General features: G+C 45.0%; 3 protein-coding genes and 1 long non-coding RNA gene across 8 annotated transcripts; 2 read left to right on the top strand and 2 right to left on the bottom strand.

The window, feature by feature from the left end:
* The first annotated feature begins 34,937 nt into the window (after window positions 1-34,937).
* On the top strand, window positions 34,938-105,531 carry TCF7 (transcription factor 7). 4 transcript variants are annotated; one of them, XM_059860476.1, is made up of 11 exons: window positions 34,938-35,472; window positions 35,577-35,643; window positions 36,025-36,131; window positions 84,977-85,109; window positions 87,727-87,817; window positions 94,563-94,673; window positions 94,888-95,050; window positions 95,261-95,368; window positions 97,883-97,931; window positions 99,465-99,537; window positions 101,821-105,531. In XM_059860476.1, the coding sequence occupies exons 1-11, from the start codon at window positions 35,275-35,277 to the stop codon at window positions 102,119-102,121; spliced, it is 1,401 nt and encodes a 466-aa protein (XP_059716459.1). In that variant the 5' UTR covers window positions 34,938-35,274; the 3' UTR covers window positions 102,122-105,531. The 4 variants fall into 4 exon arrangements, with proteins under 4 accessions (XP_059716459.1, XP_059716456.1, XP_059716455.1 ...); XM_059860473.1 differs by lacking the exon at window positions 99,465-99,537 and adding an exon at window positions 92,222-92,308 and having other exon boundaries at window positions 34,940-35,472; window positions 101,821-101,983; XM_059860472.1 differs by lacking the exon at window positions 99,465-99,537 and adding an exon at window positions 92,222-92,308 and having other exon boundaries at window positions 34,940-35,472; window positions 36,022-36,131; window positions 101,821-101,983.
* Window positions 105,532-107,112: 1,581 nt separating this feature from the next.
* SKP1 (S-phase kinase associated protein 1) lies at window positions 107,113-116,439 on the bottom strand. The gene is made up of 6 exons (XM_059860477.1): window positions 116,316-116,439; window positions 113,532-113,628; window positions 111,238-111,311; window positions 109,956-110,099; window positions 109,151-109,291; window positions 107,113-108,384 (listed from the first exon to the last, which is right to left on the bottom strand). Exons 2-6 carry the CDS (start codon window positions 113,626-113,628, stop codon window positions 108,349-108,351), a joined length of 492 nt encoding a protein of 163 aa, XP_059716460.1. The 5' UTR covers window positions 116,316-116,439; the 3' UTR covers window positions 107,113-108,348.
* On the top strand, window positions 116,435-119,798 carry LOC132334419 (uncharacterized). Its single transcript, XR_009488414.1, has 2 exons — window positions 116,435-116,572; window positions 118,567-119,798. It is a non-coding gene; the product is annotated as an uncharacterized LOC132334419 (long non-coding RNA).
* A 7,619-nt stretch (window positions 119,799-127,417) lies between these two features.
* PPP2CA (protein phosphatase 2 catalytic subunit alpha) lies at window positions 127,418-141,813 on the bottom strand. 2 transcript variants are annotated; one of them, XM_059860540.1, is made up of 7 exons: window positions 141,513-141,813; window positions 130,453-130,662; window positions 129,778-129,951; window positions 129,508-129,597; window positions 129,051-129,212; window positions 128,298-128,416; window positions 127,418-127,545 (listed from the first exon to the last, which is right to left on the bottom strand). In XM_059860540.1, exons 1-7 carry the CDS (start codon window positions 141,612-141,614, stop codon window positions 127,473-127,475), a joined length of 930 nt encoding a protein of 309 aa, XP_059716523.1. In that variant the 5' UTR covers window positions 141,615-141,813; the 3' UTR covers window positions 127,418-127,472. The 2 variants fall into 2 exon arrangements, with proteins under 2 accessions (XP_059716523.1, XP_059716524.1); XM_059860541.1 differs by lacking the exon at window positions 141,513-141,813 and adding an exon at window positions 141,180-141,203.
* Window positions 141,814-143,304: the final 1,491 nt, after the last annotated feature.

The following is a 143,304-nucleotide window of genomic DNA, read 5'->3' as shown; positions in this document are numbered from 1 at the left end:
CATGTTTTTCAAAAACTCTATTTAAAGGCCTCCCAGAGCCCTGCTAAGCCCAGGTCTGTCAGAGAGCACAGCTCATTCACAGCTCTGTGTCAGCTTAATGAGTATTTTAGAGCTGTTTCAGCTCATTTTGTTGAGGCAAAGCTCTCCTCAAAACTGGGAATCACAAACTGATGGCATCAGAGCTCTTGTAGCCCGAACTGAGCCCACACAGGAGCTTCCAACAAAACCAGAGGCAATTCTGCATACACCCCTGAGGAAGGGAACACGGTTCTCCAGGAGGAACACCCTCCTGGGAGAACATTAACACCTTGATGCCTCACCAGGAAACCACCACGTCCCTTCCAACCCAAACCATTCAGCAATTCTATGATTTATTCTCATTTCATTTTTTCCAGCTCTCAGTGTGTGAGTGTTTGTACTGCAGTCAATGCCCACAGAAAGCAGGCTTTCACTTTGCAGGCTGCAATACGAGTGGCAGGGAACTGAAAATTAAAACATTGAATCAAGGAACAGAACAATTCTGCAGGACAACTCCAGCCAGTTGTGGCTCAATAACGGGATTTATCTGGGCTAGCCATAAATCCCCTTAGCTTGTAAAAGACTTTCTTGAGCTACTTGCAGTAACTTCTAATAAGCTTGAAGCAGAAGAAAAGCTACAAGTTCCTTACAAACCTGATGCAGGGCTCAAACCCAGAGAGTACGTAACTGGAGGATCAGAAACTCAGTAAATAATTATCCACTTAAAATACTGAGTACTGTGTTTGCCTCCATTTCCCAGCTAGAACCCTGTCAGACAAACTGATTATTTGCTAGACTAATTTTTGTAAACTTAACAGAGTAGGAGTTTTTCCCCATGATCCTGGGTGGATTTTGCTAGCTGGATTTTGAGTGCTGGTTCTGGCACAGAGGACACAAATGCAATATTAGCAGTATGTTCCTAATGATCTCACACTGAAATTCCCCTGGATAACTCAATACCTGTGTTAAGAGCTTTCATGAACCACAGCTATAAATCCTCCTGACAACAAATCATTGATCATTTACTACTTATTTGATGATATCAGGATTAAGCCATTAATTATTTTGTAGTAATTCATACCAGTGTTATTACAAATGGACTTATATAATTAAAACTACATAAGATGAAACCTAACTCTATCAAGAACAGGAAAAAGCCTGTAGAATCCTAACTAGAAGCAACATTGGATTAATTCAGTGTTACACAGGGGCAGTGAAAAGTATTAAAAAATGGGAACCCTGGTAGTTTATCTACAGCACTTCAGCATTATAAATTTACAAGAGTGAAGAGTTTGTCTTAAATACTAATCCATGGCTTTTTTAAAATAACTTCTGAAGTAAAACTCTTTGAAATAACACATTACAGGTCTTTGTTCCTTTGAGGCTCTAAGTACTGATGTGAATTATTACTTTCAAACTGCTGTTCCCTTCTACTCAGTCTTATCAAATAATAAGGCCAGGTATGCTCATAATCTTTGTATCTTTTGAATATTAATGGTAAATCAGAAAGATAATAAAATTTACCCAAGAGGCAATCTTAATTCTGCTGTTGAACATAATTTCTGTTCATTATGTTCTTTTAGTACCACTTTGGTAAAGAATTTTCCCTTTTTAACTCTTCGTGTTTAAATGCTGCTATCAAATGTTTTCTTATTTGAATAAAATAAATACAAAAGTCCTCTTCATCTTACTTAAATTTCTTCTTTTCAACATCTCTTTTTGTTTTGGATTTTGAGACAGCCAATAAGGTGCAAAAAGAACTCTCTGTACTCCGAGCAGAAGCTTTATTTCTTAAATCCAGACTTTCCTGGTAACAAACACACAATACAGTCCTGCTCTGAAAATCCCACCATATCACTCAAATTCCAGCTCTCAACTGCCACTGATGCCTCCAGCTCTGAATTAATATTCATTCATCACCAATATTATCTGATTTTATGTTATCAAATACAACATGCAGAGGCCAAGAAATGAAATCTTTTGTTGGCTTATTAAAAATAAAAGAAAAATTTAAAAACATATTTTTAGCAAAGCAGCTCATTTTCAAAGTGCCAAAATCTTTTTGCCTTTTTCTTTTTTTTTTTTTTTTTTTTTTAATTCTATACTTTCAGAATATCTAACCACAAGCATTTGAGCAAACTAGAGAAAAGAAACTGTTGGTAATGTTCTGCACGTTTCAAAAGGCAGCAGGATATACACACAGTTTATGTTTCTATCTATAGAGAGCTGCAGGCAAACATACAGTGGAACAAAGATAGACATCAAGATATATTTGTACTTGCTGCTTGTGTGCCGGCATGGAGATAGATTCTTAATGAGATAAGCAAACAATGGAAACTTTTAAAATTCATAGTTTGAGTGTGCTTAGCTCTGTATTTCTCTCTTATCTCTTCAGTAATCATTTTTTTAATGTGCTTTCCATGAATTACAGCCAATCCCAAAGCATCCAGCAGTGCTGAGAGTGCATCTGTGGGTTCTGGGCCTGGCTTTGACCTGCACCTGACAACCGAACACATAAAAGTGAAATAATTGTCTTTAATTCAAATATTCCTTTGGAGTTCTAGCAGAAAAATGACTTCTGAACCCCTGAGTGAAGCAGCTGCAATGTGGAAGATCCTGAGCAGAATTCACTGGTACATTTCATATCTCACTGCTTGTCCCCATGGCTTTGTCTGCCCAGAGGACAGGTGGGGTTTGTGCCAACACCCAGAGCCTGGCTGAACCTGCAGGGACACTCCTCTGACCCAACTAATGCTTTATTTCTAGTTTAGAAAAAATGACCACATGTTTGGGGAGAAAAAGAGACTCCAGCATCAGCCAGTGGGAATGAGTGAAGCCCTGGGGGTTCAGCAGGACTGTGATAACTAACAAACTCACACAAGGTGCAGTTCAGCCACAGGAACTGATCCAGAGGTTGATGAGATCCATGTGCTCGTTTCCCAGCACTGCTGGAAGAGCCATTCAAGTGTCCACAGAAATCAACTGCTGCTAGCAAACAGAAAAGCAATTTGCTCTTTCTTTCATTAAGCTTTCTTTTCCCTTTTACTGGCAAGGAAGCAAAAGACATTAAAAAAAATGTTTAAGAGACCATGCATTATTTTCTAATAACTGTGACATTGTGTCACAAAGCTCCATCCCTGGCAATCCTGTGTTAAATATTCATCCCAATACTTCGGCAATTCCAAAGAGGACATACATTTCTTTGCAATCAAACTTGAAAAATTAATTAAGTGAAATAACCAAATTCAGTGAAATCCAGATGATGACTGACTAACTTTGCTTTCTTACAGAAACCCAGTGGCTTCAAGAATCTTCTCTTCTCCTCATGGTCAATACAGTTCAGTTGTAAACTGATGGTTTCTTTCTTGGTCTTGGTAAAAAAGAATTTTAAAATACTACTTTGATAGTAAAAATTGTCTGTAAAACCAGAATGTGAAACAGAAATTCAGTAATAGGCTGAAGGCTTTCCTGAATTTATCATTTCATTCTCCAGTAAACCTCCCCCCAGTGCCCAAAACCAGGAAGAACTGTGTAGCAGTAGGTGTGGGAAAGAAAAATAAAAGGGTCTCCTTGGAGAACACCAAAAAAAGGGCATGTGAACTGAAATATTGTAAAATCATTGATGTAGCAAAAGTTTTTAAAAAATAAAAAATTACCCTTCCTGAAGGTTTCCTGGGGGTTTAAAGCAGTACGCTGGAACATCAGTATTTCTTGGACATCTAAAATGGGCTTTGAGTGTGGGAGAAAATCTAACACACAGGCAGGTACACAAGTAGAAAGGTCAGATCCTTCAATATAACACATAGTTGTGTTTCATCTTGTGCAAAATCCAAATTTTGAGTGTTTGTTAAGAACGAAAGTTGGCACTTGGATGAGGCCAGCTTGGTACCTTCCATTTTATGTCTTTCTTCAAACTTCACAGGAGCTATAAAAGCTACACAGATTTTGTGGCAATCCCCCAGTTTATTTTATTCCAAGGTAGAGGGACAAGGAAGGAAGAAAGAGAAAAATAAAGCCACAATTAACTAAAAACACTTTGCTCTTAAAAGGAAAAGGTTACTGTCATGTTACAAATGTCATTTTTCAGTTGATGAATTTCTCATTCCTAGTAAATGTTTCTGTGATTCTTTTTTTTTTCACTTTCAAGGTCTGGGTTGTGTAAATGTTTTATTTTTGGCCACAACAGAGGCTGCATATAACACCTTGGTGTGTTCCTAGGGCTCCTTTTGATGCCATTTCAGGATTCTCTATAGTAACAAATTTTGTGAATTTTACCAGCATCAATTTTATCCAGCCTATGTGTGGCTGGTAAACTTGAAAGTACTGCACGAAATGCAGCACTGGGAATTCACCATGGGATTTATTACCAGATTTCCACACTAACTCTTCAGTAGCTGGAAATCCAGGCTAAGAGCAGGAATTTTGTCCCTTCAATACAATACAAGCCTGTAAGTGCCAGGACAAAGCTTCCACTTTCCCAAACAAAACAAAAGAAAGGCATAAATTAACAAGCGTCTTCTACAAAGTGGGATACTACAATTCTCTCCCAAGTGCTTTGTGAGCGTCAGGATGATTCCAGCTTTTTGGTTAAAATCCACACCACCCTCATGCTCCAGGGTCCTGCAACTTCACTTTTTTTGCTTTCTGGCCATGATCCCTCTCCCAGACACATTTCTTTCTTGGGATATCTGGAGTTACATTGACTTTCTGCTCTCAATCCCAGTTCTCACCTGCCCACAGCCACTGCACCGAGCACCCAAGCCCAGATCATGCCTTACCCATCAGGTGCTATGTACAGCACAAGATTTCCCAGACAGAAATGTGCACATGTATACGTGCATTAGCAGAAAAACTACTCTGAATGCAAACTTTCCTGAACCCTTTGATGACAGCAATAGAAAGTGGGGCTGCAAGTGCTGGAGCAACGCTGCTCACTTGCATTTCTCATTATTGTAACGAGCAGTCTACAGGCTCTGCAAACCCAGCAGCAGACAGAGACTTGTTCTCCTGCAATTGCTACCTGCTGCTGATAAAACGTTACTGCACAGACGAATTCTGCCCTCAGACTTTATGTAAACACACGAACACTTGCAGGCTCACAAAAGGCTCCAACAGCACCACTTTTAGTAGTGATTAGAAGGACAAGGCAAAAGGCAGAGTAATTATCTGTCTGGGGAAAATGCTGCATTCAACCATCCTCATCACACAGCGCCTTTAATTGAATGGCAGCAAAATGTGCAAGTAAAGAGGACAATGGGAAGGGATCTGCATGGCACTGGGTCCCACAGACACCCAGAGCCTACAGTTCCATCATCCCTGCTGCCCACAGAGCTGCTGTACTGAAAACAATGACCAGATTTCACTGTGGAAACCATGATGTACTCTGTACACAGACAGGAGAAAGTAAATTTTCAAAACAGAAACCCTAAAAGGGTGCAGGATAGCACACACCACCTGGAGTTTCAGAAAGCCAGAAGTTTGGTTTAGTTTTTTCTAAATTTGTTGTATTTCTGTTTTAGTTTTATTCTGTTCCACCTCCTCTTTCTCTCTTTCAAGTCCTGTGTTACCATAATTATTCAACTCAAAATGGCTTTCTCTAAACATTTCCAAGCAACCTGGGGAAGGCTGTTCTTCCAGAGCCCTAGAAGTTACTACAGAAATGTGTTTTCCTCTCCTGTTATAACAACCTCTCTGCTACAACAGTATAGCTTTTCTTTCTGTGCCCCTCTTTAACAGCTCTCCACACGGCCACGTGCTACCTGTCAGAGAGTTTCCATTGACTTCACCAAGCTTTGGTTCACACTTTCTGTTTGAAAGTTTTTTGCCCCTTCTTATCTTCAGATCCCTTTGCCACAGTGCTTCCTTCCCACACAGAAACTGCTTAGTACAAGCTGGAAATCTTATGAGGGTCTCAGGCTGCTCCTAGTCCCCAAAGAAGGTGAAGGTTTAGCCCTCTATGGGGGGGTCAGTAACTCCTGATCTGGACTGTCTATTAAAAAAAAAAAAAAATCAGCCATAAAATAAGCCTCAGATTTGGTCATATTCAGACAAAACTGTTGGGGGTACTTGGCCACTTTTGGATTATAAAATCTGAGTGATTCTTCAGCATGGGTGTTGAAGTGGCTACCCCCACTCCCCAGGACCTGGGAATCCAGGCATAACAAGAGAGCCAATCAACACCTCATTATCCTGTTGGTTCATCAAAGATCTTCAGGAAACTCAGTTTCCAGAAAAGGTGGATGTGGAAGCCTTTGCAAACACATCAGAGAGCAAGAGGAAGAGCAAAATGATCTTCACAACAGAAGTAAAGATGGATGAAGTCCAATACGGACATGTATAAATGAAATTAATAAGTACAAGTACACCCCTGCAGATATACTCTGTGAAAGGGTAACTCCAAACAGGAGTCAATAATTGTGATTTATTTCAAGAAAAAAAAACTGGAATATGCAGTATTTCCTATAGGATACACAACAAAATGCAACAGCTGTGATCTGGGTCATTGTGGTCTCAGCTGTGCCACCACCAAGCCATTTTGGGGGTTCAGCTTCAGGAAAGATTTGGAACAGATGGAGGGAGTCCAAGAATACAAAAGCCAAAGAGAAAAATTATCAGACAACCCAAATATCTGGCCCATGAGAGAGGCCTAAGGAAACTGAGGGTGCTGAGCTCAATGAATGGGCCTCCAGCAAAGGAATGACATGACCACAGTCTCTAAAATACTTCCAAGCAAGAAAACATTTCATTGGGCATGTCCACAGAAAATTCAGTTGGGAGGATGGACTTAGACTCTGGCAAGAAAGATTCAGGTTAGACATTGAGAAAACCCTTTGAATGAGAGGAAAGCACTGGAATCAGCTGACTGGAGAGGCCGTGGAGCTCCCACATGGGAAGTAATTTAGAGCAGATTAAAGAGTTTTTCACCTGAATGATGAAGGCAGTTTTTCCTGTAGTGGTTCAGGAGATGCAAGAAGTCCTTTCCCTGCTTATTAAACAGCTCACTATGGTTAGATTCTCCAGGCAGATCAAAGCGAACACCAAACCAAGCACAAAAGCAACTTCAGACCCGTGGATGTTGCAATGATACAATTTTCTAGATTTTTTTAAACCCTCAACAACAGTTAGTGGCAAACCTTGCCCAGAAAGTCCACAGAGATGATGAAATTTCACTCTGCTGAGAGAGATCTGTGGTGGGAACCGGGAAGAATTCACCTTGATTGCTTTTCACTTCCAGTACATGAGTTCTCTAGGAACAGGCTTGGCTTGTATGAGGAGGATGGAGCACTTTTCCTCGGCAGTATCTGTACGGCACGCTTGGGCTCATATCTTCTTTTGCAATCTTTGTCTAACAACAATAACAACAAAGGCACTGGCACAGCTCTCAGGTCTCACATCATCCTGCTGCCATTCCCGCTGACCTTCTGGCTGTCCCTTACCCCCTCCCAGCACCTTCTGAGCTCCTCCACCAATATAATATCTGAGCATTGACGGGGACATTAAGGGTTTTTCCCTTGTAGAGGTCATTTCTGAGATCAGCCTTTCCAAGCACTAGGAGACAGGAAGAAACTAAGTAGCAGAAAAATCAGGAACAATAATTGCCAAGCAAGCAGCAGAATTGGACACACCTTGAGCAAAACAACTGCTGTCCCAGGAGCTCCTGCCTCACACCCCTATCCTTCCTTCCCTTATTCTTCTCAGAAGTGGCCAAGGCAAAGGTAAACATCCAACAGAACATCCTGCACTTCAAGCAGAAGCAAGACATTGTAATCATAAACCCTGAGCCAAATCCACACGTTCTGCTGATGATTTATCCCAAAGGAAGGTGTGGCCACCCATTTCAGCCATGGTCTGAATTATTGTTCACACACACTGTGTGCATGAGGCTCACTGGGGTTATCCTCCCTTAACTGGGAGGGTATTTACTTACACAATTATTTCATGCAGACTTATTGTTCAAGTTTTTCTTTTGTTCTTGTAAAGATTAACTTCTTTAAAAGACATTCAAATATATTCAGTGTTAACAACACACTGAATATATTTCTCTTGGGGTCTATTTCATGAAATGAAATACTTGGTGGTCATTATATATCACTACTAATACTCAGTGTTTTAGAAGCTGGGGTTTGTTCCACATATACACAAAATTTATCATAAAAAGACTCCTCAACATATATTTCTCCAAACTTGTCCATTACAGAATGAAATCTGAATGTTGTATTAAAGAGGTTAAGGTAAAGTCAAGTCTCAAAATATTCTTACCCAAAACTAACTCCACTTGCAGACTTTAACTGCTTATTTTCTAGATAAATATAAAAGTTCTTAGAACAGCAACACAGGCTCATATACCACACCCAGTCAGAAATCACAGAGTCACAGAATGGTTTGCATTGGAAGGGACCTCAAAGCCCATCTCATGCCACCCCCCTGCCATGGGCAGGGACACCTTCCACTATCCCAGGTTGCTCCAAACCCCATCCAGCCTGGCCTTAAACACTTCCGGGGGTGAAGCAGCCACAGCTGCTCTGGGCAACCTGTGCCAGGGCCTCACCACCCTCACAGAGAAGAATTTCTTCCTAAGATCCAATGTACACTTTCTGTATTTCATTTGAAGCCACTCCCCCTTGTCCTGCCACCATGTGTCACTGCAAGAAGTCCCTGGCCAGCATTGCATTCCATGACTACCACAAGAAATACCATGGCAGCAGGAATCCCAGAGCATGGGAGATGGACGCTGCAAGCACAGATTCTGGTCTTCTGCACTCAGCAGATAACATTGACAGAGACTAAATAGTGATTTAAAAAGCAAGCTACATAATTTGCTGTGTCTCAATGCCTGTTCCTGCTTGTAAAAAAAGCCAGGCAAGGAAAGATCTCAAGAAGTCCTCAGAAAAGGATTTTTAAGAAACAACTGTCCTCTCCCCTCTTCAGTCATGCTTGCCATCAATGCTTTATTCTGGGTAGATATTTAACGGCAAGAAGCATTTGATGTGCCATACTCCTGCTCCTGAGACAAGGAACTCTCTGGTTGTGAAGCTTCCCTTAGCTAAGAGAGTGGGATCAGCCAGGTCTGTACCCAAACCACAAGCTCCATGCATTGTGTGGATTTCGGAAGGGGAGAGAGTGATGACAGAATGAGTAATTCAGAATCCAGCATAAAATATTTATAAATGGGAAGCTGTTCAGAGCAGGATTAGGAAAATAATGAAGAGCCTGAGGGAACAGGTGGTAGAGGGAAGATTAGAGGAATTACATATGTGTATCTTTGACCAAAGGAAATGGTCCAGAAACATCTGACAGGTACCTGCTTCACATGGAGGGGGGGAAGCAGGTGGGGTGGGATAGGATGGATATCTGGGAGCAATTACAGGAAACTTAATAAAGAGAAATTTGGACTCAACATGAAGGAAAAAAATCAAAGAAGAAAATTAGAATATTAAGTACTTTGGGGGTAAAAGGGTAATTTGCAGAAACTTCTTCACTGGAGAATTCAAAAGCCAGCACAATAAAGCACCAGCAAGTATTCAGCAAGGAGAATCATCCTTTGTGAAGGAGGGAAATTGTCTTGGTGACCCACTAATGCTTTGCCAGCTGTAAGATCCAGTGCTCTACTTATACCTGACCACATCATGGGGTGCAATGAGGTAAAGATCAACACCCTTGTTTTTAGGAGAGTCTTTTCTTGGTATCTCTGTTTGATGCAGCTCCACAGACCTGGGCTTTTGTTGTGCTCCGCGTCAGGGCCACCAGGGCCAGCAGGAGCCAAGCACAAACGGTGTCAGCCTGAGTGGCAATCAGAGCAGGGAGAGATGCCAGGCGCTGCCCTCACCCTGGAAGGGTGAAACTCCAGAGCAGGGCATGCCATGGGGCTGTTCTCCTTGTTCCAGAGTTTACATCTATGACACAAACACCATGGTCTCACCCCAAAATTTATTTCAATAAACACTGGGAGAGCTTCCAAAGGCCTCTTGCAGGCAGTTATGAAAACCAACCATTGAGCCATTATATAAATGATCTTCCAGGCATTCATTCCCTTGGTTAGTGCTGGAAAATAACAAGACTTGGAGGGGCTTCTACAATAGTAGAGTCTTTTTTGTGATCCCAGAGGCTCTATTCAAGCACATCAGAACTAGTCTAAACGCTGACTGAATTGGGAGACACTGTGGGGTTAAAAACCATTATTGCATCAAGATTAAATACATCTGTTAGGAAAAACTCCTCTGCTTTGCATACATGATTCAATAAAGACTCTTAGAAGGATAATTGTTTTGCCCAGGTTATTAACTAGAATTTTCTTACTCTTTTTTTATTACTCCTCAGAATAATTTTTAAGGTAAGCAACTCCTAATTGTGCAGGTATTGCGTTAAGTGGAATGCTCTATCCTGAGTGTCCATTTCCAGATATTATGTTCTATTACCAAAAGTCATCCTTGCATTAGGAAATTAATTTTATTTTTCAATAATCTAAAGCTGACACTTCATCTGTGAAAATCATTTTTTAAAAAAAAACCTGAAAATCGTGTTCTGAGTATCAGAGATTATGTTAAAGTGTGAATTAGGTTTGTACAAGATCTGAACTCGTTGAAAGCAGCATCCAAAGCAGGAATAAACAGGAATTGGAGTTTTATCCCAGGCTAGTGGTCACTCTGAGCAGCCGCTGGAGCCCGGGCCCTGCCCAGCAGGGAAGCACAATCCGCAGGGCCGGGCCGGGAGCAGCGCCGGGAGCGCTCCGAGGGAGGCGCGGCCCGGAGCGCCCCGAGCGCGGCTGCGGCACCGCCCGCCCGCGGCCGCCAGGGAGCGCTGCCGGGAGCGGCCCAGCCCGCGGGAGAGAGCGAGAGAGGGAGGGAGAGAGGGAGGGATGGGAACACCGGGAATGATGGAAGGAAACAGCGGCAATGATGGAAGCAAACACCGGGAATGATGGAAACAAACAGCGGGAATTGGGAACAGCGGGAATGATGGAAACAGCAGGAATTGGGAACAGCGGGAATGATGGGATCACCGGGATCAGTGCCCTGTCCAGAGAAACTGCCGCTGCCCCATCCCTGGAGGCGCTCAAGCACAGGCTGGACGGGGCTTAGAGCAGCCTGGTCTGATGGAATGTGTCCCTGCCCATGGCAGGGGGCTGGGATGAGATGGGCTTTAAGGTCCTTTCCAATAAAAATCATTCCACGATTTTAACCTAGCTCGAACCAGAGCCTTTGAAAGCCACATGAAACTGATTGTTCTTTTTCCTTAAAGGCTTGATCCAGGTCAACCATTGGAATATATTTACCAGAACAGGTAGTGGCAGTGTTCCTCTCTTGTCCAAAGAAGATTTCAGAGTTAGGACATGGTTTGGGATTCCAGGAGCATAGGGCCATACCTCTCCCCAGGTTCAGAATTCCAGGAGCATAGGGCCACAGCTACCACCTCCATAAGCAACATCCTGGCTCCCCAGCAGCAGGCTGTGGGCAACAAAAGGCTGTGCCTAAATCTTGCTCCTGATGCTTTTCCCTTGTATGGAACATTTCCAGACAGATTGGACTGGAGAAAGGGAACAAGTGTAGGATAAGACTCATTCTTATTCCTGTTTATTCATCCTGGAGCTTTAGAGAAAGAGCAGCTCTCCCAAGGGACAATAGTTGAAAAGTGATTTAACCTCTGAAGTACTCTGAAGGGCTCCAGCACCCTTCCCTGTGTTCAGGGAAAACTGCCATTTCGCAAAAAGCCTGATCCATCACAAATGCTGCTGGAGAAGTCCTACAAGTCTCAGCCCTTCCACAGAGGCAGAACTTTACCTACTCTGCAAATCCAGCCAGGGCAGAGGTGTTAAATAGCAGCCCAGTGTCGCAACACTCCTGTCCTTGCTCAACTGCCACCCAACCTTAGAGACTTCTGAGCCTGCTGACACCTCCCTTGTCAAACTTAACCTGTCCCAGAACTTGAATAGCACAAGGAAGCATCCTGCAGGGCTCTCAAGTGTTCCATTTCTAACTCTTAAGGGTCCCTGGCTGAGCAGCCATAGGGAATAAGACAGATAAACTGGAGACGCCATGCTGGAAGCTCAGGGTGGCCACTAGTCAGCATTGCAGCCTCTGACAGAAAACACATTGTTTCTGCTATGTGGACAAACGGGTTGGACTAATTACCACATATAATCATTATTATTTATGCTCTGCCGACATCAGAGTTTTGTCTTTAAATGAATTTATAGAGGGGGGAAAAAGATCATGAAGCTGAATAATCCCTATAATTATATGCTTAAAAATCCTGAATGGAAGAAATTAAGGGACACAAAGGAACACATAAATTATTCCTTGTTTTGCAGCTAACATATTTCTATGGTAACCACTATGGTCTTCGAAGAAATTAAATTATTTTAAGTCACTTCATTGGAAAAGCCACCCAGTAAAACCACAAAACAAAAATCTCTCAAATAAATCTAAAGATGAAGGAAGAAATCATGTGGATTTTCCTAGTTGTGGATTATTAGAGCTATGAAACTGTAGTTTTATTAAAACCACTAACTAGGTTCTCTCCTTCGTGCTGTGTGGGAGCTTGGTGGGTATGAACATGGGCACACAGGCACATATGAACGTGTGGCTACAGAAGAGAGAATTTCACCTCTTCTGTACACCATGTGTCCGTATGGCCAAGTGAACAGAGCACAAAAATGTATGGGTTTTAATAGTTGCATTTTGTGCTTCTTTTTCTTATTACATTGCAAGCTTTGCCCTACAGAACCTCAGTTTCCCCTACACTGTTTTGCTAAGTATCTATTTAAATGTGGAGTGTCCCAATTCTGCCTCTCCCATATGTGAGAATGTACATTAGGTAAGCAAAATAGGCATATGATTTTTGCCGACCCACAACACATGAAAAGCAGTATAGCATTTAATAAAGACCAAGTTTACACTTTTTTTTTTCTCTTGAAATACAGCAAATTAATCAAAAACATGCACTTAAAACCTAAACCAGCCTGTCACCAGCTTCAGATTATTTAAGTTTAGCTCAGGGGGTGCATTGCCAGAGGAATAATTCAATCAGAATGGCCCACAAAGCAGGCAGGCTTTGACTCTGTGGGAGGTTCAGTTCTTCAGGCTGTGCAGAGCTTGTAGCCAAAAAAGTTCATGCACAGATGCCTCACTCTTCTTTTGACCACACCACCAAAACCAGTGGCTTCCCCTATCACATCTGTGGCCATGCTGGCAGCTACAGATAAATGAGGTAAATGAGCAGGCTCATATGAAGGGATCCTCAGGGTTCAGTTGGGAGGAAAGTCCCTGCAGTTGTAGCTGAGGAGCAGGGTTCAGAGTTTTTTCACAGAAGTCAGAATTCTCTTCCTCCCTTTCAGCTCTGCTTGGCACTTTTACTGTCACCTTCTCAGATGTCTGCCTGCCTACAGTGCTGTGACCAGAACAGGAACTTTACTGCAGAAAACTCAGCTGAGTGCTCTCCATGATCTGCCTCCCTCTGCTTGGATGAGCTGTCACAAATAGGAGAAACACCAGGAAACTTCAGTGTCTCAGGCACTAAAAGGCTGCACAGTTCCCTTTTGTATTGTTACAGAGCAGCCATCATCAGCTTTACCATTTCTCTGGGATAGTTCTTTGCCACAGCTTTGCAAGGTTATAAAGACATGGCACACATCCAGGCACAGTCCAGCAAGATTCATCCCTGCCTTTGGTTACCATAAGATTATTACTGTTCTTAATAATAGCAATAACAGTTCCTATTAAAACATCCTGCTGGCTTTGGAGAACAGGTTTCTGTTTTCCTCAGGTTCTAATTTTAGAAGCTTCTGGGGACTATGTAAACATGTGAGCTGGAAACAAACAAAAGAACCATATAGATTATTTGCTGAAAGCTTGGGGTGGGTGGTCAGATCCAAATCCCCTGCTGGACTGAAGTCACTGCCCTGGGCTGCCCCAGCAGAGTGCAGCACAGGGGTGTTGTAGGTCTGGCTGGGCTGCTGCTGAAAGAGCAGCTTTCCCTTCTGCTTCATTGGGAAAAGGCAAATCTGGGACAGATAAAGATGTACTGAAAGCCACCAGCCCTGGGCAAACACTATCAGCCAGGGAAAGGCAATGAGGGTGTGCAGAGCCCTGTCTAGAACCTCACTGCACTCAGGGAAACCTGCTCTTGTTTAGTGCAAAGCTCCTCAGCTCTCTGTGCCAAGCTGGTTGTGGCCCTGTTCTGCATCTGCTCTGCCAAATCTTTGTGCCCACTGTTATGTTTAGAACAAAAAGTAGTGGTAAAATGTTCATTTTGCATTTGTAGTAACAGCTTTCTTCAAAAGATAAAACAGCTTTTCACACACTAGAGTGGATCTCTAAAGTCAAGCTTGTTCACATCTCATTCTTCTTTTTCATTAATCCAGAGGAGGGAAAAAAACCTACGTGACAAATTATATCACACTTCTAACAGACAGAAGATCTGAAATATCTTCACGAGTTTGGTTTTTTTTGGATTTTGATTCTACAAAGCACTTGAGCAGGAGCTTAATTTACTGCAGGTAAGTAGTATGTGGCTCCAGTGGGACTATGTACCTGATTAAAGAATAAATGTAATTGTCTCTCCAGATCAATGCCATAATTTACTCCTCATTGAGTATCAGATAGATCTTTATTACCTCTTCAATAAACTCATGCAGTGCAAAACACTAAGTGATGCAACTTACAAAACCAAGCACACACTGCTGGAAATCTATACCCAGATAGATATTAACATTGCTGTTTAAGTATTTAATTTCTGTTAAATTTCCTAGTCAAATAAAATCTTTGGGTTTTTTTTTTTTTTCTCAGAACTGTATACAAAGAGCACATAAAAGCAAGCCTCAGCTTGTCCAACAACATCTTGACAAATTTCAGACACACAAAACAACTCCCACACCAAAGAACCAAAACCAGAAACAAAACAAACAAACAAAGCCAAGCAAAGAAAACTCATTCACTTATCAGGTCAGACCCTACAACAGGGACAAATTTTCCAGACCGTGGAGAATTACTTAAAGTATTTAAAAGAATACAAGAGTTTTGTAAGCCAGTTATAGCACACAAAAATAGATATTGGAGTTGCTTTTGTTGATAGTTGGAGCTTTGGACACGTGTTCCTTTATCTGCACTTCAGGGACCCTTATTCACTGGGCTCTGAAAGTTAACACATCCATCAGAGGAATTATTTAATGGCCTTCACAGCCAACAGTGACCCTGTAGGAAGAATAGATGAGTATGTGTTGTTAGCTGAAGGCGAAGGCATGTTTTGCACACATGATGTCACTCTTGCAACTCAGGAAGAACTAATTGCTTGGCTTGTTGTAAAGTCTCCTACTCGTTGGGTTCCCTTGCAAATTATAGTCGTCTGGAGAGCGGCAGCGTGTCATCAGCACACAACAATGTCATCTGAAGCGTAATTAATATCTGTCTTTCTTTTCAAGTTCCTTATTTACCCTCTTTCCCCCATGACAAATATGTTAATGACCTCTCCAAAACCCACAAGTTGTCATTTTCAAAGAGCCCCCGTCTTTCTGCCCTGAGCTGAACACTTTAGATTAAATCACGGTGAGCCTGTTCTTGCCCCCATTAAAGCTATTGAGGGTTTTGTCAGTGACTTCAGTGTAAGCAAACTCTCACAGTCTGTAATGGGAGTGGGACCACAGACCTATTTTGCTTTGCACCTTCAGCTAGAGGAAAAAAAAACAACTAACATACCAAACAAACAATAGGTAGGGATTGCATTATCATTTCACAGGATTTGGGGTTTGAATCAAGAGTCCAGAGCAACATAAGGATCATCAGACCATCCAGCCTCATGGGCTGAGTAGCTTTTGTTGGGTTACAGGGTCTTAGAAGGCCACTGGTTTTGTCTTTGGCTTAGATTTTGGGAACGGGTTTTACATTTTTGAGGTTATTTTCGGCAATATCGACTGCTTACCTGATCCTCTGTTAGCACTCATCTGCAAAAAGTGAAACACTGTATTAAACACAAGAGTTTAATACAGTTGCATGGGAAAATAAACATAGAGAAGATTTACTCAGTGACAGCAATAAACCTATTGGTAGCCCAGGCCATTATTGGAGAACATTTTGACACCAGCTCATGAAGTACTGCTCACACTCATAAGGGGCTTGGATAATTCTAAATGTGTGTCCACTTTTTGGTGTGAGACTTTACAAATGAGTCAGGTTTGCAAACAATAAATGCATTTACACTAAAACCAGAAATAGGATCTTCTATATTCAATTACCCACATCTGTATTCTACTTTTGGTTTTCATTTAAAAAAATCCCCCGATTAAATCATCTACCATACAGCAGAAAACTCCATACAACACAAAAAAAGGTCTTATTTCCACTACTACTTAGCTGTTAATTTCAGATGTGAATGAAGCATTTCCCTTTCCAAGAGTTAAGCACATGGCAAATCCCCATGCTGCATTTATCAAGTTTTTGCATGTTTCTATCCCACCCAAGTTAGCAAGGCAGAACTTCTGGAATTCTTACTGTATTACTGATGTGAATGTATTTGCAGGTAGGAACTGCAAGATACATTATAAATTTCTTCTTCTTTTGCACATTCTTTAGAGCTGAAAAATAGAGGCTCAGACCCCCTTTTCAATTGCAAAACATGTGCTATAACCAGGTTTCAGCTGAAGTGCCCCTCTTCTATTGATCTAGAACTTTGCAGATGTCTGAGGACCACGACTGGAAGCAGATATTCATCTCTAATTCCAGCTCTGCCTCAGTGCTGAAGCATTTGAGGATGAGCACTGTCCCCAAGGGACACTGCAAGGTCTGTGCACTGCTGTGGTCTCAGCTAAGGAGGGGCAAATTTTATCTTGCCTGGACCACCTTTCCCCAGCACCTTTCCCCAGTCAGGAGTATCATACAATCCTATGACGTTGCCATTGAGGGCACCAAGGTCACTATTCCAAGAGGGATTTGAAACCCCAGAATATCTCTGTAAAATACAGAGAGCCCATGCCTCCCCCAGTGCTGCAGGCTGTGGTACAGAGCCTCAGTCCTGCTAAGCAGGGGAAGGAAGCCCAAGATCTGTGAGCACTAAAGTACAATATTCTAAAAGCCACCTGGCATTTACATTTGAAAAAATTATTTTATGTTATGTAGGTAGAGCAGCATAAAGCAAGCACAGTATATAAACATTGCTGAATGACAGGCAAAATCCATTTCAGCAGAATGCTTATTTTAAATGACCTATATTGATTCTCATTCCATGATGGTTTAATGTGTTTCTTCAGCATTATGTAAAAACCCTCCTACATTCATCATTTAATAATGATAACCCCCACTGCATTTAAAAGCATGCATAAGTTTATAAAGTCTGCCAGACAAGCCCCGTGGATTTTAATGATCTTCTCTCCTAGCAATAAATGAAGAGCTCATAGAATAGGGGCTGTGATTCAGGATTCTTGGGTTCTGGTCTTCATTTTGCAATACTCTTGCTGCCAAACTATGCTTGACAACTCTGTGCCTCAGCTTGCCTGGTTCATAAATGGGCCCAGCAACACCTGTCACACGCTGCTAAAAGGTTGAGTTAATTGCTGCTCATAAATCATATTGAGAGCCCTGGAAAAGAGAAATATATATATATGCAAAGCAGGAGCGATGTTGCAATAGAATTGCATTGCTTTCAGATACACTGTTTAAAATTAAATTCTTGGATATTCATACCTCTAGTATCGCTTTACTACCCATTAGCATTAAAGGTTGCTTCCAGAACATTAAAAACCTGCCTACAATGTTTGTGCAATTCAAGACAACATTGCTATGACACTCACAGTGGAAGACACTGGAATAGGAATAATTTTCCCTATCCATCTCCTACTGGAGTGGAGTGAGTTTTGCATTCTTTCTAAGGGCCATGGGACCCAAATCTATTCACCATTTCTAATCAGCCTGCAAAAGCAACACTGCTACTTTTTAAGACATAAATCCTACATTTAATAGCTCTGTCACAAACAAATGCTTCCACTCCCTCCTCTTAACAAGCACACTGGGTGGCTGAAGGACTTAAAATTAGGCACCTTCACTTTGGGAAGTGTTTTGAGATCTGCCATGCACAAAGTAGACTGTTAACATTACCACTCTCACTTTGATTTGTTTTTCCCCCCTCTCCATTCATTACTTGCTATCAACTCCAGCTGCTCTGTGGACAAGAAGCAGACAGGGGGTTAGGAATGAACACTGTGGCTTTCAGGGTGTCATCCACAGAAGTCGAGTTTGCAATAGCAGAAACAAGATAAAGCTATGAAATTTGCATTAGATGAGAAAATCACTCTTTAGATTTCAATCATTTTCAAGGCATCAGTTTTACTTCTTCCCACTAGAAAGACAAGGGAACATTACAAACTTTCAATCCATGCCCAGAATACTGCAGAACCCAGCAAAGCTGTCTTTTCTTGGGCTTTTGGCTCAATTTCAGCTCTGAGATAGAGTACATAATTAAAGTAGATAATTTCTGTGCCTTTTCCATGTTGCACTGAAGTGGCACAAGAAGATGCAGGGATGGAGGTGCCTACAGCAATATGACTCCATTCCTACACATCTCTCCCACTGCTCCCGTGGGTTGGACACTCCTTGTGCTCCAGGCTGTGTACATGACCACAAGCAGACTTTGGAGGAGAGAGCCCTGCTGAGCTGTTCCATCCTGGTATGATTTCCAACCACACCGCTACGACAAAATCCCAGACAATGAGACTCATCCTTCAGCCCTGCCCAGGGTATCACCAGCTCCATTCCCAGAGCAGCTGTCCCACAGCTCGTGTCCAACAGGCACGTGACAGATTAGTCTATTCTTTAACCCTTTCCAACTGAGCTATTTCTGGTTCTTTCACTGGGTGTGTGATGAGGGAAAGTTGAGGTTTGCTGTGGTGTCCCTGCCCATAGCTGGGGCTTGGAACAAAACAATCTTTAGTGGTCCCTTCTCACCCAAACCATTCTGTGATTCAATGGGTTTTTTCCCTTGAACCTTACATAATTTTCTGAACCTTTCAGAAAATTATGCAAAGGCTTCTTAACATTGAATATCTTAACATTTTAGTAGCCACTTAGCACCAAATGAACAAATCAAGCTACAAGAATTCATTATAATTTATTTCATGCTTGAAATCAAAGGAGAAGCAGATACCTGGATTACTCAAATCTGAAGCAACCAGATTTTACAAGAAAGGGCCTGGATGCTGAATAGAGCCATCAGTGGGCTGGAGAGTGTAAACAGGGAGACAGGTAATATAAATAATCCATGACTGGAGGATTCAGCCCTCATTTGGGGGCAGAACACTAAAACTATAATTGCTCTTGCCACTGATGAATGAAAACAATTACTCATTTTATTTAAGCAGTTGTTAGTTCTGCCAACACAAGTTTACGAAAGGCATTAGTCAGGCTGCTCATAAAATGAAATAATAGAGAGGTTTGATTTTTAAAAAAATCATGAGATTATAAAAGACCCCCAAAATGGATAAAGATGTTCAGGCATTCTCTTCCTATCTGGTTCAGACAACAGGGACCTTTTTTCCCAGCTTTTCTTTGGAGTAATGAAAACCAGAGTTTTTACTTTGATTTTTTTAAGGGGATGGAGAGCAAGCCAAGTCTTGGAGCTGGAGGAGCAAGGACTCTACAGCTTCTCACATGGATGGGGATAAAATTTGGGATGCTGGAGCAGCACAGGCCTGGGCAGAGGCTGCTGGGAGTCAGGCTCAGCACCTACTGGGGCATGGTCACACAGAGATCCAATGGCTGGATGTAGGAAGGGGCCAACCTGAGCAAAGCAGGGGCAGGAGAGGGGAAAGGCTGGCTCAGCTCATCCTGCAGCAGGATGGAGGGGAAGGGCTGCCCCTGAGCCTCCTCTGCTAGCACTGCAGGCACAGGTGGCTCCTCGGCCAGGGCCAGGTGCTCAGGGAGCACACACAGCCCTGCCAACCACAGCATCAAAACCTGAGAGAAACATTTGATTCTGTGCATTTAACCTGCTCAGGCCCTGGCAGGAGGCTCTCAGCCACTAAGACAAAGGTTGCCTGCAAAGAGCAAACAGATATTTGATGTCCCAAACACTCAGTGCCTGAGGGGAAGGGGGGCAGGAGTGGGTCAGCAGGGCAGGACATGCAGGGGAATGGGAGAGGACTTGGCATTCCCACTGCCTCCCCACTGAGAGAGGCTTGGGGCATCAGGAGTGACAGCTGGGTGGAAACTCTGTGCTTTCCAATACCTTAGAAAAAAAGCATTTGTAAGACTTTTCCCCTTTCCTGGGGACCTACGAGGAGTGGTCCCAGCTTTGCCTCACATCAAAAGCACGTTCAAGAGATCAGACAGAGCTACAGCAGGAACAGCAGTGGGAGAAGAGCACGTGTCCCTTACTCTCACTTCTAGAGAAAGCCATAAATGTACCAATATTTTGGGATGCTGAAATGCCATTGACAGAAAGATGAAAAACAAAGCACATAACCAGGTTCTGGTGAAAGCTGCAAGGGGCCCCATCCCAAACATTTTCTGGATTCAGATATGCATTGTTTAACCAGAAGAAAAGAAAACTTTTATAGCAGATATTTCTATTGTAAAGAGTTGATCTTGAGTAGTCTCTAGAGGGTCCAGGTAGTCTCTGTATGTGACTTATCATCAATATTGTCTGGATGCTACAGTCTCTGTTCTTTTTACCTCTGTATTTAATATTGGAAAGTCATCATGCTCATATTTTCTTAAAGAATATGGCATATTGCTAAAAAATGCACCAAGACAGAACAGTACTGACATTCACAGCAAAATCTTCTCAGACCACAGAAATCTTTTTATTCCTATTAAGCAGGGGAGCAGCACACCAAGAGGTGAAGCACACAGGGCTTACAGCTGCTGCTGCAGCTTCTTTTTGGCTAGCTGGGATGTACACGCCTCAAGGGAAAACAGCCAAAGCTTTTTACAAACCTCTTCTCTGTCTTGGCTTACAACACTCCTTTCTATGAAAACTGCCCAGTGTACAGTCACTCTCTAGACAAGAGAGCACCAAACTCCTGCTGCTTTACAGCCCCTAAGGAGAGTCACCACCCCAGACTGAGTCCAGAGGAGCAGTCACACAGGGGCAGAGCAAAATGGCACAGCATTAACACCTGTGAGCATGTGAGCTCACCACAGGAGACAACACATTCCAGTGTGACAGATGCCAGGCACAAAGGAGACTGATTTGTTTTGAAGATCACAAATTTTACTGATAAACGTATATAGGTCAATAATCTGGAGGGAAAAATGGCCTCTGGAAGGGGAGAATTTAGCTCAAGTTAAATTCTTGCTTCAGTTCACAGGTTAGAATTTTACTGTACTTCAAATACTATTCATGTGAACAAAAAATACCTTGTACAGAGCCCAGGAAGGTTCACACTAAGCTCAGGAAATCCTGTGGCATTAGAAATGGATCAGTTCAACTTTTCCTTGCTTTACAGTGGTATGATCCAATATCAATATTGAAAGAGAGGCTAAGAAACTTTTAGTTTCTCTCTAACTTTGTACAAGCAATATCTAAGCTTCATTTTGCTAATATGTGAAATGAAAACAGGTCACTGCAAAGTTCCTAAAGAGCAGTGGGTATGAAGAACTTCATGGATGTGCAATCAAGGGAATAAACCCAAGACTTAGGCTGAAGCCTCGTGCACCACCTTGGCACGTGGAGAAGATTGTGTAGCTCGTTTATAAGAGTGGCAAAAACTGGGAGCCAGTTCTTCATTCTGCAATTAAAAGTGCTGCTGAGGAAGAGGCATTTCTCCAAAGCTATTAAAAATTACAACAAGTTTAGAGATTGCAGTCAGAATAATATGAGGTGTTCCAGATCTCCTTGACCCCCATGCACACATTCTGTTTGTGCTTCTGCTCAATGTGCCTCAGACCCTCATAGCCTAGATATCTGTAATTCTTTCCAAGCAAAAGTTCCAGTTAAACAGAGATTAATAGCATGAAAAGTTTAATATTTTTAATGATCATAAAGAAAACTATTTTACAAAGTCTAAACAGAGTAATTAAGAAGTAAATGCAACTCAAGATTCTTTGCTTCAGCTAGGCCATCTCAGATATCACAACAAACACCTTTAAAAATGATGCTGCATATCATTCCACCATTTCTTAGTGGTGGGTACTGCTCAAAGTAGTCACTCCATAAGTTGTTTCCCCAGCTGGATTTCCATATGTCATATGCTCAGAAACAGAAAGGAGCATTTCTGCCATCCTTCTGTTTGAGTAAATCCCCGTGAATCTCTTTTGTCTGCTTGGATTGCCAGGAAGAGGCACTGAATCTCCTCAGCAGTGTTTTAATTGGCTCTGTGAGAACATGCTCTCATCACTCCCCTTCATTCTCTAATGTATCTTTCCAAAATCATAATGCCTATTTCTCTAATTACTTTATTTGGCAGCCTGAAAATAAGGGTAATTACAGTGTTCTCTACTAGCTTGTAAGGAGGACAGAGGACTAGATGATTTGGAGGAAGGAAAAATCAAACCAGTAGGTCTTGGTTATACTCAAACAGGAATTTCCAGAGGAAATGTGTGGTTGTCCATGAAGGACTTTGAGAGCAATTTTCCTTTAAACCAATACTGAACCAATACAAGGCAACAGAGGCTCAGTGACAATGCCACACTCCCAAATGAGATGTTGAACAAATGTCTTTACCACATGTGGTCATTAAAGATTTGATGTCAAGATGAAAGGTGTTAACCTTGGAAGCCTGGCCAGACTCCAGCATAGATAATTACATTCTGCCTCCCTGAGCAGCTCTCTGCAGAGCTCCAGCTGGATATTTCAGCCCTTGAACCGTTACACAGCCTTGCCATGAGTGCTTCAAGAAAAGGACTGCGCAACCCAACAATACTCTGTGTCAACAACTCGTGTAATGGAGATGCAAACCTTAGAGTGGCTGCAAATCATGGCACAGGAAAGTTGTTTGGGTTACTGTCCATCACTGCAGCCCCTTTACACCCAAGCAGCCCCAGGAATGCCATGGAACCTACAGTGCACACAGCTTTTGTGGGACAGGCCTCCTGGAAAGGAAAAAATATTGTACCTTCACTCAGTGTCTTGCTTTGGAAGAAGCTCATAGACACAGGTGAGAGCTGCTGTTCTACTGGAATTGTTCAAGCTTGCATCATGCCACTATTTCTGATGGAATCAGTCCTGCTTGGATCTGTGAGTTGTGAGGAAATGTTGCAGGCTTGTAACACCACCACCAACTGTGAGTACAGTGTTTGCAGCCTGGCTGTGGATGCTACCAGCACGTTGAGAGCTGTGGCACTGAGACTGCTCTGCCAGCAGAGCTTTTACAACCCCAGACACAGGTAGATAGAAGGATTCCCCAGAGGCAGATCTGCATGGCTGGGCAGAGGCTCTCTCCCTTCCACCCGTGTCCCTGGGCACACACCCAGCCCTGTGCTGCTGCTGTTCCAGGAGGGAGGGCATGGACAGTCCCCCCACACCACCAATTTCCTTTGCCAGGGCATGCCTGGGAATGGGAGCTCGGCTGCACCCTGAGGCGTGCCCGGCAGGGCAGGGCAGGGCAGTACTGAACTGCAGCCCCTGATACCATTTTCTGCTTTCAGAGGCCAAGCAGAAAGTAGCGCTGAGGGTATTTTGCACGAGCTTCCCAAGGCTTGATGAGATTGTTATTACCATATGCATCTTTTCCTTACAAAAGGGACATTACATTTTAGCTCAAGCAGACAGGATTCTTGAGAGTCCCACACTGAAAAATATAGGCTACATGCAAAAACCAGTGCAGAGACTCACTGAAGTCTGTCACAGGCTGATTTAAATATGAGTGACTTCAAGGACTGCACTCTCAAACATATCACAGGAAATTGTTGTAAAAGGAAAATTATTGACCATCATACAGGTACAGGAATAGATTGAAATAAATCCTTATTTATGCAAAAACCCCTAAGCCTATCTGATCTCATGTTGATGGCCATTCTATCTTAGATTCATTTTGTAAGACCTTTAATAAAACTGCAATAACCAGAGCTAGGGATGACAGCCCATGTTAAGTTTCTGACACTGCAAAGAACAACGTGGATCATATTCAGAAATTTTCCCAGTGCTCAACATGCCACTTATCAAATTCCCTTCAAGCATTCATCACACCCATGCAAATAATTTATTCTTCCCCACAGAAGCTTTGTGTTTGATCACAATGACAACTTACTGCTTCTGCTCTGCATCACATACATTATGGAGCTTCACACCCCAGAGCAAGAGCTAAATCACATAGAGGAAACCTACTGAGGTGACCATCCATTCCTGCAGTCCTTGCACACAACTGCATCTCAGGAACTCACAAAGATTTAGTTATGTCCACAAGGTCTGCAGAACCAAGACCATGCTTTTGAAAAATGAGTTGTTAATCTTGAAAAGGATTAACACATTAGGAGATAAGCAAATGCCTAGCTCAAGATTATTGTTACAAGCTAGGCACTTTGATTATAAACTACATTTTTGTCATTTAGGAGTCACCTGTCCTGCAAATACACATGCACTAATAATTTGTCTCTGAAATCCCTGGGAAACCACATACAGGTTTTAGAATCTGCTGATCAGGGTAAGTAGTCTGTCAGAATAGCTTTAGCAAATAAAAGAAATGCAAAATACTGAAACATACCTAGAGGAGAGAGTCTCCTGGCTGAGTAGGGCTGTAGGCTGAGACCCAAAGAGCTGGTAATTTGGGATGGAATAGCTTTTACAAATCAATCAGTGCAGAAAGCCAACATCATACGAGTTATGCATTTACCAGGCAGTGTTTGACAGCAAGAAAAAAGCTACAGCACAGAAAATTTCTGTGTATTTTAAGCCTCCATCCCAAACTGACTCCTCTTACAATTCCTCTGCAGGCTGTAATTTACTAAATCCATCTGCTGTTCCTACAGCTTGCTTTCTGGAAATTCTGCATTTCAAGGGTCTGCTTGTTAGAGAAGGACAAAGAGTAAAGCAGGCCCTTTCATTTTAAGTGACTTGAAAGAAAAGGAAAGGAAATTTATATTTAGAAATAGCAATGATTAACTAGGGGAAATATATTAGAGTATTAAAATAAACGACATAGAATGGCTCTTACGTCCAATTAGGCTGACTTTACTTCAAGAAAAAATATTTATATACAAATATAAAAAGCTGGGGAATGCTAACCTATACTAAGATGAAAGCGTCTCATAACATAATTCATGTTTAGCCATTAAAATGGGGGATCACATTTTTACATACTTTTTCTTCTTGTCCTTCTAAAGTCTCTGCTTCTGTGCTTTCTTCTCTAATCATCAAAACTTTTCACAGCTTCCCTTTGTTAGCAAACCGCCTATGGCAACTGCACACCTTCCACATCTCCACAGCCTTCAGAAAGGCACCATCTGATGCTTCTGCATCCTTCTAGATCAGGACAGATTCACCTCTGAATTAAAAAAATAAGCTCACATACAGACTAAAACTGAAGGTCTCAAGAGCTGAAGTCTGGACCAGGGTCCACCAAGATACACTCTGTAGTCCTGACTGTATTCAGGGCTTCTCTTTTCAGCCCACTTATTAGACTATATAAAGAACAGCAAAGCCATTTAAATAAACCAGAGAAGAGCTGTGGGTACCTCCTGAGCACACCCCATTGACAGTGAAGTGCTGGTGGTGCAGTTCAGAGCCATGCAAGACAGCTCCAGTCACCCCAAGAGCCCCAGGGAATGTGTCCAGCCCGTGGGGACAGCACTCAAGTTTGTTTAAACCACTGAGCTCACTCACCACAGGTGCTCCAGCCATTGTCAGAGGGAAGGAAGCGAGCCCCGAGACCCCTCCCTAAATACTGTGCAGCTGATGCTGTGGGTGCCAGGTGTTCACTTCCACCTGATGAGTAAAAAGTGCAGCTCCACATGCCCTTATGGGCTGTGGTAGGCACCATGGTCACAGCCTTAAAGGGGGCAATGACTAACACCATACACAGTGCATGCTGGGGGAAAACACAATTAATACAGCTGGATTCCAACCAGGAGACTAAAATCACCCTCTGTATGAGTACAAAAGTCTTCCAGGACCTTTACTGGAATGAGTACAGGCTGTCAGTCTAAAACACATCCCAAGCTTGGGTGCACTAACGTCATGAGAGAACACTGGTTCAATCCTGACTCAGAAAAACCCATGTCACCAACTGAGTCACCAAAACCACCCCTTGCAGCATGGATTTCCTTGGAGTCCTCTTTGTCAGCCCTGCTTAGAGCTGACCCTGTTTTGCCTACAAGGTTTAACACGATGGGAGTCAAAAGTCATATGATGCAATGAGCTGCAGTTTGTTTTCTCAGAGGCTCTCCCTCCTTCCAACAGCAACCCTACCAAAAGGCCTTTGTCTAAGGAGTAGAATAAGGATCATAACACAGTGTTTGCATTTACTCATGGAAGAGCTACACCAGCAGTTCCTCTCAAGCCTCTGAAGTCAGCTCCAGTACAGTTACTTGGCCCAAGTTCATCTGAACTAAAAGGGCTGACTTGGTTCAAATGTGTTGCACAATCAAATGATAAAATTTGGGGGGAGGGAGGGAATGACTGATGATGACACATGTATTTAACACTGCATGTATCCTCTTTCCAGATTAGGAGGAGCTGGCAAGCTCCAGTCTGTACACATGCCAGCAGCGGATGTCGGCACATATACAACACTTTTCAGAACAACATACTGTTGAAACATGTAGTTCAACTCCAAGGTACCCCTTCTGTTCAGTTAGCCCAAAGCAGCTATTAGAATTGTATTGCTTAATATGGTAGGATTTGTAGGACAGCTTTTAATGCTGCTTTAATCTGGTTTCTTTATAGCCACTTTGGAAGCGCTCAGAAGTTGGTAGGAGCAGCCCTGCTCTGCTTTTCTCAAGCTCTTCCACATCCACTCGAGCTGGGGAAAGTGACAAACCTGTTGGCAAGAGGGAAATATCAAGGATAGAGGGGTTGTCATAAGTGATACAGGAATATAATCCTCTCTTCCGCTTTCACGTGTCCTCACTCTCCTTTCATTTTTCAGTCTGAAGTACAGAAAAGCACAAAGATGACAAGCTCACCCTGGTTCATAGTCAGTGAGTCTTGAGAAAGTCACCAGTAAAGATCTGAAAGAAATTATGTCTGCAAAATAAATAAAAATATATTCCAAGTCAGAAATTAAGTGTTCTGCATACGGTAACAGAAAGCTATGCCTTGATGAATTCAGATTTTAAAATAAAGGATTCAGTTCTTTACTATTTTTTCCTTCAATAATTTTGGTGTGAACATTTATAAATTCAGCATCCCCCTAATCTAATATTCTTTTTCCTGCTTCATTTGCCCCTTCATCTCTTCAATTATTTTATTCTTTGTCACAAACAATCACTAGCAATCATTTAAAAAAAAAAAAAAGTGCAGAAAAAAGCCTCATCATTTGGTTTGGGTCTGGGGTGATGCCGGGTGTGTCAGAAGTGGCCAATACACTCCAAATCACATGGGTCAATTTCAGACATTGGAATAATTTTCCTTTAGTCTCTGATCTGGCCACTCTATCCCACCACCATTATCCTGACAATTTTCCTTTATTCTCACTTCCTAGCAGCTGCTTCCATTTCACTCCCCTTTTCTTTCTGCATGGCTCTGGCTCTGGGGGGGAGTTGGTCAGGCTGCAAAGGCTCAGGGAGGGCTTCCTGCCGTGGGACTCAAATGGGTGCAAGGCAGGAGCTGCCAAAGCCTCCAGCCCTGCTCTGCAGAAGTTTGATGTGCTAATGTGGGATCACAGAGAGAGCTGCAGCCAACCCCTTCCCCTCTTCCTCAGAAGCACCAGTCCCTGCAGGTACCTCTTGCTGAAGCAGCCTCTGGCTTGGGTCTTGTTCCTTTACAGCCCTCTCAAGCATCCAGAGAGAGAAGTTTTCCATCCAGATGTCCCAGGTCACCCCAACTAAAACCAGTTTCACTGGCACTCACTTCAGCAGTTCACTGCTGCCATCCAGCCCTATTGTCACCTTCTGATCTACCTAACCTAGATTTTTCCAAATAATTCCTAAAATTTCAAAATTAATCACAAAATCATGGAATCATTAAGGTTGGAAAATACTTCCAAGATCGTCAAGAACTACTTTCAACTGAATACTGCCATGCACACTAAATCATATTCCAAAGTGTCACATTAACTTGGTTTTTGAACAGGAGGTGCCAGGATTCGTGGCTCCACCACTTTCCTCCACTAGCTCTTTTAACACCAGAGCTGTCCTTTAGAAATGAGCTCATTCTGACAAAAGCAAGCTGAGGAGTGCCTGTGTGGGAAATTACACTGCCCTATCTGATGGAGCACCTTTGGTGGGAGATACACAAGGGAAGAAGCAGTTGGAAGGTGGGTCTGGATCACCACCTCTTAACCAGGCTCAGTTGCAGCCTGGACAGCATGTCTGAGCAGAGCCTGAGCTAAAAAAAGGACAATATTTGGATTTCTCCTGTACTTTGTCCCATCCAGTGTTCAAACAGGAATCCCAGGACAAAGTGTACTTTATGTGAATTGTAGCAAATGCACAGGAAGAGGCTACTTCCAATGGGTTGTGAGGTTTGCTTAAAATGTAAGAACACTTTTAGAGAAAAAAGCAGACCTGTACCTTGGTTTGGTAAAAAAATCCAAGTTTTATAGACCCGAACAATTAACATAATTTTTCCTGTAGTTTAAGTAAAAATTGTTGTGGAAGAAAGGAGTGTGATTTCTGCAAATGTGTCTGCAAATCCATCTTCAGGGATCCTTCTAATTTAGAGGCATGAGTCATCGGAGCAGGGACTCCTTGGATGCTTGTGTGACCACAGGATGCAGCCCTGGAAAAGTGTTTTTGTAAACAAATAAACATGTCCCTTCCTGCTGGAAACTCAGATCTTTCAGCATTGGGCAAGTGCCTGAGAACCTGACAGTGAGAATAATAAGAAATATTAAATGCAATGCCAGTTGCTTGGTCCAGTTCCAACAGCAAGAGGTGAACAAAACACACAGAGTGAAAAACCAGATTAGTCTTTTAAAATGTTTTAATAATCTGAAATGTTATGGGTATCAGGAGCAAAGAAAAGACTTGTTGAGTGAAAATTGCCTGAAGAGATGGTCTTATAACCTGACAAAATCAGAACAGAGGGTAAAAACTAAAAATTGGTGAAGTTGATGGTGGCTTGTGCCATGCACACAGGGAGTGATCCAAAGATCACAGGCTCCAAAATGGATTTCACACTATGGCTTTTGACATCTGATGAAGTCTTTTGAGAGATTATCCTCATTTCCTGGAGAAAGCAGGATGCTGGCCCCAGTCAGCAGTCTGCACTACCTTTGCTGCTTGACTCCCAAAGGGGAAAAATGGAGTCTTCAGTCCTAGCAGCTGGAAGCATTTCCAGAAAAGCTTGTAGACATTCGAAAGCAGCCTAAATATTGCAGTGTCAGGGAGTCAATTTTCTGTTGGTAGTTTAAAAGCAAACTTCTGTCAGCTGTCAGGGAATCCCTTAAGTATATTTAGATCAATGCATAAAGTCAAATAAATGCTTAAAATCCCTCAAGATTAAGAGTGAATCCAGTCAGGAAATGGCCGAGCCACTGCTTGACCCTTTTTTCTGTCACAGACCAACCAACCTGGAGGATGCTCCAGCCCAAATCCTGCTGTACCTGGGCACAGAGCAGCCAAGGAAAGGAGAGCAGAGCCTTGTCCCTGGCCCCAGCTGGGTCGGGATGTTTCAGCTGCAAACGATAGATCTATTCTACGTATTAGAGCTTGTCTAGACTAAGGAAATGTTCCTGCTATGACTATGCTGAGGTAATTACACCAGTGTAAACCCCTTTGGGCAAAACAGAGCTTTCAGTGGCCTGATTTATGCTGGTCACTTGCCAGGATTAGTTCAGCTGGTACCAGCCTGTCCTCCAGGAGCTCCTGCTCCCAGCTGGAATCCCACACAGAAGTTTTCATCCGTCTCATCTGAAACGTTGGCACTGACAATCTATCAGTCAAGCCATCCTTGTGGGATGGTTGTGCTAATGTTTTTCTGCAAAAGGATGGTAAATATTTAGAAGGCTCTTCTGCTAGTGGAGAACTGATTAATAGGCAAAAAAAAAAAAAAACCAAAAGAAATTCTGAAATCAATCTGGGTTTAAATTAAAGCATATTTGGATTTGAATATGTATATCAGGGAAATATGTTTGCTGCAAATACAATGAAATAGGAAAGCTGATGTAGGATGTTTAACCTGCCAGGGGTAGATGTGTCCCTTACCCTCATGAAATGAACTTGTGTGTGAGGACAAAATGTGTCCAAACAGTAAAATGGGAGCTACTCCAAACTGATCAATTCAAATGATTAAAAAAAAAAATAAATTTAAAAAATCCCTTAAATTAAATAAATGCAAGGACGGCCCTTTTAAAGCACAGAAGGTGGAACCTTGGTCTAGGAGAAGTCAGTGGCAACATTTACATTGACTTTAAAGGAGAGGCTTCACTTACTCTAAGGTGTAAAACCACACAGTGCTGCTGTGCATAGCATGGTACAAAATACATGTGCTGAGTTTCACACACAGCATTCAGGGAACATGTTGATAAATGCAAGATGAGGAACAGGCAGACTAACAGACAGACTTGGTTATATTTTAATCTGGTTTACTGTTACCTGCAGGTGTTACAGTTAAAATGTTCTAAAAAGTTACTATATACCCTCAATTCTAAACAGTTACTGGAAGGACAGCTAGAAACTGCAATAGTAAAGAAAACATGCTCCTTTAAAAGTTTCCTTATTAAAAAAAAATTAAAAAGGAGGGGGGAAAATATGTCTGAAGCACAAAGATGACATCAGAAAAGTTCCTCAATTCACAGATGGCTGCATCTTTCAAAAAAAATTAAAACAGGAACCCTAGATTGATTTAATCACCCATACAAGCGAAAAAACATAATGAAGATATTTAGTGCCAAATTGGTTTCTTGGGACCTTTTCCATGTAAATAATACAAATCAAACCTTGAAGTTCAGTGCAGATATGATCTGACAAGTAAGCCAGGCTTTTTGTTTTCCTTTGATCCAGCTCCAGAAATATTTTATCCAAGGTAAAGTTGATTTTAAGTGTTTTCCATTTTAGTTTTTAATTTTGGATATTCATCATATAGGAAACTTGCTTATAATGCTTCAAACACCAGTCAGGCTGCACTGACTCACAGCACCAAACCTGAAGATTTTCCTGTATTTTCTCGTAAGAATATCAAGAACACCCAGTGTGCCATGGGATCAACTTCCATTGCTTGATTATTTTTAAGGGTACAGGAAACATGGACAACCCCAGCTGAATGTTTCAGACATATATATCAAGACAAGCCAACTACAGTATTTTTTGTTCTATTCCACTTCCCCTCGGTGTGTTGGGGAATAATACTTATGAAGGTAATAAGATGGACAGGCCTTTGCTTTCTAAGTGATTCCCCAAATTCCCCACATACTGCCATTCCCTCAGGATGCCATCTGGGAGCAACAGTGCATTCTCTTGGAAGAAAATTTTCATGTGTTAGGGTTTTTTGCTTTTTTTCTTTTTTTTTTTTTTTTTTGGGGGGGAGGTGTTGGGCTTTTTTGGGTTTTTTTCATTTGTTTTGTTGGTTGGTGGGGTTTTTTGGGATTTTTTTTTTTTTTGCTTGGTTGTTTGTTTGTTGTTTTGGGTTTTTTATATGCTACTTCTCTGATTCTGTTAAAAATAAAAATTTAAAAAATCTTTTTCTATTCCATTTTCAAACCAAGATGCAGATTCTGCAGTCCAGAAATATATATATAAACCTGAACTTGTTCACAGTTTTCAGTGTTGTGTGCTTAAATACAGATTTAGGCACCTTGCAGTAGGCATGCAGTTTTCAAAAATTCAGCTCTTGTCAATAATGTAAAATCCTGTGGATTGTCTTCCTTCCACAAATTGGTATGTAGTATATTTAGAATTAACAGGGCCCATTTTCTCTTTTGACTAGAGTATGTGGTGTAAGGTTAATGAAAATAAGATGGATGTTTTATTTTGGGTCTTACATATAATATTATTAAATGTGCCCACCAGAAATGTAGGATAAAATATTTGCTCTGCTTGAAGATTATGTGATATTTGTATTCTAAGCCTCACCACAGTGGGTTTCTTTAAATAGAAGCTATACTTTACTCCTAAATTGCTTAAGGCAAAGGAAGCAGAGATGATGTTTTTATGAATGTTTAAATGCAAATGGAACTGAGAGTGAATGCTATGCTAGCTAACATCAAAGGCTCACCAAAGTCTCTGCATTAATGAGGCTCTTTGTTTCCTGGATCACAGATTACAACAGGTTTCCAACTCATTGCCAAGGCTTTATCTCTATTTGGGAGGGCTGTAAATCTCAGACGATTTTTTTCACATGCAAAACAAGAGGATCATCTGAAAGAAGAAGGAAAAAAAATCTTAAAGTAGCAAATATTTCATTCAAATGATTATTCCTCAAAGTGGCTGCATCTTGTTTTATTTTTGGGATGTTTAAAAGAATGGAAATTTGCCAACAGAGTTTCCTATGGGGCAGTTTATTCATTTGGAGGAGAAAACTAAGAAGGAAAAAAGCAAACAGCATCCTTCCCATCTTCTTCAGCCCGACATTAACTGTGCCCCCAAAATCAGAACAATAATTCTATGTCATGCAAAATCAGCAATTAGCAGAAAGACAGATTTTGCTCCATTTAAATATATTCAGGTACTTTTTAAAGTGGCTCCAACTAGTTCTTCTCCTCCCCAAAAAGTAATGAGATTATATCCCTAGTAATAATACCCTAATTAACAAGAGAAATAGGGACCCAGATTTTTAGCTTCCCATTCAAGGGCTGAATGTGACAATATGTTGTATATTGGGTCATAAAAAACAATTTACATGGCGTCATTACAGTCTGTAGCAAAGTCTCCAGGACCCAGGGCTATCTTGTGCAATCTTAATTAAGGAAAATAAATATCGGTGTGTTGTTTTAAGCTACTGGAGACATGCACAGGACCTGTCGTGTGTGATCAGAAGAGATGGGGAGTTTCCTTTTCCATGGGAACTGCTTAAAAAACCCTCCGACGCCGACACACAAATGTCTAGTGCCTTCGAAATGGGCTGCGAAGATGGTAATTTCTTGTTTCCTGACCCTAGGGGCCAGGAAGGAAAACTAATAATTTTCTGCCACCCCACGTCACGTCTGGGCTGCGAAGGGGCCGAGGGCGCGGTGGTGGCAGCGCCGCCCATGCCCGGGCGCGCACAGCGGGTGGCCAGGGACACCCACGTGTGGCACGGGTGTGTCAGCACCCACAGCTGGCAATGGGCAGTGTGCGTGTGCGTGTGTGTGGGGGTACACACCTGTGCTGTGTGTGCTTGAGCTCAGGTATCCGTGCCCTGATGTGTGTCACTGTGTGTGTGTGTGTACACACCTGTGCTGTGTGTGCCTGTGTCCTGATGTGTCTGTGTGTGTGTTCACATCTGTCTGTCTGCACACACACGACTCCTGGTGTTGCAGTGTGGTTTTGTACACTGAACCCAATGAGTTTCAGTGCACACACATAAGTGCTGAGGTGTGTCTGTGTGCACACATACATATCCTGATGTCCTGCTGTGCACACACGTGTGTCTGTTTGTGCATGTCTCTCTGTGCACACATACACATCCTGATGTCCTGCTGTGCACATACACGTGTGTCTGCTCCTGGATGTCTCTCTGTGCACACATACAGGTCCTGATGTCTCAGTGCATGCACACACGTGTTGGTGTGTTCTCATGTGAGCTGTGTGCGCACACGTGCACTGATGTGTGTCAGCAGTACATCTGGCCTTCTGTCCTCACAATTTAGTCATGTGCTGCTGATCTGCTCTTGTAGATACATAGGTGCATGTGAGCATGCAGATGTGTTTGTGTGTGCAGCTGCGTGTGTACAGATGCCTGTGTGTGCCAGATGTGTGCAGTTACATGTTCTTTCGTGCCGGTGTATCTGGGGCTGTGTGTGGATCCCACTGCCGTGTGCTGCTGTGAGAGCTCGTGTGTACCAGATGTGCAGCTGTGTGTGCTGTGAGTGTGCACAGGTGTGTGTGCAGCTGTACACACCCCCGTAGGGACGTGTGTGGGGCCGTGCAGACCGCGACACGTGCTGATGTGTGCGCACACAGTAAGTGTGGATGTGTGTGAGGTGTGTGCCTGCAGCCGTGTGCGTGAGGTAGCACCGACTGGTGCAGGTGCGTGCTCTGCCGTGGGCTGCAGGCGAGCTTGTGCCACGGTGCGTGTGCAGATGTCTGTGTGCAGGGATGTGGAAGGGCACAGATGTGCACGGGCAGTGCGCGTGTGTGCTCAGATGTGTGTGCAGGCGCGTCCTTGTGTGCAGGCATGTGTGCACACAGGTAGGCACAGGCGTGTGTGTAGATGTGCGAGCAGAGATGCGTGTGTGTCACAGATGTGCGCACACACCCGGGGCTGCACCAAGCCCCCGGTGCTGCCCACCCTGCGGGCCACCCCGCACCCCCATAGTCCCCCCGGGTCCGGAGGGGGTCATTCCGCCGTAGCGGGGTGCCGGGCTGTCTGTGCCTTTAACGGAGAGACTTGGCGTGGCGGCGTGTGTGCCAGCGAGCGTGTCCGTGTGTGTCTCGGTGTGCGCGCCCCTCTGTGTGTCTGTGTGTCCGTGTGTCCCTGTGTCCCTGTGTGTGCCCGCCCCCGGCCCCGCCCCGGCGCTGCCAATCACCCGGCGGCCGCTTTGATGTCGCAGCGCTCGCCCGCCGCGCCGCCGCGCTCGCAGTCGGACCGGGCGCTCCGTGCTCCGCCAGCCGCCGGCGCCCGCTGCTCCAGCCAAACTTCCCGGGGCTCGGAGGGCGGGGGGGCGGCGGCGGCGGCACGGGGGGGGGGGGGCCCGTGGAGCCCGGCATCCCGCGACGCCTGCCCGCCCGCAGCCTGCCGAGCCCCCCGCGGGCCGCCGGAGCGGGGAGGGAAGAAGGAGGGGGGGGGGGCAAAGAAAAGAGTGACGAGGGGAAAGCGATTTTAATTTTTTTTTTTTAAAGGAAAGATTTAAAGGGAATTTGGAAAGGGGGAACAAAATTAAAGGAGGGAAAAAAGTTTAAAAGTTTAAGGAAAGGAGGAAAAAACTTTGAAGAGAAAAATTCAAGAGAAAGCTAGTTTTTATTTTTAATTTTTTTTTTAAGAGGAGGAAAAAAATAATTGAGGGAGAGAAAAAAATAGTAATTGCGAAGGGCTTGATCCGGGAGAACAATACTCGCCGGGAAAGTTGCTGCGCGGCGGGGAGGGAGCGGCGGGAGGAAAATGCCGCAGCTGGGCAGCGGCGGCGGGGACGACCTGGGCGCCACGGACGAGATGCTGGCCTTCAAGGACGAGGGCGAGCAGGAGGAGAAGATACCCGAGAACGCCTTCACCGAGCGCGACCTGGCCGACCTCAAGTCCTCGCTGGTGAACGAGTCCGAAGGCAGCGGCAGCCCGGCCGCCGCCGCCGCCGATCCCGAGGTGAGCCGGGCCGGACCGGCCCCGCACGGCGGCCCCGCGCCCCCCGCCCCGCGTGGCCCCCGCCCCACGCCCCCGCGCTGCCCCTCTCTCTCCTCCCCGTGTAGGCCCTCCGGCGAGTGCAGGATCCGCAGAGGGTGTACCAGGAGAAGCTCCCGGACCACATGGATGATGGTTAGTCACAGCAACCTCCGCGTGTTTCTGTGTCCCCCTCTCCTCATTCCTGCTGGTCTTCTCCAGTGCGCCCCGTCTAGTGCTTGACCCACCCCCCGGTTCCCCATCCCATCAGCCTGACACCCCTGGGAGTGGGGGATGCTAGCCTGGTCACCACAGCCCCCAGCGGGATAGCTACTCCTGACAGCGCCGAGGCTTCCCTGTGTCCCCGGTGTGGGAGTCTGCAGCCGTGGGGAACCCCGCCACTCCCCATCACCTTCTCTGAGGAGTATGGGACAAAAAGACTCCCACAACGTGCTGTAACCTCTTTAGGGACCCCTGACAGGTGGAGGAGTCACCTGCCATAAGATAAATTTTGACAGGGAACATTGATTTCAGCAGGTATGAAACATCAGGACCCAGGGATGTATAAAGGATCTGCCTATTCTGGTTACCCTTTCCTGATGCTCTCAGATCCGTATCTGCCCAATGGATCTATGTCACCTCTGGTGAGTTCCTCCTCTCCGTTTGGAGAAGTTTTCATTGCTGAAGTATGTTGCAGGTATTGTGCAGGCACCTACACATGCTTTTTTCCTGACAAATTGGAGCCCAGTTTCTGAAATAGTTGGACACTGTTCTGTCTGAGCCAAAAGAAAAAACAGTGGGAATGGGGAGAGATGCTCGGCAGGAAGCGCCAGCTTCACTCTGAGTTTTCTGGGGGAGCTGCTTTTCCAGTCTCGTCATCCTCTAGGTTTGGCTTTACTCTTCCAGCAGTCAACTCCTAGTATCTCATGGAAGAGTGTCTGTTCCTTTTTCTGGGTCACAGACTTTGGAGGGAGCAGCTCCTGGTCTTTGTGTTCAGGGATATGTCCCACAGCTGAGCTTGTGTGTTAGGGATCTGTTGTGGATGATGGCCCAGAAAATGGATCCTGTGCTTCTAAAATGGCAATAGAGGTTTTCAGGAAAGGCTTTGTGCTGCTGGAGGACTATTCCTATCTTCCTCCTGGAAAGTTTTTCCCCCTCAGTTTAAATCAGCTTTAGTAATTCTGTATGTTCTCATGTTTCTAAGTTTTGCCGCCTGAATGATTGAACTAAAGTCTTCTTTACAAAAGCTGTCTTTTCCCACCACCATCTCAGAACTTGAGAAAATAATGTCCTGACATTGCAGCAGACAGTCAGTGCTGGTGTCACTCCTGGGAGCCAGCACTGCTGCGTTTGTTTCAGACATTGTTCCGCATTAGCCATCAGCAAGTGAGGACAGAACGTAATTAGGTTTATTTCAGGTTCAGGTTTTAAAAGAATATGTAAACATGTCCTTAATTTCTGTCATTTGCTCACAAAAGGGGTAGGATGTCAAACTGGTGTTAGGAAAAATGGATGGATCGATTTCTGTCATTTACTCACAAAAGGGGTAGGATGTCAAACTGGTGTTAGGAAAAATGGATGGATTGTGGAGTATGAAACTTACAATTATTTGTGGAAATCAGTGCCGTAACCTCACGCCTGACCCAGCTGGCCTGGGTAGCAGGAGACAGGTCCCTGCATGAGCCTGCCTGTACCCCACACAGCTTTTCCTAGGAGATTCAGTTTTCCTGGCTGCAGACTGCTGGAACTTTGCTGAATTTTGCAGAGATCAAGGATCTATCCCTAAATTTTTAAGTCTTCCTTCAGTTTACAGCAAGAAAAGATGTGTTTGCAGGGCAGGGCACACTTACGTTGTTGTAATCCAGATCAGTATTTCTTCTGGTGCTTCCCACCTTATCCAGGTACCAGGTATCCCCCCCATTCCCCAAAATATTAAGCTGTTTTCTTCCTGATAAACTTTAAATGTTTTTAAATTTGTCTTATTTAAACACACTTAATTTGCTCCCTGAGATAGAATTTGGATAAGTCCAGAGTTCCATCAGTCCGGCATCTTTTTGCTATGGTGGAATATTTATTTTAATCTTAAACTCTTCCTAGATGGGCAGCAAAGTGCAATAGCCTATTTATCAGCATCTAGGCTATAAAGTAGATTGTGGTTAAGGAATCACTTTTTCCCTTGATAACAGAATAAAATCCAAGTGGTTGCTGTCAGAGCAGCAGACAGGAGCAAATGAACTGTGCAGAACTGGAAGGGGAGAAGATACAAATAGCAGAGAAGGAATGATCCCATCCCCTTGAGGGCCATCAAAATCATCCAGTGCCTCAAACAGCTTCCTTTAGGCCTGTTTGGATCCTGCCGTGGTTTATGAAGAACTGATTTGGTTTTCAGTTAAAAACCTGGCAGACAGGGCAAGATTTCTTCCTCATGAAGGCTGGTCTTGCCTTTTTTTTCAACTTACTACAATAACCATTTCCATATATTATTCTCGGCAATTTTTTCTTATATTTCTATTGACTGTGCAAAGACTATCATAGTAAATTATGGGTTAAGTTCCTTTAAGCTCTCATATAGATTTATTGCTGCTGTGTACATTATAGAAAGTGTGGGCTATAATCTGGTGGCTGCTTCCAATAATCGAGGAGGTCAGATCTGTGACCGAAGATTGCAGATACTTAACCATCCATAAAAGTGTGTTTAATTAACACTTTAGCACGAGTTAGGGAGGAGGGTTGTGTGAGTGAATAGGATTAGGTATCACAATCATGCATGCACTTGATAGTGGAGATTGTATTTTGGTTAATGAGGCTTCCTGGAAACAGTTGTTTGCAAGTAGGATTAATTTTAGAATCTTAAAAAAAAAAAATCAATTAAAAAATTAAACCAGGAGTTGTTTGGCAAACTGTCAGGGCTTTACACTGAAAACAGTAATTTACCTGATTGAAAACAGAGAATAACTCCCTGAAATATACAGAGCAGCTGGCATCAAGGCTGGGGCTGAACCCCTGCCCTGCAACACTCTATAAAACCACTTTTTTTTTCAGTGGGCTCCCCACGAACCCTGTGGGGGAGCTGTGAGTGGCTCTGGACTGGCTCCAGTGCCTGCCTGGCTGGGTGTGTTGCTACCAGCAGTACCAGGGTGCTGCTCTCATATCTCCTGTTTTCTTTCTGATTTTGTCAGCAGCACCACTTTTGCTTTGTTTCCCTCAAGGTGTTTGTAGCCACTAACTGTTATGCTGCTCACCTGAGCATCCTGCTCAGGTCCCCACATCTCCCAGCCAAAAGTGCCTCTTTTTACCAAACCCCCCCAGCCATGTTATTTACATGCTCTGAAGATGGCTGGGTACCTGCCATCAGCCCGGCTGATGCTCCCTGGAGGGCCAGCAGCAGAGAGGTGGCAGGAGCTGCCTGCAGCAGGGTGGCCCTCCATGGCTGAAGGTGGCAGATGCCAGTGTGGGATGATTCAGCTGGAGTGCTGCTGGTTTGGGCAGGCGCAGCTTTCCTGGACTGGCAGTAGAGCTGTCGCTGGGGGCATGGGCAGGGTGAAGGTGCTTTGGAGCTGAGGACAAGGCAGAGGGCTGAGCCTGGGTGTCCCTTGTCCGGGAGCTGTGGATGCCATCAGCTGCCAGGCTGGGGAGGGCACACGCAGTCAAGGGTGTTTAAGAGCATCTTGGCATAGTCTGTGTGTGCATCTGAAATCCTGCCGGTTTGCAAGGCCCCGGGAGAGCCATCTCTCACCTGGCTCTCAGGTGTTGTGTGTGTGGTCGTTCAAGACTCCACTTTATCCCATCTTATGCAAGGTCCAGCTTTTTCCAGAGTGAAGTATATAGAACTTACGGGTTAAAAATCTGCAAGAAACTTCCAAAGAATATGAACAAGTTGAGGAACTGTTTTTCTAAATTAAATATAAAATCATAAAACTATATCCTTTTTTAAATAGTACAAATGACTTTAAATCAAATTAAGGTACATCCTTAGTGAGAACAGCAGTCTTTTAGGTGGTTACAAACATTAGAGGTCAGACATGGTCAAACATGTTAACACTTTGATCAGATTAAAATATTTTTCTTGCTACAGTTGTATAATTGAGTTTAGACCTGAGGGGGTTTTCTGAACATTGTTATATCTTGTACTATGTGGTAGTTAAATGGTAAAAGGAGCTCTTGTAAGTTCCTTTAAATTCTTTTTGTAAATAGGTTTATAAAACAGGGGAATAAGCCATGCTGCCCTGTATACAGGGCACGAGGTCTCCCTGCTCCCATTGATGGGAGAGATTTGAGGGGAGCTCCTCACACTTTATCTGTACTTCAGATGTCTTTGGTGAGTGTGTGAGGAGTGTAAAGGCAGGTTTAAAATGTTCTACATGTAAAGCTGAGGCACTGGACTTTCTGTGTGTGTGAGAAACAGAAGTTCAAGAGCCTCTTTTTTTTTTTTTTTTTTGGAAAACAGACACTACCTCATTTTCTTAATTACTAAGTTGTCAAACCAGAGCTTACATGGGACCGGAAGAGTGGGGGTACCTCCTCAAGCCCTGCACAGCTGAAGTCCCCAGATAAGACAGCAGAACTCACAAATAATGTGGCTCTTCAGAGTGTGGTCCCTGTGGTCCTCTGGGCTCCTTGAGCTTGTTCAGAGGGTATGAAATGTCCCCTTGGGCAGGGCAGGATGAAAGTGCAGTTACTGCTGGCCTGGGGCCACAGGGCCCAAATGTCTTACACGAGGTCATAAAAGCAGCAGCTGAGGTGCAGGACATGGCTGCTTCTGCTGCCTCCCCTTCCCCAAGGCTGCTCCATCCCTCTGCAGGAGGAGACAGTGGCCCCCACAGCAGCTGGCGGAAGGAAATCTGCAGCTCAGCTGTTTCTCTGCCTCTCTGTCCTGACTTGCACTGTCAGGGCAATAGTTTACTATTGCTTTTTCCTGTGTTGAGTTCTGATCTTGTTGAAACCAGTGGGAAAGTTCCCCGGAGTGGAGTCCCCGTGCGATGGGGATTTGTCGCTGTGAGAGGGCTGCCGCATCCCTCTCCAGATGTTGTGTGTGCAGGGAGGGAGGGAGGCAGCTGGGAGCCAGCAGTAGCTCTGTGTGTTCCCAGCAGTGCCTGCTGCTGTGGGAGAGCAGCATCCCAGCCAGGTTCCCTGGCAGCAGGGCTCACACTGCAGGACCTCTCCAGGATGGTTCCCTATCCCCAAGAATTGTTAGATTCCCAGCACACAGTGTTAGGAGTGTGGTGCTACTGATGGACCTCCTGGCAGACAGACAGATGAGTAATTTGTTCCCTCCTGACCAAAGCAAATCCACTTCTTTCAGCTCCTCTACCTAGCTTGAAATAAGGTAATATTGAAAATAATGTTTTATGTTAAAGCACAGTTTTGGATATGTGGATGTACCAAGGCACAGGGCTTACGAGGTCATTTATTGCATGTCTGATTCAGTCTCAGTTTCCCCCAAGGAAAATTCTTGTGTTAATTTCTGAGTTCGTATCACACCCTCAATTTTGAAGCAGAACTTCCCTTTGAAATAAATTAGAGCGTTCTGCTTAAGAAGCAGTGACATGATACAGCAGTGGATGTGTGTGGTCTAATATAACCTTATTTTTTAAATTGTTTGGAATGAAAAAAAGAGAAAGCAAAATGTCACAGGGAAACAAAAGCAAGTTTTATGTAAATCTGTGCATGTGAATAAGTGTGCACGTGATCCAGACAGTTCAACAATATCTGGTCTCCCACTGGGATTCCTTCACAGGCTACCCTGGAACTGGCTTCCAAGGCATGGGATGCTTTGTTGGCAGGGAGTTGCTATGAGATATGTATGGTAAAGGCACTGTTCCTGCAAATTTCCAACCATTGCTGTGTGTGAAATTTTATGGGCTTGACCGGTTGAGAATCTGGGGAGAAAAGCAAAAACTGAACATCAGCTCGAGTTCCCAAAGCTCATCCATGTTAATGATTAGTGGGTTTGAAATTTTAGCTGTGAAGAACAAAGTGATTTGCGTTTGAGTGGCACATGGCATGTCCAAGATGAAAAGTGCAGAGCTGGTCTGGTATCCAAAGCTGTAATTGAGAGGAGAGGGAGCAGGAGGAGCTCTGCAATGTGCTCACTCGTGTGTTGCCTCACAGTTTGTGGTCCCTCTCATGCCATGACTCCATTGGCACCATTATATTCCTGCACTGGGGTAGAAACCCTGGCTAATCCATGCAATGGGGTGTGTGGCATTTGCTCTGAGGTCCCCGGTCCAGTAACACGGCGTGTGTTCCTGTGACTAAACAGACCTTGCTGGCTCCCGAGGGATGACTCTATTGTCAGAGATCTTCTGCACAGGGCCAGATCCTAATCACAGGCTGAACCCTCCCTATCTGTAGTGTGATCTGCAAGGGAAGCAGAATTTTTGGGATATGGGTTGGTGTGAGTTGCACACCTAAGATGGCAATCTGGTGTGGACTGTGTGTGTCTGTGTGTACATGGCATGGTGGTGATGGGCAGAGCAGAGCCTAGTGCTGAGAAACATCAACAGTTTTGAGGAAGCATCTACACCCATTAACTTCACATCTGCAGTTCTTTATCTGCCTTTTGGCCATGATTCATCAAGACCAAATTTAGTCTTTGTTTCCTACGGCTTGGCCTTTGAGTCCCCTTGCCAATTCAGCACAGAGCAGGTGAGGAAGGACCTGAGCACTTGTGAGCATCGTTCCTCTCACAGGGAGGCTGTGCTGGACAGAGAGGGTTTGGGTGAACCATAGTCAGACACGTGCTGCTCTTCACTTACTAAAATCTCCTGCACCATGTGTAAGCCACAATTTCCTCAACAAATCCTCAAGGATTGTCTTCCCCTGTCTGTTCCATTGATTTGAATAGGGACTTGGTGCCAAAACTGTCTTTTTGAAGGCATGGCCACTGTGGGAGCTTCTCTTTATCCCATCCCTCCAATGTTTTGGCCTCAACTGCTGCAGCTCCTTTTCCTGTTTGTTGCTCATTTCATACAAACACAAAATGGTGTGAGTTGGAAGGGACCTTTAAGATCATCACATTCCAAGCCCCTGGCATGGGCAGGGATACCAGCCACTGTTCCAGGTTGCTCAGGGCCCTTGGTTTCCCATGCCTTTGCCATTCCACCTCACTGCTTGGGGAGCCAGGAGATGGCCTATGTCAGTATCTCTGCCAGCCTGATGTACACATGCTCTTACTTCATCATTTACCAGTGGTGGGTGGAGGGCACAGCAATGGGAGAGTAGGTACAAGTTGCTTCCTGAACTCTTTGCAGAGCCACTGCAGCAGGGAAAGCTTCTCAGCCTGATCAAATCCCAGGCTGGTGCCAAGCAGGGATGTGTGAGTCCCCCCTCTAGGCTCTTTCATTCCTGTACTTTGAATCTCTCTTTTAAAAAAAGGGCTATAACAAGATACTTGCTCACTAGTCTCTGTGTCTGGAGGATAAAACAAAGGTTTGGTAGGCAAGCAGGTGACTCAGAGGGCTGGATACAGGATACAGAGCTGTTCACTTCCTAGTTTCCAGTTTTAATCCAGCTGAATCAGTCAAGACCAGGTGCCTGTTCTGTCTGCTGGCTTGTCCAGTGGTCTGTCTGAGAGGGCACAGCTCTCTCCAGGCCCCAGGCAGTGCGTGTGTTTCATGGGGTGAATGTCCAGAGAACCTGCAAAGTCTGGACCAAACCCTCTGTGAACGTCAACCAAGGTCTTGTTCTCACCGTGAGACTGCCAGTTCAGCACATGCTGGTGGCTCACAAACCCACTGACTGTTTCATAAAGAAAGAGTTTGCAACACCATGTGCCTCTAAGGCTTGGTTACAGCAGGATCTTTTTCTTGGTGGATTATCTTGGACAAAGAGCTTTTACCTTTACACCTCCTTACAGAGCAACTTAGCACTGCTCAGTCACTGGTTTTTGTCTTTGAGTCTTTATAATTTAGGATCATAAAAGTCATTAGTGCTGGAAAAGCCCTCTAAGATCATTGAGTCCAATCTTTAACCCAGCACTGACAAGGCTACCATTAAAACATGTCCCCAAGTACCACATCTACACATCTTCTAAATCTCTTCAGGAACAGTGGCTCCACCACTTCCCTGAACAGCCTATGCCAGGGCTTGTCAGCTTCTTCGGCGAAGAAATTTTCCCTGCCATCCAGTCTGAATGTCCCCCTGGTGCATCCATTGCCTCGTCCTATTGCCTCTTACCTGGGAGAAAAGACTGAAGCCCCTCACACCTGGCTGTACCCTCCTTTCAGGTAGTTTTAGACAGCAAGGAGCTCCCCCCTGAGCATCCTCTTCTCCAGGCTGAGCCCCACCCCCCCCCCCCCCCCATCTCCCTCAGCTGTTCCTCATCAGATTTGTGCTCCAGACTTTTCATCTGCTCCATTGCCTTTCTCTGGCCATGCTGTTTATGACCATTCCCAATGAAGAACTCTTCTACCACCACCCCCTCTGTGAAGTGCTTCATGGAGAAAGTAGGACACTTGGTCAGTAAAAGGGTTAGCAAAACCTGATGATGAAATCAGTTGTCCCCACCAGAGCACCCTGCTGGCTGGAGGTGCTGGGCAGGAGGTCACCAAAGTGGCTTTAAACCACTGCTCCTCTCCCGTTGACCACCTCTGTGCTAAACACAGCTCAGCTGCCATGAGAAGAATCCGCTTCATTGTGTTTCACAGGGTCCCAAAATTAGTGTTTTGTGAAAGAAAACAATAAACTCAACAAACCTGTGGTAAGTTTTTGAAACCAAAGTAAAACTGGATACTAGAATCTAGAGCACTTTTCCCCTCTGGTTATAACAACTTTGCATTTGATTAAATGATAGGCAAAAAAAATATCTCAACAGTATCTCCTTTGTTCCATTGAAAAATCTGGAACTGTAATACACAAAGTACGCATCTGCCTTGAGGAGCTACATAGTAATCACAGACTGACCAAAATAAGACGACTTTTTTTTTTTTTTTTAAAGTGATTCAGCTTGTCTGCTCTATGTTGAATTTGTTTTCTGCTGTAGTTTGCTCTGAGTGGTGTACATGAGCATAAACTGAGGTTCTGCTCTGACGGGATCCACACAAAAGTAAAATGTGAAATCCCAAGGTTATAAAGTATGTTTGGCTGGGTGCAGGGGGGCTGTGATTATTAAGGCACTTGGGAAAAGACTTTTTGAGGCGCCAGGAAGAGGCTCTTTGCAGCAAAATGCTCAGAAAGGATCAGAAATGTGGAATTTTTATTCTGACGCTGAGGATATGGCACTGCGGAGATTGCTTTCATGTTTAAGAAATAAAGCATTGCAAGATCTACCACATGAAAATGTGTTGTTCTTAGCATGGAGAGGCTGATGAGGTGATTCTTCTTACGTGCTGCTGCCCTGGAATTACTGGTATGGGAGTCAGGATTGTGAGGAGGAGTTACTGTCTTTGGATTCTAAGTGGGAGACGCAGCACAACCCCTGACACCACCAAACCCCAGGTCAAAAATTGGCCTTTGAGCTTTGGCTTCTTGCTATAACTTATGGACAGGCATTTCCAGATTTGGAATCTCACCATTCCAAAAAAATATATAGATTTAGAAATACAAGTGATGTTTTGCAAGATTGCATCATGCTGTGCTGAGTATTCCTTGGAGTGCTTAGATAAACTAAATAAATAGATAAATTAAGTACGCATATTAACCCAAAATTGAAACCAGAAGTAATAACATAAAATAAAATTTTAGAAAAATTAAATAAACATCCAAATCTTTTTGTTTGACTTTCTGTGATACAAAGCAATTTCTGCAGGACTGTACACCATATGAAACAAATTATAAATGCTCTTGTAAAATCCACATCATTATACCACATGAAAGGCTAGGTCCTAAAAATAGCCATTCAGAGAGGATGCAGGCTAGTAGCAATTTCGGTGATCATGAAATAGTTGTGTTGACATCTCTATGCATGCACACCCACAGAAAGCTTTGACTTTTGAATATTAGCAACATTTGTGCTTTATGGAATTTTACATCTGGATAGTCCTTTACCCAGGAGCATTAATTTCTGATCTCATTCCCATTTTTCTAACCCTGATTTTATTGAGAAAATGGGTACATTACTCTTTCTCTTTTTTTTTTTTTTCCCCCCCAGATTTTATGTGAAACTCTTTCCTTGCTATCAGTTTGACAGTGGTTGGCAATATCAGTTGTATTTCCCTGTCTGCCAGCAGGGAAATATCTGTTTTCTTTTCTTCAATAGACACACACATCCCCGGTATTTTGGGAAACTAACTGTTAAAATGTAAACCTAGAGCATTAGATAATAACACAAGAAGCTGCCACATCTATACAGCCTTTGTATCTGGTGTAGTATTCAAAAGAAAGTAAATGAGATCCACAGTAATTACACAGTAATGTATCCACAACAAAAAATTTCTTCCTTGTCCCAGCGATCAGAACTTGGCTTTTGTTCTGGAATATGAAAGGCTGCAGCCTCCTGCCTTCGGTGTGTTCACAGCAAAGCCCTGGCTGGGATCAACTGCCGTAGCTCTGGGATAGACAACAGAGTCCTGCCAGCTGATATCACTTGAGATCTTTTTGAAGAGCTCATCAGATTTGGTTTTATTGCTGTTGTGTTTCGGTTTTCGCTTGTTATTTGTTTGAAAGCATTACTATAGGGATCGTTTTCTGAAAAACATTGGAATTTTCAGCCTGATCTCTTGTTTGCATTTTTCTTTTATAAGAAATATGACAGTGCTGGAGATGCACACCTTCACTTGAGGGTTCCTGAAGTCTGTGGTTTAAGCCTGTCCTGGATTTTAAGTGTGTGGCCCTTCTAAAACCACTTGGAAACAGTCTATATCCTCAAAATAAATTTGCTTCTGGAACTGGAGCAGAGTCTGTGGAGATGGCAAGTGAAATAACAGGGTGTTGAAGAAAATGACATTGCTTCTGAAATAGTTGGCATGAAAATCAAAAAGTCTGAAGTTTCATTCAAATCAGATGTAGCTCTGGTTATTGTGGGGCAGGACACAAACTCGCCCAACAATGCAGCTCCAAGGGATTTGCAGGGAGGTGTACAGTTGTTCCAGGTTGTTTGAAGGCAGAACAGCTCTTGTTCCTTGTCCTGGGCAGGGGTCCTCTTCCAAGGCAAACAGGCTCACCAGTTTTTACCTTGGTCAGTTGGTTTCTTGCAGGCTGTTAACAATTCTGAAGAAAGTGGGTTTGCTGTTGCTAATTTAGCTCCCTAGAACAGCTGGACTAGGGGACACCTTGACAAGGCAATAGTTTTATAGTGTAAATGCATTAATTTATATTTGAAGTCATCAGTAATTGAAGGATCTCCCCCTAGCTGAGGGCTGAGAAATTTTGGCTCCTTTTGGCATCCTCCTCTTTACAGTGCAACAGACAGCAGTGTTTAGAAAAAGCTAAAAAGTTTTAATGCTTCTGGCTTGGAGCTGGCATCATGTTTAAGCCCTTTTCTCTTTTCCATAATTAATTGGGTGTCTGAAAATGAGGTTATATCTGGCAATGTCAGTTTTTTACTATTTTGGTGAGCTCAGGTTTTTCTGCTAGGAGTAGAATTCAGGTAAAAGCACCAGATGTTCCTGGCTGGGACTTAAGACAGTGCTTGAATGCAAGAGCTGTTGTACAGAAAATTTAATTTCTTTACTCAAGAGTACAGAAAATTACCTGATATGTTAGTGCCAATTGCTTGGCTATTGACATTTACTGGAACTAGTATATAACTACATCCATGTATTCAAACTTCGCAAAATAGAATGTTTTCAAATTGCAATACGCTGTTTGTACAGATCTAGCACATGGGTCTGCTTGTAAATGCATAGTGATGGATGAGGCAGGCTGCAGTAAATCCCTGAAAGATCAGCTCCCATATCCAAAAGTATCACTCCTCATCCAAATTTCCTGCTGGAACCAGTGGTAAATGCCTGGCTGTGGTGTGGGCACCTTGCTGTTTCTGTGGGCAGGAGCTGCCTCTCTCCTGTCTGTGCCCCAGGAGTTTGATATGGGAGCCGAGTGATCCTCTTACCAGAGAGCACCAGGTGCTGTGGCAGACGGTGTAAATAGCCAAATAAACAGACACGAGTAGCACCAGTTGTTTATGTGTTAACACAGGATGTTCTCGAAATCAGGTAAGAAGTGAGGCATGTTACCAAGTTTTATAGCGGAGGAACCGGATAGTCTTGTAACTGCTGTGCACGGCCACGGCAGAGGAAGCATGGTTTTATCCCAGCTTCAGCTCCCAGTCCCACAGGAGCTTGTTTTGCTGTGACTCAGTTTCCCCCAGGAGCATTAGGAGCTTTATCATTTCATGTGTAAGCGATGCTTGGAGAGCACGGCAATGTCGATACTGAAACAAAACATAAAATCCCAGACAGGCTGCTGAAAGAGGGGATGTTTCAGAAATGATCAGAGAAGGACTAGCCTAAAAGAGTAAGCTGTGCTGCTTATTAGACCACTTACTTCAACATATTAAACAAATTGCAATTTCATAATCTTTTAGGAAGTTGCAGGTGGCCCTAAGACCACAATTCCTTCAAGGCAGCTGGCATCTTGCTTTAAAAACAAATAACCTTCTCAGCCTAAATGATAATTTCATAGAGTGGCATTAGCTGGATGGCAACAATGATGGCATGGTCCAACGCATTGTCTGAAATACACATGACACACAAATCCTTGTTATTAAACCAGGAACAAATGTAATTTATTTACCCACTTGTAATATGGTGATGAGAACAACCTCCAGGATCACACAGCGTAGCTTTTGGACACATGTACCAAACCTCTGGATGCATAATTCAAATTCTTTGTCATGAAGAATCAGTCTATTTATCTTGGAATCTTTTTTACTTAAACAGTAATCTCTAGGAAATCATTTAACAGTAGTTCACTGCCAGTTTGTCAGTTAATGGCTTGAGGCAAAATCTGAACAGATGAAAGCTTTTCCAGGGCGATGCTGCTGTCGCATGGGGTGCAGAAAGGTTTATAGCAGAAAGCAAGAGAGGAGGCGGTCAGATGAGTTCAGTCCAACTTTTACAATCATGAGGAAACTCAGCACAGCAGGGCAAAGAGAGCTTTTGCAAGCACATCATGTGTAGAATGTGAAAGCCATCAATTGCACCCATGTCAGCTTCTAAGCCGAAATTTTCCTTACTGGAGGCTCCAGGTGTGAGTGTGTGGAGGCCAAAACCACATGTTTGTGGTGGCTGGGGCTCTGCCTCACTTCTTTGCATCCTGGGAATTTCTGCATCTCTGTATCCCGGGTATCTCTGTGTCTCTGCATCCTGGGCATCTCTGAATATGTGTCCTGGACATCTTTGCATCCTGGGCATCTTTGCATCTCACCACCCTGGGCATCTGCATCTCTGCATCCCGGTATCTCCGTATCCATAGGCATCCCCCCCATCCCAGGTGGGGAGGCAGCCAGGCAGGAGAGCCGGGGCACAGACCCCCCTGCTCAGCTGGGGTGCTGCAGGGTGTCTGCCAGGGCAGCAGAGTCCTCCAGCTCTCAGATGTTATCGCTTCTCTCTAAAAGTCTAGCAGCGAGTTTCAGTTAGGTAATGAGTTATCTGATTTCCCTTTAATCTGGGCAGCATCACTCCAGTGCGATAACCTCGAATCGCTGTTTATCTCACGCTCAGTGCTGCAGGAAGAAAATTGGCAAGAATGGGTGAAAATTCACTGGAAAAGGAGCTGAGAAAAGTTGCCCTGGTCTACACCAAATTCCTCCTTTTTGCAGCAGATGCGGGTGAGAAATAACTGCCCCGAGTCTAAATTCTCCCAAGAGGCCGCAAAATCCAGCTGAAGTCAATGCCACTTCCCTGCAGCATTATCTCCCACTCAGTGCTGTCTGCCCACAGAGGATGGTAGGGTGTAGGAACTGGCAGGAGATTAATGGCAGCCTGGTTCATAAAAAACTCCGCTGCCAGAAGGACGTGGGACCCAGACAGAAGTAAAGAGGGGCTGTTTCTCTCTGCAGATGCCCCCAAGTGCTATTTGTCTGAGAGCAGATTTTCCCACAGATCTTTGGCCTTCATATTATTTGAAGAACCCCCTCTGCAGCTGCAATCCTTCCCTCCCCCGAGGGAAAAACAGGGTGGTAACTTTGTGAACTGAATGGTGTGGAGGTTTAGGAGTAGTGCCATGGGAGGGGAAGATTTGGCTCATTAGCGTGGAACATTGTGTTGCCAAGAACAGAGTTTTGGGGCAGAACTAATACCATGGAAGCAGATGCAGTCAGCTTTTATTAAACTGGTTTGTAGATGACTTTAAACAGGCAACAGTTGTATCTGGGGCTTTCCTTGTAAGAGGCAGAATGGCAGACCCCAGCAGAAGCAGAATCTGGCTTAGATGTCAGTTTAAAAGCACAGACGAGCTAAATGATTTTCTCAATGTTAAGAATATATTTTTAAATATATTTTTAAAATAAAAAAAAAAGCACAACTGAAGACTTTGTGATGGTGTTATGATTTTTAAACTTTTAGAGTCCACGCATCTCACTTTGAAAAGGAGCAAGGAGCTGTAGAGTCACAGTGTTCATAATCTGAAGGACCCATCGTGATCTCACCTCTGATTTATCCTGATGCACCATCTCCTCTAGGCCATGGACTCCCAAGTTGCACTCAGTTACCCCATCTGAGCATACATTAACTGCTTGACAGTGCATTAGAGGCAGGCATGGATAAATTAATTTCCAAGCACTTCTCCCTTGAACCACCCTTTCCGTAGCACCAATTAACTTCATAGCGCTAATCAACATCAGCGATGGTCGGGTGCCATTTCCTGACACGTGGCATTCCACGGCCACCAGTAACCATGGGTTGAACTCACTCTGTAATTGCCTTACCCAAGCACACAGGTTGAAATGTCTGTCAGCCAAATACAAAGTGCCCATCCCAGCCAGCTCCCAGATCTGAGTGAGACCCTTGTTTCCTCTGAGGAGTCACCACAAAGACCATCAGTCCTTGGGCAGAGCCAGCAATGACAATTGCTGTGTGTCCTTACAGTGTCCTTCTGGTCCTTCACCACCTTGGTGGAGCCTGGACTCACTGCGTGGCTTTCATGGGGGTGTTGGGAATGGTCAGTGCAGCCAACCCTGCAAATCTCTGCAGAGGGGCCTGTGGATTTCTGACATCTCCATAGATGTCTGTCAGCTCCTTCTATGCCAGCTTTAGCCACCATTTCATGGAGCAAAGAGAACCATCCAGAAATCCTCTCTCTGCTCCATGCATACAAGAGCAGCCTGGCATACCCACCATGTCTTCCTCGCTGTGCTCCGCGCAGCCTCATCATCCATCCCAGTGTGGTTGAATAAAACAAGAATCTATTTGGGTGCTGTACTCACTCCATCCTGCCTTGGTTGTGCAATACTTTTTTTCTCAGGCAGTTTCTAATCTAGAGATTTTCTGGGATCTGTGCACGGCATTAAGGGAAGTCTCCTCATCACCTCAGGTTCTGTCTTTCGGTACCAAGTGTTTAAGACATAATTCCAGGCGTCCAGGGCTTGCTTTCTCTTTGTGTCTCCTTTGCTGTTGCTTTCATTTGCTAACATGTTGAACTTCAAAGTCTATTCTTTCTCATTCCTAATTTTTATGGAAAAAATGGTCTGAACCCCATTTGCATTTCCTCCCTGAGGATACTGGCAATCCTTAATCCTATATATTAAAGAATCTCAGTTTTCCCAGCAGCCCTTTATTCTGGGACTACTCTTCCACTCTGTTTTCTCCTTGAAATGCTCTCCTGTGGTTCAGAATTGCTCTTCACGGTGCCCCTGACCACTGTCACTTGCTGTTATGAGCTATTTGCACGGATGTTTGATCACTTTTTAAGCCCTTTTCCCTTCCCATCCTGTCCCTTGCAGGTAATTTGTGAAGGTTTCATGCCCATGGCAGTAGATGCCTGTTTGCTCTCAGAGGTTGCAGCATGGGCCGTGTGCTCTGCAGCTGGCAATATCCAGGACCTGCTGGAATAACTATTTATAAAGCCAAGAGATAGCAGGATGAAAGTAAATAAGGCACTATTTTATTCAGGCTGATTTTAATTTCACACCGATGGTCTCCATATTCCGGTTGAGTCCCAGTGACCACCGGCATTTACCTGCTCAAGAGGCAATTGCCATCTGTGCTTCCCCTGCTGTGATGCAGGAGGGTACAGGGACTCTCTGTGTCTCAGTCCCTTGTCCCTCTTCCTGCTTCCAGACAGGACCACCGCAGTTCCCTGTGTTTCCCAACTGCTGGGAGCTGTGGGAAGTAGGTAGAGCACCGACTGCGCTGGCCGTGCAGATCCAGGGATTTAGATCACGCAAACCCAGTGTTCTCTGCCACAAGCCATTCTCAGCGATGTGCTTGGTAATTAGCATGTTCATAAACACTTTGTAATCTTGTGATCATGGCTTGCAGATTAGCTCTTTTGCCAGCTTTGCGATTTCTTTGCCAGTTTTAGTTTTAATTGCAAATCCATTACTGCCAGCTCCCTTGCATATTGTAGCAATAGGCAAATTAAAACACTTGGACATAGTTGGGCGGGTTTCAGTTAAGAAATTAATTGTTACTGCCAACCAGTGCTTTTTAATGTGAGGGTGGCATTTGAGTTTGTTTTTGAGGGCATAATCTCCAAGACTTTCTTTTTTCCCTTCTCCTCCCCCCTCCCCAGACTGCGTTGCCCTGTTGAGCAGCTCCCCAGATGGCATGAAGCAAATGCTTGCCTCTTTGATCTCCTAGTCAAGAAATTTGGAAGTCATTCTGAATTTATGAGAATCCTGTCTGAAATAAATCTGTCTGTGCACAGGGCCACACTAAGGCAACCTGGAGCTGCAGGCAGGGCTCACCTGAACCTCCCGGGGAAGCACAGGATTGCATCCCACAGGAGCATCGTGTGATGCTGTAGCGATAAAGAGAAACTTCATGCATATTGTTGAACATGAAAAAGTCTAGACAATCTACAATTTACCAGTCGGGGTAATTGGCTAAAGGCTTAATCCACCCTGATAATCCAGTAATGGTATTGTTGGCAGGACATTGATGTAAATATCACTCAGTAGTGCTGGCAGCCGCTGTCTCCTGTGATTGCTGCCATTCCTAATTCCTTTTGCACAGTTGTTAGCCCTGATGGGGAATTTTCAGAGTTCTGCAAACTTCTTGTCTTTTATAAAAACTTTCTGGGCTCTGTGGTTGTTTTTCACTCATTTTGTTGAATAAGTAACATTTTTCACCAGGTTAGAATTTTCACAGACATATTCTTCAACATCTTTGTTCTTTGATGTGCTTTTTTGCCTTGTGTATTTTTCCCATAGCTCTCTCCAGCCTCCTGATGCTGCTGTCGCACAGTTTGCCATCACCCTTCAACACAAACAACATCTGGTCCTGCAGCGGACCTGTGCCAGCACTGCCAGCCACCTACCACCTGTGTGTCACCACTGAACCTGGTGGCATTCACTGACACTTTGGTGGCATCACTCTGCACAAGCCCTGACATGCCGCCAGCATGGCTGGGGCTGCAAACGCTGGTGGGGCACTGTGGAGGTCAGTGAGCCGAGCAGGGCCGAGCAGGGAAATCCCCATTTTGCAGGGGTGTTTTTAATGCATTTCTGTGTGCCCCATGGGGACAAAGAAGGGAATTGTACCACCAAGGATGCAGGGAAGGATGGATAGACTTAGTCCAGCCTCCAGACACGAGTCTCCCACCCCTGCAGTGCTTGTCCCCACATGCTGCCTTCCATGGCCTGTTGATGTGTTAGAGCATGGCTGGGCTTAATCTTTGTTTAATTGTGCTTGAAGCCAGTGTCTAAAAACACCTGTCCCATTCTTGTTACTTTATTCTCTTTAAGTCATTCCCTCCATTTGCCTTGGTAAACGTGGTTGTTTTCAGCTGCCTTTACAGCTGAAGCCTGCACAGTACCAAGCGCAAATGGAACCTGCCTGATTGGAGTCACAGAATCCCAGAATCACAGTATGGTTTGGGTCAGAAAGGACCTTAAAGACCTTCTCATTCTATCCTCCCGGCCATGGGGAGGGATGCCACCCAAGAGGTGTTGTTCAGGGCCCTATCCAACTGCTCTGTACAACTCCTTTGCCTTCAGAGAGATTGGGGTCATGTTATGGATTGGAGCTCAGCAGAGGATTCCCTGATGATCTAAGCAGAACCACCCCAGGAATTCCTTATCTGCAGCAATGTTGACTCCATGCTGCCAGCTGAAGTATTAAAAACCTTATATGTAATAATATATACACTTATTCTGATCACTGACCCAGCTGAGATGGCTGTGAATCCTTGACACCGTTCTTAAGGAGGCCTGTAATGGTTTTTTGAACATTGCTTTTTTTTTTTCTGCCCAGAAAACAATAGAAGCAGCACAGTTCCGCTGCAAACAAAACCTGAACATGCTCTAACTTACATGTGAAATATCAAAGAGCGCTTATTCAGTACACATCACCGCCCTTCCGTTTCACAGCAAACACCTTGTCACAGCCCAGAGACCTTGGGAAAACTATATATAGTGTATTGGGGCGAATGTCACCCTGGTAATTATCCCATAGCTCTGGCTCCACAGTGTTGTGGCTAACAAATCCAGCGTTAATTGTTCGTGATCTCTATTGGAGCAGACATCGAGTTTGAGTTCAGTTGGTACAGAGTCAGGAGGAATAAACACAAACCTACAGTAAGATCAAAGCAGCAGAGAGGTGCACATGTGCTAATAATAATAGCTTATGAAAGCTCATATTTTCCTTCAACAACATCCTGTCATTTATGTATCAGTTTTGAAAAAGGTAAAAAAAAAAATTCAGTGTAATTTACTTCAGCAAAAAAATAGATAAGGCAGATATTTGATTGCAGCAGCTCGTGTGTGGTTTGCTGCGAGGATTGTAAATTCATCGCGTCCTCCAGTGCATGTGTGAGGGGAAGGTGCAGAGGCTGAGCTGGCTGTGACCAAAGCACCATCATTATCTGATTTTTACATACAGCTGTTGACAATGTGATGCAGAAGGGAGGATGAGGTAAACAGTCTCAAAGCCGGTAACCGCATCCACACCTGGTGCACCTCGATAAAATGTCTGTAAACAGTCTGGATGGAGTGAGGTTACAGCGAGGCTGAGGACAGCTAATGGCTCCAGGAGATGCAGGGAGAGGTACACCGAGGTTTGGGGATGGTGTTTTGGTTGGGGTGGAATTGCCCGGGGGATTAAAATGGGGATTTTGCCCGTTCATGGCCGTAGGCAGCTTTGCAGGTCGGCTTTCCCAGCAGTGTGTGGGACAAGCTGTGTGGCCAGCGTGACTGCACTCAGGAGGCTCTCACTGAGCAGGGTTAGGCAGCCGTGATTTCACCTCCACACAGTGTGACCTACTTGGGAAGGTCAGCCCTCAAAACTGGGCACACTGCTGACCATTTCCTCTGTCCTCTTACATCAGATTTTTGCTTATCAGCTTTTTTAATCGAGCACAGTGGCTGAAGTTTCCGTCGGGGGTTTGTATTGCCTGGCACTGAGGTACCTGGTGAGCTGTGGGGAGCTGCAGGAGCAGAGCTGTGATGGGTGCTGTGCCTGTTGGGAAGGAGTCCCAGTGTGTTGTGAGTCTTTCACATTGCATGCTGTGGTTGTTGATGTTCGGTTGTGCCTGTAGTTCTCTCTGCAAGCAGGAAAGGGTTTGAGGTTTTGGTGAGGGGAGGAAGGCTGACGATAAAAGGTGACAAAATGTCCCACTGAGCACCCAAGATGGGCTGGCTGAGGAAAGAGAAAGTTGTTTAAAAAGAGAACCAAGGAGAAGAGCACAAACAGGAGCAGGTACAGGAACAGTCACACTTCCTGCTCTTTCTGCACAGGCTCCTTGGGCAGAGGGTGACAATGGCCGTGGGGTGACAGTAGCAGAGGGCAATCCTTGCACTGGGAAGGTGTTTTTCAAGGCTGTGAAGCTGAGCCAAAGCTGAGTTCAGAGTCTGCAGCAGCTGAATTGCAGCAAACAGGGACTTGTTAAGAAACTGGAGCAAATAATAATGATCCATATGTCTAATGCAGCTGAAAGGCGTACTTCAAAGATTCTGTTATCCTAAAAAAGCCCAAGTATAGAGGGGAATGTACTTGATCACGGCTTGGAAGTTTTGATGGTAGCGTTGTAAGTAGGTCAGCAAACGGTAATATTTAAATTAACTCCTCTTTCTGGCAACTAGATGGGAATGTAGGTCTAGAAATGGGTAAATGTAGATTCCCTTCCCAGCTCTGCCACTTTGACAAGTCACTTCGTCTCCTCGTGCCTAAGGGAAAAATACACCTTTGGGCTCTGCCCAGTAATCATCAGCCAAATGCTTCCCCACCTATCTATAGGGCTTTAGAATATGTGACTGAAAAGTGCAAAGTGTTATTAACATTGAATTAATGTCTGCCATTACAATATGTAATGGAGTATTTCTGCACACACCCCATTTCCTCCTGCTCGAATGTTTTGTCAGACAAGTCCAAATGTTTACCAGCTTTATAGCTGGCCTAAAAAGAGTCAGCAAGAGCTGGAGCTGCTGGTCCCTAGTGGAGCTACAGGGCTTGTTTGATGGCAGGATAGCTGGGGTGCAGAAATTGGCAGCACACAGCCATGGACCCAGCTTGTGGCAGCAGGGTTGGGGTGGCCGGGGTGCCCCCTCAGCAGCCAGCCCATGGCTGTAGACACATCTCCTGTGACACCTGCACACTGTGGCACTGTACCAGGAGGCCAGGCTCCCCCTGCCACGGGGTGCATGGTGGGGTGCAAATGCACACTTCCTGCCAGGGGTGGAGAGGGCCAGGCTGGTCTGAAAATGGGGAATATGCTACTGGAGCACCTCACTTCTCTTTTCTGGGAGCTGAGAGCTGCAGCCCTCCCACTGCCTGCCCCTCCTCAACTGATGGCGGCATTTGCCCTTGCTTGGGCAGCACTGATTGCTTTGATTTCTACCTCCTCTAAATATACTGATTTTCTCTGTGCAAATAACAGCTGCATGTTTATTGACTCACAGCTGTATTTAATGATTCCCGCTCCTGGAAATGTTCAAGGTCAGGTTGGATGGGGCTTGGAGCAATCTTGTCTTGTGGAAGCTGTCCCTGCCCATGTCAGGAAGGTTTGAGCAAGAGTTTTAAGGTCCCTTCCAACCCAAACCATTCTATGATTCAACCCAGATCTTTCAGAGCAGCATTGCTCCTTTTTGGTCATCTTCTCATCACATCAGACAGACCTTCCCTGCCTGCCTTGGGTTTGCCCACCACTGTGCACAACCCTGCCTTCTTTCTCATTATCATGCCCTGCACAAACATTTCCCTTCTTTTCTAAAATATAGCAGCACATGGTGTGGGTTACTGTCTAGACTGCATCACTTGAACCAAGTGTATTCACTAATATGATATATTATAAGAGCTTTCTAAAAGTAAGAAATAAAGTACATTTCTTTGTTCACTCTTTAATTGTTAGTTCATTAGCTCGCTTGCTGATTCATGAAATATGAAAAGTTCCAATAGAGTATCTAGTCACTAGTGCAAATTAGCTAGTTTCTAATGTACATAAATAAATTTATAACCCTGCATTTACAATTTGCCTTTGCTATAAGGGCTGTGCAGAAAAGCTTTATCTCTGCACACAAAATGACAAGTAAAGGCAGAAGCTGGGAGTGCTGAACCGTACACTTGCAGAACACGCTAGTAGCAAAAATTATCTCTTTGCTGGTGGGTAATTTGTTTTCTTTAGCTCTGAAGGTGGAATATGACAATGTTGGGTAGCTACCTTTGTAGCTAGGGCTGGATGTTCAGCTGGTGGGTTGGCAGGGCCACGCTCTGTATACTGTCAGCAGCTGGGAAAGCCCTGAAGCTTTTGTTTTCCTGGCTCTGCGTTTTGCTCTGGTTTGTCTGATCCACTGTTGTGCTCTCTCTCCAGCAGCAGGTCTTCCTACTTCTTGGCTATTCTTGTTGCTTATGAACTATTCCCAAAAAACAGCCATGTTCTCAGATTCCTAGGAAACTTCCAGGTATTGTGTACCCATGTGCAAGACTCCCAGAGGGTGTAAGATCATTTCAGAGTGGGTTTTTTCCTATTACATTGGTTTAATCCCTTCTCAGTTCTGTAATTCTCTTAAATAAGGAATGCAGGCTATCAGAGTCCAAAAAAGAGAGTACCAAAGTCACAGAATCACAGAATGGTTTGGGCTGGAAAGGACCTTAAAGCTTGTCTCATTCCAACCCCCTGCCATGGGCAGGGACAGCTTCCACCAGACCAGGCTGCTCCGAGCCCCATCCAACCTGGCCTTGAACGCTTCCAGGGAAGGGGTATCCACAGCATCCCTGGGCAGCCTGTGCCAGTGCCAAACAGCTCAGCAAACTTATTAATTATTAAAAACGTGTGTCTCATCTGATTTGTATGGATACCAAGAACTTATGGCCATAAATGCTTTGTTTTGCTAAATTCATGGTTACTGCCTCTTCCATGGGCAGCCTTCCCAAAGTCTTTGCTGGGTGTTAGGCTTGGACCTGCAGATGCTCACGTAGGGAAATGATTTCACATATATGGATGGTCTTGTCAAAACCAGCCTAACAATTGGTGCCTAAAATTATTTGTATATATTTGTATTTGCAAGTGTTGGATTTATACATGCAAGATCAAGGACTTAATTTGTAATTTTTTTTTGTTTTGCTACATGAAAGCTTTGCTGACTGTGTGCCCAGAGGTCTCTGCTGCATAAATCTTCTTGAATTTCAATAAAAAGCACTTGTAGGCCTTTCTTGAGCAGACTTAGGTACTTCAAAAAATTTCAAATTTATTATAAACTGAAGGATATTTCATCAGGTCAGCTCACTGTAGGATGCCACATTTCCAGTGATGTGTTACCAGCAATCAAGGCCCAAAAATGTCTGGTTTTGACAGAATGAAATACACTTTTCTTTTTTCTCAGCCTCTTTGAATGGCATTGATTAAACTGAGATTAGGATGATGTGGGGTTTGTATCTTCAGTTATTTTACCTCAGTACTATACCGTTGCTTTAACTGACTTTACCACAAAGCCTCTCAAACTTCCTTTCCTTTGCTAAATTAGCTTGTGAGTTCTCTGTTTCCTCACATGTTCAACACCTCCACCTCTGACAGATGTGGAAAAAGCCTTTTGTCATTACATATCCAAAATGTTCCCAGGCAGTGACCCTGGTGCACCCCATTGCTGTGACAGGACCTGGTTTTCCAGACATTGCAGACTGGCTCTTGGGAGGGGACCTCATCCACAGACAGAGTGGTGAAAGCTAAATCCCAGTCCTAAAGACATTTTAGGACCTTTGTGGTATCAAAAGGGAGCATTTTTCTTGCATGTTTTGAATTTGAGAATCCTAAGGCATGATTCATGTGGTCTGGGAGCTGGCAGGGCTTGCAGTGCAGATGCACCAGGAGCCTGGAATCTGCTGTGCTCCGAGTGTGGGCAGTTAGTTTGTCACACCAAGTGAAATCTTGCTTTGGAAGGTTGGGGGCACCTTTGCCCCCCCAGTTTGACTCTGTCTGCATTTCACATGAGGCTTTTCTTGCTTGATCACTCATGGATTTCTGTCATTTGGTCTGTATTGGGCTTCAACAATAAAAGCAAATTAGTTCTGCTTAATCAACTCCCAAATCTGTAATCTCTAGGTGAAGAAGGAAATGGTAAAATCTCATGGAACTGGTAAAATCTCGTGGAACTGGTAAAATCTCATGTCCTGCTGTTGGAGCCAGCCAGGCTGCTGCAAAGGCCTACAAGCAACTCTCAACAGCTTCATTCAGAAAGTCTTGCATCTTCAACTTATTCTGCTTGAATTTCTTCATTTACTTGTTGGAATCATTGGCTGCGCTTGGCTTCCCACATTTTAGTTTTGCCATGTGTGTAATGCTACCCATGTCTCTTTGCAGATGACCAGATTAGGTGAAGGAAAATGAGTTATGCTTATTTCTGTGTGTTAAGTGTTTTTCCATGAGCACTGCCCTATGCAAAACAAGCAATATAATTCTTTAATGTTTTCTTTAATCCTGACTCTAATCCAGTCTCCCTAGTTCCACCTGAGTTCCATGTGAACGTAGCTGTCTTCAACGTACATCTTTTTTCTTCATTGTTGAAGAAAAGTTTCTTTCTCAAGAGGTAGACAGTTCTAGATCAGTGTATCCTTTTTTTGGTTTCTCACTAAACATTTTTTGAGTCCAGGCCAGCCATGGTGATGAGGAGCTCAGTCCCAGCAACAAGCTGCCATTAGGATTACAGGGACAATGGCACTTGAAAAGGCATTGCAAGGGCATCACAGCAGGGTGCTGTCCTTGCCAACTCCACACTTTTTAATCTGTGCCACTTGAGCACATGAGGAGTTCTGGCCCAGTGCCAGGCTGCCACTGGGGTACGGATTGGGGTTGGGGTTGGGTTGGGGTTGGAGAGTCCAAGAACCAACAGCTCCAGGACAGTGGGGCTGGAAAAGGCCTGGGAGATCATGGCAGGGCCACAACACTGCAGCTCCTGCATCTTTCTGATCTGGAAAACCCATGGTTTTAGTTTGGGTAAGGACTAGGGTTAGGGTCAGTGTTAGGGTTGGGGTTGAGGGAGTCCTAGAGCCGACAGCTCCAGGAACAGTGGGGCTGGAAAAGGCCTGCCTGGGAGATCATGGCAGGGCAGCAACATTGCTGCTGCTACATCTTGCTGACCTGGACCAGCCATGGTGACGGGGACCTCAGCCCCAGGACAAGCTGCCATCAGGCCTGGAGTTAGGGCTGAGAGAGGGAAATAGCCTCGAGCTCCTTGGACACTTGGCCTGGAAAACTCATGCCAGGAGGATCATAGCAAAGTCACAGCATTGCTGCCTCCACACCTTTCAGATTAGGGCCATGCATGGGGCTGAGCATCTCAGCTGCAGCCCTAAGCTTGCTGAGAGTTTGGTGTGAAAAAAAAGAAAATTCTGAAAAGAAGTGAAAACAATTAAATGGAATAAAATGTAATGGAATGTAGTGAAATGAGCCAAAATTTAATGAAATGATTTTCACTGAAATCTCGAGATTTCATTTCCTTTCATTAAATGAAGAATTTTTATTTTGTGGAAAGTAATGAAAGGAGAAGTTGAGGAATTAAGTGAAATGAAAAGTCAGGAAAGGAAATACAGTGAAATGTATTTTCTGTCAATTCAATTATCTACTCTTCGCTTGGTGTTAGGGGCAGTGGTAGGGCTGAGATTTCTTTGGCCAATTCTGGCCATCAGAATTTGACTCTGAAGGCCCCCACACAATTCCTTGAAGAAGACAACTTCCATGCTCTGCTGGTCCTGTCTGATTTTAGCACAACAATTCTAAGGCAAAATATTTTACTGCAGATACTAAGAGTTTTAAAGTCATGAAACAAGCTTGCATTTAAAAGGAAGAGTTGCTAAATTCAACACATATAATTGACATATAATTTGAAGTAATAGCTTTGCAGGAGTGTCTGCATAGAATCTGACCTATATATTCCTTAGACTTGGTGACCATGAGAGCTTGACCCAGCTTGACATTCAGATCCCAGAGAAAGGTTGCATGACTAATACTGAAAAAACAGCCATATAATTTCAGTCTTGGAATTGCATCATGAACTCACAGGCTGACAACCATGGAACCCAATATGGGCATTTTCCGGAGTCACTTCCTGATGCTCATCCACCTGAATTAAAACAAAAGAGTTAATTACTTTCTTTTGGAAAGCAACTCTCCTCTTAAGCACTCTGCCATGTTAAGAGCACCCCTTCTGCAGCTGAGGAGGATTTCAGGTGTACTCACACTTGCCAGGTGGTGGTGATCCAGCCTTTTCAAAATGCCTCTACATAAAATTATCCCAATCCCACAAACCACTCAGTATTATTTCATTGATGTTCTGCTGGCAAAGAGGCCTCTAAGGCTTTAGAGACTTGAATGGAGGCAGTTGCCTTTTTTATCCTCCAGCCTTCCAAGAAAATCTAGTGATGCTGTGGGATTTCCCCAGTCCTCAAAGGAATTCCCTCCTTGGGGGAAGGTAGAGGTTAGAGTGGCAGTGTGGGTATTTGTTTGAATCTTCCTGGGGCAGAGGACTGCCATCAAAACACAAATCTCCAGTGCATCCTTCTCCTGCATCCCTGTGCCACCTGGTGCTGAGTCCTCATTCCCCGGGAGTATCTCTGGGCCACTCTGTCCTCTCCATTTTCCCCTTCTTTGCTCAGTGACAGCAGACAGATCACACATGGAGGGAGGAGCATGTACAGTGAGTGCCTGTGAAACAGGGAGTTAATCCAGTGATCCCAGAGTCCTGGGTACCAAACTCCCACAGGAGCCCATGAGGTTGGTACCTCAGGACAGCAGCATCCTTGGGTACCACACTGGGGCTCCATTATTCCCACAGCACCTCCTGTGGCCCTGCCTTGTAACTCAGCAAATTCTTGATCAGCTTTAAGGAAAGGGTTGTTCTTTATCAACTGTGTCAATCTCTGTTTCACATGGGTGGAAATGTCCTGGCTCCCACATGCAGCACAAGTGGCTGTTGGGTTCATCACTTCAGCTGTAGCACGGAGGGTGCTATTTAGGGTGACTCACTGGGGTGCACTGCTCTGCCCCTTGGGGCATTTGGTTAAGACATAACACATTCTGGGAACACTGGATCAGGAGAGAACAGAAAAGCAGCAAAGTGTTGCTACTCTGATATGGTTTTTAAAATTCAGCTTCTTAAATGATGAGCACAGCATGCCAAGAGCTGCTGGGTGTTGCTTTCTGCTTTCCTGCTCCTTTAGCAGGCTCACGGTGATTTGGATTTCCCCTTGCAACAAGGATGTGTGGAATGAGCTGAAAAGGAGGGAGTCAGCTCTGCTGCCTGATGGAGAGAGCACGGGTGGTGTCCTCAAGTGTTGGGGCTGCCAGCAGCAATGGGGATCCAGAGAGCTGCTGGGTCACCCAAAAACATGCCCAGAGAGAGGGAGGGGAGAAGCTTGAGCTGCTGTAATCACAGGTAGGAGTGGAAATGTCTGGAACTGATCCATCAGTGAGCAGTGGGCCACTCCTTGGAAAGGCTGGGTATGATTTCTCTCCTCTCACAGCAAATGTGTACTGATCTGTCTTGGACAGTACTTTCTTTATCAGTCTGGCTAATACACACAGAACACGTCTAGAAAGAAATTTATAAAAATCTCTCTTCATGTTTCATTTCCAAGCCACCACACACGGATTTACTTGGGAATAATGGATGCGTCAGCAGGGTATAATGCTCATTACTCAGTGAATACACAGGGAGGTACTTGGAGCAGTGGCGAGGGCTGGGTGAATCCCAAATTCATCCTGTCCCTGGATGCTGGGCATTGCTGCCTGGAGCTACCACACTGCTGATGCTGCAGAAGCTGGGACAAGGAATTCAGCTCATTTTCTCCTAATTTTTTAGTTCATTTCTGTTGAGGTAAACTAAGCCTGTGACATGTCATGGAGTACAAGCCAATGATGAAGTCTAATTTCTGCATCTTTTGCCTTCTCCTGCTGTTTGTGGAAGGGAGGTAACAAGTGACGTTGGACAGCCACAAACTTTTAAATGAGGATTACATTGCCTACAAAGAATGCAGGCAAGCAAGATTTGGTGGTGCAACTTTCCAAAGAAAAGCCTGTCAGCCAGTGCTAATGAGAGTACCTGGTCATTCACAACTGGATTAATCTTCTTTTCCCCCAGTGAAATGCTTCTGTTTAAAGCACCTGCTAAAAAGGAAGCCATATAATTAAGAGTCTGGGTGGTAAAAATTGTTCTCAGAGCCCTGGGTTTGCTTCCCATTCTTTGGGTAATGTATAGAGCAGGGAAAAGATTCCCGTAACATGGGAAACCAGGAAAAGGAATAAGGAATTAGGATCTGGAGAGCCTGAAATACACAGCTTGCAGAATCTCGTGCTGCTGGTTGCATGCAAAAGAAGAGTGGTAATTGAAGCAGAGAGACTGAATTTAGGAACAGAGCAGAATAAATTAATGTGTGGTCCTGGAGGATGATTATCCCTGCCCCCAATTCTGAGAACACCTGGGCTTGTCCTGTATCACAGTGAGGCACCGAGGGAGGATGGTGAAGGATGAGCTTCTCCTTCCGCTCAGAGTACAGTTTAGACCAACCCTAGCCAGACCAGAAAGACAACATGGCATGGAAATCAAAACACAGGCTCCTATTTCTCTAATGGTGTACACCGGATACAGTGGGGCCAGCATGAGGTTTTTTTGTTTGTGGTCAAGAACTCTTTTTTCTAACGTCAGACACTTTGGGGGTGAGGGTTTCAAATGAAACAGGATTCAGTTCATGCAGAAGTTGCATGTTTGCAAATACAGTGCTGTGAGTTTAAACCCTGCGTGGTTTACCATGGAAAATATAGACAGCGTGTTTTTCACCTGAACTTGGCTACACACAGACCAAACACAGAGGAGACCGTGTAGCTAAAGGAGTGAAGAATTTCAGATGTGAAACCAAAATTAACTTCCTCGTTGTGCACACAAATACCAATAAACACACACACCTGCCCAGGCTGCTGTAGGGTGATGTCCTGGTGCCATTTTGGCTTGCAGAGCAGTCAGGTTGTAGTTAGCATCTGTGTCTGTGTCAGCAGAGGCTGAGCAGAGCTCCAGCCCCCCGAGCCATGGAAGGAAGATTATGTGCTGGGAAGGACACTGGGCTGGGAGGGAGTCAGCCCTCATAGACGTGACCTCAGCAGTATTCCACGCATACCTGGACACATGTTCAGCATCTATTTAGCCCTGAGGATGCAGGCACTGGCACAGGCTGTCAAGAGAAGCTGTGGCTGCCCCATCCCTGGAAGTGTTCAAGGCCAGGTTGGACTTGGAGTAACCTGGTCTAGGGGAAGGTGTCCCTGCCCATGGCAGGGGTGGGACTGGTTGAGCTTTAGGGTCTCTTCCAGCCCAAATCTTTCTAGGTTTCTACAAATCTTTGTAAGCACGTTCGAGTCTTTATTTTATTTGTAAGTGCATGAAAATCTTCCTTGCCTTTGCTCATACAAGACCCATGTGCTTCAGCATCTCTGATGGATGACACATCTTTCCAGCTTGGAGGTGGCAGGGCATGGCCCTTCACTGGAGCTAAGGGTGACAGGAAGGATTACTTGTGCGCAGAACTCATTTAGGCTGGCCCTGCTCTGCTTCTAAGCAGGCTGAGGATTAAGATGCAAGTAGCAACACCCAAAAATACAGAGGCTCAGGAGTCCTTTCATGCCTTGTTTCTAGGCAGCACAGTTACAGCTGCTGCCTGTTTTCCAGTGACTCGTGCCTGTGAAAGGAAAGCCAGGATGTGAATCTTCATGGGTTTATTTGTTTGCTGCCCAGTAAGTCAGGGGGAAAAGTAAGGTACACCACATTTAGAATGCATCATCTGAAATGGATCCTTTCCACCTTTGGACTGGGGGGAAAAGAGACCTCCCACTACAGATCTATGCTAAGGACCCTTGGATGTGTTTATCATCATGCATTAATGGGGTGGCTGAGGGAACTCCCTTCCACATCCATAATTCCTTTTACTTTTGATTTCTCCTGAAGTGTTGAAGGTTTACAGTCTGTAACTCAAAACATGTGGGTTTCACAGGTCAGTCAGCCTGCCCCGGAGGAAACAGATTTTGGGTGTAGTTTCTCATTCTCATTTACTCCTCGTATTCTTCATTAGCACTGAGGCCCAGAATGAACTGGCTGCAGAACTCCAGCTGGGAGGGGAAAGCCAAGATGTGATCATCTTTCACAGGGTGACAGTTTTGTGAGAATTTGGCTTAAATGTACAGTTTAGCAAAAAAGTGAATTCTGTTTTTTGAGTTGGAGTAGGATATGTGTTAAGAGTGAAGGTTTGGGCTGGTGGAGACCAAAAGCTGGAAGTGAGCCTGGGAACAAGGACAGAGCAATGACCTTTATGGGGGTTAGGCTGTTGGGAGACACTGGATAGGAAGGGAAAATTTAGGACTAAGATATGGCTGAGAAAAGCCCTGAGACAGTGTAGCTGCTTATGGACTCCTGATCTGGACATGATTGGCACTTACCAACTATGCTGTACCTACTGCCTTGAGCCTTGGCCATCAGTGCCTTGCTGGCTGTGGTTGGAAGCGTGGCCCAGGGGCTCTCAGCAGTTCTCATGTTGTTTTAGTGATGCCTGTAGAACAATCCCAGTGGTTTCTCCTGGTTCAGGCCCTAATCCTACATTCAATGTCGGCCCAACCCTAGAAACCTCTCCCAGTTCCCAGACTAAATGAAATGGCTGCAGATGTGGCAATAGGGTCCACCATATAATCTGCTGGATTCAAACTCCAGCCCTGACCTCAACCTCAGCCTGTTCGCTGCTCCAGTGACTCCTGGTGACCCCAGATTTCAAAGGAGTCACAGATTCACTCACCATGAGCTTTCCATTTTGGTGCTGTCTCCCCCAAATCCCTTTATTATCCTAGCCCATCAGTGTCTTTTGGACCTTCCAAAGTCACACAGCCTGCGCCAGTTCCAGAAGAAAATTATTGCCAAGAGCTCCATGTCCTCTCCCCATACTTTGCTCATCTGCCTCCACTGAATCTTCTCATGACCCAAACAAATTTATCTGTTCTTCCTGACCTGGCTTATGATCCTAACACCTACTTCAGCCTTAGTGCCATTGTTCTCCCCTTGCCTAATATGAATCCTAACCAAACCTCTCACCCAAGTCATAAAAATGGAAGCTATATACAACCTGCCTTAGATCCAGACTGCTAGAATGCTTTTTTTGGGTAGAAACTACACTAAGATCCAGAGTCCCATCAGCTGGGACTGGGCTTGGGGCTGAGGTCACTATTGTTCCCCAAATTAACTTTAGGATTTCATTTAGGCTCATGTTTCATAGGAGCCATGAGCTAGGAAAAACTGGGAAAGTGATGACATTTTCAGTGTTATATCTCCAGTCCCTAGTGCTGGTTTCACAAGTGAGTAGGTCAGGAGTGTCCTGTCCCAGATTTCCCTGCTGGCTCTCACAGGGATAAAACAAACACAGGTACTCTAGGGGCATGGTCTGACAAAAGTCTTCCTTGGAAAAAACAGACTTCAAGGAAAAGTATCTGATGTCATCGCTGGGAGATTACTAGCTGGAACAGTTTCCACAATTAATCTGTAAATAAAATGTTTGACATTTTATTTAACAGCAGTTCCTTGCACAGTGGTGCAAGGATCTGTTTCTGAGGAAATTCTTCTGAATTCCAGAAGAGATACTTTGACTGAGAAGGGACTATATCCAATAATAACTCTCAAGTTCTCAAATAAGTCTTTGATCTCTTCTGTTTAATGACTCCACATTGCTTTTGAAATACAGCTGAAAATTCAACCCCCACAGTAAAATTCAGCTTTTTTTTGTTCTATCCTGTTTACAACAAACACAGGCAGGTGGCAGGTCCTGGTGGTGTGATGAGTGTGAGGAAATGGCCTTCCCTTCATTGCAGCTCAGTGACAAATGAGAGAGAGAGGAATAGAATAGAATAGAATAGAATAGAATAGAATAGAATAGAATAGAATAGAATAGAATAGAATAGAATAGAATAGAATAGACATTTCAGTTGGAAGGACTATGACAACTACTCCTGTTTTACATATAACAAGAGGGCTTGGGATTTATGTGATCAACAGTTCAAAAGATTTCAGAAGAGGAGAGGTTCCAGGCTGTTTGCATGCTTGCTCACAACTGAATGCAAAGCAACTTGAGGCCAAAGTCCATCCCAGAGGCATCCCCCTGTGTTGCAGACCACCCCTGCCAAAGCTGTGTGAGATGAACTGCTCCATTCCAGCCCCGTGCTGAGTGACAGTCACCTGGTGGCATGGGGACAGCTGGCCATCTGTGCACCTCTCCAGGGAGGAGCACACAGCTGTGAGCACATCTTTTCTCATTTGATGCATCACATGTGAAAGGAGGAGGCTGGAATTCCAAGCTGGCCCCACTGTGCCTGTGGCCACAGGGGAGCAAAGCCACATAGCCCAGAGTTAGTTCAGTGAAGCAGTCCCAGGTTTTTCTGTTGATTTCCATTCAGACTTCCAAAGGTACTTTTTCTTTTCTCTATGTTGTATAAAGCACTACATACACCTACTTTCAGCTATAAATAAGAAATAATCATGTGCATTTAACACTTATTAAAATTCTTTTTAAATTTATATGCAAACGAGGAGCAGCCACAGGCTGCTGGCAGGTTGCCGATGTAGCCCTTTGTTCTGCAAGGATTCTACACCACTGATGAGGCAGATAAATTTGTCTTCAGTGCCATAGTCTTGTCTTTGCTCTGAATCTTTTTTATAACTACTGGAAGGTGTAGGTTGAGAAATGCTGGTTTGATTAGCTGGGCTTGTGGTTGGTCCCCTTTCATGCCAAAATCATTTAAGTGTTCCAGACGTGGCATACACCCATGGAATCTACAAATATATCTCTCCCCAGTGCGTCATAATTCCTGGGGTAGTAAGTGATGAATCATCAGGATCTAATGTGAAGATAAGCTAATTAGCATTAATCAGAGCTCCTGCCCAAGGTGGGAAAATGCTAGGTGAGCAGTCTGTTAGCTGCCATCTGACTTATTTAATTATTTTATTTTCATTTCTTTCAATTTTACAAATCAGACTCTTCAAAGCTTCTAAGCTCTTAGACTGGTACTCTTTGGTGACATGAAAAATTTAGCAGCCTTTTCATGTCCCTCAGTCTCCATTCTGCCCTGATCTCACCCATCATCTCACTTCTTGCATTGCCTGGAAGTCCTCAGACTGTGGCTGGGTTGTGCTGTGGCATGGGATGGCTGCTGGGCTGAGAGGTTTCTCCCTGCAAGGAATCTGCCCATAGCCCCCTCCTGCTAAAATCATTAAGTGACATCTCCAGAATTTAAATTAACTCTTACCTTGTTTCAATATGACAGAATAGAGATCCCATCAGGTGTAAGTGGTGATGAGAAGTATTTCCCTTGAGTAGTTGTGGTATCAGGCTATGTTCCCTTCTTTCTACTCAGGGCAATAACTTTTTCTTTGAAATCTTTAAAATTATTTTGCAGCTTTTTTCTTCTAGTAATGTTCCTTCTAAGAAAAAATCCCAAGTAGCAGGGATGACTGTAAATACTTCCAAATGTGTCCTTACCCTGGCTGGGGCTGGGCTGTTGTAATCAGAGTTCAAGTCTGTGGTGCAGGAACACGAGGAATTCAGTCTCAGCAGAAAGATGCCATCGAACACCACGTCCATGAGTGCTGGCCCATTTGTTTATGGATTGTTTATGGCAAATTCTTTTACCTGTTGGCATCTGCAGCATGCGTCTGGATTTTGAAATGCATTTGGTGGTATGTCTCCTCACACCTCAGGTTTGGTAGTGGGAATCCCATTACAAAGGGAACTAGGATTCTAAATTATCCATTAGCATAAAGATAAATAGCTTTCAGTGAGACGCATGAGGAATTATTTTAAAGATGCTTATTATTTTAAAGGGCACCTAATGTGCAGCATGGCACCTCAGGGAACCTGGGACTGTCCTGCAGCCCTTGCAGCCCAGAGTCCCTCATGGTCACAGAACACAAAAGGGTTTGGGTAGGAAGGGATCTTAAAAATCATCTCATTCCAACTCTCCTGCCATGGGCAAAAACACCTTTCACTAGACCAGCTTACTCCAAGCCCCATCCCACCTGGCATTGACATGATGTGGCACAGCCTCTCCTCCATGGAACAGCTTGTGGGCTCCATGGGAAACAGCAGCCAGCAGTGGCAGCCCTGCTGGGAAATGGGGAATGTGTGTCAGCCCACCCCAAGGGCAAGGAAAAGGGAAACATTTGCCAGTCTGTGGGCTCAGAGTCCTACAGTACTCCAGTCGTGTGGTCCTTTGCTGTAGTGACCAATGCCTTTCTTGGCCACCCAGACAGAACTGAGGTTATCTTTCCTTGAAACTGCTGGAGATCTGCCATGGGAAATGCCTTTCTTTGATCTGGATTTTGCCATGATCCCATAGCTTATAATTACGCTAACTCTTCCATTCCAGTGAAACCCACCCCTTCCTTTTTTACCCATGGCACATGGGATTTTTGGAGAAACCACTGAGACTTGCAGAGCAGCTCCATGAGCTGCTGGGGTGGGTTTTGCCTCTTGAGTTTGCTCAGATGTAGCAGAATTACTCCTTTTCACCTGAATACTAGTCCATAGCTCTGTACTGAGTTGGAGGGAAAAATTCCATAGCAAAACCAAAAGTGCAGGAGCACATAGCTGCTTCTTTTATTATGGTGAATAAAGTCACCTAGGCCAGCTGAGAAGGTTTGTAGCCACCAGCAGATGTCATTGTAGCCAGCACAGTGTGGTACATGTCAGGTGAGAAGAGAGGCACTGCAGGTATTCAAATAGTACCCAGTGGAGAATGAAAATAAAAAAATAAATCATGTAATTGCTGATTGCCAGGTAGCTCATTCTTAGATCACTGGTAGCTCATTTGTAGTAGATAGATATGAGGAATTAAATTCCACACTACAATTTGTTTTCTGCTGAATAATTAAGATTTATTAGCTCCAAGCACAAATTATAGTAATTTAAAATACTAATACTGGGGTTTTTTAATGGAACATGAATGTGGATTTTGTTTAGTGGGAGTAGTTGGGTCCTGATAAACTAACAAGCCTGAGGATTAATGAGGAGGGCTGGTAAGGGGCTGATCTGCCCCATGCTCCAGTGCTGCCTCCCATGCTGGGCTCTCTGAGGAGAGGTTGAAACTGGGTGAGCTTTGAGGTCCCTTCCCACCCAAACCAAGATCCTTTGATTCTGTGATTCCTTGGTGCATGAGGAGAGCCTTAGCATGCATGTTTGGGCACGTGTTTGCCTGGACGTTCCTGTGTATGCACGTATTTATGCCCTTGCTAACCTAAGTTTGTAATGCTCACAGATTTCTGTGCTAGTGGCTGCAGAGTGGCAGACAATACTCCTCTTGAAATCAGCAAACTTTGCTGTCATAAAGACAAAATAATCAAAAATGCTCATTAGCCACTGTATCTGAGTAATCTCCCCAATCCCCTTCTTTCTCTGGGGTCAGCCAGCAAACAGACAGAGACAATCCCTGAGCTGCCTGTAAGACCTTGGTCAGTCTGGTAGTTATTATTATGCCACTGCATCAAATCTATAGAAATACTTTATATAAAATGTCCTGTTGCAAACAATATTTACTGTTTGCTTGGTGAAGACCACAAGCAGAACTGAGTCTGCTAAGCTCCATCTTTTTCAGATTCAGGAGATAACAAGTCTCTACCCTAAAATACACTTTACAGTTAAGAAATGCAATTTCTGTTAAACTACTGATCCAAATGTAGCCTGGTACACATAAAAGACAGTCAAGCCAAGGCAGATGGATATGATGATAAGAGAGATGGACTAAAGGCAGAGTTTTATGGCCAGTCTCCTTGCAGCACAATGAACAAGTATTTATCTTGTGGGAAACTCTGGCTCTTCATACTTCTACAGTCTGTGGGAAACTCTGGCTCTTCTACAGTCACAGATGAGGCTGCACCACAGATAATTCTGTTTTGTGTTGAGTTTTGGGCCCATTACTCCAAGACAGACATTGAGATGCTGGAGAGTTTGCAGAGAAGGGCAGTGGAGGTGGGGAAGGGTCTAGAGCACAAGTCTGATGAGGAGAGGGGCTAGGAGGGCTGATCCTGGACAAAAGGAGACACCTTCTTGCTTTCTACAGCTCCCTGACCCGAGGGTGGAGCCAGGTAGGGATCCATCTCTTCTCCCAATAAACAAGTGATAGGATAAGAGGAAGCAGCCTCAAGCTGTGGCAGGGGAGGTTATATTTAATATTGGGAAAAAATATTCACCGAAATGGTGAATAACCAGGTTGTCAAGCCCTGGAAGAGGCTGCCCAAGGCACTCAGGGTGGAGTCACCATCCCTGGAGGGATTTAACAAACATGTAAATGTAGCACTTGGGGACATGGTTTTGTGGTGGCCTTGGCAGTGCTGGGTTAACATTTGGACTCGATGATCTTAGAAGGCTTTTCCAACTGAAATGATTCTGTGATTCAAGACCCGAATGAGCACCTGCCAGCCCTGGAGATAATGTTGTGTCCTTGGCGTTGGATGAGCTAAATCAGTGGGGAAACTTCCTTGACTTTGGCACAGGCTGTATCTTACTTTCAGTTCCATGAATCTAAATTGTGACTCTTTTGCTGAAAGTGTTTGGAGGTGCCCCAAACACTTCAGCTGGAGACATGGAGAGTCACCTGTTCTGAGATGGTGTTTCCTTGTGAAACCTGTCAGCTGGGTCTCAGCTCAGCTTGGAGATTTATTTCTTCAGAAAGTCCCAAGTTGCTTTGTGTCCTGAAATAGAGGAGAGAGCCAGCCAGAGAATTAAAGGGAAGATGTTACATTAAGCATGTGTTTTAAGAAGAAATGTCTTTATCTGTGTAGCACCTCACTTAAAACCAAGAGGTATAAAAAAGTGTAATTCTCTGTAATCCATAGGATTTTTACATTTTGCATTCTAAGGAGCTTAGATGATGGCCAGAAGATAGATGGCCTTATTTTTTAATTGCAAACTTCACTGGGAAGTATGTAAATCCTAACCCAATGGCAATAGTGTTTTAATTGGGTTTTTTTTTCAGCAAATGTACAATCCATGGGTAATGAAATGAACTTTTTCTATAAAAAATGCACTACTAATATAGGATTTAATCATGTGACAGTGTCCTGGAGCAAGGACTCTTTTGCCTGTGTATCACTGTCCTGGTGGCAAGAAAAGTTTTTCATTCCCAGATTCTTTCAAAAGCAGGTGTGGGACACATGGACTTCCTGCTCAAGCCCTAGATAATACCCAAGCTTAAAAATGTCACTATGGGCATGTGAAGGTTGTATGCATACAGATGGGGTAGATGTTTTGGGGTTTTTTTAGTATAATCAATGTTCTCTGTAACCTCTGTTCCATCGTTGAGCAAATACAGCTGTCAGTTACTGTAATAGATCAGAGACCATGACAAATAAGTTTAAAAAAAAAAAAAAATCTGTGTTACAAAATGACCTGCAGTTAAATAGCTGATCTCTGGTGCTGGGTTGAGTTAGTTAATTATCTGGTTGGGAAAAAAAATCTATGCCAGAAGCTTCATGTTATCATCCATTCTTCCTTCTTGAAATTTTTTTCTTCTTTTATCTAGAGGGGTGCAAATGCTGGGGCAGTTGTGGATCTGTTTGCATTTCCATCTGCATGGAAGCAGCTGGCATTTTGGTGGCACCGTGGTGGCATCACTGGGGGCTGCTGGTGCAGGCAGACCTGGCACCTGTGACATGTGCTAGGACACAGCAGCTGCTTGCATATCAGCCACCCTGATCCCTGCCTGCCATGGGACTGACTCCATACACACCCTTCTGTTTGCTCAGTTCTGCTTTGTTTAACTTTTCTGGAAAACCTTTTCCATGGAGCGCCGTGTCGCGGCTGACCTCAGGGCAGGGCGAGCTCCCAGGGCAAGCTGTGTTGGAAAACAAGTCTGACCTCAGCCAGCAGAGTTGGTACTTGAACATTTTTGCCCTTCTCCACCTCTGTGAAATGGTGATATCTCACTCTGGGCTGATGGGAACAGACACTTCCCTGGGGCTGCTTTCCCCAGTCAGGGTCAGGCCACCAGGACCCTCTCCATGGTCAGCCAGGGGTACAGCCCAGCAGAGGATTGCTCTTGCAAATGTCACCAGAAATGAGAATCAGAGCAGGAAAATACAAAGAAGGGTTTGGGATGAACATGGCTTATATCTGGGTCTTCTGCCTCCTGGGAAGGTGAGTGCATCCACCAGGACTCTGTCATGCACTGAAACTTCTCCCAGCAAAACTGCAGTGAAGTTTGGTGCAGCCTATGAAGAGTTGTGGATTTTCTGAGAAAAGTAAATAATGTGGCTTAAAAGTCCTGGAGCAGGTGATAGCTCCCCAGTAAAAACTACATCATTAGAACCCAAATAGCCCTCACAGGTTTGTTCCTGTTGCTGCTTATATTCCCATGAACCCCAAACTCAAAACAAAACCAAGTTGAAAAAGTTTCATCAATTATTTTTCTCATCAAAACCATATGAAATTTTGACTTTCTGATTTTTTCAGTGTGAAGCCTTTAATCAGTCCTGCCTTGTGAAAGTATGATTAGCCAGTGTTTAAATGAAGTCCAAGACTGGGAACGTTTTGTGTGGTCTCTGGTTTCGAAGTGACAATTTTTCACATCTGACCCTGGGCCATTGCTGACAGTCACTTTCATAAAGCCATAGCCAATACCTGATGGCAGCTCTTGGTAAAAATATGTTGAGAAGCCAGCATAGCCACAGCAGGATTCATTTATTATTTTTATTTTGCATAAAGAATAAAGTTTGCTGCAATTATTAATAGGTCAAGTCATACTCTCCCATTGTGGCACCTCCTGGCACTGTATTTGGCTGTAGTTGGAAAATGAGACTTTCATCCAGGCCCTGAAGTTTGGAAACCAGGTCTCTCCAAGCTGCTTTCCATACTGAGACACAAAGATTAAAATAATCTCATGACCATCCACTCCTGTAGTAAAATCTTGTGCAATTAAATCTATGAATCTCAATACCTGAAAAACAGGATTTGATGACACATGACAAGAGCTGAGTTAAAATATGTATGACTTGGTACTGGCACAGTGGGTAATCTTTATCATCACGAGTGTGGAGAAGATGAAATCAAGGCATGGGGTGGGGATGCACAGCACCAGAGTTACCTCATATATTCCCACCCCTTACCTGAACTTCAGTTCTGAAAATGAGCCTCCGAAGTATTTCTGAATAGACAATATTTTTTTTTTTTAATGGAAAAAGATCTGTAAGGATGCTTTGTATGGAGTCAGGGGTTCCTGTGGTGCTTAGTGCATCGCATCTCTCTTGGTTTGCTAACTCATTACCTGGCTTGTTGTGAGCAATCAGGAGACTGAGGCAGCAAAGCTGTATGTTCCCCTTCTGTCTGAGTCCAGCTCACAGGGTCAGACCTCTCCATCCTAAATTTCATTCAGGAGCCTCTTCCCCATGCTGCTGAGGCTACCAGGATTAGCTGTCGAGTATTTAAACTGCTCCTTGTTTTACATCTCATAGGAGGTAACATTTAAGGAACTTCTAGAAGTCAAGTGGCAGGACAAGATTAATTAGGATTCCTTTCTAATCCTAATTACAATGATATTTGCTTCCCACGATAGGAGTTGTTCATTATCATATGTATAAGTTTGTTTCTTTAGTCTGTCTGCTTCCCTCTCCCCAACAAAAAAAAAGGTTAAATAATATTTAATGTTTTTGCAGTCATTAAAAAAAAGCAACTCTTTTTAATCTGGTAAAAACATCAGATGGGCAGAGGAGAAACCCATTCAATTCCCTATTAATTTCCCTTGCTCTCTAATTATATGCAAATCCACCAAGCCCAGGTTTTAATTCAGCTGCTCGCATTAAGAGATCAGAGGAAGATTCAAAATGGGAAAGCAGAGTTTGACGTGTCATCGGGGGCTCGTACGAATTTGACTGGAAGATAAATTCCACATTTTAATTAAAATGTTTATTCCGCTCTGCACAATAATGCTTGCTTGCTTTCAGAGGAAAAAAAAGGTATTAAGCATTAAAGGAACTAATTCCTCCTATCGAGAAAATTAGGATTTCTCCCAGGCAGACACAGGGTATCATCCAGGATTAGCGGCTGTAGCATTCTTTGTAAACATGTCACCCTTGAAAGTGAGCAACAAGGAAAGCTGCTATCGCCTCACTGCTGCAGGGTGTCCACAGAGCATCCCTTTGGCTCCAGAGGGGATTATCTTCCCTCCATAGCCCCCACAGAGCCATTTATCTGAAAACTGGGAACTAAATATGAGTCAGATTAGGATAATGTGGGGGTGGCAGCGGGCAGCTCGCTTCTCTCTGTGCCAGCATCACCAGGGGGGTTTGGGAGTCCCTGTGGGGAGGCATGGTTGGCAGCACCGGTGCTGGGGAGGGAGTGACATCTGTCCCCACACTGGGCTGGAATGATGCTGTAGAGGGGTCTGGGACAGACCCTGGGGAAGGCCCAGGGCAGCCATGGTTCATTCCTTCCTGGCCATCCATGCTGGAAATGTGTTTGACATTTGTATATATTTGAAGGGATTTCGCCAGAGTAGAGAAATGCACACTCAGGGAGGATGATAATTGTACATAAAATCATCCCTGGTTGGTTTGACTTGTCTGTTACTGGACTGAGGCATGGGCTTGGACATGGCTACCTCTGATGTGGTAAAGCACCTTCCCTTGGTGTCATCTGACACTGTGAGTGTGTGGCCTTGGCCATCCATGACCATGGGAGAAAGCTCCCTCTGGACAAGTCAGCAGCCATTACAGTACCATTTTTATTTTTATTTTTATTTGTTATTCCTGTTATTACTATTATTTTTTCACAGCATTGTCAGCAAATTGGGGATTTCAGGCAGTGTGAGAAACTTGGGTTTGTTGTCTTTTTCTTTCAGGCAGTGATGTTGTCAGATAGTGAGATCTCCCCTGAAGCTGAGCTGTGAGACTAGCAGGTTTAAAAGAGGAGAGGAGAGGGAGAGGGAGAGGGGAAAAAGGTGAAAAGAAAATAGGGACTCTAGTGCTTGCCAGGAAGGGCTCACAACTGTCCCTTCCCAAGGGGCAAATGTCCTGTGATAGGTCTCCCGTCCAGGTCCTGGAGTGACAGGGGTGCCACCAGCAGGATGGTGTCACCCGTGGTGGCCTTGCATCCTGTCACTGCTGTGATGTGGCGGGGCAGGTTTCACCCCTCTGATCTTTGGTTAATCGAAACGTCTTAAATCACATCAGTGTTTTTGAGGGGTTGTGTTTTGTAAACTCCCCCACACACTTTCAAGTACATGGGCTGGTTTTGTGTTTGTTATAAATGGAAAGGAAAAACACAGCCAGCAGCCAGGACCCCTGTCCTCACACCCAGGGATTCTGTAAGCAAACCTTTGCCTGTAGAAAACTGCACAACACTGGCACCTGGAGGGTTCTTGTTGCTGGCAGATGGCCCCAGAAATCTTGCAGGTTTTTCCATCTGCTGCTGCAAGCACATCCCTGGAGAGGAGGGATCTTAGAATCACAGAATGGTTTGGGCTGGAAGGGACCTTAAATGCCATCTCGTTCCACCTCCACTGCCATGGGCAGGGACGCTGTCCACTAGACCAGGTTGCTGCAAGCCCCATCCAGCCTGGCCTGGAACATTTCTGGGGTATGGGGCAGCCACAATTTCTCTGGGAAACTGGTGGCAGTGCCTACCACCCTTAGAGAGAATAATTTCTTCCCAATATCTAGGGAGGTGACAGCCAGATGCCAAAGCCTGCTCTGTTCAGATCCAGTACAGAGCTGGGTCTGGGGTTTGCAAACGGCTTTTCAAAGCAGGAGAAAACCCTTGAAACTAGCAGCAGCAGGGATCTCAGCATGGCTCTCACAGTGCAGACCATCAGTGTTTCACCAAACCTTTGCACCCTGAGGTTTGGCTGGCCCTGGTCCTGCCAGGCAATGGAGAGTGACACCCCGGTCCTTCGGGAAACTGTGTCTCAAGCCTGCCCACAGGGCAAGCCTTACCTCTGTGACATATTTTTGTTTTGCTTTCCTCCCTTGCCCTCTTGGACATTTTCCTAATTAATTCTGGGTACTGGACCAGCTGCTTGCCTTTGAGAAGTGGAGTGAAATAAAGGAGGTCAGATGCTATCAGCCTCCACAGGTCAAATGGGAGCCTTTGCATTCACAGCCTCAAGCGTTACTGGTAACTCCAGGGTTGCAAGTTCTGATTCAAATTCTCAGAACCACAGGGCATGATGGGGACAGAGAATTTTTTTTTTTTTTTCTTTTCTGTGTAGCCCAGAACACCAGAGAGCCAATAACAGGGATGGATGTTTCAGAACAAGCTGGGGGTTGATGTAGCCCCAGAATGAAATTGCCCTGTTTTTTGGGAGAGACTAGCAGGGTTTGGTGCTGCCGTGCAGCCCCTGGGTTATATTGCCCCAGCATTTTGGTTCCATAAAGCCAAATGTCACCTCTGCCTTTTGCGGCAGTGGCACATTGGGACTAAAGGGGGTTGCTATCCCCTCCTGAGCAGATGCTTTGAACATCACAGCAGGAGCGTTTCCCAAGCAAGGCAAGCATTGCATGAGGGCACTTGCTGCAGGTTTGAGGAGGCATTGGAGTGAGGTGGCTCTTCTGCTGAATGGAACTGTAAATATTGCATGGTGATGTCTAAATTCCATTTTTAGAGGCTTCCACCCCTCTGGTATGTGGTGTAGCTGCCTCCACACTTGTCCCCTGTCACCCTAAGAGAGCAACCTCTGAGAGGGACTTTTCATCTTTATTTTTCCATGCCTTTTTTAATTTTTAAATTTTCAGGAAGAACCACCTACATCTTTCTCTTAGAAGATAAATACTTGAGAAGTGAAACAGCTCTTCCTGTGCCCTTAAATGGTGAAAAACTCAGCTTATTTCCCCTGCAGAGTTTGACTGAAAAATAATAACCATTATTGCTTAAAACCAGAAACCAGCAGCAGCGCTGAGAAATTTTGGAAGGTTTAAAGTTCTTTCCCTGTATTTCCCCCATTGCTGTAAGTGTTCAAGGGCAGGTTGGATGGGGCCCTGAGCAACATGGGCTAGTGGGTGGTATCTATCTGCCTGTGGCAGGGAGTTGTAACTGTATTATCTTTAAGGTCCTTTCCAACCCAGACTGTTCTGTGATTCTGTGATCTGTCCCCATTGTGTCTGGAGCTTGGTCGCCCCTCTGAGTGCTGGGACACAGAAGGTGTGAAATGCCAGGGAACTTCTTCTCTGATGCACATCCCACTCACAGGGGAATCAGGATCAAGGGAGCTGAGTCTGGCCACTGAGGCAAGCACATCCCCTGGAATGTGCAAAGAAGATCGGGGCTACCCAGGTGCCTCATCAGCATTTACAAAGCAGAGCTGGATTTTAAAGAACCTGAAAGAAATCAGGGAGAAAGGGAAGAGTTGAGAAAATTAATGCTCCATCAACCACAAAATGTAGAGTGAAGGGATAAAAACCAGAGTGAGGGCAATGTTTGGATAAAAACCTGAGCCAAGACAGCATTTGCCTGTATGTGTGATGTCTCTTAAACCAATCAGTTCTTTGTTGCAATTCATATGCAGAATTGATGCAAGAATTGATAACTGGAAATTATTCCTTTCCTCTCCATCTGACTGCTGCTCATAAGCATGTCAGGGCCAGCCAGAGGATGCACAGGGCAGTGGGACTCTTCTGGTCTTGGGGATGAGGTCTCTGGAGGAGCCTTTGGTTGTGCTGAGAGTAAGAACCAGATCCAGCTCTCTGTGCCACAGCCACGCTAGTTGACCTGGGCAGTGGACAGGAAGATGCTGCTGCTGCTGCTGCTGCTGCAGCCAAAATTTGTCTCTGCTGGAAGGGTGCAGGGATGGATGAGAGCAGTGCCTAAGCATGGGTGGCTTTAACTTTCCCTGTTTCCTTTCCTCTGCGGCAGCGGGCTGGGGCGCTGGGACTGCAGCAAAAGTGAGAAAAGAGAAAAAAGTGTGCTGAGCTGAGAAATGAGTCAGTACTGCCTTTACCTGTGGGCTGCCGAGGGCTCCAGCCCCGGCGCGTGCAGCCAGTGCCACAAACGGTCTGCAGTGGGTCCTTGGGGGATCTTGCATCACAGCATCTCCAGCTGCAACACCACGGGGAAACACAGGGCCAAGGTGTCTGTTGACAGAGTCTGGGGCCCTGAGCTGGGAGGTGTTACAAGAACTTAGAGTGTGAGGAGCTGGCTTTGAGTCATGGGCTCTGGGTCCCCATTGCCCCAAGAGACAACATTCCTCTGGGAGTCCTCCTGGAAGCCCTTCTGGCTTCTGATGCTGTGGGATGTGCCTAATAATGTCCTTAATCATCAGTCACAGGATGGTTTGGGTTGGAAGGAGCCTTAGAGATCATCCAGTTCTAACTCAGCTGCCATGGGCAGAGACACCTTCCACTACACCAGGCTGCCCAGGGCCTCGCCCAAGCTGGACTAATGTCCCTGATCCATCCCTAATCCTTTGCTAATTTGGATTGATTGGAGGGTGAAGAGCAAAAGGCACAGTACCCCTGGTCACAGGTAGCTTCCCCAGCAGCGGTGCATGCCTGGTGCAGCCTGACCTTATACCTTTCTTTCTGTGGCACGGTGACTAATTTTGCAGTGAAAAAGAATTAATTCCTCATTGAATCATCAGCAGCAGACCTTGGTAGGTTTTGTTTTTCAGAGTCGACACATCGACTCATCTCCCTCTCTCTGAGAAGTGATGTCAAAGCAAACATGTATGGGGCAGCTCAGGGCTGGACTGCAGCCTGCAGCTCCTGTGCTGCACCCAGGCACCCACACAGGGCAGAGGAGCACAGGGACCTGCTCAGAGCTCAGCCTGACATCTGAGCTGAGAACAGCCTTGGGGGCTGCTCCCAGCAGCCAGACACACAGCTCAGCCAGTGACACAGGGCGCTGGGACTGCCAAAACCCCCCTCTGCCATGGTGGTGATGGCTACCAGCATGGCACAGCTGCCAGCCCCATCTCCCTTCTCTTGGCCAGGCCCTTTGCTACACACAGGCCACTGCTGGGCTGGCCCATGGCTCTTCATTTCTCTGTCTTTGGGGCTGGCAATGTGGGAAAATTTGAAAGTGATGTGAGTAATTTCCCCAGACTGCGGCTCGGCTCCCCAGCGAGGCTGGAAACCACAGTGCTCACCCTGGCCACGAGCTCCTGCTGCTCCTGCTGCTCCTGCTCCCTGCAGCCTGCTCCAGCCTTCCTCAGCACAGCCAGGGTCATGGGCCACCAGCTCCAAGGGTCACAGAGGGGTTGTGGGGCTTTCCTCTCCCTGCAGGCTCCTGTGCACCCATGGATGGACAGTGGCTCCCTCAGTGCAGGGTTTTCCTGCAGTTTCAGTTCTTGGAATGTTGGCTGATGTTCTGGGAGCTGTGGTTTGTGCAAGGCAGGCAGCGCCCTGGTATCCCCCATGGGGAGCACAGCACCCCTTGAAGTCACATCCCCAAAGGAAATTTAACAGCATGAAATGTAACATTTTTTCACTATTGGAAGGGGCAGTAGAGTTAAACTACTTTATTTTAGTTCTGAATTGTCTTCTACAGAAAATTACCTAAAGTCATTCCCATCCATAAAAGCAGCAGTGGAGCCCAGCACTGGTGTGATGTTGGGATCCTCAGCAGCCCCCAGGCAGTGTGGTGTGACCACTGCTGCATTTAATAGCTGTGTTCAGTTACAGCAAGGAATACTTTTCACAGGTTACAAAACATCCTCCTTTTTTTTTATTTGTTTCTTTTCCTAAACTGATCCTAACAGAATTTTTTTTTTCCTACAATACTTTCAGAGTTAAAAACTCAAAGTGTTTTACCAGCCATGGAAATTTTTTTGCTTGATCATTTCACTCAAATTTTGACTCTTGGCCTTCTGTGCTACATTTTTCTAAGGTTAACTTTAAAGTTTAACTGAAAAATCCTCCATCAAACCAGCAAAGTAAAACTACTCATTTTTAGCATGTCATGACTAAATAGATAAGTCTTTAAAAATGAATTAAAATACTTGCTAACACAAGGTGCTTTCCAGAAAATGTTTGATTATAATCTCATACCATCCTCTAGTGAAAACCCCACATTTTGATTAAAATCATTTATAGTTCTGATCAACCAGCAGCATCCCAGCAGCTTGTATAACCCCAGTGCTACCTGTGGTCAGAGCCTGTGTGATGGAGAATGGGAGCAAGGCAAAGGATGTTGAGCCTGATCAGGCTCCCTGGAGCCCAAATACACTGAAACTATAGTGGTGAGGGTGATGCTCATATGCAAGATCCACTGGGTTTGCATGTGCTCAGAGGACACAGAGTTTCCTGTCTGGCCTTGAGATCCCATCACAATCACACACCCAGGCTTGACTGGGAAGATCTAATTTTGCCTTGCCAACAATTAATCTTTCTTAATAATTAATGCCACTGTCTTTTCTCTTTGCTCCTCCAATTACCTCTGGTTATTAAAGTCACATCTTGGCTTCAAGGAGGGATCTTCTTCCCTCATAGCATTGGGTTTTTCAGTCATTTTCAGAGGGGTTGGTGGGATGGTTGGTGCTGGGAGGGGGATGCACTGCAGCATCAGTGCCTGGCCCAGCACATAGGGGAGGAGGGGACAGTGCTCACATGGTAGCTGGGCACTCAGCAGAGCTGCAATTTAGCAAATTTGAGAGGAGGGGGGGGGAAAGCCCTCCAGGCTTGCAAACCCCATCCTGCTGCTCCATCCCCTCTGGAAATGCCATTCTGCAGTTGCTGTAAGTGTGTCTCCTCATTTCTGCACGAGGTCATGGCTGCACAGCTTGTTCCCCAGTCTGTCCTCAAGGGGCTGTGCTGGAAGAGGTGAGGCAAAGCTGTCCTTGGAGCCCCTTCGGGTCCCCCCATGGCTGCTGAAGGACAGGAGGTGACACATTGGTGTTGGGGCCATGATGTTTGGCACCAGCAGGGTTATTTTTGGTGGCTGGGTAATGAGCAGCTCTGTCACTGCAGCTCTGGGCTGTGTTGAAACCTAGGAGACAAAATAAGATGCTTCACCAAACCACAGCACGTCCCCTGTGATGTCCTGAGCAGCAGCACCCACTGTCCTCCCAGGGGACCTTCTGGGAGAGCACAAACCACTGCCCTCGTGTCAAGTCAATCCTCTTGGGAGAAAACATTTACATCAGGGCAACTTTATGGCATGAAACATTGTCAGTTGCTAAGTCCTGGCTTTGAAAAGCCTCTTCAAGGTTCATGTGCTGCAGCTGATTTGCAGGAACAATCTAGACCTTGCAGAAAATGGGGAATTGATCCCATTTCTCTGGCATACGGATTTCTGGAAGCCAGGTATGGTTTCACCAGTGCAGCTGGGGAAGACCAGAAGCTGTAGTCATGGGCCACAACCATTGGCAGCTGCAGTCTTTGAACCAGGATCAACATGGAGTTTTTCTCTATTTCTCCATATTTTTGTGCAGCATTTCCTTCTTCCCTTAATTTTGGGAGATGGGCTCCTGTAAAAAACTCCCTAATGGAGGAAGTGGATAGGGGGATAAATAGCCCCTTGCAGAAATTTTTCTTGTCTCCTTGCTGGCCATCCTTCCCCACCAGATCTTTATGGCTTTAGAGAGTAGAGAAGTTTTTGAGTGAGGCAAGGGCAAATGTAGAAGGGTCATGGGGAAGGCAGCTCTTCTTACTGGTGCAGCGTGTTGTTTTCCATCTGAACTGACAGAAAAACTGAGTAATTGAGCTGCAAGTCTTGTTGTACCACCAAGTTGCCACTGAACCATTGAATCTCAGAATGGTTTGGGTTGGAAGGGACTTTAAAAATCAGCTCCTTCCAATCCTCTGCCATGGGCAGGGACACCTTCCATTAGACCAGCTCTAGGCCCAGTCCAACCTGGCCTTGAACACTTCCATGTTCTGCTTTGGTGGAAAGGAGGAGAGTCCATGCTTTTCCCTGGGAGGTGTCCTGCAGACCAGCATCAGAGCAGTTCATCTGCCTTTGGAGTGGTCTGTGTCTGCTGCCATTGCTCTGAAAGCTGTTCACAGTTACCAGGCAGCGAGGCTGGCTGCTGAAGGGTGCTGTGCTTTGGATCAGGCATGAGGCAAATGGGAAAGAAAGATCTGCCCTACTTTGAACAGAAGTGCCTGAGTTGAGGTTTTCAAAACAGCTCAACATTGAGCTTGTTCTGCTCCATTGTCATGTTAGAATGTACACGTAGAACTGCATATCCCTCATTTAGGCTTTGTGGCTCTGAAATAAGCTAAACCATAGCTAATTTTAGAAATATCACTGAAAAGCTCTTCTTCATCTCATTTCATGGCTGAGAATAGAAAGAGCTCAGAGTTCCAAACATGTGTTTAACTAAGCAGGAACCAGCCCAGTGCTGCTCTCAATGGGAAAACCACATAACCCATGGCCCTGCTGCAGGACAGGAATGCCTGTGCCCCACCAGTTTGTGCTGGGAAGGGGGATTACATTCCCAGTAGCCCACTGTATGCAGTAAATCTACACCTGTTAAGCACCAGGAATTAGGGTTTTCATTCATTCTCAAATGCAAACCTGCATGCCTCTTGGTTTTTATTTGCATGAGCAAACCTTTGTGGGAAAGGCAGATGTAAAGCAGCATCTCCATGGGTCTGTTTTCCGCTTCATGGGTTTCCTCCTCAGAGCAGAGATGCAAAACACAGGACTTGCCCAGGGCTCTCAGTTCACTTGGAGCAGCCAGGATGGATCCAGGACAGGTTGATCAGAGCCACTGTCTGTGCCTCCCTCACCAATGCCAGCCAGAGCTTCAGGCTCATTCTTCCTGAGCAAAATCATTACCAGAGTGGAAGGCACCAGTGAATTGAGTCCAGGGACCCTAAATGACTTGTCAAAAGTCACACAGCAAATCTGTAGACATCCCAATGAGACTGATGAAAACTGGCTGGCATGCCCAGCTCCTAGCCCCTGGAGAGCTGTCTGACCTGCTCCGTTCCCAAACTGATCCTGTTCTGGAGTGCTGTTAGTCCTGGTTTCTTTTGTGGATTTATCTGGGACAAATCCTAACATTCCACCACCAAGATGAAGTCAGTTTGGATTTAGAGGCAACCATGGGCGAAACTGGGCATGTCGGAAACAGCACGAGACGCTCGAGGCAAGGAGGCTGCGTAGATGGCAGCGTGTGTGTGTGTGTGTGTGTGTGTGTGTGTGTGTGTGTGTGCGCGTGCTCCTTACAGATCTGCAGCTCTTCCAGACACGTTCCCCTCTCTCTCCTCCAACACACAGCAGGAATTCCTGTTGAGCTCACCAAAAATGGGCCTTTTCCAAGGCGTTGGGCTCCGACAGCCATCCTGCACGTAACAAGGAGTAGCTACAGGAGGAGACAGATTTTTCTTTTCTTTCTTTTCCTGGATTTTTTGCATCTCCAGCATTACCTCAGCTCCCTCTGGTCCTTCTCCAGCACTGGAGCTCAGTCCAACACGGATTTTAGCCCAAGGGCTAACTGGTGACCATGTCCTGTTTTCAAAGATATTATCCTCGGTGTTTAGTGGTGGACTTGGCAGTGCTGGGTTAATGGCTGGACCTGATGATCTCTATAAAGTTTTTTCCAACCTAAATGATTCTGTGATCCTGTGTCTGTCCTTCCATGACAGCCCTGATTAAGAAAGCCCAAACATGAATTTCACACTGAACATGAAGGATTCGCTGTGAAAGTCCAGATTTAGACCCTGTGGTAGTCCAGGACAGAGAACAAGAGCTTTGCGTTGGGTAACAGACTTGGAGCATTCATCCCGGAGTAAAAGATACTGGAATTCAATGGAAAAAAAGTTTGGAACTTTGAAAACTTCAAGCTGGTTTGATCTATGTTCCACTTGTCCAAGAAATCATCTCCAGCTGTTTTCCCTGCTTGGTTTATGGATTAACTTTAGGGGTTTTTTGCAGGATGCTGCAGTGTTTGTTTAGTGTTTGTGTAGTGTTTTTAGTTATTCCCAGCCTTGCTGGCAACAGCAGGACGGGAGAGGGCACTGGCTGTCCTTGCTGGTGGATCCTGGTGACTTCTGAGTCCTCTCCATGGTTGTGTCTTGCAGTCCAACAAAGTTCCCGTGGTGCAGCCGTCGCACGGAGTGCACCCGCTCACCCCGCTCATCCCCTACAGCAATGAGCACTTCAGCCACGGCTCCCACTCCCCCCACCTGCCTGCTGACATCAACCAGAAACAAGGTAATGCCACCACGGGGACCTCTGTGCTGGGAGGGGGGCACAGCTGGAGATCAGCACCTTCCAGCCTTAGGCTGGGCTGGCACCTTCCTGTTCCCAAATCAATGAGAAAAATCAGGACCTTTGGTCAGCTGGGGCATTGCTTAGCAGGAGGAGGTTGTTCAGTTTATTGGCAATGTATGTGATCTGGCTGTGAGCAGTTTGATACCAAAAGTGCCAGCCTTGCTGATGGAGTGTGCTCAGTTCTCTGTACAAGCTGTCCTGCACCTCGAGACCACACCAGAGCCTGCACGATAGTGCACAAGAGTCAACCAGAAAATGGAAAGTAATCTTTCCTTTGACTCATACCCAAACTGTTGTCAGGCTGTCATTTTGAGAAAATAAATGCTTGAAACAGGAAATATTTTGACTAAACGGGATTGGTGTCTGATAGTTGACTGGACTGTGACATGTGTGTCCCCGTAGCCACATGTTATGTGGTTGTCACCTGGTTTGGCTTTTTGTGTTCCTGTGTGAGCCCAGGCTGTGTCAATTGAGGCTATAGGGGAAAGTAGAGTACTGAATAATCCCTGGTTTGAACCTAGAGGCCACACTCTGGACTCATCAGGGATGCTGATGGGTAGGATTTAGGTCTGGTGTAAGGGATATCCAGGCACATCCTGGGTGTCTTCCAGGCAGCACACTGCTTGTCAGCCATCAGAGCATAATAAACTCAGCAGAAAAATAGAAAGAGTTAACAAAATGAACCTACTAAAATGAGTTGAGTCTGAGAGAAAGTGTGCAGGAAGGCAGCCCAGCACACCTTCCCCCACGTTGCCTTTGCTGTACCTGGCAGAGCTCTGCCCCTGCAGGAGCTGTTCCCTGTGAGCTGCCTCCTGGGACTCACTGTCAACCTGGGAAACCTTAAGTGGTACGAGAGCAGCTCACCCAAGGGCAGAGCTGGTTGTGTCCTTCTGTGGAGGCTACAGCTGGCACCGGAGCAGTCCCTGAGCATTCAGCTCTGCAGTGGGTCAGTCATTCTAGGAGACTGTCCTTGGGCTGCCCACCTGGCCCTCAGTGCAGGCTCCCCTTCCCATTTAGCCTGTACTTCTACAGACACAGGGAGTCTGTTTGTCCCAGAAACACCCCATGTGCAATTCAAGGAAAGGTTCAGCCCATAGTGCTCAGCTGGGTCTTGCCTTTGTGGTGCAGCTGTGATCACACACGCCCCATGCCTACACTGCTGGGGTGAGGGTTTTCTCCTGTGCTCATCCTGGATGTGCCCCATCTCTGTTTTCATCACTGAAACAGCTCCCACTATCACCCAGTGTAAGTGCTTGAGAGGCATTCTCATTCTCCCAGCAGCCCTTTAAAGTTTCTCACAGTAGCCCAAGGACACACAGACCAGGAAATAGAAGCAGGAATTCTGAGTCAGTGGCTGGTGGCCCAACCACTGGGCCAGCAAGAATAACTTGTGCTCTGACTTATGCAGCTCCTATTGTTGGGGGTGCAGATCTGAGGATGTTCAATCAGCTGCCTTCTGCAGGCCTGCTTTTGTTTGACCCTCCATGGGCCACTGAGTCCCACTTGAAGTAAATCTCCTACTAGGTTATATATTCCTGTCAGGTCAGTTATATATTTTATTTTAGCTGACTCCTAATAAAATGCTTAGAATCACTTGGTATCATTCCTGATTAATAAGGCATCATTCAAACACCTAGGAGAAAAATCCAGTTGCAACTGCTTGCAGCTCATCACCAGTTTAGTCCATGTGTTTATCACCCAGGATGGCCACTGGATAATCCCTGTTCCCAGTTTTTGTCTGAGGTTCCATAGCAGCCATCAGTACACTAGGCTGCTATCAGAGCTCAACCCCAGCAGCCCTCCAGTTCCCAGTCCAGGGGTCAGCTGGAGGCTGGTTTTGCCAGCAGCCCCGTGGTTGTCTGAGTCCCACCCACAGCCCCAGGCAGCACAGGATGTTTTCCAGCCCAGCTAGGAAGGGAGCAGTGCTGTGGCTGTGTCCCCTGGCCATGCTGTTGTGCCAGCAGCTTTGAAGATCACACAGGGATTCCCCATGCAAAGGGTGAATTCCCAGCTGGCACCATACCCACCTCCATAGCTCCTTGGCACCCACAGAGCTGCAGAACAATTGTTTTGAACTCAAATTGCTTAAAATTAAGTTGGAAATGATGCCTGCTGGAACATCCCCACTGCCTGCTCACGGGGGGTCCTGCAGATGACTGATGAAGAGGGAGCACGGGAATGGCTTTGACCATCCACTAAGCACCTGAGTGGGCTCTCTGGGAAAGGCAGAGGGATGCCTGGAGTCAGACAAATCCTTACCAAAGCACGGTGCTCCTTGGCCCCAGGGTGGCATGGAGCAGCTGTGATGCTTGTGCAAGAGCGAGATGCCTCCTCCACCCCCCCCCCCACCCCGTTATGTTTTTGATTTTGCAGCAGTGTGGATGATCCACCACATCCCCACAGAGAGAAGCACAGGGAACACCATCCTGCTACTTGCAGATGGCCATTTCATGTGGCTGTCCACGAATGCCCAGAGATGAAGCAGCCAGGGGGTTGGGAGCAATCTGGGTCACCCAGGGAGTGCAGTGCCACGTTCAACTCTTCTCCCTTCTTCCAGGAGTGCACCGTCCTTCCCAGACCTCAGACATCCCTGGTTTCTACCCCCTGCCCCCCGGAGGAGTGGGGCAGATCACGCCGTCGATGGGATGGTGAGTGAGGGACGGGTCACTGAGCCAGCCCCACCCCTGCTGCTGCTCTCCATGACCTCCACGGTGCCTTCCCCCAGCTTCTCCCCTCCTGTGTGCTGTGTGAAGAGGGAGGAGAATCCAGCCCTGTCTGTCTTGGAGGTGGGAGCAGACCCATGGAGAGGCTGAAGGCTTCATCCTGACTGAGGCATCCCTGGAGAGGGGTTACAAGCTGCCCAGTCCAAAACTGCCTCCTGCTTTACATCTGTCTGTGTGGATTAGGGAACCCAGAGACAGCTTCCTACCCACCCCTCCTAATCACAGCAAAAGTCTCTTTTTTGAGTAGGAGGTAATTTTCTCCCTCACTGGACTTTTCAGCACAAACAGTGCTTTCCCTGAGCACACCACCAGTGTGGAGTAATCCCGTGGGATGCTCCATCTGCCAGGCCCTGGTGTTTCTTAGGATCTGACACACAGGGAAAAAGTACATCATGGCAGAGACCTGCCAGGAAGCAGCCCTGGTACCCACAGTCTGGCCAGTTGGTAAGCACTGCCCCAGCAGGCATGGCAAAGGAGAGACTGTGAGCTGGAGCACTCCCAAAATGTTCCCCCTGCATGGGCCAGCCCTGCAGAGCATCCTGCAAAGCACAGCCTGCTGGTAAACCTGCCCTGGGGACACAGGTTACAAATACACCAGTGTGTTCTCTGTGGTCATTGTCACTGGCTTTTGTCCCTGTGACCATGAGCACACTGAGAGAGCAGGTCTGGTATGCGGGCATCATCCCTCCTCAGGTTAATATTTAATCCCTGGTGATGATGTAGGGACATGGCAGAGGCTGGCAGGGAGACTGGTGGCTACAGGTGGCAATTCAGGGTTGCTGGGATGAGGAGAGGGTGTAGGGTGGTGATCACAGGGACAATGGCCAGATTCCCCCAGTGCCAGTGGATAAAACCCTGGCAAAGCACAGCAGAGAGCTTCAGGTACAAGAACCTATTGCAGGGTGGGAAAGGGGAAGCTTCTTAAAGCACAAGTAGCTTTTGCTCTGTTTTGTTTATGAATTTCATGTTCCAGATATTTAACCACAAGGAAACAGAGAATGAGGCCTTTGATACAGAGTCTGGCTTCAAAGAGATTACATTTTTCCTTCTGTGCTAAATCTGCTACTCTTGGGTGATGATTTAACTCCTCATATGATGTGATTCATCCTCAGGAAAAACAAGGACTGGGGTGACTCTGCTGTAACATGAAAGAAACAGTTGGAGTGGGGAGAAAGGAGCCTGTTTGTCAAATGGAAGGTCCACTCCTGGGTTAGGATGATGCTGTTCAGACAGCCCTGGGCTCATGAAAGGAGAGCAGTCTGGTTTTTAATGAAGATTTTGTGGAGCACTTGGTGGTAGAGAGAGTTTTCATGGCTGAGAGCTGCTCCAGCATCCGTGGGGTTTGGCATCCTCCTGCAGCCTCATGAGATGTCTTCATTAATGGCTTCATTAATAGAGCAGATGTGGTAAAACAGCAAAGGGCCTGGCATGCAGAGAGCAGCACCTTGAGGCACATGTGTCTAATAGAGTTTTGCTCATTCTTTTCCTTGCCTGAAATGTGTGGAAGAGCCCCAGCCCCACTTGTGGAGTGCCCAGTCCTCAGCTGAGGCTCAGCACACTGCTGTGGGTGGGTGCAGGAGTAGTGAAGCCTGGCAGGTTCATGGCAGCATCCAGGGGCTGTGTGCCAGGGATGGGTGTGCTGGCCATGGTCATGCCAGGGATGCATCCCAGAGAAGCTGTGGCTGCCCCATCGCTGGAAGTGTTCAAGACCAGGCTGGATGGGATCTTGAGCAACCTGGGCTAGAGGAAGGTGTCCTTGCCCACAGCAGAGCATTGCAACTGAATGATCTTTAAGGTTCCTCCCAACTCAAACCATTACAGGATTCCATGGTTGTGCTGGTGCCACCAAGTCAGCTGCCAGGCCAGGGCAGCCACACATGGGAAGCAACTTTTCCTCCACAAGCTGGCAGCAGGAGCTGGGCACAAACTGGTTTTGTTCTCACCAAGCGCTTCAGGAGGAGGAGCTGCAATCACTCTCTGTAATTAAGCTGGGATGACAGTCAGATAAAAGCTTCCAAGAGTCCAGTCAAGTGAGTTATGCTTATGGGAGCCCATGAGTAAACATTAGCCAGGAACCTGCAAATCGTGTCACTCACCTGTGCCCGGGGCCGAGCTCAGTGGTGCCATGGCAGCCTCTCCACCATCCCACAGCCTTTTCCCTGAGCCACCCTCCCACCACCAGGTGATCCTCTGGAAACAGGCTGAGAGAGCTGGCGTTGTTCAGCCGGGAGAAGTTTCCAGGGAGGCCTCAGAGCCCCTTCCCATAGCTAGAAGGAGCTTATAAAAAAGAGGGAGAGGCACTTTTTACATGGGCAGATAGTGATAGGACAAGGGGGAACAGTTTTGAACGAAAAGAGGAAAGTTAGATCAGATGTTAGCAGAGGGTGGTGAGGCCCTGGCACAGGTTGCCCAGAGACATTGCAGCTGCCCCATCCCTGTAGGTATTCATGGTCAGGTTGGACAGGGCTTGGAGCAGCTGGATCCAGTGGAAGGTGTCCCTGCCCACGGCAGGAGCTTGGAATGAGATGAGCTTTAAGGTCCCTTCTAACCCAGACCAGTAATTCCATTATATGGGCTCTAATCATGCACTCCCAGCCATCAGGGACTGATTTTGCAGCTGCCTTAATTTTCATGTAGGAGGGACTTTGGATGAAGCTGCAAGTGCCCAACCATCCCCATTCATTCCCATCCCAATACCCCAGCCCCTGGAGTAACCCAGGTTGCTTCTGGATGAGCTCCAAGTGTTTTCTCAGCCCTGGGGCAGCCATCTCCACCTTCAAAGGCTGTTTGGGTTTCCCGGTGTTGGTGTGTTTATACCCCCGACATCTGAGGGGTCGGAGAGGGCTCCTGCCTGCCAGGGTGTAAACAGCCCTGGCTGCCTTTCCTGCAGACACATCCCCCAGATTTCAGTCTAGACAACAGCAGGAACAGGAGCCTCCTTCCTGACCCGTGCAGCTCAGGGGTCTGATGCTGCCCCGCTGTCATTGTTCCTCTTCAGGAGAGAAACTTTTCTTTAGCCCCGGAAAATCCCAGGCATCCAGGAGCTTGGGTCCTTCACAGTTCACCACACTTAATGATAATGGACTTTTGGTGGATTTTTTTCATCATTAGAGCTGAAAATAGCTGGTCCTGGGTTTAGGTACAGCTTTGTGCAGCCTGGCCAGAGGAGCACAAGTACCAGGACAGTTGCAAGCACCCCACTGTGCCCCATCCCTGGAAGTGTTCAAGGCTAGGTGGGATGGGGCTTGGAGCAACCTGGTCTAGTGGGAGATGTCCCTGCTCATGGCAGGGTGGGTTGGAATGAGATGAGCTTTAAGGTCCCTTCCAACCTAAACCATTCTCTAATTCTATGATCTCCATGTGCAGTTTTAGGCAAGAAGCATCTTTTGGCAGGTTTGCAGGACAATCCAAGGTATTTTTGAGCTATTTCCATATGAAAATGCGGAAGTTCCCTTGCTGAGAACAACAAGGCACTTCCTGCATAGTTATTTTACTATCTCAAAAATAATTTCCAGCCCCAGGTCTGATACATGTCTGGTCCCCAGTATGAAACAGCGTTCAAAAAGAATGTAGGACTGAGATTTTGGCTTCTTTAAAACTGATGAGTGTCCTTAAAAGGGTGTGCTGAGGAAATCAGAGCATTCCTGAAGCACAAAGGCAGGGTAACTACCTTCTCTCCAGGCTCCAGGAGTCTCCTGTGCTTGGGGCATCACAGCATCACAGAGTAGATAAAGTTGGAAGTGACCACAGCGGGTCATCCGGTCCAACCTCCCTGCTCAAGCAGAGTTTTTCCAGAGCACATGGCACAGGATTGCATCCAGGCAATCCTGGGACATCTCCAGTGAGGGAGGCTCCACACCTTCTCTGATCAACCTGTTCCAGTGCTCGGTCACTGCACAGTAAGGAAGTTCTCCTTATATTTATCCTCCTGATGCAGCTTCTTATGCACCACACAAAGAATCTGAGCAGGCTTTAATTTTTTTTTTTTTTGTCACACTGTGCTCTTTTGAGCAACTTCTTCTGTGCAATAGCAACATCTCCTGATTTTTCAGCACGCCTCTGGACTTTGCATTGTTACCAGGTAAACTCAGAGCTGCAGGATTAGTCAGTACCAGGGGCAGAGGGGGTCAGAACTGGATCCAACCTCTGTAGGAAGGCCCAGGTTCTCTCAAAATAACATCCAAAGCCACACTGCCCCTCCAGCCTAAGGGACACAGAGTGTCCACCCAAACAGGAGCACCAGTGCTCTGAGTCCCGTTAGCAAAGGGGATCTTTAGGAAACACCACGTGGCTGTGGATGCTTTATAGACTCTTTCTTCCTGATCCCAGGCAGAGCCAGTCTGTCTATCCGCTCCCGTCATGTGGATTTAGACAGCCGTACTCGTCAGCGCTTTCTGCTGGGGCTTCTTTCTCCAGGTGAGTATCAGCTGTGGCAGACAGGGCAGCTCTGCTGGTCACGCAGCTTGCAGTTTGTGCAGCAGGAGCTTGCAGCAGACCACAGCCACCCAGGGACAGCCACACACCCTCCCAGGGCAGCCACGGGGAGAGAAGGTGCTTTTAGGCAGTGTCTGATCCAAAGGGTGCTCAGGGGAATATTGAGGATGAAGGATGCACAACGGTTGGGTTTTATTCAGCAGAGCTCCAGAGAGAGTCAAAAACTCCAGCCTTCAGCTCAGCACTGGGAAATGGGGTGGAATCCATTGCTCAGGACTTTGCTCCGTGTCACTAACCCTGAATGTGTCCCTGCTGCCACCGCTGCTTTGCTCTGCAGTGATGGATCTGGTTCACTTGGTCTTAGCTTTAAAAGCAGGACAGGAGGGGGCAGTGATTTGCTGCCCTCCAATCAGACAAGTCCTTTCTGTGAGATACAAACACAGCTTCTGCCTTCGGGTGAGCAAAATGCATCCCCTGTGGATGGGAATCACTAAGCCCAGCTCTTCCAGGCATGCTGCTGGGGCAAAGCCCTCCTGATTCATAGGAATGCCAGGGCCACACCAGCTTTTGCTTCTGCTTCATGTTGTCCTGAAGAGCTGTTAGTGGAGATTTCCCACAGGAAAACCATGCAAACCCTTGCTCAGGCGAGCCCTTAGCCACGCAGAAACCTGGATCCATGCAACCCTCAATACATACAATACTTGATCTATGCCTCCCTTGAATCCCCTTAGCCTTGCAGAAGAGGGGAGGGAGTGCTGCCAGCCCTCCTTTTTCGCAAGGTATCACCCATGCACAGCTTCAAAAGTGAAGGCAGGAGGAGCTAACGGTTCCCTGTGGAGCCCCAGCAGCCTCCCTGAGCTCCTGCCTGCAGGATTTTGGGGTAGATTTTGCAGCAGCACTGCTGCAGCCGAGAAAGTACACCTGGTCAGATAAGGATCAGACTGTGCTGGTGGATTAAATTAAACAGCTTTTCTTTTCGTGCCAGCATATCTAATGAACAGTTCATCTCCCATGGGCAATTCTGCCATCTCAAGCTGCAGTCATAAAGTGGCAAGCTTGGCAAAGCTGACTTTGCTGGCTTTATCCTCCAGAACTCCGGAGAGAACTAATGAAGCCTGAGAGCTAATGAGACCTCTCGTGATCTCAGCCCATGTTGTGGAGAGCATTGCTTAGGCAAGGTGCACCTCCTAGAGTTGCAGTTGGGTTAATGTTCAGACTTAGTCTATTTCTGTTAAAAGAAAGGTGTGGGGTGGTCCTAATCTCTTCCATCCAAACCCCAGGTTGAGTTTGTTGTTCCTTTCTGCAGTGCTAATGAGATACTGCAACAATAGAGATTTGAGCAGCTGAAACTGCTGGGTGAAAGCACCCTTGATCTCAGCCAGGCTGGCTCCTGCTGCAGGCAGGTTCCCTCGCTGTGGCACCAGATCCTTTCCATCCATGTGCCCACAGCTTGACCAGCTGTGCCACAAGGGTGACCCAGGGGTGGTGGGCACTGCCTGCCCCAGCCAGCCTGGCAGCACTGTGTGCTTTCCATGTCCTCGCTTTCCGTCTGCTTTGCCACGTCAGAGGGACACCCTGGCTGCCCGGCACTCGAGGGACGCCCTGGCTGCCTGGCACCCCGAGGGACACCCTGGCTGCCTAGTGCTCCAAGGGACACCCTGGCTGCCTGGCACCCCGAGGGACACCCTGGCTGCCTAGTGCTCCAAGGGACACCCTGGCTGCCCGGCACTCGAGGGACACCCTGACTGCCTGGCACCCCGAGGGACACCCTGGCTGCCTGGTGCTCCAAGGGACACCCTGGCTGCCTGGCACTCGAGGGATGCCCTGACTGCCTGGCACCCCAAGGGACACCCTGGCTGCCTGGTGCTCCAAGGGACACCCTGGCTGCCTGGCACTCGAGGGATGCCCTGACTGCCTGGCACCCCAAGGGACACCCTGGCTGCCTGGCACTCGAGGGATGCCCTGGCTGCCTGGTGCTCCAAGGGACACCCTGGCTGCCTGGCACTCGAGGGACGCCCTGACTGCCTGGCACCCTGAGGGACACCCTGGCTGCCTGGCACTCGAGGGATGCCCTGGCTGCCTGGTGCTCCAAGGGACACCCTGGCTGCCTGGTGCTCCAAGGGATGCCATGGCTGCCCGGCCCCCGCTGTGTCCCCGCCTGGCACAGCCCTCCCAGCACGGCTCACGCACTCTCTGTTGCAGCCCCCTGGCATGGCTCACCCGTTCTCTGTTGCAGGTTCACTCACCCGCTGATGCTGGGCTCTGGCATGCACACCACCGGCATCCCGCACCCCGCCATCGTGCCCCACTCTGGCAAGCAAGAGATGGAGCACTACGACCGAAACATGTGAGTGGGAAGTGCTGGCTCGGCAGCAGCAGCTCCTCAGCAGCCATTTCATCTGTCAGTCTCAGTGCTCAAATGGGGGGAGGATGGATGGACACTGAGCTGTGCATCTGAGGAGCAAATCTCGGCCCCCCCACCTGCTCCTGTTGTTGGGTTGTTTGGGGTCGAGTCTTCTGCTGGCTCTGATGCTGACAGCCCCTCCTTTTGTCCCACCAAGGAAACCTCAACCAGAACCAAAGAGAGAGAAGGAAGCCAAGAAGCCCACTATTAAGAAGCCCCTGAACGCTTTCATGTTGTATATGAAAGAAATGCGGGCGAAAGTCATCGCCGAGTGCACCCTGAAAGAGAGTGCTGCCATCAACCAGATCTTGGGCAGGAGGGTAAGAGCTCACAGGGCCAGTGTCATCACCTAGTGCTACATCCCTGCCCGTTACCACTTCTATTAAGTACATAACAAGCATCTGCTTCAAATCCAGGTGCTCTTCTCCCATGAACACAGCGGCTGGATATGCCCTGGGGTGGGGTGGTCATGGTGGGCTGGGCTGGCAGGGGACAGCAGGGCCATGCTTCATTGCTGTTTGTCCTTGCAGTGGCACGCGCTGTCCCGGGAGGAACAAGCCAAGTACTACGAACTGGCTCGCAAGGAACGGCAGCTCCACATGCAGCTCTACCCCGGCTGGTCTGCCAGAGACAACTACGTGAGTGCTCCTGTGCTGGGACCCCACCCTAGGGATGGCCCACAACGGCCTGGGGGGCTGGCTGGTGTTTACCAAACACCTGCTCCTGGAAATGCGGTTCCTGGCAGCACAAGAGCCATAGAAATTCGCATTTCAGGAGTATTTTGAACACCCTCTTGCCTTATTGCCTGTCTAAAGGATGAATGATGCAGCTCCCAGCAACGACAAGCTTTTATTTGTTTATTGTCCAAGCAAATATAAGTAGAAAGGAAGAGAAGGTTTTAAGTGCTGTGGATATATCTTTGGAAATGTAATTTTATGGAAGCAAACAGCTCTATGCATCTTGGACAGCAGCTGAGGTATCTGTGAGGGTGGTGAGGCCCTGGCACAGGTTGCCCAGAGAAGCTGTGGCTGCCCCATCCCTTAAAGTGTTCAAGGTCAAGTTGGACAGGGATTGGAGCAACTGGGTCTAGTGGAAAGTGTCCCTGCTCATGTCAGGGGGTTGGAACAGGATGTCTTTGACGGCCCTTTCAACCCAAATAATTCTATGATTCTGTGATTTAAAATAGTGGCTCTTTTTGTAGGGAGTCTTTTCTTGTGACTTTCATTACTGTTTTGATATTACATGCCTAACAAGCTCATTAGTGAACTGAAGCAAAGCACACATAAATCTTCAGATGTCTGTCCATCTACATATCTCCATCATTTCCCTCACAGACACTTTCATGCCCCTGGGAACTGCACAGTGAGTGCCCATCCTTCCCACACTGACTCCAGCTCTCCTTCCAGAATGACACAGCTCCACCAAGGGCAAGAAAATACCTGTAAACAGACCCAAACCACCCCAAACTCCCCCCAAAAACAGAGGGCAGAGATGATGCAGAAAAAGCAGAGCTGATGGGAAGCCCCCAGCCCCTATTTTGATGGGCACACATCTGGAGGGCATCAGCATTGCTGAGAGCATGGTAGCATCTTCCTCTGAGGCCAAGCACATCCTCCATGGAAATCCCAGTTCTGTATCATCTTCATCTGGTTCCTTGGGGAACCAAGAGCTGGTTACTTTCTCCAGAAGATAGATGGTGGGCTCCAAAAGTTCATATTGGTCCTCCCAGTACTGTGAACAGGCTGGTTTGGGTGTTGTGGTTGTTGGAAGAGATGCTTCTCGCTCTGAAGTTGAGCAGGGATGAGGAGGAGGAGGAATGTAGGTCACTCGTGCAGCACGTGATGCAGAAATCAGGCAGGAAATACAGCTGCTCCCCCACTGAAGGAAAAGCTTACCACAGCTCAGAGCTTTCCACCTTCACTCAAACCACAGGAAGTCATATAAAAACTCACAGGTCAAAGGCAGCCCTGGGAGCTGCCTGTACCACACAGCCAGATTTGCTTCCGTGCTCCTGTGCCCTCATTAATCAGCTCATTAGGGGATGAGGGGAGGTGCTGCATCTTGTGAAGCAGAGAGGCAGTTTGGGGATAAAATAGGACTTTTTTATTAGTGAAAGAAGAATGAGATGGGTCCAGAACTGTAAAAGCACTGAAATAGATTAGTATTATTTAAAAATAAATTTCCCATTTGGAATCAGGGAATATCAAGAACCAGTTTAATTTTGGGTATAAGGCTGGGTATAAGGCATCACATTACAGCATGTTTTGAAAATAGGGAAGGTTCTAAAATGGACCAAGTTCTTTTTAGAAACATAAGAATATGACAGGAGCATCAGCTATTGATCATACTCTCTCCATTGCATGCAGCAAATCTTGTTTAATTCTATTAATCTCATTAAACATATTAATTAAATCATCAGTTCATTAACTGAAGCAATAATGGGTGGGATCCCCAAGTGAGATGCATCAGAGAGGGCTGAGGAGTTCTGTCAGGAGCTGGCAGAGGTGCTGAGCAGCACAGGCACAGGCACTGGCTTTATTACAGCTGGTTTACATCCTCTAACATTTTCCCTCTCACTTTCTGACACAGCCTGCACCATAGATCTGAGTCTTAACTCATTTGCAGCCTTGTCCTGGACTCATAAAGCAGAGCGTGGAGCAGTGTGTTGGGGAGAAAATGGAGCAAACGTGGGGATAGGAGTGGGCACATGACTGCCACCACCTCTTGAGTTTATTGCAGTTTCTAAAAATGCACAGATCTCACTCAAAGTGCTGAGCCAAAATGCCTGTGGTGCTGGATCTGGGGGTATTGGAAATGGGAAAAGGCACAAGCCCAGAATGAATTTGTGCTGTGCAGAAGCCATAGCAAGTGCCCAAAACCACATTTGGGTTTCACTTTGAGAGTTCCTCCTGGGTTTCTTCTTAGGAGCGTTGGAATGGGAAGAGGGGAAAGGAAGGGACACCCTCGTAGATAAACCTGAGCAGTCCTTTTGCAGCCTCTTCCAGTTCATCTGCTCCTGCAATGGGCCGAGCCAGCAGCACCATGGCTCTTACCTGGGAGCTATCCCCAGCACCCAGTCCAGCCCCAAAAACCCTGCACAGCAGCCTCAGTTTTCTGGAGCACAGGTAACAGCCTGTTCTTTGATCTTCTAGGGGAAGAAGAAGAGACGAACACGGGAAAAGCAGCAAGATTCCAGCTCAGGTAAGTGCCTGCAGCCTGGCAGCTGTTCCTGCTTTCCTGCTCAGATGGGACAATCCAAAGCAGTTGTTGTGTTTTACCAGGTTTTCTTTTATTCTCCAGAGCTTAACTAGAGAAATACACATTCATTATTTTTTTAAGCCATGGTAAATTAACATTTCTGTGGGTTTTTAATAGACATGTTTGATTTAGAACATGGGTGGCATGTGAAAACTGAAAAGATTGGATTTTGGCAAATGTATAATAACTTCATATAAACTATCACTAAACTTTATCTATTGAAAACATCCAAGGTGAATGTCCCCATCAGACCTACAGATGATATTAACTAAAGAAACCTCCTCTCAAATGCATCCATATTGTGTGTGGGATGAAATGTAGTGGCAGGAGTGAAGATCATTCATGGGACTACTCCAACTTTGGTTGTCCTTTCAAAGTAATGTAGAGTTGAAGCAAAGTCATACTAAACCCCACCTCCCTGTATCACCCTGCCAATTAGAAAAGGCCCTTTTGACAGATTTCAGCTGGTCACAGACACATTCCCATCATCCAAGGCTATTCATGTGCTGATTTCTGAAGTATTTGTGCCACAGCAGGAATAAACATTATCTGTAACAATAAATATTAGTTAAAAAGGGTATCATTATCAAGAGATGTGTCCCAGTAATACCTACAGTTTAATTAACACTATCTCATTCAGTGCTGAGTTTGATAAGAAGAACACAAGTTTTTAGGCCTTTATGTAGAGTGCATTGTATATTTTTATATATCCATATATATGTCTTGTCTGTGTGATACAAAAATTATAATTTCACCTGTTACAGATTGAAAACAAATTACTAGTTGTACACAATGAGACATTGATGGTGGTTGAAAGAGAGAGGCTGAATCCAGCACAGAAATATGCTGTTAATCTCATTCCCAACACCAGAGAAAACCATGATGTGTCTGAAAGCAAACAGGGCTTCACCCTAATGAGTCCTGTAATTATACAGTAAAACAGAAGCGTTTTAGGGAAGGCCGTGGAGAACAGCTTTTCCATTAAAACTGGAAGGGGTGTGATGGGGGGCAGAGTGGAATACCTGGGCCCAGGTCTCCGTGGTGCTAACTCTGCTTTCAGCCTGCTTCTGCAACGTTTCCTCCTCTTCTCTCCGTGCGCAGCCCGGTGGTGTCTGCTGGAAGGGCAGGGAGCCAGCAGGGATGCAGATACAGGAGTCGGGCATCGCCTCCGAGATTTGGCAGCTTTTCCAGATTTAAGAAATTGGAATAGCTTTGAATTTCCCTGTAATTGCCCACGTTTCTCAGAGCTGTTTCCCAAACCACCTCCAGCTGCCAGCAGTGATCACTGATATTTGCTTAACGATCACTTTCTTCCAGGTGGTACCAGAGCCATGCTGTAGCAGAAAATAATGGGATTGTAGTCTGTTAGTGTGTGTTACATGGCTAAAATGATGTTGCCTCTTTTCTTCCTCGTGCTCCTCCTCCTCTTTGTGCCTCTGCCTTGCCCATTCTCGCCGCGCATGCTTCTGTGTTCAGATCCTGCCTCTCCTAAGAAATGCAGAGCTCGCTTTGGCCTCAACCAACAAACGGACTGGTGCGGCCCGTGCAGGTGTGTATTGGCATCTCCTCCTCGCTGCTGGGTGTTCCTGGGACAGGGGTTCAGCTCCACGTGTCCTCCTGCAGCCATCCAGGTGTCCTGCAGCCATCCAGGTGTCCTCCTGCAGCCATCCAGGTGTCCTCCTGCAGCCATTCCAGCACCAGGCAGGGAGGGGCTGTGCTCTGGGCATCCTCAGGAGTTCTCTGAGCTGCAAGGACAGGCTGTGCTCTGGGGTTTTTATCCCTCCCGGGGCAGTGCTGGTTTAGTGCTGCACATATTCCTCAGCTGGTAGATTTCCTTGGTCTTAAAAGTTTTAATTCTAGGATGGAGACCTCTGTGATCCTTACATGAGGCTTTTTTTTCCAATCATATTAGTGACACCCTAGGGCTAGCAAGTGAGGATTTAATGGGGTTTTTTTCTTATTTATACTGTGCTAACCATGTATTTCAAGATCCATCTCTTCCTCAGCCTTAAATTTTGCAGTACCTGCCATGGGTGGGGTGAGACAGCCTCAAGCAGCAAAACAGAGCAATGCTGTGCTCCTCAGGCTCCCAGAGATGGATTTGGTCAAGAAATAGTAAAATTCACGTCAACCAAGTGCTGCTGGGCTTAGAGGGGCTGCAAAGGCAGGCAGGCAGAGAAAGCTCCTGGGAGCTTCTGGATCTGGGTGCCAGAGCACAGAGAGACTCCAGACAGACTGAGACAGACATCTGCAACTTGCAGTTTTACAGCAATGCATGAGGGAAAAGGTGGAAGTAAAGTACTGCTTGATGTGTTCAGCTTGAAGTGACTAAAATCATTTAGTTGACCCATACCTTGCTGCACCCCAAGCTCCAGTCCCTGTGGCTGAGTCCCCTCCTGCACCTCAGTGTGCCACAACAGCAGAGCTCCCTGTTTGCCTTTTATTCCCTGGGTAGTGTCATCAAGAATCATTTTTTAATTGATTAAGAATCCAGGCAGAGCTCCCTTAGTGTCTCGTTAACGCTTGAATGTCCAGAGGGGGCTGCTGGAGTGCCCTGTGCCCCCTGCAGCTGTGCTGCCAGGCTGAATGCCCCACTCTGCCATGGACACTTCTTCCACCTTCCCTCTGCCTCCATTCCAGCTCTGAGCTCAGCTTCTCCTCTGCACGGCTTCCTGATTAACACAGGCTGCTGGAGTGCCCGGGCACCTTGGCATGCTCTTCCTGTGTACCCCGTGTAACCCAGCCCTGGTCAGCCAGAGCTGCTCTGCAATTCTGTACTAACTGTGCTGCTGCCACTCAGGGGCTCCTGCCCAATGTGCTCTGCTCACCTGCGGAGAACAACTTCTCCAGGAGGATCTCCACTCCACGGAGAGGTTAACTGGTTAAGACTGGGTGTTCTAGTTCTAGAGCTTTCACACTCCTCCCCCATACCCTGGACAAACAGTCCAGGGTGCTGTAGTTTCCAAAGTGAGAGGAATAAGTTCCCTTAAAGAGAGAGGGATAAATGCCTTTAGCTGTGTAACACCCACCTCAGCATAACCCATGGACTGGGCCATTATCAGCAGTCTGTAGTATCACATCTGGTTTTTCCCCCCTGTAACTTTAAATCCAAATAATCAATGGGCACATTCCTGTAATCTTAAACGGGTCATTGAAACTCTATCCTGCAGCTACTCCCAAGATGTCTCTGGGAAAAACAGCTCTTCCTCAGGCTTGTCTCTGAGGAATTACTACCCATGGAAAATACCCTCAAGTTAAATAGATCAGCTGAGCTGTGGTGTTTCCTATCGCATTAATTGGGTCAGCACGGCTAACATGGCACTGACAGCAGTAACAGCACTGCTCTTGTTCACATCCAGTGCAAGTCATGTTTAATACTGGACTAGTTAATACTCATTCTCACACTGGTTTTTCATTAGGAGGGTCAAAGACAGGTGTGTGCCCGCATTAGTGAGTTCTCCATTGGATCAGTTTCCCTCAGCTGAGGCAGGGAGCTGGCTGGGAGATGTTCTTTTACCCGTTCTGCTCAGCAGGACAGTCAGAGGCATTCGGGGGGGCTTTTTTTTCTTTTTTTTGTGTTTTTATTTTCATCACACCATTTTGATGTTTATTCCTGTTTCATTCCTTCCTCCTGCTGCTGCTCCTCCTCTCCCGCTGCGGCCGAGCCCCTTCCTGCGGGCCCCGCTCCCGGCTCGCCGGCGCCGCCTGGCGGTGTTCCCGCAGCGCTGCAGCGCCGCCGCCATCCCGGCGCCGCGGGGAGAAGGGGACGGCGGATCCGCGGGGCTGCCGGGACCCTCCCGTTACTCACACAGGCCTCTCTCTGCTGTTCCAGGAGGAAAAAGAAGTGCATTCGGTACCTACAAGGAGAAGGACGCTGTGCCAGCCCAGTTTCTTCCGATGGAAGTGCTATAGACTCCCCTCCATCCCCACCGGACGCACTCCGATGCGTCCCCTCCACCTTCCCGTCAGAGCAGCTCGCAGCCCCCGCCGACCCCGCGCACCGCGACCAGCCCGACCCCTGCCCCGTGTCCGCACACCTCCCGCCCGCCTCCGGCCCCTCCAGACCCGGCGCCCGGCGCTCCTCGGCGCCCGCCGCGCCCCCCGCCTACAGCCGCGCCTCCTCGGGGACATAGTCCCTGCCAGCCGCTGGCCACACCGGGCACTCCGCTCGCCCACCTGGTTCCGCTGCCCGCGGACGAGGACCAGAGGCCCAGCCAAATCCCCATCTCACTGTAAAACATGCAAAGTTTGGCGACAGGATGACTTAAGGATGATGGAAAACTCACTTAGTTGGGGTTTTTTTGGAGGGGAGGGGTGATAAAGATAGAAAAGCAATTTCAAAAAAAAGGGTAAAAAATAAGTACTTGCCAAAATTTAAAGTGCTGATGAGTAAACAAGCCTTTTGTCCCTGCCCTGTGATGCTTTTTTTTGTTTGTTTGTTTGTTTGGGGTTTTGTTTTGGTTTCTTTTTTGCTGCATTATCTTCAAGAGCAGAGCCACATCCCCAGCTGGCTGCTGTAGGTGGTAGGTGCTGTCAGTCTAACCCTGGCTTCCACTCCCTGCCCTCAGATCTCCCACAGCCATTACACCAAGGAGCTGGAAAAGCTGGAATAGGAGAATTTTTTAAAAGCACATATGTCTGAAAAGGAAACAAAGCAATGCCAGCATTTTGATCTGACCGGGTAAAAGAGAAATTAAATATTTAAAGCAATGAGGTGAATTTTTTGAACTTCTTGTTTGAGAACAGGAAAATGTTGTTTGCAGGTCACATGTCTCTGTGCAGACATGTCCCATTCCATGGTTGTACAGCAATGCAGAGGAAAAGGGAGCACCAGCCAGGCAAAGGAGCATGGACCAGCTGCTGGAAGGGCTGATGGCTGCTCAGGGCATCGGCCAGGTGCAGGGTCTGCCCTGCTGTTAGGAACTGTCCTCTGCAGATGTGGATGGTCAGAAATCCCACCAGACAGACTGGCCAAAGCCAGAAATCAGTCCTGTTGCTTTTGTAGGCTCTGATGGAGCTCTGCACCTCCACAGCAGTGAGCAGGGCAGGGCATGTGGGGAGCCAGCAGCCCCGGCAGGCTGGCCAATGGCCCAGGGTCACACTGGCCCAGGGCAGAGGACCCCGCTGGCCCAGCAGGTCCTTTGGGGGAGGTGTGAGCTCTCCTGTGGCAGGGCAGTGTGGCCGCAGAGCAGCGTAGCAGAAGAGCAGCACTCACTGCCCTGCTCTGTAGGCATCTGTCTGTACATACCCTTGGCGAGATAAGAACCCTCTTTGTCATGATTCATTGAAGAACTTTTTAAAAAACCTTATTCTAGCTTTTTCTAAAAGACTCTCCCTCCACCCCAATGACAATGCCAATGTTCATGTATTCTCTCCAGCTTTAAAATGTTTACCAGTTTCCGGTATTGTATTTATATTTTGAGTTTGATAAACAAAAAACAATGTGGATGGATTATGAACTGATGTAAATCCCAAATAATTCCAAGTTCTGGATTTACTTCAAGTTTACAGTCTTCTCAGAGACCACAGTCTAGTCCAGTGCAGACTTTTTTCCTGTTTGAAAGAAATCTATTCCAGACTGCTGAAGAGAAAAATGACACCACACAAAGGTAGAGGGGGCACTATTTTTTTCCTACTTGATAGATGGGTTTTGGAGTACTGAATACAAATTATGTAGTAATATTATTGTAGAACTGCAAGAAATTTAAGATGACCTTTATAATGTACAAACTATTTTTATATTTTTTTCTTAATGCAAAAACACAAACCGTAATTTTTTACATTGGATTAAATGTAACTTTTTAACCAAGTTTATGCCTCAAAGATTTAAAAATTAAAAAAAAAAAAAGCCAAACCTAACTAGTCTATAGAGCAGCTTTTGGTTTAGTCCCTTTATTTAGATGGTTTTGCTTCTAGTAGTGTAGATTTTTTATTTCTGGTTTTAGTTTTGAAGATCGAAACCTACTTCTTTATTCCTCTCCTGTATAAACGTAACTTCAGAAGCACTGACAGAAAGCTATGTGCACGAACCTGACAAGTTTGCAAAGAATCATATTAAAGTTTGGATCATTTTAACCCTTGGAGAAGTAGCATTACCTGATCCAATGCCAACTGTACACCTTTGTACTGACTGCACTCAGAGGGTTAATTACATAGCACTAGATCAATGTGCAATCTGCTCATTTTAAATTATTTTAGCAAGCTTAGCCAACAGCATGTTCTGGTGCTGAACCGAGGAACTCAGTAGACTTGCCAGACCTGATATGGTCTCTTTAATCATATGATTTTCAAACAACAAAAAAAAAAAAAAAAACAGCTTTAAAAATGGTTGTTTCTCAGCTCATCATTTGTCACTCTGAGACCCTCTGCTGTAAGGTGCTGTAAGTGTCACCTCCTGGAAACACCAGAGATGACAGACCAGCCACCACAGCATGGTGTACGCCATCCTGGGTGTAAGGCTGATGTAATTCAACATCCAACTGCTATGGCATGTTGAATGACAGATGGAACCTAGCAGCAAAGCAAAGGCAGGTAGAAAAGAAAAGGCAGATGTGTCTAAATAACACCAGAGGAAGTTATTTAGTGCCAGAGGAAGGCACCCAGACCAGCCCTCGTTCATTTCACACCCTAGGACTTTGACCCACTTATTTCAAAGCTCCTCTGGCCCCTCCATGGTGTCAAGTCCCTGCCTCGACCAGCAAAAGGCTCATCTGCATTACAGCCTCCTCTCACCATTGTTATTCCAACTGATTCCTGCCAAAGCTCCTTAGTGACAACTAACACCCCCTCTGCAGGAGCCCTTGCCTGTGCCCTCGTGGCACAGAAGCATTTTCAAAGCCCCAGAGCTGGAGCAGTCACACCCATAGCATTGTCTGCTCTGCTCTATACATACAGGCCAGACCTTACCCTGTGCTTCCAGCTGCTGCAGGATATCCTCAGAATACCCACTTGTGTTATACTGCACTCAGTTTATACTGGGTAACTGAGAAAATGTCATTATTTTTATTCCAAAACACAGGAAAGATACTGTTTGGCCACCCCTTCCCAAGGCAAAACAACATGACTAACTTCTGTTCCATGGTCCTACGGCTGATAACCAATGACAAAACAAAGTTATTAATACCAAAAAAATTGTCTTTCAAACTGCCATATGAAATGTTGCTATTTTGTGTTAATACTCTTTTTTAATAAAAGGAAGACTTTGCCCTGAAGTTTTTATCTCAACAAGAATTTTTTTCAAGTTATTTTACAGCAGTTTTAACTCTTCCTGAAATATGTATTTGAATTCCTGGAATCAGTCTGAATGTAGAAGTCATGGAAGTACCACTTCATTAAAACAAGTAAAACCACTGTACGTATGTAGCAGGGATAAATGTTTTGCAGCTGTACCTTCATTTGTCCAGTGACTATCCATCATTTGTTGTAATTTTTTTACTTCACTGAGTTTGTATTTTTTGGCTTTTATGTTCAAAGTATGTTTATAGCTTTATAAATAAAGTAATTGCCAGACTGGCTGTTCAAAAGAGGCCACTGGAAGTTATAATGCTATCAAACTCTCAAGTTACTATTTCTTAGCATTCAAGAGGATTCCTGCTTGCTTTTGTTTTGTCCCTTCAGCATTTGAATAGTTTTCAGAATAACTGCCGATAACGTTCAATGGGTAAGACTAAAATACTAAGCCAAGTGTACAAAGAAAATACTTTTTTCCTACAATTCCTACTGACACCCAGCCTTGCCTCTCCCTACCCCCACACTCCATCCCTTTATCCAAGAGAAGCCTGATCCCTGATCATGCACTGACTTTAAAAAAAAAAAAAAGTTAGAAAACAAAAAAACAACAGCTTTAATACAAGTTAAACAGCAACAGAAAGTTTAAGAGTGGGAAATCAGTCTCTCCTGCTTTCTGGAATTTCAGAGTACACAGTCAGTGCCTGTTACAGCAGCAAGGAGCAGGTTCAACTGAAGCATGGAACACAGGCAGCAGCCACAGGACAGCCCAAATTCTCAGCACCTCCCCTGTGTCCTTCTCTACAGCTGAGCACTAGTATTACTGGAGTGGGTAAGACAACTGAGAGATTCAAAAAACCAGTCTTTTCCTGCTGACATCCCTGCCAGGCAGCTACAGAATCTGAATCTGGCTGAAGTCTGAGTCAGAACTGCAGGGGAATTTCAATTAGAGAATGTAAGTTGTATGCAATGCTAACTACTGAGACTAGTGAGAGTATTACAAATCTGCCAAAGCTACACAAGGCCTTGAGCACACAGACCAGCCCTCCCTACTCCTCCACAGGTGTCTCAGTGCCAACAGCCAAGTGTACAGCCTGGGGCTTCAGCACTGCACATCCACCCAGCACAGCTCAGGTTTGGGCCAGCTACCCTCACAACTACCAAGTTTTATCCCAGGTGTGGTTACACAGGCACAGCACAGCTGGAGCAGTACAGTGAGGAATACAAAACTGTGTCTTTGTCTCTCCCTCACCCTAAAGCAGCATGAGGCATCCTGCAAGGCAGTGGCTGCTGACAAACATTGACACTGGGCTCGTGACAAGCACCCAAAGGAATTTACACAGGCTACTGCCACCAAACACAATTACACCAGGCTTCTGAATATTAACAACAAACATAGCCACAGAAAGGACATCACATTTTCCTCTAGTAGCACTTCAAAACTGAGATGCATTGTTTGCACTACAGGCTGCTGGAAAGGCTTCAGCACATCCAAGCCTAGCAGTGGAGTATTTTATGCCCACTGACAATGTCTAATACACCCAGTATAATGCACAGCAGCACAAAGGCAGGGCCCACAATCTCCTGAGAAACCAGATGTGAGGAGAAATTCTAGCTAAAGCATGGATTTGAATTCTGCTTTAGAGTAAATTCTGAATGCTTTCATAATGGTTACATCCAAAACGTAGGCAATCTTGGTAAGCCATCAAAAAATATCTCTGGATATTAAACCATCACCCAACTTCATCTCAAATTTGCCAACTATGTCTGACCCTGCATTAGTCACTTAAAAACTTTATATCTGTTTTATTTCAATTAACCACTGCCTCAGTGCTATTATTTCTACACTCAGTAATAAGTGACAGCAAAACTGTCTAGTTCCAAATAACTAGAACCATTTGCAAACAAAAGTTTAAAAGCTCTTTATTAATTCAGAAGTGAAACACCAATATTTCAAGTGAGATAAGTATGTTTATTAAGGTTCATTCTACTCTAAGGTTTATACAGAGAATGGAATGCAATACAAGCTAAGAGCACACCTCAAAGATCTACCACACAACCATCCCCTACTCCCTATAAGGGAACTGTAAAAAAAAAAAAAAAAAAATCAGAAAACCAGTTACTGTTCAACTAGTTGCAAGTGGCTTTGTCCAAAGAAGTTAAGCTTGATATTGCATTAGCTTTGTATGCAATAATTAAGTCTCTACAAGCTGAAGTATCACATACATAGGCAAAAGATTTCCTGTGGACACATGAAACCATGTTTCCAAGAGCTACATCACAAGGGTCTTTAAAACTGCCTAAAAACCAGCCACTAATGGCATGCACAGGTCAACAATATTAACTTTGGTAATGTCAGTCATTTTTGGTCAAATCTGGATTCCACTTTAAACAGTAATATGTATAAAAACACACCCATCCTGTGCATAAAGCAACACACTTTATTTGCTATCACCTAGAGGCAGGTCTTCAAGACATGGCTGAAGTATTCAAATTTAACTGTCAGGAGCTTGTTTAGCTCTAAATCACATTTTCACTAGTCTATAAGGCAAGACTAAAAGGACAAGAAAGTGGTCAAATATTGAATTTTTTTTTTAAATGCAGGACAAAAACCATCTTGAAAATTATATAGCTTTAAGTAACATTTAATTTTTTTCCACAATGCTTTTGTAAGAAATCCAGTAACATTTTTATATCATCTAGTTCCCCAAGACAAATTCTAGTTTGTTTTTCTTTCTGAAGTTAAATACCCTGTAAATACATGCGTTTTGCTCTTCTTGAGGAAGAAGTTCTAGATGTTTTTATTTACAACAGAATCAATCCTTAGCACTATATCTGGACTTCAACAGTTTAAAAGTGTAATGAAAATGACAACCTTAAGTGCTACTTCCCATAAGAACCCACACTTAGATCAGTTTTATTCATTGCAAAGTAAAAAGATATCCAATTACACTAGTAAAAACTCAGATCTAGATCTGTACTCAAAAAAACACTACACATGCAAAGGGAACAACATCCTGCTAACACAACTTCATTTGCTGCTGCATTTGTCTAATATTAACAATTATGAACAGGGCAGTGCAACTAGTATTTGGAACAATCCTTACAGTGTTCGAGTGTCAGGCACAAAACTTCATTTCTCTTCACACCACTGGTTCTCTTTACGTACCTGCAAGAGCAGTTTAACCATTAGTATGTTGCAGTGAAATTCTAAGCCTTTGGCTGTAAATACCCACAAGCATTCAGGATTATTTACTGCACAGAGACAAACTTGGAGCAGCATTAGTTTTTCACACAGATTTTACAATTATCTATCTTCCAAATTGGAAGATAGATAATTGTAAAATCTATCAAGGTAAGCCAGGTTTTTCATGCCTAAGTTTGATCAAATCTGAAATTTTCCAACCAAGAAAAGCAAATGGAATATCTGAAGTCCAAGCAGTTTATAACACTGCATTGAAAAATACCCTCAAAAATCTACAACTCATTGCCCTGTATTGAAACCAGGCATTATGTTCTGCTTTTTCCCCAACTCCACCATTTTGCATCTGGTTTGTTGGTCAAGTTTTAAGATCAATGAGTTTGTTACTTAGAGAACCCAAACTTACCTCTCCAGCCACATGCAGCAATACATCTTCAGCATTGCCATGACTGCCCCAAACCCGCAAACTAAGACTCTCACAAATGATCCTACATGCCTTATTAAATATGCTGGAGTTAGAAAAATCAGTACATTTTGGTTTGACCTTTTCAGGTAATGGGCTGCAAGCATGGTAGACAAAGTCTTCTGCTAGTAGCACCCCAGTGATGAGTTAATGCATTAGTTTACATTTAATGGTAACAAGTCTGCTGCATCACAAATTGAGTTATGAAGCACCACACAATAATTCAGGACAAACAACCATCTAAATTGTAATTAAACCCAGACCAAGTACCTGTGCTTCTTCCTCTTCAGTGAAGTCATTCTTAATATTGAATGTCTTTCGAATTTCTTCTGGAGTTTTACCCTTGATCATGTTTGCCACTGTCTTGCATGTGACATCCAGCAAACCTTTGATGTCCAAATAATTTGCAGCCTGTGAAAGAGTTTTCAGATTTAAAGCCTCCATATCAATATTCTTTCTCTGCAGATGCACTACAGAAGTTTTAGAAATTTTAGAACACTGTATGCAAACAGATCATCTCCACTTTGAGAAGCTTTTAGCTAAAACCTTCAAGGGACACTACCTAACACTTGCTTGCCAAATAGAAGGTAGTCATTTGTACCATGAAAAACACTCCTCCTGCTCCACCCTTTACAAATAGCTTTCAGAAGTCTGCAAACATCCAAGACCTTCAGTGCTGCAGTACTGTTAACTAGCCAAGGCAGGTAATGTTGGCTCACAGGTCCATACACAGTACAAATTTAACAGCCAAAGTCAGATTTTCATTTTTATGCAGATCTCCAGAACTCTGTAACTAGTAATAAGCCCTCAACTTGGACTTGAGAGCAACAAGAATAAAAGACAGTGCAATTTAGTAAAGTATTTTGATTGATGAGTGAGTATACACTAATACCAGTATTAGGCTAACAAGCACTCCAACATCCTCACCAATTTCAGCCAGTACCCACCAGAACCACCTGCCCTCCCCATACCCCCCCCTTTCCAATGAAGAAGTAACTCAAGCATGAAGGCTTTATATCTCAAGTATATAGCATAACTTCAAGGCACAGCCTTTGCCCTTCTTGAGGACACTCACCAGGATAAGTTCAAAAAGTGTTCCTTGGTCTACTTTCAGAAACTCTTGATCCCACACAGGGATGTCATCTGTTCTCTTTTCTTTGTTCTCATCATCCTCAGGAGGAGGTGGATCGTCCTTGTGATGGGTGCACCACTGAATCACCTAATTATTGTTTTGATATTAAAGTTTTATCCAAGCAATTCTCCCATGAAACCCCAACTATAACTTAATTTCATTTTGGAAGAAATTAGAATGATTGATCCCCAATCCCAGAATACAACAGCTTTCAGAAATCCCAACTGATTTAGAAGCATGTTAATTAATCTTAAAAGCCAGCAGTTGGTGCTATGAAGTTATTAGCCCCTCTGCTAACACACATGGGCTGTACAAAGAAAATCTAAACCTCATTTTGCTGTATTCAATCTGTTTGCAGAAACATACTTTGTATTAAGCAGACACTATACAGGAGAAGAGAGCAGAGTGGTAATAGCTACCAACAGGTCACCTTCACCCAGTACAAAGTTCAGCCAGCAAGTTTGCCATTAGTGTTGGTTTGGGGTTTATTTTGGTTTTTTTCCCCTAAGTTTGGGAACATGCAAATCTCATGACCCAGACATATAAAAGAAGCAGGGATCTACTGCAAGAAAAATCCTATTCCATTTCACCAGCCCAAGAGACTTCACAAATTTAAGTTATTTATGTGTCTGTTCACTAGGAAACAATTCCTAACCCTATATTTACCCCAAAACAGGCACAATAATTTGGTGCTTACTTTGGCACTACTCTTTCTATTTGAAAGCATAGAGAATCTTGGACACCACACAACTACACTTTACTCCCCTGACCCAATGCCCATGGTCTGTTAATGAATTTAATGCCACCAAAGGCACACAGTGTCTCTTAAGCACTGTCACCGCCACCCAGATACAGTGACTGCCACTGCCTGTCCCTTAATCCTTTCTCCAAACATTTGCATCTCATGAACAGCCTCCTCAGTTCACAGAAACCAGTTAAAACCAGTGCTTTAACACCATGAAATGCCAGTGTACAGAGGTGCCCAGCACCACTTCCTTAGGAAGCCTGTCTGCCTTACAGCTGCTGTTCCAGGTTACCCCTGCACATACTCTGCCATCACCCACCTGCCAGCCTCAGCCCACATGCCCACGTTCATGCACCTTGATTTGGTTAAGCTTGCAGCACATGAAAAATATTTTTGATCTAGTAGTTCATAATACCCAACTCGAAGATGAATTTTACATTTCTTTACTCTCATAGAGCACAACAGCTTTCATCATCTTACCTTTTTTAAGATGGCTGCATTAACATTTGGAAGAGGGACTGGGTCATCATCACCTTCATCATCCATTCCCAAATCTAAAAATGGAAAAATGACAGCAATTGGCAGACAAAACCATTTACTGAACTGGGATGCTTCATCAGTTTTTCACTATTTTGACAACACTGAAGATTGGTAACAAAGGACCTCTAAACTGTGAAGTAAGGAGCTTTTGGAAGGCTGTGTGGAGCTATGGCTGCATTATGCATCCTAGGTTATACCAAGCTGAGGTTAAGTGGCTGATAAGGCTGCCTCATCAAATGACAGTATCTACAAACCATCAGCTAAGCTGTCACTTGCTAACTCAGTGTTCTGAATATGAACTCAGATGCTGAACAATCTGACAAACATTTGTGTATTTTTACCACATACACAGTTTCAACCCACAAGTTCTAACTGAGGGCTCCCATCCCATTAATGATTAAACAAGAATTCAAATCTACTGTGGTAAACAGACACAGCATCTTGTCCTCTGCATGAGCAGGAAATACTGTAGCCACAGAAGTGCTGCTCTCAGGCTCTGAATCACTCATATTGATCCTGTACCAGCTGAAGAAGTCTCACATGGTAAGACAGCAGCACAAATCCTTCCATCAAAAAAAGCATTTATAAAGCATGTTTCAAACACTCCATGTTTTAAAAGCTTGTCAGCACGCTCCAGAGAGATTTGGATTTGTCCCCTTGATATGATCAAGGAATCAATGTAAAAATAAGGCAAAAAAGATAATTAAAGTTTCAACTTGATACACAGAACAAGTACCACATTAGCCATCTTTGATTAAAGAATGTGCTTTTTTTATTAGCCAAATGTAACAGTTGGATGACACCCTAGCTGTCAAAGACATCTTGGAATTCGTTATGTAATTGACTAACAATGCAGACCTTCACTCATTACATGCACAGATGAGCCAATTCTACACCACCAAGGAACCTAATTTTTAAGAACATATGACCATCACATCTCAAATTTGTACATGATAAAAATCATGTACTTCTGTACTTCGGCAAGTCTGCTACTGTTGTTATCAGTGGAATGCTAATTAACACTATTTTACTTGAAATGACGCCACAGATTCAGAACTGAAACACTGCCATTAAAAGATACTGAAATAATTCAAGCAATATCTGAACTTCAGTCAACTCCACTTGACTTTTCACCATCACCTCTGAAACAGCAATTTTATCTGTTAGCAGAAAATGGACATTTCAATGGCAGTCCTATGGTGCTCAGTACAACCTAAACTTTCAGCTCCTCCTCTCTCAACTGCAGCACCCAACACACAAAACATTAATTGATGCTCAGCCTCCTGCACTGAAAATGCATTTCACCTGTGCTAGCAGACTGGTTCTCTCCCAGGTTAGAAAGAGGTAAGTTTATGGAGCCCAGCTTACACATTTCCCATGAATAACTTCCGTCCATCTCCAGCTGAGGGTCACTAAACACCAACAATGGCACAAGTCCAGCAGGAGAAAACTGAGAATTGTGCACCCTAATGCATTCCATTTCCTCTTTGTGTTGCCAGCCATGTTCAACAGCATCTTATTAACAGAATAGAAGCATTCAATGCCTGACATAATTCAACCTTATTTTTACTGTTCTCATAAGGTGTCACAACCAAACATTTACATGTAAGAGTGTAATATTAACTACATGTACAGAAATAATAGTTTCCAAGTTAATTCATTAATACATCCAAAAACTAGAAAAAACCACCAGTAACAATGAGGATTTGCACTAGAGGGATTAGACAGTTTGCTCTGTATCCCAGCCATCTGGCAGATTTCCCCTCCCCCGCCATGAGTTCTTTTGTTTCAAATTTAAGTCAGCAGGATATCAGACCTAAGTATTTATCCCAAATAATTTAACAGCATTCACAAGCTTACAATACAGGTTTAACTTCAGCTCTTTACTGCTATGATTTATTATCTCTCACTCCATACAAGTGGTATTTACATTCTAAGACTGGTTTTTGTGATTAAATAAACTGAAGTTTTAAATATTATTAATGTTCTGTTGGCTTAACTCTCACAAAACTGAAGTAAACTGTAGACAAAGTAGTGGGCTGCTTGTATTTTAGTGACAAATGCTTTTAACAAGAGCATATCCACCCTAAACAGTTTCAGCTACAACAGCAGGAGGTACAGCTGTTCAGGCAGGAGACAGCAAACTGCTCCATAGACCTGGAATCCTTTTTCAGCACAGCATCAGCATGTCTCAATTCCTGTCCAAGAGCTTCCTCAGGGTCTCACACTCTTACCTTCCAGCATAGTCTTTATAGTCACAGACTGTTTCGCAATTTCCACATCAACTTCGAAGATTTCTCCATCTGAACTCTGCAGTTTAATTGAAGGCATCTACAAGAGAAGGACAGTTATTTCCACACAAATATTCAGCAGATGTTGCATGTTCAGCTAACTCAAATATGTGCATCTTTACTGCTGAAATTGTTTCTTCCCAACAGCAGATAGCCCAATGCCACTTAAGGTGCACTCAGATTATTCACTCCTTGAATCAACAGCCCTAAATTCATTAATCCTCATGTTTAAGAAACAAGGATTGACTGAAGTCTAACACTAATTCATGAGCTTTTTTTCCTTAACTTGAAAGCAAAAAATACACAGATTAGTCAATAGTGCTTTTTTCCCCAGTATAACACTACAGCTCTCTTTCTCTTGAAAAAAATTTCAACACTTCCAAAACACCGCTTGCTTTCAAATCCAACTCACTTCAACTGCTCAAACAATGTCAGATCTCAAAAGCAGTTTCAAACGATAGCCTCTGGAACAGAATCATAACACTGAGGTTGGAAGGAATTCCTCTAGACAGTTGAGTTCAGCCTCCCTTGGTCCAAACAGAGTTAAACAGACCAGGTTACTCAGGATCAAAGGCTTTCCTCCAGAAAAACATTTGGTTTTCTGAAGAGATTAAAAGCAATAAACTCCTACAAGGAAGGCCTTCAGCACTCACTACTGCCCTTGCAAAGCAGGAAGCAAGATCAGAACTTTGATAGCGTCTGAGACAACCATGCAGTTTAACAAAGTTTCCCAACCAAACTGTAGTAAGACCTACAATAAAGAGGCAGCAGGCTTGAAAGATGTCATTAGCAAAAACACAATCAAATTCTACAAAACAAAGCATAATTCCAGATATGTAACAACTGAAACCCAGAAGAAAAGCACATGACATAGCAGCCAGGAGATTTCAACTCCTGGCTGAAACTACACACACAGACAGTGGGGTATGTGCACTTGAGCCAACCAAAGGCACTGTAAACACAACTGTCTGGCCACATAAATTTTATAAATTCGTTCTCAACCAGCTAGGAGAATGTGTTGTAAGTTCCTTTACCACTCAAAATATTTGTTAGCAGCAAGCCATTGCAACAGTTTACTTTCTTTTTTAGTCCTCGAGTTACCTGCTTCAAGATCACTGAAGCATGTGTTTGCACAGCCTGCAACAACTGTGAACAGCTCTAGGAACAAAGAATTTCAATGGCAATTAAACTGCCTCCATTCTCCCCCCACCAAACTTACCAGCTTCACACACTAGTGCCTCACAGTAGTACTTGAGCTATCAACAGTTAATTAATTGGACCACTTGAAGCAAACCTCCATTACCACTTTCTGGAAGCTCATCAGTGTAGTGAGGCTGAGCCTGACAACACCGTGCAAACCCAGGCCACGGGAGGCTCGGCCAACACGTGTTATTAAGCAGCTCACACCAGCCCCGAGTCCTCAATGCTTTAATTTCCATTTGGCAGTGAGCAGCCAGTTAATGTTTACACAGCAATGTAACCCTATATGACAGTGCTACTTCTAATTACAATGGGTGTTCTGGAGGAACACAGTCATGACTGTTCCAAAGGTACAGTTGTGTGTGTCTGTGAGTATATACATGTGTGTGCGTATATATATATATATATGTGTGTGTATGTATATATATATATACACACACACACAAAACCAGAATCTGGACTACAGCACAGTTCTGTGTTAGCAGCTTGAATAATGTTTAGAAAAAGTGCTGTAGGCACACATTTTAAATTTAATGCATCTGTTCTTGCAGTGACTGCCTGGGATCACTCCAGAACAAACTTAGCTCCACCGCCAGCCTCCCCGAGCCTGAGCTTACATAATGCTGCACAGCAGAGCCAGGCAGGGATGCTATCTTAGCCAGGGAAGCCCCAGCAAGGATATTCCCTTCCTATCACCCAAACCTTCTTCTAACAAGACTTGCAGTTATTACTGAGGGTCTGAAACAAGTAGAATGAAGTGAAACTACTGCCTTATCATTGACAACACATCAGAATTTCATCAAAATTTCTTCTTTTTTTACACCACTGAACTCAGTTTCCTAGAAAATAGGAAAAAAAAAAACTAATTTTTAGTAAGCTGCAGTACAGCTCCGGCAGATGACAGTCCCTAGGCAGCAGCACCACTGGGTGACTAAGCAAACCAGTCCTAAAAGGACTGTTGTTGTCAAACAACAACACAACAGGCTGAGAGCCGACCTCAAGCCAAACCTGAATTACAGCAGTAATTTACTCGTCTAAGCCCGAAACGCCGAGCTCAGCCACCTACAGATGCGCCTCCCATCGCCATTCCGGATGGATGCCCGCTGCTTCCCCCTCGCCTCCCGCGTCAGCGCCGGTAACCAGGAGCCAGGTAACGCACTCACACCTGAGGCGCGGCCGCTGCGGTCACGGGGGGCCGGGGGAGCGGGGAGGGGAGAGGCACAGCCGCCCGGGAGCCGCGGGGGGGAGGCTCGGTCTGCTCGGAGGCTTCACTCATCACCCCCGCGGGCAGCGCTCCCCACGCCACCCCCGCGGGAGCTTCATTCCCGCACGGCCCGGGAGGGCCCTGGCCCAGCGAACACCGGGCGCTCCATCCCTGCACGGCCCAGGAGCGCCCGTCTTTCCACCCGCCCCGGCCCCCGCAATCACGCCACGGCCTCCCGACCCTCCGTCCGCGGCAGACCGGGCCCGCCGCGCCCACACAGCTCCTACCGCTGCCCCCGCGAACCCCCCCGCCCCGGGCCTCACCGTGAGGCGGCGGCAGCGGCTCCGCGAACGGACCGTGAGGAGGCGGTGGCGGCGCTCAGGCCTGACTGCGGCGGCGCTCTTATACCGAGCGGGGGAGGGGGAGGACCCGCCTCCCGCCGCCTCGCAACGCCCGGGCTGTCCTCCGCGAACGCCTGAGCAAAACACCCCACCGGGGCTTCCAACCGGTGAAATCCGGTACTCGCGCCGCCTTCCGCGATGTGCGGAGCGGGGAGCGGAGCCGAAACGAGTTCGAGGGGGTAAGTAGCGGCCGGTGGAGGGTTTTTCAGGCAGCGACGCAGCCGCGCCAGAAGCCGCACAATAGAGGGAGGCCAAGGCCCCCCCCTGCGGGCTGGGTGGAACGGGCTCTGCGAGTCTGGGCTGTCCGTGAGGGTGGCGGGGGGCTGGCTCGGTGCTCTCCAAGGGTGGCAGGTGGTGTGGTGAAATCGGTCATTCGGGGTAACGCGGGCTCGCCCCAGAACGCCCACGGTGCTGATTTTCCTTCACGGGGAGAAAGGCCAGGCCCGGGGGTAAGCGGGGTGATCCTGCTAGTATCTGTGGAGGCTTCCCGCAGGTAAACGCGGCGAAATCCCATCGCCAGAGGGGAAGACATTTTAGCCGAAAAACAGCATTGAAGAACTGGCTAGTTTAAAATTGTTTCAGCATCAGAGAGCCTTCCTCCAGTGGAAATACGTGCGGGAGCTTTCATGGAGCCGGAAATGGATTTAGCTCTGAGTGGTGCTCACAGAACATCTGCCTTAGGTGCCGCCGGGAATTACAGGCTGCTCTAGCTCAGCCTTTGAAAGCGTCTCCGGACACCGGCTCTGCAAAGAGCCCCCGGGCCGAGGAGCAGAGCAAAGCTGGGCACCCAAACACAGCCCAGGCCTTTGTGTTAGCACAGCCCCACCTGAGCACTGCCCCAAGCACGGGTGACAGCTGCTAGGTCACCAGTGTGTGCTAGAAAGCAACAGGTACTGTTTTCAGGGGGAAAAAAAAGGGTACGTAAAGGGTTTTGCGTTGTGAGGAAGGGCAGGGTATGAGCCCTCATGTCGCTGTGAAGTGTCCAAAGGCTGTGCTGTGCTGTCACAGTACACACTCCATGCTCTGCTGCTGAGCCCAGCTTTGTGTCAGCTCTCCATGGCAAAATGGCTTTCAAGTAGGCAAAGTATTTAAATAGTGACAACGCAGGATTCTGACACTTCGCTTTACTTCCAGTCCTAAACAAAAATGTTTTAGGATCCAAAAAGCATGTTTTCACATCACTCCAGTGCAGACACAGCCAGGGTGCCTGTAAGCACACTGATACCTGCAACAGCACCACACTGCAGAGTACAGCATCATTTATAGCCTCAGGCAGCACCAGGGGAAGTTCAGGTTGGACATCAGCAAGGATTTCTTCCCTGAAAGGGGTCTAGCACTGGCACGGAGGTGGAGTCACTGTCCGTGGAGATGTGCAAGAAACAACTGAACGTGGCACTGCTTGGCTCTGGTTCACAACGTGCTGATCAATCAAGGGTTGGACTTGGCAGTCTTGGAGATGTTTTCCAACCTTACTGTTTCTGTGCGAAGTCAGTTTCCTGTCTCTTGGGGCTCCAGAGAGTCCCAGGCTGTGCACCCCACATATTAGGGAACAAATCCTTTTTTTTCAGACACACTGGAAAATATCTTCTAACATGATGATTTTTCCCAGGATTCAGAATTTCTTAGTTGAGAATCTTGTTTTGCTGAGTTCAGTAGCCAAGGCAATGAAGTGTCAAGTATTCCTTGCTCCCTTCCCTCTTTGCTCCCTTCCCTTCCATCTGAGAGTAGACCTAGAATCATAGAATGTTAAGGTACACCTCCCACTAGATCAGGTTGCTCAGGGCCTCATCCAACCTGGCATTGGACACTTCCAGGAGTGGGGTAGCCACAGCTTCTCTGGGCAATCTGTGCCAGTATCTATCTCACATAACAAGTGAGACTACAATTAGAAAAGTATTCAGTATTAAATACCTTGTTCTTTGGGGCTGTGTCTCTGGAGAGAGGGAAGACTCAAATAGATTCTCAGCCAGAAAGGACCACCTAGAGCTCAGCTGATCACCTGGGAGTTCTATATCAGAGCATATCACTTAGAACAGGCCTCTGTATAAATTCCAAAGAACTGTTGGAGGCAGCTGCCTGACTTGGGAAGCTTGTTCCATGGGCTTTAGGATGCTGAGCAGCTTGTTAGAGCAGATTTGAATACAGCTCTGAGCAACCTGATCTGACTTTGCAGGTGGATCCAGGTCACCTCTGTGGTCCCTTCCAGCCTGGATTACTGTGTGCTTCTGTAATGTGTGCTCCCCTGGAACTCTTCCTAACAGCTGAGTGAACAGCCAGGTGATGCTTGGCAGCAGACTTGGACACTAACAGAAGTTCCTCAGAGATCCTGCTGTTGATAAGCACATAAGCTCTTTGTTCACCATTGAATGGGACCTAATTTTCATTTTTAATTTATGTGTCTCATGTGTAGAGTGTGAAGCCTCCAGACTACATCTAACATGACTTTTTTATTGTACCAGCATCACATTTACCTCTTTATTCCATAATCACGCCATCTCATACTCCAGTGCTGAGAACCACATTCAGTGCACTAAAAACCACTTTATTTTCCTTAAATTATTATTTTTTATTTTTATTAGAACTCCTTGGTTTAGAGAATCAGACAATAAGAGAAGGTGGCCAGTGAAAAACCTGTCTACAAATTCTAAATTCCCTTTCCCAGTGTTGCCAAAGACCAAGGTTTCTGATTTGGCTCGTGACCAGCAAGCACAAGCTCACAGACTGCAAATCAGGATCAGCAAAGGGGAGGATGGGGTTTGCTCTCAACACAAGACAAATCTAATGGGATCTAGGAAGAGGCAGAAAGCTAAATTCCATGCTTAATTATAGTTGTGGATAAATTTAATTCAAAATTATACTGTTGATTATAATTGGTACAGCTCTCTACAGCTTTCCAAAGGAGAAAATTCCATCCTCAGTGAACTTTGAATTCTACTGTTGAATTAGAAGTTTGGGAAAGTTAAAACAGCAAAACACCCCACACCCCAAAAAGAGACAGATGGCTGTGACAGATATGCCATAATCACACACAGCACCTCCCACTGTGCCCTACATATCGTACAACCAACCTGCCCAGCCACTCCAGATGCTTCCCGTTATCTGCTGTGGAAAAGCAGCTGCAGCGGTGATAGCCCAGGTCCTGTGAGTCAGTCAGTATTCATGGCACAAACCCCCATCCCTGGCTAAAGCTGCAAGGCAAAAACAAGATTGCTTAAAAAAGGGGTGGCCCAATTTCAGTTGTTCTGCACGCAGGTAATGATTGCACTGCAAGTAATCCTAAAGCTGAGCATTGCTCCGCTGAGTGCAGACAATCACACCAGTATCAGCCACGGGTAAATTACAATTAAAGGCCTTTGACCACTGAGAACATGGAGGCGGAAGGGAGCAGCTTAACGCCAAAGCAAATACCTGAAAAGATTGGAGCAACTGAGCTTGATTTAATGCTTAATCAGATCCAGAAGAGCCCTGACCTACATATTCACAGCATCCCTGGGCTGCAGGCACAGCCAGTCAAGCAGCCATGCAGCCACAGAGGAAGAGAGTTTAACGTGCTGAACATGAGGGAGCAGCCACCTGGACACAGCTCTGCATCTGCTCCACAGCCTCATGTTCCCTTCTTGGATGTTTCTTTCAGGCAAAAATTAATGTGCCCTCCACTCTTCAGAGCACCTCACATTTCACTTTGACAGAGAAACACAATTTTTTTAGCTGCTGGTGGTAATTTAGAGACTATGGAGATAACACACTGGTTATTTTTCAATACAAATGTGATGTGGCATTGTGAAAATCTAATGACAATCAGGCTTGAAAGAGCTCAGCTTTGCTCCATCGACAAGTTGGAAAAATCCACAGAAAAAAAATCCACAGAACTCATCCTGAATTCACTGAAGGAGAAGCAAGCCAGGGAGAGAGCCAGATATGACCATGTAATCTGAAAATTAACCTAATCTACATGTAGGGGAGAATGAGACTTGCTGCAAAAATCATCCTGGTTTTTTTCAGGATTAAAAAAGATGAAGATCATTTTTTAAAACAAGCAGCCACATAAAGTTTGAAAATAATTGAACTGACAGGTTCCTTGTAAAACCAGAAAACATCAGAATTGTTCATGTAAGAGAGATGGTAGAAGGACACTGCTGAGCTCAAAGGCCTGGGCCACTGTTTTTTAAAGTGGTCTTGGAACAATGCAGCAGCAGAAGAGGAAAATTCTTGTTCTCAGTACAAGTCTGAAAAAGCTAATTATATAAAAAGCTAATTATTGCATTTCCACTTCATCAAAATTTGTACTAAAGCAGCATCCTTGAGACAATGTCACTTTTCACAGAAGTTGTACCCTAGCAATGCAAAATGGTGGGTGGTAGAGCCCAGCACTTGGGTGAGAGTCCAGGTCAGAGAATCAGAGAATCCTAGAATGGTTTGGGTTGGCAGGGACCTTAGAGCTCATCCAGTTCCAACCCTCTGTTGTGGACTAGACCAGATTGCTCAAGGTCCCATCCAACCTGGCCTTGAACACTTCAGAGGTGGGGCAGCCACAGCTTCTCTGGGCAACCTGTGCCAGGGCCTCACCACACTCATAGGTAAGAATTTCTTCCCAACATCCAATCTAATCCTGCTTTTTCTCCATTTAAAGCCATTCCCCCTTGTCCTGTCACTCTAGGCCCCTGTCCCAAGGCCTCCTCCAGTTCTTTTGTAGCCCTTTTAGGCATGGGGCTGAGACTGGGCCTCTCAGGTCTCCCTGGAGCCTTCTCTTCTCCAGGTGAGCACCCCAAGCTCTCCCAGCCTGGCTCCAGAGCAGCGGGGCTCCAGCCCTCAGAGCATCTCCAGGGCCTCCTCTGGTGTTGCTCCAGCAGGTCCATGTTCTTCTGATGTTGGGGATCCCAGAGCTAGACATAGCATGGCAGGTGGGGATTCTGGGAGCAGAGTAGACACCAATGGACTGACAAAACCCAATAACCAAATCCTGTCAAGCACACACCAAGTGAGATTTTTTTTTTAATCAGCTTCTATTCCTTCGTATAACTGCACTCCCATTTCCCTTATATAACAATGGGGATTCGAGATACTTTAAAAAACTGAAGATGAAGAGGAGGAAGACTGAAAATAGAACTACCTACCTCAAACCTATTTGCAGCACCTATTTCCTCATCTCACCCTCACTCCACCTCCCCATATTTAAACAGTGATTTTTGTACCAGTTTTGCCCTGGCATCCTCTGAAATCATCTGAAGCACTCTGGAGGAGCCAAGCCCGGATCCTCTGGCTGCCGAGGGTGAGGGTCACCCACCTGCAGCCACGTTAGAAGCAGTGCATGTCAGCCTTGACGGCAGCAGAGCGGCTCCCGGCCCTGGCGGGTCACGACGAGCCGGTGCCGCCAGGCGGGGCAGTGCCACGCGGTGGCGCCGGGGCTCGCTCCGAGGGACGGGAGAGCCAGGGAGCTCAGCCCCGGAGAGATGCGCTCCCGGGCATTCCCGGGAAAATGGAAAGCGCAGACTTTCTGTAGGTGGCCTTGGGAAGGACCTTCAGTGGTACCGTATAAAACTGTAAAAATCCTTGATAGAAACACAAGGGGAAGGGAAGTGGGTTAGTTTTACAGGGCTGTCTGGCTGTCTGGTCTCCAACGCCGGAGCCGTTCAAAGTCCAAAAAGCAGATTCTGGGCTGGTTCTGACGCCACAGATGATAGTGAGCAGTTGCTTTGAGGTTTCAAAGTCCATGGGAATAAATACAGTGTGTTTCATAAGTCAGCATTTTTAAATGCATTCAAAGCATTTTAAGAGATTCCAGGGGAGAAAGGGACAGTCCAATAACATTTCGAGATGGCTGAGCTAAAGCTGGATAAACTCATGACCAGACAAACAGAACCCATCACCAGCCTTTCTCTCTCCCAGGAAGCTGTGGCACCCCCTCCCCTGGGCATTGTCCCTGCTCCAGCAGCAGCCGGCTGTATTCCTCTTCCCCGAGGACAAACACAGCAGTGGAAAAGGAGCAGAGCTGCCTGAAAAGTGGGTCAAGCGTGGAATGTAACACCCACCACAGGATACTCCCAGGCAGGGCTTCTCCAGCCGTATGCTCCCCATCCAGCCCCCCCCCCCCCCCCCCCCCATTTTCCTTATAAAATAAAGAATAAAGAAGCAGAATAGAGCAGCCATCACTGCCAACTCCTGCACTGAGGGCCACGATAAATGTTCTTCACAGCAAGCTTTAGGGTTAGGCTGGCTGTAAGGAGGTGTTTTCTCAAACTCCTGAAAAATGAAGACATTTGGGAGCCAGGCTAAAGCCTTTCAGCCCAATCGATCATGCAATTATCAATGTAAACAGGACACTCCTCTTTTACAGTTCAGCACTTTCGGTTTTAAATGCATAATCTGGAAAACAGTTTATAGATTTATTGAAATTAAAAAACAAACTAAGGCAACAAAAACAAACCAAAAGAACTTAATCTCAAAAATCCCAGATGTATTTGGGGGAAATCTACTGAGGAAGATGTATACAGAAGTCAAGAGACGAAAAGCAAAGATTTAGTTTAATTTATACAGCTTTGTGCAACAACATGAATAGCTGCAAAATGGAGAATGTTCTCCTAAAAATCACTTTCCTGCAAGTTCTCATGTAGGATGCTCACCCTGATCACACTGCTCCTCCTCTAATTAGCAGTCCCAGGTACTATTAGCAACTAATGTTTTATACATTTATACCAGCAGCAATCATTTTAGTCTCCATCCCAGAGTTCTGTTCGCCAGAGAGTAATTAAAGAGATCAGTAGTCCAACTCATCTTAAAGACTAAAGCTTTTAAGCTCCAGCACAGGTTTTAAAAGGCTAAAACTTGCAGCACTGCTTAATTTAAAACCAAAAGTGTTGTTTCAGCCTTTTTTCCCTGTCCATATGCCAAAGCACTCTGGTCCCTTGCTCAAGAACGCAGCCTGCCTTTATTCCCATCCAGAAGGAGTAAAGCCAAATGAATTAGAGCACCAAAATAACTTTTTGTAAAACCACAGAAGGCTGACTCATGAACTGCTGACTCTGCAGGGCTTTGTTGGTGTGTTCGTGGGTACTGAAAGATTTCTACACAGTCCAGTGTGATTTTTACTTAACACTTAAACCTGTTTCCAGCCTTCTCCCAGACCTTGCAGAACACCAATACTCTGTGTCATGACTGCCATGGAACACAGAAGGCACCCAATGCCTTCTACAAGGCTTCAAAAATCTCTGCTTGCAGACATTTTGCTCCAAAAATCCAAGCTCATACAAACATGAATATTGTTGCAAGAAAAATGGAACACATAAGCCATTTCTCAAGCAAAATTTGCCTAAACTACACAGCAACCCTTAAAATACATTAAGAATTTCCAGGAGTGCTCTGCATCCAGACAAAACCAGCTGCAATTAAAGCAATAAATGAGTGTGGAACAGGTGTATAGTGAGGCACACCTTCAACTCACTGAATTTGGAGCAACATTTAATTTGAAATTTGAAATTGTGATCACACTTACATCTTACAACCATTTTTCCTGAATGAGTATGAGTACTTATTCTTCACCCCCCTCCCAAGGTCACAGCTCCTCCAAGAGCAGGAACTGCACTCCAGTATTGCTAAGGAAAAGAATGTGTTTATTGAACTATGAAAGAAGGCCCAAAATTAACTCAGCACTATCATAGCGGTTTGGTTTTGTCTTGTACAGGAGGAAATCCTTTACAAGTCAGGATAAATTTTTTAATTGTCAGAGCAAAGACTTGTCCCAAGGTCCTTGAAACAAAACTGCTTTCTAAAAAAGGACTCAGTGCTTCAGTTTACTATTTTAAAAATAAAAAAAAAAAATTCCCACAGAACATGGATCAGTAGGAACTGGCACCTCTCGGCAGTTTTTCTGTTAATAGAGGAGCTTTTGACAGGAACTGGACCAAGACAGAGGCAGGTGAAATGACACAGCTTCCATTGGCAGGATGTCCCCTCACCGCCTTTTTCACAGGGCAGAATTTGTTCTGTCACCATCCAGACACATGGGGAAGGAGGTAACACTCTCTCTGCACTCTCCCACATCCAGTATCCTGGGGTATGATGAGAAGACCTAAACGAGGTAACATTGCCCAGGCACGTGGGACAGGGATACTGAGTGCATACAGCAGCATCAGCAGCTAAAACAATCCAAAATGAGCACCAGGTGAGAGTCACACACATTGGTTACCTTGGACAAACATCCACCCACAGCAGCAGCTTGGGCAGCAATGGAGCAGGGACTGGGGCAGCAGCCAGCCCCAAGCTCCAGGGATCTGTGAAGGGGGGGCCATAAGTAGAGGAACAAAGCACAGAGTGGAAATAGGCAGAAGAAACGTGTAGAAAGAGGGTGAAGGGGGGGGGGACGGGGACATCTGCAAATCTATACACCTCTTTATATATATAATACACATTTTGTCTCTTGTTTTTGATTTAATAAGCCCTTAGTTTAGGACAGGCCTGCAGCAGTTTAGGGTGCTCACTTTGATATGATATGGCCAATGACTTATGCAAAATGGAATTTAAAAAGCTAAAAACCCTCCTCCTTTGTCCATCAATATTCTCCTGGCTCCATTCAAGCACTGAGAAAGAAGAAAAAAAGAGAAAGAACAGCTTATGGAAAAGTAAAATTTCATCCCCAATTGCCTTCTGATAACCTAAACCCCAATGTCAGCCCTCCCCACTAAGAATTGTGTGTTATATTTCCACTTCAACACCGAACCACCTCAATACAGGAGTTCCAGCTGTGCTTCTAGTTTGTATTGCATGGAACGCAGCAGGCGTTGTGGAGATGGGAGGAATTACTAGTGATCTCCAAAACCTGCTCATTTCTCCACAGCCACCATGGTCACAGGCTGAAGTAAAGGAAGTTTTCTGCAGCTACCAATCAGCTACCAATAAATCAAACTCCAATTATCTGTATTTTTGTTTCTTCTCTTGCATCTTCCAAACATGAGTTGTTCAGCTGGTTAGTGCTCCATCACAGCAACTATTTTTTCTTGAAAATGTGGTTTTTGCACTGGAATCTTCACACAGACCATCACATTATAGAGGAAAGCACAAAAACTGGAGTGACTCCAACACTGTCCATGGACTTTACTAACCACTTGGATTTGCGTACAGAAACTGAAGCAAGGAAAGGACTGCTCCCTGCCAGAGCAGATGAGTCACATCAATTAAAGCAACGAGGAAAGCAGAAAATAGGGCAAAGTCATTCCTCCTGAAGGAATGGTATCAATGAAAGCACGAAGTCTCATCTACACAAACACATAGAAAGACAAGTGACAGGAATGGAACGTGAACTACTCTCAGCAAAGGATTTTTTTAATAGTGATCAAAGCAAAAGCTCCCAATATACTAAAAAAAGCAACTTCAGATGCACTTATTTTTAGCATGCACGTCTTCCTGTAAGAGATCAAACTACAGCACTGAGGTCTCCAGAAGCCACCTGGAACCCAACCTACAGGACAAGGCTCAAATTTTGCTGAAGGAAAAGCAGTGACTTGAGCCTTTCTGAAAGGGAATCAAGTAATGCTTGGTGAAATGCAGCATCTTCTTTGCAAGTTAAAGAATTAAGCAGTCCTCCAGCTTTTCATAAAATCATGTCTAAGACTAGACCTCCAGGTGAGTTGGACATCTGCAAAATTTCTGTGTGTTCCCTTAGAAACAAGCAATTTAAAAAACAAGCCTCCATGTTATTACAGAATCTACACTGTACCCAAGAAACTTAAAAGTCTCAAACAATATGAATATTAAGAGACCTTCTACTAAGTCAACAGCCAGGTACATCATTTAGAGGTACCCAAGAAGTTTCACACACAAGCCTTAAAAAGGCATAACATTTGAATTTCAGCTTTGAACCAAATCATCAAATTTGGGTTCAAACTTTGAAGAAGTTAGTAGAAAGGAAATACTTAAACAGAAGTTAACATAAACCACATACCACTGTTTTTCAGAATGGAAACCTGGGCAAATACACATTGCACTAAACTTCAAGTTGTTTCCTTTAATATTTACAAAACTGGTTTTATTCTTAGTTTTTCAGAAAAATTTTAAGTATTAGCACCTACATTGTAAATGACTTAAACTTAGATTTACACTTGAAATAAAGCCACAACGCAATCAGTTAAGTGAACTTATATTCTTCCATTTCTGAGTATTTCAGTAGAGCACCAAGAGGGAAAGAGCAACATGTGAGTAACCAGCAAGCTGTTCTCAGCTGTGAGACACAGGCCCAGGCACCTTCCTGGGACAAGATTCAGAAGGTCAGAGTTTTCCAGCACACTCCAAATCACCTCAGTTTTAGTTATTTATAAGGTGGAAATTTCTATGCAAGTTTATAAAACCCATCCAGCTACATGTTAGTTTATTAAACCACAGCTGACCTGAGATGCAATTAGAATTTTGACATTTTTCCATACTTAGTTCACAAGTTTATTATGAAAAACACTGCAGCTCTGTCCTGCAGTAACATTGTTTTACAGAAAAAAACAGTTCTGTTCAAAGTAATTCACTATCCTTGGACAATTACAAGGGACAATATGGTAGGGCAGAGTGGAAAAGGGAACTGAGTGCAGACAAAAAAAAAATCAATACAATTAAATTAAACAGTATTCCCTGAAAATAAAACAAACAAACAGTTTCAGAACAAATATGAGGCCTTGGTACTTATTTTAAAAATGTTCTTTAAGCTTCAATGATTGTTTGCTGCTACCCTTATCTACAGTCATGCTGAATAAAGCTATAGCTAAATGGAAAGTTAAATGTATTCACGAGGTGTTAATGTCTACATCTTATTATTTGCAGTCTCTCAGAGAAAGCAAAAGTAACTACAAATAGCGCTATGCCAGAAACTGGTTTCTTGACCAACAATGTTGCTTCAGCATGCAATGAACTGGTTCATTCTAAAGTGGTCACAGTTGTTGATGACAAGAGGCTTTGTATAGAATATGGCACGTCTTTTGGTCCATGTGAAAACAAAGTTTGAATGTTAAATATTTTCTGACACTTTGGAGTTACTGTTGCTCTTCCCATTTTCTTTAGGTCAACATATGGTTCATGGCAATACTGTACAGGTCTAAAATCTCTTTACAGGAAGTAGTCTGGGGTGCGACGAGTAACATGCGGTTCACCTCTGCGCGGTGCCGGGTCAAACTGCAAACTGGAGAGCACAGACAGCAGTGAGAACGAGAGCTCAGCCTTCACTCAGGTATGTTCTAGCCGTGAGTTACAGGAGCAGTGGTTTACCACAAGTGAGTCTCTGCAAGTTTTACCAACCAAGTTTTCTAGAACAAGTGTTCTAGCTCTTCCACTCCTGTTAGTATGTATTTTAACCATCACATTTTAAATTCCCCTTACCATGAAGGTCTGGAGAAAAATTAATTTTAGCTTTAAGACTCAAACTGGTTGAACACTCTTATCTATCAGAAAGTTAAAGTCTTCAGTTATTATCAAAGAGGGCAGTATGTACAATGCTTTTGCCTCATTTACTAGTGAAGTTGCTGCTGCAGTAGTTAATTAGAAATCTCATTTAAAGACCTGACACCCAACACCCGAAGAATTCAAAGGTGCCGAAAGTCTCCTGCCCAAGACCAACAAGAAGGCATTACCTTAGATGTCACAGACTACTCCTGCTCTCAAATCACATCCCTAAAAAGTAAGTCATTAGAATCCAGGTAGTTATACAAAACAAAATTGAGGAGTCTCACTTTAATCTGACAGAGAAGATCTCAACAGCAACTGTTCCAGAGGCTTGACTCCAAGACTTTAAATGTGACTAACCCAACAATTGCACACTCACTCCACCTCCCAAAGGCTTAGAGAGGGGAGAAAAAAAAAACCCCATACTTTAACATAATTAAATGGGATCTTCAAATCACGGGCAACATAATTCTCATTTTTAAATATACTTACAAGGAGTATTTTAGAGTGTCATCAAGTTCCATAATTGCAGCCTGGTTGCCACAACGGTAACAATAGTTTGGAGCACTGAAAATTGTTACTACATTCCGATCATGGCACCAGTTGTACCCCTGGAAAGGAAGGAAAAAATAATTCAGACAACCAAGTTAATGTACCCCATGTAACCACCTGACTACAAACCAACCTTTCAATGCACACAACCCTAAGTGGCATTTGTAGGGTTACTTTAAGTAAGCTTAAGGTTGAATCTTGCAGTATTTCTCCATTGCATTAGCATTAAATTGATAAAATGGCAATTCTGAAGTACACAATCCACTCTGAACCTTCAACTGTGAACACCAAAACCAGAGTCCAGACAGACATTTAAAAATCTGAACTGCTAGAAACAACAAGAGTCCAAGAAAAAAACATTCATCCAAGCTAAAAAGAAAAATTACACCTTTTTTCCAAGAGAACATATTTTAAAACCTTTTTATCTCCACAGAAATGCAATACGACATCTAGTACCAAAGCCTGGTTTGAGATACTGCTGTAAATTTCCAGGAAAACAAGGCCAAAAAAGGTTACTACACTGTCAAATTCCTTTAATAGCATGTGAATACTGCCAAGGTCAAGTTTCTGGAATACTCTTAGCTGGATCATCACCTGTCACAGTAGCATATGCACATCTGTGACGCACAGAGCATGGAATAAATGGACCAAGGACACAATCCAAAGTTTGAACACACTGGATGTCCTGCTCACCTCCATTACCAACTGATGAGCTCTTGAAACCAACGTAAGGCCATTAGCATGGTTAAAGGTTTCTGAAATATCTTGTCCAAATGTGTAACCTGCACCTCGAGGAGAAATTCCCCAGCCACCACGATCATCTGGATCTGACCATAGCAAGTCACACATTGGACCCTGTAAGAGATGTAGATGATGTTTCAGAGGTGAAGTGCAAGGAAACAAAAGCAAACAAAACCCAAAAATGCTTGCACTTGCACCACCCCTGCACAACTATTTGAGACTTAATATGTTTCTTTCTTTAAGCAAGGACATGCCCCTCATGTTTCCTTTAAAAAATCCACAACAGAAAGACAACAGGCCCTTTAATATTGCTAAGTTGATTTGAATTTAATTTGCAGCCTGCAAGCTTAACCCCCCAATACATGCTGAATCATCAATCTCATTGGCTTAGAAAATTATTTTTCAGTACCTCATGGGGAACTTCCTGCAAGCGATCAAGTGCTCTGATGTGATCCAGTGTATCTATAGATGGAGAGAGGCCACCATGTAGACAAAAAATCTGCAAGAGTTAAGAAACATGAAGTTTATTTGCATTACTCAGTGCAGTTAGAACAGTTTAGAATGAATTATTATGAGAAAATTTGCATGAGATTCCTTTAAAGATGAGAACTGACAGAGTGCAATGTTGAGAAGTTCTTTTACAAGAAAAAACATTCAACTTGGACAAATGTCAACGTACCTGGCCATCCACCAAGGCAGTTAGAGGCAGGTAATCAAAAAGGTCTGTAAAGTATTTCCAAACATTTGCATTTCCGTATTTCCTTAAACATTCATCATAGAAACCATAAACTTGTGTGATTTGCCTGCTTTCATGGTTCCCTCGAAGAATTGTGATTCGTTCACGGTAACGGACCTAAACAGAAGAGTTTATTTTAGCACATCAATGAGCAAATCTTCCCTAGAACAGAATTTGCACTCCTCAATCCCTGCCACACACCAATAAAGCAACTAAAACCAAACTATTCTGAAGATTATATAATAACCTTTAAGAGGAAAAAAGTACTCATTTATTCCAATCTTCAACTGCCAATTACTTCTGAGATTAATTACAAGTTGTATTTATTATTACTAGGGGACTTCACTGCACCTGTGCATTAAGCTCATCTCTCCAAGCAAATTCTTAAAGTCTGCTACTTAGGCAAAAAAAAAAAAAACCACTCATTTTAGAAAAAGCTCAGGCTTGCACCTGAACATTTTTATAATTTTTTTTAAGAACTGACTTAGAAAACTAAGAAAGCCAAGAAGTCAGTTTCAGTAGCTCTAATACCAATGCAGTGAAAAACATAATAGATATTAAGTGTAGTCAGGATAGTTATGATATATTTTATACAAGACTGTAAAGCTGAGAAGTTACCTTAAGAGCTACAAGCAATGTGACTGTTTCGACTGAGTAATATCCTCTGTCAACATAGTCCCCCATAAACAAATAGTTCGTGTCTGGTGATTTGCCTCCAATTCTGAAAAGTTCCATGAGGTCGTGAAATTGTCCATGGACATCTCCACAGACTGTGACTGGACATCGCACTTCTTGTACGTTGGATTCTTTTGTCAAAATTTCTTTAGCCTGTAAAGCAAATAAGCACATAAATTTTGAGTTTGTCTATGAAGAGTTGTTTTATTCAAAGCACACTCTACCACTTCTAACTCTGCTACCTGCTTGCTTTAGGAGCTCTCGTCCCTTCCTTCCCTGAAGCACTTGAGGGAGAAGTTGATCTTTACTTAAATGCCATTACAACAGCATTTCACTTTATGAAATCTTGTATTAGTAATTAGTAGTTGCATGGCTGCTTTTCCTCCTTGAGGACAGTATCAGAATCAAAACTTCAGACTTTCTACAAAAATGGTTCTGCAAAGCATAGAACAACAAACATCACTACTGGAACTTTAAAAGTTTTTAAGCATTTTGAAAAATGGAATCTAAAAATCCTACCAACATCTTACTTCCAAAAGCCCAAACACTACCAATTCCATGGCAGTCACCTGTACAAACATCTTCAACCCACCTGCAAAGGCAGGGGGTCCTGCATGAAGCTGAATGAGAACAAACATCCAGTGGTACCAGCAATTACAGAGCAGGCATTACCTGCCCAAGTTCTCTCAACAAGTTTTGTGATTAAACACAGACTAATAACATCAAGTTGTGTCTTCATAAACCAAAGCTGGCTACGGTGTTTGTCATCACCATTTTTTCCCAAAAATTGTGTATATAAGAGTTGTACACAAAGGTAATTTGTATGAAGCAGAACAGGCTAAATATAGCACCAGAAAGGTAATTCTGAAATAATTCAAGACAGTGGTTACAGTTTGTTCTCAGAACAGTCACCAGACACATGCCACAATGATTTGCTAAATCAAGAAGCTATTAGAAATATAAATAGTAACAAGTTTACTAGTTACCATCTACTAAGATTTCCCTCCTTTTCAAGCGTCAATGCTCCTATTCAAAAGGATCCTTTTGTACCTCATTAACTCAATTACAAGAAAACACATAAAAATTATATTCTATTCTATAACCCAAGATGTCTACAAGAAAGAGGTTGACACTCCCACCCAAAGTGGTGTCACTGTCCCACACATCATCCTGACTGACCACCATGGTCACCACTTCAAACAGAAGCAGCACCTAGGTTTAATGATGGAAATTCATGAACTTCAATGTTTCACTACAAAGAAATGCAAAAATACAGCATGGCTAAGCACCCTGCACAACACAAAGCTTTAGATGTCACTCTGCAGACGTATTTACATCAAAAGTCAGTCTCATATGACAGTTTCCACTTGCACTGTGCCCAGTACTAAAGATAGGTCATTCCTGGCTTGTGGTCAATGCTTAAAGTGCAGATGTATTTTAAGATAGCCTGACTTGAGTTAATTTTAATGCAGTGACACTCACCGGATGTTTTGAAGGTGCTTTAACAGCTTTAGCCTCTTCTAATGCTCTCTTACATTCAGAAGCATTAGCCAGCTTAATTCTCTTTTAGACAAAGAACATCACAGATGCTTGCAGCACTTCCATATAAAAAACCTATTCTTTATTGAGAATGTTTCTACCACTGGATTTTCTTAACACATTTGAAGAAGCACTGCATAAAGAATGCAGTATTCCTTTTTCATCAAAGGTATGCAGCATTTGTGCTGAGAATGGCAGAGTTCTCAGCAACTGAGTTGTTGCTTCCTCAGTTTCTGAAATACTAAATCACTCAGATACACACATGACCAAACAGAGAAGTCAGACAGCTACTCTGATGTAAAAAGACTGTTCCAGGTCAATTTGCAAAACAGCAATCTCTGTTTAAATCCTGCAGTGAAGGAATACCAGTGCAGGGATTCCAACAGTTCCATGTTTTAAAACCAGTTTCATGCAACACTGTTATGAACTGTTTAGTTCATTTACAGTCTTCTATCCCACAGTATTAGAAGTGGCACATACTCAAGTGCTTTAACACTTGGCTCTATAAAAGAGCTTTAGCAAAGCTGAAGGTAGAAAAAATAACATCCTGAAAGCAAGCCACCCCAAAGCAGTCTACTATATCCCAACTATAAATTCCTATAAAAAGGTAAAGTAAAAAAAAAAAAAAAAAAGGACTTTTAATATACCATAACACAATACAAGCACAAGTTGCTAAGACAACAGTACATTTAACACTACAATTTTAAAATGGCAAATTGTGATCACTAATACTACTCCTGCAGTATCTGTGCTCCTGACCTTGTACTGGATCACACACAGAAACTCCACCTGGTTCCACTCCCTCTTTTTATTGATTCTTGAAGGTGCTGCTCACTCGCGACATCACACAACTCCCTCCCCCTACCCATCCTCCACTCCAAGAAATGGACTTTGCATCAACAGCTCTCCTACACTTCCTGAGGGAGAGGAAGCAGCAGAGCACTTTTCAGCATCCTTTAGCAGAAGGCAGAAAACTCCTTAATCCAACCATCTGACAAAGGAGAACTAGGAAAGACACACATACATCACAGCCTGAACTTCAAACACCCTGGGACCTATTGCCACAAAGGAAAATAGTGTGACAATGCATTTTGAAAGATCCAGACTTCACTGCCTATCATCAGGACAAACAATGATAAAATTCATAAACAGATTTTCTTGAGCACCTATTAATTCTTTTGTATCTCTTCCTTTTTTCAGTTCTCAACAATTCCTACTATTAAGAAAGCCCTGAACTTCTCCACACCTCCAACACTTAATATTTTTTACACAGTAGAATACCACCACAAGTCAAAACTTCTGTGGTGCAGAATACTCAAGCAAAAACTTCTTATCAACAACCTACCATATTACAGTTGTAAAACTCTAAATCAGTTTAATTATTTTTTCAGCACTACACTCTCAGATTTCAAAATAAAGTGCAAACACATACAGAGTAAGACTGCAAAGAACATGTTACTTCAAGTTGATAAATGCTAATTTTACAGCCAATTACCAATGAAGTCAAAGACAAAAAACTCACAGCTGTGAGACAGTTACATGAGAAGAGTCTAAGAACTAAGTGCAATGCTGTCATAAACACTACTGCTGAGATGGAAAATCACATCTTTTACTCAGAACAAAATTCAAACAATAAGTAGTAAGTATCAAATACATTTTGGCTTAGTCATAGTGACTGGAATTCATTCTTGATACTGGCTTACTCAGTCATTTCTCTGTAAAAAGAAAACTTGTACAATGCCAAAATATAACAAGAATAAAACCAATACTGGTTTAAACACACAAGAAAACAACCAATTTTCACTTTACTATAAAAAGAGTAGCACTGAATAAAAACTCAACCTAGTACTTAAGAATTAAACCATTCCTGGCCTGCTGCACATCATCTAAAGGCCCAGCTGAAGAATACCAAGCTGTTTTGGTGTCTCTTTTTACAAAACACATCTCTGCAAGGTGCTGGTCTTAAAACACAAAGATCAGCTTCATTGTTTTGAGACAGTGCAAGATCCAAGTGTATGAAATTTCATGGATAAGAATTTTTAACAGATGACTATTAAAGTCACTACCATACGATTTTCAGATCCTCAGTTTATTTAATGAGATGCACGGGTTGTATGCATGCAGATGTATCTCTTATTTCCCCTGCTCCCTCCAAATCTTTTTATCCTATATGCCGCAAATAAGGGCTCAGAGTCAAGTGCCACAAAAGCCATAATCCATCTATTTTATTTCCTCAACTCACTCTGTGCTGAGGATACACAAGCCTCCCTCATGAGCAGTGTGCATCATCAACCTTGTCTCACAGAAAATTTCCAGTGGTCCAGTCTACAAAATCCTCTGAATTAATCTGAACCCAAATTCCTCTGTGTTTCCAGAATATACCAGGTATTTCTTAATTACCCCGACCCCTTCTTAGGTCCCTGCATTCTAACACGAGCTCTGACAAGTCAGCCCAATTATCTACCACGAAAAATTCTCAGGCATGTAAGAGAAAATAAGAAGACCCAAACCAAACAGTAAACATCACTGTATCTTAATTGTAAATCAATGCTTGAAGCAGCACTATGAACCAGTCATCAAAAGATTACCATTACTAACTCAGTAAAGAAAATACAACCATTATTTTAATTAGATAACACAGCCCCAAAGTCATGGTTGCAGATGGTAACATGTCATTCTTGGCAGACCAGAATTCACACCTGCAGCCCACCATGCTGTCTAGTAAAGTGTGCAATGAGAAGCAACCCCTGTAACCAAGAAATAGTTATTTGTAGCTACCATAAAGATATTTTGATGAGGTTGAAGACTTCAACCACACCCATAATTTCCTGTCACCAAGGTGCACAGGATGTGACTAAAGGCACAATGATCAGCTAATTGGGATGAATACTGGTTTTAGCTGTTCCAACATCATGACCTGGAAAAGGTTCCAGTTCCAAGCAAAGTCATCCATTACAGTCAGCAATTCTTCTGCAGAGTCAATACTTATCAATTTAAAGATTTCCCCACTCTTCACAAGGGGAGAAAAGAGAGCAGGGTTAGACAAAAGATGGGCTTATTTTCTAAAGCAAAAGGTGTTTTAATTCACTGACATTTTAAACAAAACTAGATAAATGAAGCCTCCAGTAACACCCTTCTGTGAAGGAGACATCACAGTCAGATTACCCATGACACAAATGGGAAATTGATTTATGCTGAACTACACAATCCACTAAGGAGTTCAGTGCGAATGTGTAAGTAGGAACACAACTAAAACACAAAGCTCCCCACTGACAGTTATTTAGTATTCCAAAGTAAAACCAGGATTTCCATCCACATAGAAATACTGAGCAGCAAAATACTCTTTTGCCAGGACAGAAGTTGATGCATCTGCTTTCTCTCTGGATTTGGGACTAGCACGTACACTTTCATGTCTAATCTCTTCTGTTCGGCAAGAAGAGAGACCAGTTTAAATATATTATATTAGCCAAACAAAAGAGCAACCCCAATGCCAGGACTGCTGTAAGATTAAAATAAAACAACCACTATCCTTTATTGCCTGTAAATTCTAGAAGACCTACATGAAAGCATGCAAGCAGCAAACTTCTGCCAAATAACCCTCCCTTCCTTTGTATTACAAAAGGACTGACACCATTGAAACCTTGGTAGTCCCCTCAACATTTCCATCTGAAAAGTTCAGTAGCATCTTACACATCCAGTAACTGTTAAGTATTCTTGCCCTCAGAGGCAAATCTGGAAGAAGGGGAAAGGCTGTTAATCAATCAGGAGTTGACAAGAGCAGTGAGGATAGGAAGAGGATCTACTGAAAGAACTCAGCGCCATTATTTTGATTCATACAAAAGATCTTGGTATCTTTAAATTGAAGAAAAATAATCTAGGAAAAACTTCTTTAAAAAAACATAAGTCAACTCAGGAACCCTTATGCCTTCCTTGCCTCACGGGAGCTCCAAGGAACACAGCAATGACAGCAATGCAGGAAGCTGACCACTTACAGGGATGTTTTTCAGTCCTCCCTGTAGGACAAGCTGTATTCATTTTGAATCATTCACGTTTTTAAAAAAATAAACAGGCTAAACCTATTCCCAAACTAGTTGTGCCTGATATCAACAAGTCCAGCTTCATGCAATGAACTCAGAAAGTTCTCAACCCTTTTGTTCCAGTAACTCCAACACAGCTTGGCACAGTCATGCTACAGGTCAGGACATCAGCTGGAAGATGGCATGTCAAACCTCAAGAAAGAGTTTAGAACCAACCAGCAAACCAGAAACACCTGTACTAGAAGGCATGTTCAAAATATTCAGCAGAAATATTGGAGACCTACTGAGTAACTGAGCTCTAGTATTCATTCTTTAGTTAGGAATAAACTTTTTCCAGCTTAATATATACTACCTGAAAGAAAATAACAACAGCATTACTGAATACAGTGCAGTGTTCAAGGGTCCCTAAGCAAGAGTGAAAATTCAATCCCTGCTCCTGTGATTCCCCTCACACAGACTTGCTGTACGAGGCCTGACACAGCCAGACAGGTTTGGGTTTTGTGCTGGGCAAGGCAACTCAGGTGAGTAACTGGAAATGGCTTGGAAGCGATCACAGAGCAGCATTGTCTTCTCACCTGAGGAGGCAACAGCCTCAGCACAGGTAGATTTGGAAGAGGACATCAGTCTTGCAGCCTCAGCCATGTCTTCAGCCTCCTCAAACAGGCAGAACTCAAGTAGGAACTTGCTCTGACTTAGGAGTGCTTCTTGCTGTTAGCTTAAACTATGCCCAGAACAACACAAGTATCTTTCACTCCTACTTGATCACAACTAATACTGCAACTAAAAAGTAAAAAAACAAAGCCAAACATCTCACTGCTAGCACAACTCAACTTTTACAGAATTTACTAGAATTGAAAAAAAAAAAACAAACCCAGAAAGCTGCTGATGGTATAATCACTGGCCCATTCAAGACTAAATTTTTATATGGACATCAAGATGTTGTATATGAATCCAGAAAAGGTGAGAAGGCTGGAGAGATTGACTCTTCAAATGCCTTCTGTGGAAAGAGAATTTCCATTTTTCATTATCAACCACAACAGAAAACAAATAAAAAAACAAACCACCAAAAAAAAATCTCCCACAACAAATCAGAACACTGGTCATCAAATGATTTTTTTTAAAGTGTTCAAGAAAATCTAAAACACAGTCATTTAAATGTTACAAAAGGCTTTGTACACTACACTTGACACTCTTCAGAGACAGAAGGTGTAACTACATGGCGCCATCAATGACTTGATCCTTAGGCATGTTCAACAAAGCAGCAAAGGAGCCCTAAACCACCCTCTAGTCTCCCAGAGCCCCTTGAACAGCTGCTGAGGGGCCCTCCTGCCACTGGCAGCAGCATTCCCTTGCTACAAAATCCAGAAGCAAGTGCAATGGCAAGGCAGAACTGCAAGACTGCACATTCCTCCTCTGCCAGGGGCAGAGGAACACAGAACCTGCCCAATGCACAGCCCACCATACAGAGCACACCTTACTCTCACTACCTGGGAATTCCGCTGGGGCAGGTTTCTTGGCTGATTTACAGCAAGTTCAGACAGGAACATTAATTTTCAATCATCTTAGTCTGAAGAATAGTTAGTTATACATTACGGATATGGGAATGCAAAAGCTAGCTAATGGAAAAGCCCTTGCAAATGCTGCTGGAAACTGTTTAAAACATCCACTTCTGGCCAAAATAATCAGCTATGAAAGGGAACTCCTGAACAGAATGGAATGTAGGAAGCAGAAGGGGACATGTGCCTCTGTCTGAAAAAGAGGCTGGACAGACAGCTCAGCTTAAAACATAGGAGTGAGATCCACAGAACTTGTAAGTTTGATGTATTACAGGAACTGAACTTTGATTGCACAGGCTTTTTTTGACCCAAAAGAAAGCTTCATCAGAAACGTCCTCTCAGACTTAAGTTACTCAATATAAGCTAAATGAGTCTGCACAACTCACACAGCTGCAATGGGTAACCTTTGGTTACAGAACATCCAACTTGGAAGATCCGATGTTAAAATGAAAATTCTACAACAGGGAAAAAAATTAGAAAAATACACCATGAACACGGTACATACCAGAGAACAGTACAGAACAGGACCAGAAACACATTTACACTACAATAATTAGCAATGGTGACAAATCAAAAAGCAAATGTAACCAACATCATTGCTACAGATCAAAAACTGCAGGAGTCAAACCTTGAATCAAGGTTTCTTGAATGCCTTTACCAGTATCAGCCCTTCACTTAGTGCTGCTAGCCAAAATATTTTAAACTATCTATTCAAAGGTATTTCTCTAGCAATTCAAGAACCCTGAAACGCCTTACATAGTATATGTGACCAAACAGTCTTCCCACTCTCCACAAACTGGAGATGCCACACTCAAACTCTACTAAATTACAGAGTAGTGTTTTTGAGGGAGTGGCTCTGACACTTCTGCCTGCACCTGCACTAGATAGTTCTGCAATAACCAAAGCAAACTCTATCCAAAAATTCACCTAATTCCTTTGTGCAATTTTAGACTGTCATCCCAGTCTCCTGAGCAATGTGCCACACCCCCAGTTTCTGTGATAAAGGGCATCTATACACAGAGGAGACAAAACCATTTCCCTCCACCGTCACAATGTATGGGAAAGAAACTAAACCAGCATCCTTTCATTCAAAATGGCCAGTGGAAAAACTCTTACCTGGCAATAAAGGACTTCCTTTCATCTCTGCCAATAAACAATTCAGCACTAACAGGACAAACACTGCTGATATGTAACAGTAACTGGACTGGGTATATTTTGACCACTTCTTTAGAACCTGAACTTCTCAAATGCTGAAGCAAAGCACACACAATCGGTCATTCAACTGATGTAGCATTAAACACACAGCACATACCAAGCCTAGAATAATTTAACTGTCACTCAGAGGTTGATTATTTCAAATCATTTGTGAAAGTATAATGTATTATTCATGGTTACAAATTACTTCTAGACTTGGAAGATATTTCTGCCCAGTTCCCACCACCACCATCACCCAGGTAACCAGGCTCAGAGAAGGACACACCTAGAAAGTAACTGGGATGCACAAATGGCCACACATATCATGTTCATAAAAAGCTGTTAAGTTCTTCAGGTATCAATACTGAAATACAAGAGAGCCCTTAGGCTTATCCTTATTAGAGAGGCACCAGTCTGCACACATGAAGCCCCAGCAGATCAAGAAATACTCGTCAGGGAGATCATCCAATCAAACAGCGTTATCAGGAAAAGCCTTAATTTTTTTAAAATTGTTTATTTTAACTAGCCCTAGCCACAATTCAATGTTATGAAGAACAACAGTTTATACCTAGTAGGGTCTTTATCTGCCCTTTGGAACAATAGCGGCATTTGACACTGTCCTTAAGTTATTCATGGAAAAACAGCCTCTTCATGTGATTACATCCACTAAACTATTTAAACAGCCCAAACAAAGAACAACCCAGTGAGGATGATTAAAGTCAGTGCAGGGAACATGGAAACACATTGAAGCAAGTGCTGTCCCTCAGCACAAAGGTGCATAACTGAGCTCTCAACCCACTTACACAAACACAGCGGAGACAAGAAGATGGAAAACTCAGAGTTCAAGGACCTCCTTCCAACTCCTTCCATCAGCAAGCATGAAGAAACTTAACTACTCTTAGCAGAAAGTCCAAGTAAATCCACCTGTAGTTATCAGCAACAAATCAACTTTCCCTAACGTGAGCAGCCCTGTGGCTGAACTCTGCACAGTGCTGACCACACACCCAGCACACAGAGAGAACTGTCACCCCACCCAGAACTCCCCCAGAGCCAACCCAGCCAACATGAAGGCTGCTGCTAAATAATACTGTGATTGGCAGATTTCTCTTCCACATTCTCACGGTCTCTCATCTCAACACACGATAGCCAGACACAAAATTTTCTTTTCTTTTTTCCTTTACCATTATTTTGGTGATGAGCATTACACATTTATCCATAAATACAGCTCATTTCTATTCTTCACTGGGAAAAAAATGAAAATGTCATCTTGTGCAATACTTATGACTAGGACTGTAACTTCTGAAAGGAATTTCTAGTGGTATGCCTGCTTCTCACTGAACCAAAACCCCCAGTACATTGAAAGCTTTTTGTACATTATACACCCCTCATGTTCCTGCAAGTTACCATACAGCCCCACAAAATGGGGCCATATGCACCCACTCCTGTGGGATTCAGAACTCAGCACCCATCAGTTCATAAATGATGGCAAGGGAAATTGTCTCTCACATAAAGCACTACAAGGAAGAAGCTGGATCGCCGTCATTGGAGAGGCATATGGAAATATGCCAGGTGACACTGCAACTCGCTTGCAACAGCCTTTCAAATACACAGCCTGGATCAAATGGAAACAGTGTTGAGTTGCTGGAATACAAGTGAACTAAAGTCTGTACTGGAGCAAACGCTGGTCTGGCCATTATCACTGCAAGTTCTTGATTAAGTTCATAGACAGTCCTCTCAAAAAAAAAAAAAAAAGTTTACAAAACAGCCTGATGTAGTATTTGAAAGCGTGAGTCCATAGTGGCAAGTACATAGGCTTCTTTAGAAGTCAGTACATCCATAACTTCATGTATTCCTTAACATCCAGTTCCCAAAAAATTCACAAATATTTCATCTTTCAATCTAGAAATACATAAAACCATCAGTAATTTAAAAAAAAAACAGTCACGACCACCAACAACCCTCAGCTATGAGGTTACATCCAGAATTAGTATTCAACTGGAAAATGCCTCTGGATGCTACCACAATTTTCCTGAATTTCCAAAACACAATCTGTCCTAGGTTGGCTTTACAACCTTTCTAAGGTATGAACGTCTCAATCAACACAATGCCCTGTAACATCCACGTCTCAAACCATCACCATAAAAATATGGACTTATATAGGATCTCGAATGTTTATTCTGTGAACTTCGTCAAACCCAGAACCTTACTGAGAGAAACCAAAACCCCAAAGCTAATTTACCCTTCAATTAGTTATAAACGTGTCTGCGCTTATTCATATCATGAAAAATACAAGAAATAGATCAAAGCAGCCGCTCTTTACCGCGCGTGATTTCCAAGCACCTACCATAAGCTTTTCTTTTCATTATAATAACTCACGCTTTGGGGGTTGATTTAACATTTTAACCGGGGGACGTCTCTCGGGGGTCTCTCCCGAGGATCCATCGCGGCCGCGGCGCCATTTTAGGAGGCGCTGAGCAGGCGGGAGGCGGAGCCGAGGCTCCAGCACTGCCGAGGGGCCGCGGCTTGCCCGGCCCCGGCTCCCGGCCCGCTCCCCACGCCGGGCCGCGCCAAGCCCCCTGCCCGCCCGAGGCCCCGCGCCCGCCCGGCTGAGCGGCACCGCCCCCGCCCGCAGCTCTCTGCCTGGCCTCGCCGCCTCCCGCAGCCCCTCGCTTCTCACCTTCTCGCAGAGGCTCTTCACCTGCCCCTCGGACAGCTGCTTGCACTCGTTGAGCTGCTCCACCCACTGGTCGAGCTCCTTGGTGAAGACCTTCTCCTCCATCCCGCTCTCCCTCTCCCCCTCCTCCTCCTCACCGGCTGCTGCTGCCGCACCGCCCCGCGAGCCCCTGCGATCCGCGCTCCCCACAGCGGCGGCGGCCGCGACGCGTCAGGGCGGGCGGGCAGGCGGGCGCGGGGAGAGGAGGCGCGGGGCACTCCGGCTGCAGCAGCGCTGCCGCTCCTCGCTCCGCACCGTGTAATGGCCGCCGCTGCTGACGTCACTGCCCCGGCCCCACCGCGGGGAGGGGGACGCCGCGGGAGCCGAGGGCGCTTGCGCGGCGCCCGGGCGGGGCCGCGAGTGCGCTCTGAGGGGAGGGGGTGGCTGAGGGCATCGAGCGCGCCCGCCTGCTCGGGGTGGCTGTGCTTCGTCCCGATTCTCGTTCACGGGTCTGCTCCTGGGGGCTAGCGCTCTCCGCATGGAGTGGTCCGTTTGAGGGGCGCGGAGTAGCCCTGCCCGGTCGCAGCCGTGAGGCGGGAGCCAGGGCACTGCCGTGGGGGGTAGCCGGCATGGCGGTGCCGGCCCCTCCTGTGCCCGGCTGCTGAGCGCCGGCTCCTCGCGGGGCACAGACTGGGCAGGGTCGTCGCCCGCTAAATGCCTGCTGCGGGGTCGGGAGACGATGTTTCTTTCCGAGGGCTTTGTGCGGCTCAGCTGTGTTTGTGGTTCTCCCTGCAATTAATGCATATAAGTATCCCCGAGGCGGGTGCCAGGGTCTTTGCAGTGGCAGGACGAGGAGCACTCGCCGTAAACTAAACCACAAAAAGTTCCACCTCCACACGAGAAAGACCTTTACGTTGTGTGTAGCAAAGCACTGGAACGGGCTGCCCAGGGAGGGCGCGGAGTTCTCCTCTCTGGCGGCTTTCAGAACCCCCCTGGACACGTTCCCGTGTCATCTGCTCCAGGCGGCCCGGCCCTGGCCGATGGGTCGGACTGAGAGAGCTCCAGAGCTCCGCTCCACCCGAACAATTCTGTGATGCTGAGGTCCCGCGCCCGGTTACCGTGTCTGTCAGAGAAGAGGGAAGTGTGTGGGGGGGGTGCTTGCTGGTGTTGGGTACTTCGAAATAAAGCTTTTCAGTTCTCAATCATGGGCATTAAACACTACCTTAATTGTACCACCAGGTAGTGCTTAGGTTAAAAAGGCTGTGCTGGATTTCTTTAAAACAATTTATACTGAATGAGTTCATGGAAGTCCAGAGTTTATTATGACCTTTTTAGACAGAAGTAATGCATGAAGCGCAGTGTAAGTGTTCAGTAAAGGAAATTAGTGGTGGACCTTTCAGGAAACTTTCAGGAAGGTGGTATTTTTTTCAGGAAACTAGTGGTGACCTCAGCTACCTTATTGTACTCAGACTCTTGCTACCTAAGGGAAAATATGTCAGTAAGACATGGATAAGTTGCAATAAAAAAGAATGTAGGAAACATGCAGAACCAATTTCTAATGAATTATGTATTTCATTGCAATCTGCATCTTAAATTATAGAGGAATATTTCCCCTAAATAGCTTACAAAGGGCATGAAATAATCAGTTTAATTTTTTTTCACTTAAATGGGTCAAAATATTGATAAAATATTGATTTGTTAATTTCAAGAGGGCACAATGACTTTTCCTAATTAATTTGTGTTAATTGTCTCGGTCATCACTTGCCTAATACAGAGTCTGACTTGTTAAATTCTTTGGCTACTATTGAAGGAAATT

This window comes from Haemorhous mexicanus, chromosome 15, assembly GCF_027477595.1.
Source record: "Haemorhous mexicanus isolate bHaeMex1 chromosome 15, bHaeMex1.pri, whole genome shotgun sequence".
NCBI lineage: Eukaryota > Metazoa > Chordata > Aves > Passeriformes > Fringillidae > Haemorhous > Haemorhous mexicanus.
Note: the sequence above shows the minus strand (reverse complement) of the source record. Positions and strands in the feature narration are given on the sequence as shown.

Bases quoted from the DNA above. Each gene is read 5' to 3' on its own strand.
- TCF7 (XM_059860476.1), top strand. From the start codon at position 35,275: ATGCCGCAGCTGGGCAGCGGCGGCGGGGACGACCTGGGCGCCACGGAC. The intron at 35,473-35,576 runs GTGAGCCGGGCC...CTCCCCGTGTAG, and splicing joins CCGCCGCCGCCGATCCCGAG to GCCCTCCGGCGAGTGCAGGA. The intron at 87,818-94,562 runs GTGAGTGAGGGA...TCTCTGTTGCAG, and splicing joins ATCACGCCGTCGATGGGATG to GTTCACTCACCCGCTGATGC.
- SKP1 (XM_059860477.1), bottom strand. From the start codon at position 113,628: ATGCCTTCAATTAAACTGCAGAGTTCAGATGGAGAAATCTTCGAAGTT. The intron at 110,100-111,237 runs GTAAGATGATGA...AACAATAATTAG, and splicing joins ATGCAGCCATCTTAAAAAAG to GTGATTCAGTGGTGCACCCA. The intron at 109,292-109,955 runs GTGAGTGTCCTC...ACTCTTTCACAG, and splicing joins CACTTTTTGAACTTATCCTG to GCTGCAAATTATTTGGACAT.
- PPP2CA (XM_059860540.1), bottom strand. From the start codon at position 141,614: ATGGAGGAGAAGGTCTTCACCAAGGAGCTCGACCAGTGGGTGGAGCAG. The intron at 130,663-141,512 runs GTGAGAAGCGAG...TTTGCTTTACAG, and splicing joins TGAAGAGCCTCTGCGAGAAG to GCTAAAGAAATTTTGACAAA. The intron at 129,213-129,507 runs GTACTGAAAAAT...CATCTCTTACAG, and splicing joins TGCAGGAAGTTCCCCATGAG to GGTCCAATGTGTGACTTGCT.